The sequence below is a fragment of the Diabrotica undecimpunctata genome, chromosome 1 (genome assembly GCF_040954645.1).
Source record: "Diabrotica undecimpunctata isolate CICGRU chromosome 1, icDiaUnde3, whole genome shotgun sequence".
NCBI classification, from domain to species: Eukaryota; Metazoa; Arthropoda; class Insecta; order Coleoptera; family Chrysomelidae; genus Diabrotica; species Diabrotica undecimpunctata.
In genome coordinates this window covers 115586842-115731020 of record NC_092803.1, presented here as the reverse complement: position 1 = coordinate 115731020, position 144179 = coordinate 115586842, and the positions used below count along the sequence as shown (strand labels likewise).

The 144179-nt window shown below is 33.6% G+C and overlaps 2 protein-coding genes across 5 annotated transcripts; both read left to right on the top strand.

Moving 5' to 3' along the window:
* The first annotated feature begins 23376 nt into the window (after positions 1 to 23376).
* LOC140434518 (uncharacterized) lies at positions 23377 to 28690 on the top strand. Its single transcript, XM_072522851.1, has 3 exons — positions 23377 to 23687; positions 28074 to 28184; positions 28228 to 28690. Exons 1-3 carry the CDS (start codon positions 23377 to 23379, stop codon positions 28583 to 28585), a joined length of 780 nt encoding a protein of 259 aa, XP_072378952.1. The 3' UTR covers positions 28586 to 28690.
* A 5273-nt stretch (positions 28691 to 33963) lies between these two features.
* Positions 33964 to 129166, top strand: LOC140452845 (probable phosphorylase b kinase regulatory subunit alpha). Of its 4 annotated transcripts, XR_011952226.1 has the most exons (20): positions 33964 to 34422; positions 47078 to 47430; positions 50603 to 50791; positions 54806 to 54958; positions 55307 to 55480; positions 61033 to 61246; positions 62782 to 62891; positions 76130 to 76277; positions 82477 to 82641; positions 85367 to 85534; positions 86620 to 86634; positions 99020 to 99225; positions 102054 to 102339; positions 106106 to 106308; positions 108082 to 108220; positions 111392 to 111444; positions 111499 to 111648; positions 116087 to 116344; positions 118957 to 119916; positions 120588 to 129166. XR_011952226.1 is itself a non-coding variant. In XM_072547180.1 (19 exons), exons 1-19 carry the CDS (start codon positions 34047 to 34049, stop codon positions 119182 to 119184), a joined length of 3588 nt encoding a protein of 1195 aa, XP_072403281.1. In that variant the 5' UTR covers positions 33964 to 34046; the 3' UTR covers positions 119185 to 129166. The 4 variants fall into 4 exon arrangements, 3 of the variants coding, with proteins under 3 accessions (XP_072403281.1, XP_072403284.1, XP_072403289.1); XM_072547180.1 differs by having other exon boundaries at positions 118957 to 129166; XM_072547183.1 differs by lacking the exon at positions 76130 to 76277 and adding an exon at positions 70152 to 70299 and having other exon boundaries at positions 118957 to 129166.
* Positions 129167 to 144179: the final 15013 nt, after the last annotated feature.

Sequence of the window (144179 nt, the reverse complement as noted above, 5' to 3'; positions counted from 1 at the left end):
AATTTCTCCTAGTTTTCATATTGTAGCCTACCAAAACAAGCAGAAATCAGCCAACCGAATCCAACACAAACTCTAAAAAGTGAACATTAAACTCGTAGGCACGTTACCGCCCTCCAAACCTCATGTTCATATCTTGTTTCCACAAATGTACCGCTGAATATCGTTTGTGTTGTGATTTCTCCTGGGAAATTATGCCTTTAAATGTTAGTTTCATTTCGCCAGTAACCAGTGGCGACAATTACAAAAGAAAAACGGGAGGGTTTGAGTGGGACCCCTCTTTAAAAATTTTAAACATTTACTAAATATATATGTAAAGGTTTTTATAATATATTCTAATAATTACCCTTCCAGCATACACAAATAGTAAGAAAATTAAGCTACACGAGAATATGCCCTTGTAATATCCACCACAATAAACTACTAAATCATTACCATCGATACAGAAAATATTAACGTTATAAAGCGTGATTTTGAAAATTTTTAGTTAGAAATAGTCATTTCGGATTGTTTGAGTTTGATTAAAGAAATGTTACAATATTTTAGTCTTTAATCCATTATTTGAATAGTAGCGTCACTTCTGTCTAGCATTGATATACTGGTTTATAATAATAATTATTATTCTCAGCAACAAAAAGAAATACATATTTAAAGGGAAAATAAATTTTGGTTTATCATTTCCATCATACGTAATGTTATAATTGTTTGTTTCTTAGATATCACCCATTTACAAAAATAGTATAGTAGGCGGAACTGTAAACTAGCGGGAAGCTTCATATTATATTTCTGTATTTTTAAATTTTAAATAATATTTTTAAAATAGGATATATTAGTTTTATTACTTGTTCTATACCTAGATGATACGGGTGTTGAATCTATAGATGATTCAAATAAACAGTTCTTGTTATTCTTATTATAGATTTTAATAAAATTAAAAAAGTTTACATGTTGTATAACGGACTCTCCTCGTCGTGTAAATGGACTCTTCCTATTGTTTACAGCGCCCTACCAAGATACGGGTGTTGAATCTATAGATGACTCAAATAAACAGTTCTTGTTATTCTTAATTTAGGTTTTAATAAAATTAAAAAAGTTTACATGTTGTATAACGGACTCTCCTCGTCGTGTAAATGGACTCTTCCTATTGTTTACAGCGCCCTACCAAGACCTTCTATACTAGAAGTAGTGCCACGAAATACGCTATTTCTTGGCTCTATCTCCGTGATGCTTGCCTCAGCCTTTTATTATAGAGAAAAAGTAACACAACGCCAGTATAGAAGAAGAGCTTCCAAAGTTTAGTCCTAGCTGATTAACTTTCAATATTTATCTACAAATCTTATAAACATTACTCTATTAGAAGAACACACATCGGTACTTATTATGACCTTTTATTTTTTACTTCTTTTTAAAAATGAACAATCTAGAAATAGATGTGCTTCTTCGTAGGTGTGAGGCAAAAATCACTTTTCAAGCTATATTGCAATCTTCATAATGTCTTCTTGAATTAAATTCTCCTTCAGGTTTCAGTCGTCAGAGATTTGACCTCTAAAAATCATACCAAGAAGCTGAAGTTTGCTAAGAATGTCAATTTTAAGACCCCAAAAAGATGCAAAAAAGTTTTTCACTTTTACCTTAAGGCTTCCCCATAAAACACCTCTCGCAGCGGGGAAAGAAACGAAAAAATCTATTTACAAAGAATCTGTACGCCGTAGAAAAAAATGTTTGTAATTAAAAATGTAGCTGAGATAATTTTGAACACAAATGTTTATTAGTACTTTTTGTGTAGAATGAATAGTTCTCTCAGAAACAACGCTTGAAGCGATCGGTGATTATCAATGTCAGGTACGCGCGCGCGCAATCAATTTTAAATAAAATTTGTATCTCAACTCGATGGTAAAAATTGAAACGAAACAATGATTATGTTAACTTTACGGTGAAGCTATCATAGCAATAATAAGGCTACAGAGCCCATCTTGGCAGCATATTTTATTGCTAAATAATTGCTATTGATTGGTACATTGACCAATTCCCAAAAACTACCACATCATCCACTAGCGCAGAACTTATCCCCGGAAAAATCGAGATATCGGCGAAAAACATTAAAAACAAAAAAGTAAACCGCAAAGAATTAATAGCTAATTTATTGTTGAAGTTTTACGCCAAGAAACAGTATATTGTTCTAACCGCATTGTGTGAGAAACAATGGCCATACTGGCCATTTACTTTACGGTAAAGCTAGCATAGCCATATTTATCCATATATAGCCATAGCAAGGAAAATAGATACAGGTTTTTGAAAAAGTGTGAAATCTACTATAATCGATGTTAGTTATTCTAGAAGTGGCCACATATATTTATCCATACAAACTATAGGGAATACTATGCACATGTGTATACAAATTCTTCGTCTTCTTCTTCATGTGCCTATCCGTTACGAATGTTGGCGATCATCATGGCAGTTTTTATTTTATCTGCAGCAGCGCGGAAAAGCTGCACAGATGTTGTATCGAACCAGATTCTGAGGTACTTTAACCAAGATTTTCTTCTTTTTCCTGGACCTCGTTTTCAAAAAAAACTTCCTTGCAGGATGGCTTGAAGGAGAGCATATCTGGATTAATTTCGCATAATATTATGCGTATTTCATATACGCGTGCTCTAGTCTCCTGTTTGTTGATCCATTCTTCATTTATTATGGTGCCGAGGTAGTTGTAGTTCGTCACTCTTTCTACAGGGGATTGGTTGACGTAGAGTTGACCTTCTGTTATCCTTTTCTTGCTAATTATCATAAGCTTTGTCTTCTTAACGTTTATATTAAGTCCATATATTGTTGACTGTAATACGTGACTTTGTTCATAAGAACTTGTAGGTCTTCTAAGTTGTCTGCAAATACTATGGTATCAAACTCAATCACTGTAAATACGTCTTATCTCTGTCGAGATTGAGACGCTACTGGTTATTAAATACTTATGATCAATTTTGTGCTTTTTAGGAAAAATAACGTGTTTAGTAATTAAGACCGGTTTGTACATGGTTTTTATTTAATTTATTGATGCAGTTCAACGCCAACAAGGTTTTTTATTGATTCACCCTTTTCCACAAAAACATTGTTGATACTTAAACTATAACACCCATTGTTTCTTAGAAGCTACAGTACTTATTGTTGTTTGAAAGATGGTGAATTAATAAAAGGCTCAGAACTACAGCAATAAATTAACAATGAATGACTCATGCGTATACTTATCTTAAAACTAGTTTATTTTCGTTTTTTATGAATTTATAGAAGTGAGATCGGTAGCACAATTGTGTCCCTGATACTTAACGAACGACTGGCACGGTATACTGACAATATAATAGGATCCTACCAAAGAGGCTTCTTGAAAAATAAATCTACCATTGATCACATATCATCCATCAGACAAATATTAGAAAAAACGACGGAGTACGACATATACTGCCATTACATCTTCGTAGACTTTAAGGCAGCGTACGATACTATTGACAGGTCCCAATTATATTCGGCGATGATCGAATTAGGAATACCAAAAGGATTGGTAGAATTAATTAAAATGACAATGATGAAAGTCGAATGTAAAGTGCGCGTACAAGGGGATGTTTCAAAACCATTTAAAACCAACAGAGGACTGCGCCAGGGAGATGCGCTATTATGCACGCTGTTCAACCTAGCGTTAGAAAAAGTTATGAAAGATTCGGGAATAAACTTAAAAGGTACGATATATACCCGTAGTATACAAATAATGGCATACGCTGATGATATCGCTGATTAACATCCAGAAAACTAAATATATGCCGGCCATATCAAGAATTCAACAAAATAACTTAGAGGTGCAACACGAAACAATAGAAATGGTAGAAGAATTCTGCTACTTAGGATCACTAGTAGACTACAAAAATAACACATCCAACGAGATAAAAAAAAGAATATGCGTGGCTAACCGCTGTTATTTTGGCCTGGGCCCTCAACTAAGAGCGAGAAGTATGTCAATAGCAACAAAGTGCAAACTTTATAAAACAATACGCCCAGTGCTCACATACGGATCGGAAACATGGGCAATGACGCCCCGAGATGAAGAGTTACTGCGAGTCTTTGAAAGAAAAGTATTGAGGACCATATATGGCGGAGTAAACGAACAGGGTCTGTGGAGAAGGCGATATAACTTTGAACTCTATAGACTTTTTGGTGATGCAGATATTGTGAAGACCATCAAAATAAACCGCCTAAGGTGGGTGGGCCACGTTATGCGGATGGATGAGAGTGATCCCACTAAAATAACTATGCTAAACAGGCCGGTCGGAAGAAGAAGAAGGAGGCGACCTAAACTCAGATATCTGGACGATGTACAGGAAGATCTGAGAGAGATTGGAGTGAGGGGCTGGAGAAGACAGACACTCGATAGGGAAGGATGGAAGAATGTTTTGAAGCAGGCCAAGGCTCACAAAGGGCTGTAGCGCCAACTGATGATGAGATCGGTAGCACAGGGTGTGAGGAGTACTTAAAATTAGCAAAAATTTAGCAATAAAATATGGACTACCTATATCTCGTAGCTGCCACATTATATGGATATTGTAGCTGAAGAGAATTATAGCTGGTCTATGCAAAGAATATAGCAAAAAGCTTTCCAAGCTAAAAGTGAGGATCAAATGATATATTATTTTGATGATGATGGGACAATTTAGCAAGTAAGTTAAACATTATTTAAGAAAATTTAATTAGCAATACAATATGACGCTAAGATAGGTTCATTCATCATGAAGACGTTAAGATAGGTTCAGTTATCGTGACTTAGACTATGAGGAAGGAGAAAATGTCCGTCTGGGAATGATGACGTACTAAAAGCGATGAGGGTCTTCCGCGCGTTATCTGGAACGAGACAGGGAGCCTCCTTGAGTCTATGAATGAAGCTAGTGCTTCGGAATTGATGCAGGCCTTACAGCGGCCACTCCGTTTTAAATTCGCTGGATGACAGAGGATGGTCTGGTTTAGCAGCTAGACGTTCGGCGCAGACTCGGCGACAAGTGGGCATTTTAAAGTACCTCGGGAACTATTTCCGGGAGTACGAAGATCGAATTACGGAAAACGGTTAGTCAGGCGTCGTGCTGGACTGAGATGTCTTTTGAAGATTCCAGACGCCCCTCTATAAAGACGTAAAAAAGGTTCAGTCATCATAATTTTTGGGAAACGGTTGCAGCAATAAAGTGTTTCTTGATATAAAGCTTCAGCAATAAATTAGCAATTAGTTGATAGCGGTTCACTTTTCTAATTCCAACGTTTTTGGCCGATATCTTGAATTTTCCAGAGATAAACTTTGCGCTAGGGTAATGATGGGGTAGTTTTAGGAGATTAGTCAATGTACCAATCAACAGCAATAAATTAGCAATAAAATATGCCGCTAACATGCCGCTCTGTAACTCCTTTCATTACCGAAATATAGCTATGGCTATACTAGTTTTATCGTAGTACATGTAGTAACTTAGTACAGTCAATATTTCCCGAAAACGGTTGCAGCAATAAATTGTTTCTTGTCGTAAAACTTCGGCAATAAATTGGCAATCAATTCCTTACGGTTGGCTTTTTAGCTGATATCTCGGTTTTGCGGGTGTGTGTTTTGAGGTAAGGGATGATGGGGTAGATTTTGGGGGTTGGTTAATATAACAATGAATAACAATTAATTAGCAATAAAATATGCCGCCACGATGGACTTTGTACCCTTTTTCCTTACCGAGATGTAGCTAAGACTCTGCTATGTTCGGAAACGGTTTTTTGTAATAAATTAGCAATAAAATAGCAATAAATTATAGTGTTGTTCTGAATTCGGCCTTAATAAATCGATATGCTAACTTTACAGCATGTAAAATATTAGAAACTTAAGTTTTGACAAAATTTAAAAATTACATTCAAAAGCGGCTCTCTTTAAAATCTCTCTCTCGGTAAAAACCCTTTAAATGTTGTTTGATTAACTTTGAATTACATTTTTGATAATTAAAAATTGTTTAAGTTACAAAAGGAATTGATTACATGGCAACGTAAGGCTCCAGTGGGGTTGCTAGTCCTTAGACGAAGTGTCTGTGAAGACTTGCTGATGGCAACTCAATTTAAATGTTAGGTATATAACGATTTCCCTCGTAATTTAAGTAGACTCTTCGAAATGTTTAGTATGACGGATATTTCGTAAAAAACCATATTTAATATGTGCTGCTTTAGAAATATCTTTCAAAGTATAGATCTGAAAATTCAACTCAAAATGTTTTACTATAACTCTTTTTCAGTCGAACTGATAATTATAAAAATCCGACATTATATTTATATGAAATTATTTTAAGACGAGAAGTCTCATAACAATTTAAACAGATGATTTAATATTGTTATTAATTGGATGACATTTATTACTTTTAAATGTTGACCCTTCGACAATCATTGTGAATCGAATTCTAGTATCGATCTTCTATATTTCGGTTTGTTTCACTACTTCTTTTATTGACAAGCATTCTTTTAATTTTTTATTTTTCGTTTAATGTCTCTATTTTCTTAGTTAGTTTTTATGCAATTTTTAATTGAATGCTGCTTAGAATAAATATATGATGACTAGAAACGAATTGATGGAGAGTAGATAATCGATGTGAGGACCGGTATTTTGTGACGCTACTCGTGATGCCGTCTCGAGGCGCTTCTTTCGTGACGCTCGGCTCAGCATTTTACTATACAGAAAAAGTAATACAACGCTAGTGTAGAAGCTTCTCTTTAAAAATATGATACGTTTGTCTTTTGGGGATAAGTCAACATAAAAATTCAGTGGGGCTAACCTAGCGAGTGTGCAACACTACAAGCGTTCTACAAGTGTAACCCAAGATGAACGGACACATACAATTAGGGAAGTCAACGTCGCATAGTGATATAGGCAAAGAGAATGATGAAGTTGTTACGCCTACTTGTGATCTCTCTCTTGCCTGGTTAAAATTTTAACCACATACGTATTGCATCTTGTAACAATTCCAATCCTATGTTTTGCTGTTTTAAATTTGAGATGCTTTATAACATATTTTCGTAACATATATTTCTTATTCTTCTTCTTTCTTCTTATATGTAGGCTTTAAAGCCTGTCTCTTCTTCAATATTAGCCTCCTAAATTGTTTAAATTATCGCACCTTTCCCTCTCGTTTTCCTTTTATTTGCGTGGTTCGTTATCTTGGGTCCGCTTTCGAGGCTTTATATCGATTCTTTGAGCCTTGGTTTCTTTTGCCATGGGTAGGATGCTAACCTTGCCCATCAACACTTCTCTTTTATCCGGGCTTGGGACCGGCTGTGAGCATGAACGCGGCTTCTGAGCTACTCAATCCACCCAGTTTTCGCTCTCATAACCCCCAGACAGAGTAATATTACATATATTTCTGAAGTTATTATTTAGAGTTTTGATGTAAAACATAATTTTGTTTGTGTTTGTGTTTGTTGACTACATTGATTTTAATATAATTTTAAAGATAGAAAATCGATATTAATCAAATCAATACTTGACTTGACTTTTGAACTTGACTTTGGAATTTATTCCATTATTTTTGAAGAAAATAAAGTATTTAATTAGATAAAAACATCGCTTTATTAATATTATGACAATAATTATTGAATAAGACCAAATCCATGTATGTTTTCTGATGTAGTAGTGTATTATCATTTTCACAAGATTTGGAAGTTTTTTATAGGAATTAAAATATCGAAAATAATTAAGAAAACTAAGCACGCCTATGATATAACGCCGATAAACCTTTGCCACCTACTGCTTTTCCTGTCCTGCTTAAAGTTTGGAAGTAAGTAAGCTCTCCAAAAATAATCATGTAAATGGCATAATATGCAGAATGCACAGAACAATTCTGGTTCATAACATTTTCTATGAGCTGCAAATGAGACGGTGTTGCTATTATGCAACAGGGTGCTATTTAAAATAACTATCTAAGCTTCTCAAATATTGCGAGGTTATTAAACTTACTAATGGTCAATTATTGTTCCTTGGTTATTGTAATATGTTTGCAGCTAGTTACATAATAATGTAAACAATACATTGGGAAGTTAATAAATTACTTCTATTACTTGTGGAAATGTTGATATATATATATATATATATATATATATATATATATATATATATATATATATATATATATATATATATATATATATATTTGATTGTTTAGGTCTGCTGAGAATTGAACTGTATTCAATATCACAGTGAGATGTTGGCTAAATAAAAAATGTTTAATAAAGCGGCGGGATACAAATGAACTATTACATTGTTTATGTAGAGTCAATACAAAAACTTAAGCTTTGTTTTAAAGCTCCGTCTTCCAGATTTAAAGGTGACTATGTCTTTAACACTATATATTACATGTTTCTTTTTATTTTACGATATATTGCACTATTTTGTAAATTGCACTATCATTTCATTTTAAGATGTTTTGACGGTTAGTTTTATTTTCTTGGAATCTACATTGTGTATGATAGTCGTTAAAGTCTCCTATAAATGGTTCTGGACGGAAGCCCTGTAAAATTACATCACTGAACGAAAGTACCATTATATTGTTGTTTTAAAGGGTCAAAAAAAGGTGTTCATTAGTTTTAAAGCTTCATCTGTCATATTTGCCGGTGTCTATGTCTTTTGCACTATATATTAAATATATGTATTCCGCGTCTGTCCATTTTCAAAATTTCCATTTCTTTGGTATCTACATTGTGTGTGGTAGTTGTTAAAGTCTCCTACAATTATTTCTGGATTAAAATCTATGTCTTTTGCACTCTATAATAAATACATGTTTTCTGCGTCTGTTCATTTTAAACCTTTCCATTTCCTTGGTATCTACATTGTGTATAGTAGTCGTTAGAGTCTCCTACAATTATTTCTGGATTAAAGCCCAATGCGAAGACTGAATCACTGGACGTCTGATCACTGGACGAAAGTACTAGAGGTGATTTGTAAGCAGTAATCATGGTTACAATAGCATCCTTTATAATAACAGTAAATATGTTGTTCTTTTCCGATGTAGATAGGTGTTTAGCATTGTCAAACTGGGATCTTTAGGATAATAATTGCTTCAAGCAAATTGTAGCCCTCAGTACTTTGGCCAGATCAAAGTTGTGAGATATATTTTGTGTTTACAATATCTACTTAATTGCAGAAGCTTGGATAAGCATAGCTTTTTGTATGTATTAACATCTTTAATATTTAATTAGCAAATACGAGAATTAAACAAATCTTCTGTGTCATGTAACCCTGAGAAGATACATTCGTTTGAGTTCTGCGATTCATTCCAAATAAAGTTGTCGATCCAGAAGATTATGAATAGTCCAAAACAGCTTTGTTTATAGTTATTTAGCATTTCCACAGTACAGGACGATAATGCGAATCATAATTACACACTAAAAAGGCAGAAATGTTTAAATTATTTACAAAATCAAGAACCAAATCACCAAAAATAAGATTATTTCTTAACGTATTTATTTTATTACTTCCCTACCTATTATATCTTACTTCCCAAACGTCGAGGAATCATTATTATCTAGACCTTCAAGGCATTAAGAGATCAGACAAATATAGAGCAAAAACCTTATAAATTAGTTAAAACGGTTTTGTGGGAAAGAATGTCACAGTGTGGCAACAATTGTTTAAGCTAATTAAAAGACACTAGGAAAAGTTCCTGTAGCTGGCTGTATACCATGTATCACAAAAATTTTTTATTTAAAATCCTTTATAAAAGGTATATAATAAAATACCCAAAACCCAAAAAATATAAAATATTTGGGTAAAAACCTGAAAACTTGATAGTTGCTATCAACAAGTCCTCGTAGACACTTTGTCTCAGGACCAAGCGACCTCATGTAGAGTCGTACGCTGCCATGTTACCAATTCCACTGGTAACTTTAACATCTCAACTTATAAGAACATATAATGTAACAGAAATTTAAACTATAATAACAACATTTAACGGGTTTTTACCCAAATATTTTAGTGGCTCAAAACATGTACACTTAGTTACACTGATGATGGAATATAGATCCCGAAAACGTTTGGTAATTGTGATATAGCCCGTTTGGTTATTTTATTATATACCTTTTATAAAGGATTTTAAATAAAAAACATTTCTAATTAAAAGAGTCTCTATCTTAGAAATGTTTCACCACTGGTAATTGCATAGGTTATACCAGAATTTTGAAGATCTGTACCAAACTTTTTGATCTCTCTAGTAAAACTTTATGCTAATCTTACCGTATAAATATTTAGGTTAAGAGTAACTAAAACACTAATATAATGTACCCTAAACAATGTGACCTAGTGACAATACTATTGTATAGTATAGTGTATTGGTCCAATACCCAGAAGATGATTTCAGTACCCCTTTAAATAATCATATTTTCCTAGAACGGAGACAGATCCAAACAAAATAAAAACAACAAAAGCAACAAAAATATGTAAAAAATAATAAACAAAGATGGAAACACTACTACGGATAGAACCGAAATCCTTGAGGTTGTCGAATCCTTTTATCGCAAAATGTATGAGAGGACCGACGAAAGGCAAGATCAGCTCCTGCCCAAAAATCACAAACCAGGGATCAGAATTAATGCCAGAAATAACACCATACGAAGTCAAACCGTCACTTTTAAAAATGAAAAATAACAAATCCTCTGGAAAGGATGAAGTAGTGATCGAGGCGTTCAAAATAGGTGGAAATAAAATTATTCAGGCGTTGACCAAGCTTTTCACCGAATACATCTACCAAGAGAAAACTCCTTCTCAATGGAGCAATGCACTCATTGTTTTATTACGCAAGCAAGGAGACATAACACATCTAAAAAGCTCCCGTCCAATCAGTTTGCCCTCACACGTTTATAAATTTTTCACAAAAATTTTCAAAAAAAGACGGCGGTAATTTAGACATCTATCAGCCTAGAGAACAAGCTGGATAGAGATTTTTAGATCGGGATACAGCTCTAATGACCACTTAATAGTGATAAAGAACCTGATAGAGAAGTCTGCAGAATACAACAAACTATTGGCACTGCTATTCGTAGACTACGAGAAAGCATTCGATACCATAAACCTACAGAAAATGTTAAAATCATTGAGAAAATGCCGAATAGACCATTGCTACACTAACATACACAAATGTATCTACCAAAGTGCCACATCTATCGTAGGAATATCTGAACAAGAAACAAATCAATTCTGTATACAGCGAGGAGTACGGCAAGGGGACACCATCTCTACAAAGCTATTAACGACGCTTTTAGAACATACTTGTAAGAAGGCAGATCTGAACGAGCATGGTATCAACATAAATGAAGAGCTCAGTCACTTGAGATTCGCAGTGATGATGCAATAATAGTGTTGGAAAAATCATATCACGCTTCCTTGAAGGTCGGACTAAAGATTAATATGAACAAGACGCAAATAATGACTAAACGCAAATGGTGTTAAATTAAAATATTGCTGTTGGTAAAAGGGATATTGTGCTGACTGCATCGTATAAGTACTTTGAACATGAAATTTGGTTGGGCAGACATAAACATGTGAGCTCCCACGTCGCATAGGATTAGCCTGGGCAGCGTTTGGTTAATTAAACTTCATGTGTATTTAAATCGGACCTCGGATATGCCTCAAAGGGAAAATCTTTGGCCAATGTGTGTTACCTGTACTCACTTGTATGGAGCGGAAATATTAAAACACAAAAAAGGTAGTGAATAAGAGTCGCGTGATTTAAAAGGCTATGGAATGCCAGATGTTGGGTGCCTCTCTGAGAGACCAAATCTTAAAAGAAGAAATACGTCGTAGAACAAAAACAACAGACGTTATCGAAAAAATCTCAACACATCACCAGATTATCAGACAACCGATGGACAAAACATATTGTTAAGTTGAGACATGAATAGCCAGCTTGGATTTAGAATTAGACTGGGAACAAAAGAATGGCTATTAAGTCTATACATACGTAAATGATACGGCCCTACAAGCGAGTAGCGAAAATGGTTTGCAATATTTATTAGACGATACCAAAAAAACTAAATATATTTAAGAATAAATTATCGACAAGAGCATACAAGTTACCGGTTAGCCAGTTCATAGAATTTGACGATAGACAATATCTGGGCTGTAAAATAAATAGTAATTGGGGCACATCTTCAGCAATTAGTTGTCTTATTGCACAAGCCAAAACAAGTTTCTTTTAAGTACAAAAGAATTATTTGTAGGAGAGATATAAATCTAGATCTAAAGATCAGAATTGATTTTTCCGTACTGCTCTACAGCTCTACGGAGCAGAAGCATGATACCAAACAGATGATATATTTAAAAAAAAACTTAAAGCTTTCTTACCCATACAATTAGAGCTTGTTACAACTACTGAACAAAAAATATATATTCGGAAGGCGTCCAAAAAGAAGAAAAACATCGAAGCCTAGAAATCTGCAACAATGCTGTGCAAAAACTACCAAATCCTTTTTCTGGATAGCAGTTAGGTAACGGCGCGGCGGATCGACTTTATGATGGCTAACGTCCGGTAAGCGGATGCATCACTTCAGGAAGAAGAAAAATAAATTTAGAACTATGCGGATTCGATGATCGTATTTGTAATTTAATAGATTATGAGAAATATGTACCCTATTTACTATTTAAAATACAAAAAATTTGGATTAGTAAAAAAATATATTAAAATTGTTTTTTGTAAATATATCAGACATAAAATTATTATCAAGTTACTTTAATGTTAATAACATACACCAGTAGCGGCCGGTCAAGGTCGGCAGTGCCTACCTACACATTTATAGATATTATAAAAAAAATTTTATTATTTAATTTAATCCGTATTTCGATAATTAATAGTGGCAGGTAATAAGTTGATGTCATTTGTTTCTTTGAAATAAAAAAAATATCTGTGAGATAATAAATGACTAAATTTTATTTATGGTTTTTAAAAGAATTCGACCAATCTAAGCGTTAAGTGATTCCTGCGTAAGACACTTTTCAAATTAATGATCCGAAATCCGAGACATCCATCCGCCTGTCTGAATTCTTAAAAAGACACGTTTCGAGGTTTCGGCAAGCCGATCCCAAGCTTGACGATTTACATATAAAAATCAACGGAATATTAGTTGATGAGCAACCAAATATACATTTCTCTCCATGCGAATTTAATTGTCAAGTACGGCAAATTTAAATTTGCCGGTGCTTCATTTGGATTGGCCGCAAACTGTACCTTGCGAGCGCGTGATGAAATGTTATTTCGGGATGGATAAGTACTTAAGAACTTCAGTAGTAAAGTGATAGTGAGTGCACGGACTGGCTTTTCTGGTATTTCTGGAATTTATTTTTATTTTCTAAAGTAATACTATGATAAGTTACCGCTGCCGTAAATAGTTAAAGGGTTTTTTGATATATGAGAAGTTTTTTTAATTAAAGTACAGGTAAAACAAATACAGGTAAATTAACCTAAAAATGCAAACTATGGGAGAAACTGTAACTATTGATAAATCTAATATTGTAAATAAAATTTTGCAAAATGGGTTTTTATCTATTCCATACGAAGAACAAGTTAAAAATAAGGAGCGTCCTTTGCCTAAAATGTACCGGCTTATAAATATTAGTGCGGGGGTAAGGGAAGTAATAGATCATTTTCAGATAATTGGTACATCAAGTACTCATGGCTTGCCGGAAGTAAAATAAAAAACATACTTTCTGTTGGTCTTGCATTTTATTTTCGACAAATAGGGGCAAACATCAAAATCTGTAGTGTGAATCTGGTTACGGTAATTTAAAGGAATTATTTAGGGCTTTACAGAAACATGTTATTTCGAAAGACCATACATACAGCCATATTAAATTAGATTTATTTGGAAAACAAAATATCTATGTTTCATTAGATAATGCCCTACGTGAAAATGATATTAAACATAACGAAATTGTAAAAAAATAGTCACGCACTTTTACGTCGTCTAATTGATATTGTAATTTTTTAAGTTGTCACGAATTATCATCTAGGAGAGACGATGAATCGGAGCATTCCTTAAATCAAGGTAATTAGAGAGAACTAATAAAAAAGTTTAAGAAATACGATTTGCAATGTTTTAATTTACTTTCTGATTCATACATGATGATATCATGTCTTTCACAATTATCAATAATTGTTGTTCGATACGCGTTACGTGAGAGGTTTTTAGGTTTTACAGACGTAAGTAAAAGCCATAAGGCAGAATATATTTTTGGTGTTTTAAAGGGCAGATTAAAATTTTTTGATGTCAAAAATAAATTGGTAGGGCAAACTTATGACGGCGCAGCCGTGATGTCGGTTGAATTGAATGGTCTCCAGGCAAAAGTTAAAAATATTGCACCGCAAGCTTTATTTAATTTACTAACTGTCATGCGCATAGAATAAATTCAGTTTTGCAGGGAACATGTAAAAAAAATTAAAGAGTGTCGTCTTTTTTTGCCAGTTTAAGGGGATTTGCTTCATTTTTCTCAAGCTCGCCTCAACGGACTAATGTTTTAGAACAGTTTGTTTCGAAAAAAATGCCAACAGTTTGTAAAGACGAGATGGAATTTTAAATCTCGGTTAGTTTTCACTGTAGCAGATTTGTGTGAACAACTTTTGGAAGTTTTTGATTTTATTATTGAATGCGACGATTTTGAAAGTGAGGATATGTCGATCCGTGAAGCAATCGGTTTGAAAACTTTATTAAATGATTACTCTTTTGACATACTTTTAAATATTTTTAAGAAAGTGTTTATCCTAACCGATTTGATATTCAATGTTATTTAAAATCAGTCAACTAACATTATTTATTCCAAAAATAGAATAACAAAACTGGTGCAAAATCTCAGAGATTTTCGTAATGATAGTAATTTCCAGTATACACGCAGTGAAGTTTTGGACTCGCTTGATATTTCCGAACCCCCAAAAAAAGACAAAGGCATGACACAGACACAAATCTCGAGAAACCAGTATATAATGAAATTTTGTATACTATTATTATGCAAATAGATACTCGTTTTTCGAATTTTGAAGATTTGCAAATTTTTTACTTCTTTGACGATTAAAAATTTAAAAGTTACGCCAAAGAATTTCCAAGATATTTATTAGACAGGTTAATTAAAAATTATCCATCATTCTTTACTAAAATAAAATTAGAAAATGAATTAAAAGTTTTATATGTTGATCCAAATATTTTCGGAAGGTGGGATAAGTTACAAGATATGTATAATTTTATATACTGCAATTCATTACAACAAACTGTTACCGAAATGAATAAATTATTGTCATTAGTACTTTCAACTTCTGCCTCAAATGAACGAGATTTCTCTTGTCTCAAAAAAATCAAAACGAATTGTCGAAACACCATAAAACAAGAGAGAATGTCAAGCTTGTCTCAAATTTCAATAGAAAAAAAACTTTTAAAATGTATCCAAAATTCTAATAAATTTTACGATGACGTTATAACCCATTTTGCTACTTCCAAACAGCTAGAGACTAGAGTTAAACCTCTTTAGGTTCTAAATTTATAGGAAAAAACAAAAAAAAATCTCCTATGATGATTGAAGTCTTATTATTAGACGGTATACGTATCTGAGGAGACAAAAAAACCTTGCCGACCTTGTCTCTAAAGCCACTAGCCGCCACTGACATACACTGTATATAGTAATGTATACACCTTTATAATATAATATATATTATGTTTATCAGGATACACGATACATCTAGACCTTTACACGAACAAACTATACCTAGTGTTCCTTTTATAATTTCGTTTATAAACAGTGTCAATAAAACAAAAAAGTCACTAAAAGTTATAAATAAAAAACCATTAGTTCCGATCCAATTTTCTCGCTTTAAGAATTTTACACAAAGCAGAAACTTAAAACTCTCCTTTCATCGAACCAGCTGCACCGCTTATTTTTTAATACCGGCGATGGTCATAATCACCCCAAAGAAAACCTTTCAACCAATTGAAATCTTCTCCAAATTCGAATCCTTTTACATCCCAGCCAGAAGCAATAATAATAATTGGCATAATTATATCGACAGTAGTGCGAAGACCCTTCCTTTCTCGGTATTTCTATTCACGAAAGGCGATAAGAACAAGATTTCTCCTTTCGTACATATCTGGAACTGTGAAGTACGTTTAGAGTCGGTCCAGAATTTTCTTAGATTAAAAGTGTGTAATTAGTAGTAGCAGCGCTTTGAAAGTCCTCTATAAAAGACATTGGCGTACATAATAAATTTACTATTACAAATCAGAGTTTCCTATTGAATTATCATAGAACAATAAAAGGTATTTACTATTACTGTTTATTAGTGAATATAATATTAGATTTAAACAAATATTTTCTCTCAAATAATTCATGAAAATATATCATTTGGTTAAAAATTATGTAGACCTATACTTTGTCAATAGTAAAAGACCGTTGGAAAACATACCTCGTACTATATTATGAGAAGCTCTGTAGGAAACAAATATTGGTGTCACATTAGTTTGAGCTATACTAACTTGATACGAGAATAACCTATTGCATTAAATACCAGTGAAGATCTACTTTGCGCATGTTGCTCCTCAGTGGGGAAAACTACCCCGTATGACAAAAATCCAGAAAGCAAAGAAGTAAGCTGAAATAATTTGCAATCTGTCCTGATTGACACTTTTGCAGTTTTAGATCCAGTTTGTGTAGTAGTAAAAACCTAGAGTCTGTGTATATTTTCTCTGCCTCATTCTTCTCATCCGGACGTCCAACTTTTTTTATGAAAGGACGGTCTGAAATCTTCAAAAGGCATCTCAGTTCAGGATGCCGCCTGACTGACCTTAGTGCAGGATTCGTTCTTCGTAGTCCCAGCGACAGTTCCCGAGGTGCTTTAAAACGCTTTCCCATCGCCAAGTTTGCGCCGAACGCTTACCTGCTAAAACAGATAGTCCTCTGTCATCCAGCGCTCAGGAAGAAAAACGGCCACTGTAAGGCCGAGCATCACTTGCAAAATACTACTACACTTTTATTTATCCACAGACTGTCAGCAAGGAGGCTCCTTGTCCCTTTTTCCTATTTCCCCTTTTTTTGGTCCTAAAAACTAAGCTTTTTTGAATGGAAGCCCGTTCCAGGTAGCTCGTGAAAGATCCTCATCGCTCCTACAGCTCCAACAGCATTACTCCCAGCTGGGCAATTTCCTCCTTCTCCGCAGTCTGACTCACGCAGTGTAACTCACTTGTTCGTCTCTTATCAAAACGTATTCCCTCTACATTTAACTTACAGCATCGTTCCCTCTTACTTTCGCTATTGGTAGTGCTGTCTTTCTTTCTCTTTTGTCTTTTTAATCACTGCACTGACATGGTTGTGTAACTAGTCCAACCGGCTTTATTTTTAATCATTTTCTCAATTATTTCTCTCACTGTCACAAAATTCTCGCCTGTATATCTTTTCATTCTGTTACTTTTTACTATCCATCTATTTTACTCTAACATCATATATATCACACTATCCGGGTATCCACAGTATAGGCCTTCATCCATGTCAGGCTTTCCGAACTTGGAGAAGTAGGCCCTTAAAATACCCGTATGCCCTGAGCACCTGCGTTAGGAAATAATCCAATCCCCTGAGACCACAGTCCACCTAATCTCTTAGGTTCGGGATCAGCATCTTTGCCCGCAGTGCCACATCCTCCGTGTTGCTCCATTCTTCTTGGCATCTTTATTGACCTTTCACTTTCCTGTCTCCTCTCGTTCATAATAATGTCTACGTCTCTTCTCTCATATAGACCTTTTCTTTCCACTGCCAACACACGCAGCGGACCACATACAGTGACGGCCCACAAGGCTGCCGCAAACACATTCCTGTCCGCGCATGCCACTCACTGCAGTCTTATTCTGCCCACCTTTGTCATTAGCCTCCTGTAGGCCGGTATCCCTACAATAACACTCAAGGTTGATGCCACGTAGAAGACGATGTTATCATGAATGACACAGCACCGTGTTAGGCCCTCCTAACGCCCTTTCGGATTTGGGTTCCCCAATGTTGATTATCTCCTTTCTCAACATCTTCTTCTTTCAGTGCCTATTCGTTCCGAATATTGGCAATCATTCTGGCTATAATTATTTTATTGACTGATGCTTTAAATAGATTCGTTGTTGTTGTGGAGAACCATTTCCTCAGGTTCTTCAACCATGATATTCTCCTTCTCCCAATTCCTCGCTTTCCGAATACTTTACCCTGTAGGATTACCTTCAGTAATCTGTATTTAGTGCTGTTTCTCATTATATGTCCGAGATATTCCAACTTTCTCCTTTTAATGGTATACATCACCTCTCTTTCTTTGCCCACTCTTCGTAATACGGTCTCGTTGGTTATCTTGTCTGTCCATGATATCCTTAGAATTCGCCTGTATAGCCACATCTCGAAGGCTTCAAGTTTTTTCTCCATTGCTTCAGTTAGTGTCCAGGATTCAACTCCGTAATACAATATTGAGAAGATATAACATTGTAGGAGCCTTACTTTTATCTCCAGATTAAGATTGTGGCTTTTAAAGAGTTTGGCCATGTTATTGAATGCACTCCTAGCCTTCTCTATTCTACATTTTATTTCCTGTGAGTGATCCCATTGTTCATTTACTGTTGTTCCAAGATAGTTATACTGTTTTACTCGGTCCACTGGTGTATTATTGATAAGTAGTTGAGCGTCTCTAACTTTATTTTTGCTGATGATCATAAATTTAGTTTTTGTTATACCTATTTACTTGAAGTCCAAATCTTTCACTTACTTCATTTACTTTGTTTATCAGTTGCTGTAAACTGTTCAAACTGTCTGCAAAAATAACGGTGTCGTCTGCATAACGGATGTTGTTTAGGCGTTCTCCATTTAGAAGTATTCCATGTTCGCATTTTTCCAAGGCTCCACTAAATATTTCCTCTGAATATAGATTAAATAATATAGGTGAAAGTATACAACCTTCTTTCTCAACATAGGAGCACTATTCGCAGCCTTTCGGATCACCACCCGCACGTGCTTCCCTCACTTTCCATTCTGATGCAACGTCACTGCCAGGTGACGTTGCACCTGTCCAGCAGAGCTGGACCAGATCGCCAAATGTTTTCTATCTGATGAATCAAAGAAATAAACCTGATTTCATTTATATACTACGTATTTAGTGCAGTGCAGTGTCAAATATTTTCTGCTTAGGGTATGTCACTAATTTTTTTTTGTATTCCATAATAATATTTTTTGTGTATAACCCAAAAGTGTTCTATGTTCAGCTCTTCAGTTTTATATTTGCTATTTAAATTTATCTTTCAGCTTTGCCCAGTTATAAAGTTATTCCATTTAATTTTAGGAATATTTGTTTAATACATGATTTGTCTAAATTTACATTTTTGTTTTTTTTGCTATTTGCTTTGTGTGATTTATGTTTGATGATGTAAATCTGACAGAAATGTAGAGCGACAATATAAGGTAAATGTGTTTGCTTCTCTTTGTTTTTGACTATGTGTGCATTTTTTTTTTTTTTTTTTTAGATGTTTAACCTGACATTTTTTTTTAATCTTTCTTAAACTGAGCTCCTCATAGGTCAAATGTCGGGTTTCTCTCGTCCCTCAACAGAGGACTAGGTGACGCCTTTTATTTCTCCCTTTCTTTCAGTACCAAATGCTGTCATTTTCATTGGTATATTTCAATTCCCCATTTTTTTTTTCTAAATATATACCCATCACACATCTATAACCTCACCGTTGTGTCCTTCAATGTACCTGAGCGCTTTGCAAGGTGAACATACCTGAATTCCCTGTTTCTTTTTTAATTTTCTACTTCTCATCCAGACAATATCGTTGCAGTACAAAGGGGGAGACAAAGAGACTCTACGAAAATTATATATTATATAATAATATATTATGCCTCTTTATATAGGCATTATATTATTAAATGTCGCCTACAGGATATTATCAGGAATTAAATATAGCCATCTTAAATCATTTTCGGAAGAAATAATTGGTGAATACCAATGTGGTTTCAGAAAAAAGTGGTCAACTATAGACCAAATACATATGTTAAGAGGTATACATGAAAAATGTGCTAAGTACAACATTCCAATTTTAAATTATTTGTATATTGATTTCAAACAGGCGTTGATGGAGTAGGTAGACAAAAAATGTTAAGATAACTATCCATGTTAGGAATACAGAAAAAGTTAATTAAACCTATACAAATGACTTTGAAGGGATTCAATGCCATGGTGAGAATAGATAAAGATGTGACAGAGGCATTTGATATTAATAATGGAATTAGGCAAGATGATGCCTTATCAACAACACTTTTTAATCAAACTTTGGAAGCTATTATCAGAAAACTAGATGTGAACAGCTATATTGTTACAAGATTCACTTAAATATGCGGATGATATTGCCATACTAAGCTGCAATAGAAGGTATTAACCGAAAAATCTATAGTTTTGAAAGGGGAAGCTACTCAATTTGTCTAAAAAATATAAATGAAAGGAAAACAAAATATATGGAGTGCACAAAATCGAACGGACATGAAAATTTGAAGGTAGCCTTCATCTTTCTCTACCTATGCTCAATAATAAATGAGAGCAACAACGTCAGTCAAGAAATACAAGTACGGATTAAGTGCTTTTATGCATACAAAGACTTAATGAAAAGTAAGTTACTGAATCATGAGTCTAAGCTTAGAATCTACAAAACAGTAATTAGACCAGTGGTTACATATGGATGTGAAACGTGAACCCTTTTAACCACTAATGAAAATTAATTGAGAATATTTGAGTGAAAAATATTAAGAAAGAAATTTGGACCAACCCATTGTAACGATGGTTCGTGGAGAATAAAAATAAACTATGAGCTGGATGAATTAATCCAGAGCGCAGATATCGCTAGATTTGTAAAGTCACAAAGACTATACTGGCTTGGCCACTTAGAAAGGATGCCAGATAATCGAGCTGTAAAATTAATCTAGAGATAGAAACCCCAAGCAAATAGGACAATAAGAAGGCCCCGTAAAAGGTGGAGAGACGATGTAGAGAAACATCTTAAAACCATGAACATCAGACCAAAATGGACGAACATTGTTAAGCAGGCCAATACCCACAAAGGGTTGTAGTGTCATTAGAAGAAGTTAATATTGAAAGTAAATTAAATGTAAAGTACTTACAATGTTAGAAAGTATCCTGGGTATTTTCCTGGTTTTTCCTTATAATTTACAATAAGATTACTAACGAACTAATTTTACTGTCATGGTTAAGTGTTGGTGGCATTTTTAAAGACAATTGACATGTTATCATTTTTTTTTTGTCAGGTTTTTTAAGTTTATTTTCATATAGTCAAATGAACTTCACTCCAAGAAACTCATTCCAGGAACGCACCTCAAAAGTATTAACAATATCGTTTTAAAATCCTGAACTTTAAAATACCTACCAAATTGTGGTTATATCTCATTAAAAATAGTAGATAACATAAAATGTCACAAAAAATATTAGATTTTGCGTCTTTTCCACAAACTTGAATATTACAAAGCATTAACATTAATTAATATATTGGTCTAAATATTTTAGAGGTTTGTAGACCGTGGTCGCGAATTATTCCTTCTTGGCTCAATGAATAACGAATCATTCACAACCGCATTGCCTTTGATAATGTATGTCGTAGTTGTAGACGAAACGACACGTAAAATAATTCCAAACCACCGAAACCCGAAAACAATGTACTTATTACAAAACACCCACCGCTAAAAGCCTAAGAGAAGTTATACTAGAGAAATATTTAGAATTCAAATTTACTTACATAATATTAATTATAGCTTTAATTAAATAGTACTAGTGTTAAAATTACAAGTATTAACCAGTCTGGGTATCGTGTTGGTCAGCATAGTATTTACGTTTGTACATGCATCGTTACGAGTAATTAGCTAATGTAAATGTTAAAACCCGAAATTGTCGTTTGTACCACATTTTATTTGTTAGAGTAAAAAGTGCTTTGAAGTCACAGTCTCTTATAATACAGACGCCACTGTTGGAAATGAACGGAAAAAGAAACAGGGAAAGAAGGAAAGGGCTATACTTTAATGAACAGACTGTGGCAACTGAAGTGAAATCAGACTACAAAGGGACAATTAACAAAGAAGTAATATCTAACAAAAAAGAACTTCCATTACCAAAAGTTTTTGTTTTTTTTTATAGTGTCCGCTGCTTTTTCGTGTTCGATTTCGAAATGGGATTTTTGTTTGTTTTAAATAATAGAATCGTAAAAGCGGCAATAACGGCAAGTAACATTTTTTAAGGTTTGATTAAAAATGGAACATTTTGGAGATTTTAATATCTGTTAAAAGTCTTTAAAAGAGTTTTTAATCATGATTTTCTGTGAAGGCGACAGGCGTCCTACATATATTTTTTTTTTTTTAAATAAAAGTACTTTCTTACTGCACGCAATATCGCATAAAAATAGATATTTGTCTTAAGATCCAAAATGGTAGCAATGTTTTATCAAGCAACATGTATATGAAACTATTTTTTTAACTGAATGTTTTATCTACGGAAATAAACTCAAATTAATTGTCACAAATATTATATTATATTATTCTGTTTTTGACGCTTCGATTTCCAATCCAGAAATCATTTTCCAAAAGAATTTTGAAATATAAATTGTGGGGAAATTTATTTTAATCTGTAAGTTATTTATTAGTAGTGTTTTGTATAAAACTTAGAGGTCGAGGGTTAAATGATATTAGAAATAATAATGAAGAAAAAATGCAATATTCTGACTGTAAATAAATTAGCGAAAAATAGCAACTATAATTGTGAATAAATTACGAGAGTTAACAAGCTTTAGCTCATACTGTTGTCTATACAAAGAATATAGACCTACCTTTTGAAACATTGATGTAATCGTAGCCCGTGGGGTAGCGTTGGTACCACCTTGCAACATTAAGGGACGCCCGGCGTCGAGGCTTAAAAGAGGACATTCGATACACACGATGTTTTAAGTACGCTGTTTCGTGATGAAGTGTCTAGCTTTTTTAAGGATAAAAATGGCACTTACCGCTTCTAAGGGGTGGTCAATGGTCGTAGGGCAAATGCTTCCCATAAATCAACTCTATTGTAGGGCGCTTTAAAATACTTTCCAAAAACAACAAAAGAAGTCAAATTCTCTGAACAGACTAAAGTAAGCAGCACATTGGGATGCAGGTGACACAGCTGACGCAGTGCAGGGCAGGCTACACAGGCCAGAAATTATACGTGTCACGCAGTGTGAGCTCATATTTGGGAGCAGTCTTCTCGACAATTTTGAGGTGCGAATATCGAATATATTATATGAACATAGAAAGAGAATTTTATAATTTAAATAATGGCGTTATTTCTGGACAGTTCCGAATCAGAGTCAGACGCAGAATTTGAAGAAACAGTTTTATTATTCAACATGTCAAAGAGAAAAAAATCATTTTGGAAAAGCAACTATATGAAAAAGAGAAATACTCATGGGGAATTTGCACTATCATCAGAATTCTCTGAGTCTCGTTATTTAAATTATTTTCGGTTAAGCAGAAAACAAGTTGATGAAGTACATAATATAATAGAAAACAGTATTTATTCAGATGGTTGTAATGCCCAAAAACCAATAGGAACCAAAGAAAAACTAGCTGTTTTTTTTAAGGTATTGTTTTTATTAATTTTATATTTTATTAAAAAATACAAAAATATCATTTTAAACTATCATAATTCTATACTCTATAATTTTCCACAAAATTACGAATATTACCGGTATCAGCGGTTTGAGGAGATGTCTCAGCAGACAACCTGGGGGTGAGTGTAGTAGATGAATAATTACTGGTGCTTCTAGAGTTGTAATCATTTGAGCATAAAAAAGAGTTGTTGGGAATAGGAGCTAGAGGATTATTACAATGTTGATTCTCAGTATGCTGGCTACTGTGACTGGAACTTGGTGATGGAAGAGGTGTTGACGAGTAATGGGGCTGCTGAATATGGGTATTAACATATGCACTTGTAAAAACTCTTTGTTCACTATGAGTGTAGTTTTCTTGACTGGGATCATGACTTTCTAAATATGCAGCTTCGAGCTGCGATATAGCTTGGAACACATCATTTCTTGCACGATATTGAAATTTAGGAGGCATATTTTTGGTTATTTTGTACATCGGCATATATATCGACATATATATACATCGACATATAAATGATAGAGATCATCATCCAAAGGCTTCTGTGCTGCCCTTTCAACTGCTGTTTCTTCGGCCCTTTTTTGACGTTGCATAATTGACTGCTTTATCACTTCCTGTATATCATCATTTTTAGGTTTCTTATTTTTAGCTGCTTTGGTTGTGATTGATTGGTCTTCAGTTGCCTTACGTTTAGCATTTTCTTTTTCGTTATTTTTTTGTATAACAATACCAGACGTAGACGGCTCATTAACAATGTCCTTTTTAACATTCTCGATTTCTTCGGTATCATGTCGAATGTCGCTGGTCACCTCGTCAAAAATTTCACTCTCTGGATCAACTATGGAGTCTTCCTGTTGTGGGTCTTCATCTTCACTATCTTCTTGTAAATTACCTTCAAGTGATCTGTTGGACATATTATGGAATAAAAAAATCCATCTGTTTTGGAAATTTCCATTTTTTTATAATGACAGCAGCAGCTCCGCTTTTTAGACACTTTTTTTGTCTTCGCAGTGCATCGCGGTGGCAGTTACGAAGCTTAAGCCAAAGTGTCTTCGCCTCATTTGCTGTAATAAAGTTCATCATTTTGGCTTTACAACCCTGTGTGGGTCCTAGCCTCCCCAAGAATTTTTCTCCAATCGTCCCTATCCATCGCCTTCCTCCGCCAAGCACGTATTTCCATATTTCTCATATCTTGGTCTATGTTATCTAGGAATCTTGTTCTGGGTCTTCCTCTTCTTCTTTGACCAATAGGTCTATCAAGGAGCGTTTTTCTAGCTGGGTCGGTTTGCTCCATCCGCATTACATGGCCTACCCACCTCAGACGTCCTATCTTTATGTGTTTTACGATATCTGGTTCCTGGTATATCCTATAGAGTTCGAAGTTGTATCGTCTTCTCCAGACACCATTTTCATTTACCGCTCCATAGATGCGCCTTAGTATTTTTCTTTCGAAACATCCTTACATGTTTTCATTGCTTTTTGTTAAAGTCCAGGTTTCTGAACCATATGTTAGGACTGGGCGTATTATTGTTTTGTAGAGTTTTACTTTTGTATTTCTTGATATAACTGTAGATTTAAAAAGGAGATTAAGCCCAAAATAGCATCTATTAGCCGTGCAAATTCTGCGGTTTATCTCTGCGGTAGTGTCATTTTCAGTATTGACGAGCGTTCCCAGGTATACAAATTCGTTAACTGCTTCGATGACGTCATTTTCTATAACAAGTGGCCGTAGTGTTTGTGGTTGCGTACCTATTTTCATGTATTTTGTTTTGTTGGTGTTTATTATTAAACCCATTTTTGTAGCCGCTTCCTTTAATGCTACGTACGCCTCTCGTGCTGCGTTTTCCGTTCTCCCAACAATATTGATATCATCAGCATATGCTAAGATTTGCACAGATTTGTTATATATTGAACCGGTAGTTGTGATTTGTGACGTACGTATTACTTTTTCCAGAGCTAGATTGAATAGTATACAGGAGAGTGGGTCTCCCTGACGTAGCCCGTTATTTGTTTTAAAAGGTTCAGAGAGTTCCCCCTGGATTCGTACTGTGCATTCAACTTTTTCAAGGGTTAGTTTGGTTAAACTTACCAACTGATTTGGTACTCCTAGGTCTATCATTGCTCTAAACAATTCTCTTCTATTTACAGAGTCGTAGGCTGCCTTGTAGTCTATAAATATGTGGTGCGTGTCTACACCGTATTCCAGTGTTTTCTCTAGAATTTGTCTTAGGGTTGAAATCTGATGAATTGTTGATTTACCACCTCTGAAACCAGCCTGGTATTGTCCTATTATTCGCTCGGCATATGGTGCCATACGATGGCATAGTATATTGGAGAATATTTTATACGCTGCATTTAGGAGCGTAATTCCTCGATAGTTAGAGCATTCAAAGATATCACCCTTTTTGTGTATGGTGCAAAGTATTCCAATATTCCAATCATTGGGAAGGGACTTCTGTATCCATATTTCTTTTATAAGCTGCTGTAGGGCTATTATGATATCGTGGCCACCTTCTTTATATAATTCCGCTGGGAGATTATCTATTCCGGGTGATTTGTTTCTGGCTAGTTTGTTTACAGCGTCTTTAACTTCCAGGATCGTTGGTGGATCCTCCTCCCTCTCGTCTGCTCCGCTTACCTCGCAGCTTTCGTCTTCCGGGTTTTCTTCTTCCTCTATATTAAGTATCTGGTTAAAATATTCCGTCCATCGGTTTAGTACGTCTGTTCTTGTTGTTAAGAGATCGCCATTTAAACTTCTACATTGATTTGTGTTTGCCTTAAATTCTTTTCTGTTGATGTTAACTTTCTTATAGAATGTTCTGAATTCTTTCTCTCTGTTGAGGTTTTCTATATATTGAAGTTCCTTTTTTAAGTGGTTTCGTTTCTTCATTCTGTGTATTTTCTTTTCTTCTCTTCTCTTTGTCTGGTAATTCTCTATACTTGTTCTAGTTCGGCGGGTAAGCATTTTTGCATAGGCTTCATTTTTTTTTCTGTGTTGCGTCTTTGCATTCATCGTCAAACCAGTGATTTTTTCGGGTACAAGTTTCTGTTCCTATTTCATCTTGTGCTGCTGACTCAATATCTTCCCTTATCCTGTTCCAGAATGAGTCTATATCTCTCTGGTCTTCTTCGCCTAGACTTTGATTCCTTAACCTATTGGTAACATTTTCCCAGTATTGTTTTGCAACAGTTGCATCTCTCAGCTTCTGTACATTCCATTTCTTTCTATTTATTTCTTTTTCTTTGTTGGAGTTTGAAATTCTAGCCCTAAGTGTTGAGATCACTAAACAATGGTCTGAGTCTATGTTTGCGCCTCTATAACTTCTGCAGTTTATTATGTCCGTTCCGTGTCTTGAATCTATTAAGATGTGATCAATCTGACTAGTTGTTCTTAAATCAGGGGAGGTCCAGGTTACCTTGTGTATATTCTTGTGTTCAAAATAGGTGCTAGCGACGGTCATGTTCAGTGCTGCTGCTAAGTTTATCAGTCGTAATCCATTATCGCTACTGATGTTGTGTAGGCTATGCCTTCCTATAGTCGGCATAAAAACATGCTCTCGTCCTATTCTTGCATTCATGTCACCTAGCACTATTTTAATGTCATTTTTGGGGCATCTTCTGTAGGCTTGTTCTAGGTCTTCGAAAAACTGTTCTTTAATGTCTTCTAGTTTGTCGTCGGTCGGGGCATGTGTGCAAAAGAATTTACCTTTTAAGCGTAAATAGCATATTCTTTGACTGTAGGCTTTAAAATCAATAACTAGGCCTTTTGTTCTTTGGTTTACTATAAATCCCACTCCATCTATGTGTTGGTTTTCATTGCAGCTGTAATATATGGAGTGGGTTCTCTTGTCAAGAATGCCTGTTCCCGTCCATCGCATTTCCTGCAGTGCCAAAACATCTACTCTGTACATGTTCACTATGTCTAGTAGAGATGCGAGTGCTCCAGCTCGGTACAAGGTTCGGGTGTTCCATGTTCCTAATCTTAATTCCATTTTTCGTTTGCAGTGTCGTCGTCGTAAGTTCCGTCCGGCTAATAGTCCTTGAGGTTCCGTAACATATGATTTTTACAGGAAGAGGTTGTTAGCCTCTAGCCTAACCCCCAACCTGGAGGGCCAGGGACTCTGTTGGGTTGCCATGCCAGTCTGTTTTGGTTCACGGGTGGTATTTTATTTCCCACCTACCCGCCAGTCCTAGGACTGGTTAGGGCGTTCCCCTATCCACCACCTGGGGACGCGTCCGATGGGCGACAGACAACATCCACACGGACCTGTAACAAAGTTTTGTTTTTAAATAAAGGGGATAAAAGACTTATGCAATATTGCATGATATGTTGAAGAATAGTAACACAGATGTAACTCTTTTGTAGGTATATAGCTTCTGGAGATAGCTACAGAAGCATAGCATACAGCTATAGAATGGGGGATCGAACAGTTGCTAAAATAGTAAACGAGATATCTGTTGCAATATGGACCAACATGCAACCACTGTACTTAGAAAAACCGACTAGTGAAATGTGAAAATAAAATATTTAACTACAGGCTGTCGCGAGCCCGTCAATGTGTTGAATGTGCCTTTGGAATTCTCGCCTCTCGATTTCGTGTGTTCAGAAAGCCTTTTGAAATAAAAGTAGAAAGTGTTGTGAATGTTACAAAAGCAGCCTGTGTCCTGCACAATTACCTGAGAGGCTGTAAAGAAGCCTGTAGCCACGTGGATGGAACCGAAACCGAACTCCCTACAAGTCAGCTACTTTCATTGCGAAACAATAATATCCGAAGTACATCAAACGCTTTCCTAATAAGGCAAAACTTTACGCAATATTTTAATACAGAAGGACAAATACCTTGGCAAGAATCAAGTGTTTTACAAGGAAAATTTTAATATTTTATTTACGCAGAAAAATCTTGTAGTGGCGTTAAGGGGAAAGGTACAAAATGTAGCCTGTCAAAATTTTCAATGTGTTTTAAATGAATTGATTTATTTGGAATCCTGCGAAAACTAATAAGTATTTTTGAAAAATTTAAACGCAGATTGAAAGGATACATATTACCGAGAGCCGAAAGTTACTTAGAATAAATAATAAGTTTCTTTTGAATGAAATATTTGCAATTAGAAATCACACTAAATTTTCTCTTTGGTTTTCACCTATGTAACCTATTAAAATAAATAAACATTCTAGAAGTTTTCAGGGACATTCGGCCCTCAGTAATAATCTTTCATTCTGCGTTTAAATTTTTCAAAAATATTTATTAGTTTTCTCAGGATTCATTTCTCAGGATGCAATGAATGCATTTAAAACACATTTAACATTTTGACAGGCGACTTTTGCGCCTATGCCCTTAACAATAACGTAGCTATGTACCTACTTACTGTTCTGATATAAATAATATACTTAAAAGTATTTGTTTAACTTACCGCTTTTTAAATTTAGTTTTTTTCCTATTTCATTCCATAATTCATCCTTCAATTTAGCTTTTAAATAATTGGGATTGTTGGTATCGTAAAGAATTGTCTGGCTTCTCACCAATTCGATTAATTGTTCATTCATTTCGAATATAACCACACAAAATTTTACTAGAAACAAACAAACTGCTCTGCACGTGGCACAGGAATCTGTGTCCGGACGACTGCGCTAGTGCGCTGGCAGGTTTTCTTAAACACAGTTCTGTCATAGAAATTCTGTGCTGCCCTGCCCTGCGTTCCAATTTGCGCGGGGTAATGTAATTTTACGGAAAACAGAAACCTGTGCTGTCCTACGCTGCGTTGCCTGCGTCACCTGCGTTTCAATGTGCGGCGCGCCTAAATGTGTTTAAGCCAGTGAATTTTTACGAAATAACCTGAAACAATATATTTTAAAGCAAATAAGTTAGAATATACCATCAAGTTAGATCATATTCTAGTATAGTAAAAGAAATTAAAAAAAAATGTAAAAATATGAAAATAAATATTAGATACTTTCTCAAACAAGTAGGTATAAATTTTCCCACAAATTTTATTTCGGAATATTTTTTAAAATGATTTCCGGATTGGAAACGTTAAAAACAAAATAACAAATATAATTTGTATTACAATTTATTGTTATTTATTCATAGTGAAGAAACAAATAGTATCGTATAATACATTTATATTTTTCATTTTTCGATCTTTGAATATTTTGTAAAGTTTTAGTTCTTTCGCTATCTGTTAAACCTTCTTTTAATCTAGTACGGGTTTTATTCGTTGCGAGAACTTCTTAATTTTATGGTTAGAATGCTTTAATTAGAATCATAGACATATAATACAAATAGACTGAGCGTTGCAATACAGTCCCGTTCCCCTAGTACGACAGAGAAAACTGATGCAAAGCTGTCACTGCTTCTCTTTCTAATAAGCCGGATATTTTGACCACGTGACCTAAATGGCCAATGAAAAGGTCACGTGGTCTATAAACCAGCGCCATTAGAAATATATACAGGAAGTGATTTGCACCAGTTTTCTCTGTCGCACTGGGGGAACGGTAATGTATTGCAGCGATCAATATATTTTGGTCTATGATCAGAATCAAAGAAAAGAAAACAATTTCCTGGAATGGGTCTTCATATTTTTCTTCTTTATTTTATGTAGACATTATTCTGTCTCTTTTTCAATATGCATTGAGTAAGTTGTCGTTCCATCGTTTTCGTGGTCTTTTTGGCTATTTGTTGTCGTTCGGGTTATATGACCGTTGCATTCTACTCTTCTATTTCTTACCCAGAACTTCATGGTCTCCACCTTGCATCTCCGTAGTATATCTGTACTTCTAGCTCTGTCTCATAGTGTTTTAGCATCAATGTTTCTAAGCGTTTTCATCTCTGCTGTTTCTAATATTATTTTTGTCATCTCATTTTTGTCATTTCTTTCCCGATATTTTTATTTCTCCATATTGTTTAAGTCAGGCAACCTGCGACTCTGTTTCCTCTATTTACTTGATCTTTCACATCTGTTTCGAGTTTTCCGTAGCTAGATAGTGTGATGACTAGATAGTTAAACCCCATCACTTGTTCTATTATCTTACCTTCCAACTCCAATTTACATCTCAGTTGTTCTGGTATAACCATGCATTTTGTCTTTTTTGGGGAAATTTTTGGCGATTATATTAAATTGATGCAGCATGCGTTGTAAATCATCTTCACTTTGAGACAGTAGTATTTCCTCGTCTCCATAGCAGATTATTGTAAGTTGTTTTTCTTCCATTTGGTATCCTTTTTTTCGTTTTTTTTATCACTTTGGTTGTTATTATTTTATTGTTATGTTTAACAAATGAATTCCTTTGTAATTTTTTTCCGGGTCCGATTTGTTTACCTTTTTGAAGACAGGTATTAGGATGCTTTATCTCCATTCTTGTGGTATTCTGTTTTGTTCTATTATTTTTGGATTAGTTTTAAGAGTTTTTTGATCAGATTTGTTCCTCCGTACTTTAAGAGTTCATTCGGTATTCTGTCCTCTCCTGGCGATTTTCTATTTTTTAATTTACTTAATGCGTCCTTTACCTTTTCCTCCTCAATATTTATTTCTTCGTTTGTCGTCACTTCTGGTATTGGTAGGTCATTATCTTTACATTGATAGTTCATTATCATTTCCTTTTAAATGTGTTTCGTTTGTATTAATTTGATCATCTCTTTTCTTTTTTTTTTTTTGTTATTCTCCATATTTATTTTTGTGTTCTGTAGAAGCTGTCTTTCATCTATTTTGAGAAGCCCTGCCATTGTCCTCTTTTTATTTGTCTGACTAAAATATTCGTTTCATTTCTCATTCGTTTATAGTGGTTGTATGCCTGTTGTGTTTGTTGTGTTCAGTATTGTAAAAAGGCTTTCTTTTTTCTTTTCTTCTTCTTTGCCTTTACTTTCTCTCTTAACCATGGGGTTTTATTTTTGATATGTTAGTGTTCGTTACTTTCTTCTCTCCAAGTGATTCTGTTGTTATGTTATCGTTTTCTAATATTTCATTCACAGCAATCTTCCCTGATATTTCTTTTTCTATATAAGTATTACGTGAATTCCTTCCACTATGATTTTTGTTTGTGTTGTCACCTGGAATATAATAGAAGTAATAGAGCTCCGGGGATAGATGGTGTAGTCATTGGGGCTACATTAACTGGGAGGTCTACTTTTGATGTCACGAATCCAAACACTTTTTAATATATGTCTGTGTAACAATCCTCCTTCATAAAAAAGAAAATAAATTAGATCTTGAAAAATATAGGCTCATTAGCTTACAACTGAAAGAAGACTTGCCAGCTTTGAGATGAGGTGTTATCGAAGAATGTGGAAAATATCATGGATACAACACGTAACAAACACGCAAACATCAAGAAAGAGGAAAAAAGAAAAAGAAATACTCAACACCATAAAGGAAAGAAAAATGAGCTAGTTTGGTCACATACTAAGCAATGAAAAATATGAGTTGATGCGATTGATTAAACTAGAAAAAGTAGAAGGAAAAAAGGACCGGGAAGACGACGCACGTCCTGGTTGAAAAATGTAAAGCAGTGTAGCGGAAAAACAGCAACGAGAAACAACAGAACTCTTTAGAACTTCTTCAGACAGAGTGAAATGGGCTGTTATGATCGCTAATGGCCAATTCAAAGGATAAGGCACATGAAGAAGAAGAAGCTTACTCAACCACCTATACAAGCTCTTTACTTCAATACTGGTAAACAAATTAGAAGCAAAACTCAATTTCTACCAGTCAGAAGAACAACCCGGTTTTCGATCAGGTCACGGAACAAATGACCATCTGTAGTACCTTAAAACTCTAGTCAAATAGTCTATCGAATATAATAGACCCCTGGTTTATATTTTGTTGAATTCCACAAAGTATTTGACACAGTGGAAACATTCGCTATATTAAAAGCCCTATCAGAAAGAGGAATAGACCACAGGTATGCAAATATTATTCGAAATATATACGAAAATATAACAACTGTAAACCTTTGTTGCATCGCTGAGAGGTTGAAAATTGGCAGAAAGTGCGACAGGGAGCTATTTATAACGGTCATGGAACACTCATTTAAACGATTAGAGTGGGAATTAAAGGGTATTAATATCGATGAACAGAAATTAAATCATCTCCGATATGCCGATGACATTGTTCTCATAACAGAGTACTTAGAAGAAGCCAGAGTTATGCTACAACAACTACATCAAGAAGGCATACATCAGAGAGTCGGTTTAAGGATAAATTCTGAGAAAACAAAAATTATGACAAATCTTGTCCCCAATATGGTAATATAAATCGAGAAATCGCCCATAGAAGTTGTGGAAAGATATATGTATGTGACAACTATTCAGAAAGAGTAATTTTAATTTGGGCTGCATTCGGAAAAATGAGAGACGTGTTTAAAACAAATTTCCCACTTCATTTAAAAAGGAAAGCTTTCAACCGGTGTGTTCTGCCCTTCTTCACATACGGCGCATAAAAAGCCTTAACTCTCATAAAAATATAACCAAAAAAAATGTGAAGGACACAACGTAAAATGGAAAGGTCAATCCTAAAAATAATCATCAGAAATAGAAACAAAGAAGTTAGACGAACCGGTGTGGCAGATATTATCGACAATATTATAAAGCGAAAATGAAGATAGGTGGGACAAGTTGTTGCGAGAGGCGCAGAATACAAATAGATGGAAATATCTAGAGCAGGCCTGTGTTCAACAATGGACAAATCAGGGCTGATTGATGATGATGATTAATTATAAAGACGATATTGAGCTTTTTCACAATGTTGGGACACCATGTATGCTTTGATATTGCTTGCTGGTAAATTTGTCTTAGACTGTGTGTTTGACTAATAGACGAAGCGAATGGAATGGAAATATAGAATAAAGCAGATCAAAACACGGAAGAACAAGAGCAAATTTCCAATGATATGATGAAAATTCACAGTTGTCAAACGATGAAAAGTCTCTGGAACATGTAACACCAAAAAAAAACTATTTCCCACAGAAACGTCCTTTTAAAAAACAATTGTTGAAGAAGATCCAAGACTTACAAAAGCATTCAACTACCTTAAAAAAGAAAACTTCAATTGCTGATCAGTCTAAATATATCCATAAATAGGTCTTGGTACTACATATATTATGCTACATGGCATAAGCAGTGAAGGTGTTAATAAATAAAAATCAATTCAAACAAATGAATATTTATGTGATTACTGTTGGAACTGTTAACACAAAATGTAGAAGTTTTAAAAAAGAAGTGTAGACATATTTTCACATGTCATCGCAAATGTCAAATCTGTCATTTAAATCACCTTGGTTAATTATGTTTTGATCTTTAAAAATAGTTTTAAGTGAAAAGTTTAAGATTGAAATACTTTAAGAAAAATGAGGAGCCGAAGTAATTCAGGCGTCCGCCTGGACTATTACCAACGTCTAGTACATAAGGTTATAATGGAACATCAAAATCCTGTTACAGGATTATTTCCAGCCAGTTTAGAAAATAGTCATGCTTGGATCAGAGACAATGTTTACTGTATATTATCAGTTTGGGGTCTTTCCATGTCGTATAAAAAAATAGCAGATCAAGACGAAGATAGAGCTAAAACTTATGAATTAGAACAGTCCTGTGTAAAGTTAATGAGGGGGTTGTTAATGTGTATGATGCAGCAGAAGGAAAAAGTTGAGCGATTTAAACAGACGCAAAATCCATTAGATTCTTTACATGCTAAATACTCTTCTGTAAACGGTCAAGTTGTTGTAGGTAATGTATTAATAATTAGTATACTTCAGTATTACACTATAACAAATAATATAGGATCATACATCAATATTTATATCATATTTAAATATAATGTACAAGCCATTTATATCTATATTTTGGATTTTGTATCAAGATATTTGAGGTATGTATTAATATTATTATATGTCTGGATATAATAAGTGATGAGGGGTAGTTGGTAATATGCAATTTTTTTGGGTTTAATTGAAAAGTGCGAAAAATACTTTTAAAAATTAAATACTATGTTTACAGGGTATTAAGTCACAATTGATTGTAATTAAATTACAAATAAAAAAAATACAAAATTACATTACAAATACATTAATTTTCATTACAATCATTTGTGGCTTAACCCCATATAAACATAATATGTTTCCGCAGTCATATAAACACAAACAAACAACAACAACTTAGACATGACACAGTTTCAGAACCTTACTTTTAAAAAGTTGAAGTTCCATTGCAATACTACATGTAGAAAGGATCTTATAAATACTTGGGTAATTCTGAAGAATAATTGTGTCAAATGCAAATTAGAAATGGAAAATGAAGTTGAGTGTTCTCTATTAAAGTCATATCAGTACTTGTCCAAGAGATGTAGTACTAGTGTTAGGTTACATTAAGTATATGAAATACTTTTCATTTACTTTGTTTATATAATATACAGCAGTGTTTATACAAGAGAGACGGTTTTTTTAATATATAAAGTATTCTTTAGATCATCCTTTTAATATAAATATTCTTAACTATTAATGATTTCTGATATCTCTTAGAATTTATGATGCCTAAATGCATTTGCCTTAGTAAAATTGCTACCATTAAACAAGCATTCAAAGATAATTATCATAAATTTTTATTGGAAATCCCTTGGATATATTACTTACAGGATAATAAAATAATGAAAAGGAACTTATGCACTTTATCCACTACTTAAATGTGGAGAAAATTTTATTTTTGAAAAGTGATTTGTTTTTGTTTAACACTATTTTAAGCATTAAATTTAAGTTTATTTTCCTGTTGTATGCTTATTAACTGACTCAAGGCGCCTTTGATATGCTTAAGATATCCTTATCTAAGCTCTAGTTATCTTTTGGAAAAAAAGTTAAAGTAATTAGATCAGACGTGTGGCTGGCTACCCAAAAAAAATGTTGAGTAAAAGGAATTCTATTGATTTATTACAATTTGACTAACATTGTACTACAATGGACCTTTGAGTATAAAGTATAGATAACAAAAGAGACAATGAAGGAAAGTACAAAAGAATTTGTAAAATTAATTCTTCCTAAAAAATGTGTATCTTCGTTATTTTCTAATAAAACCAGTATTAACTAGATGAGATTTATTTGAAAATTATTTATCATTTTAACAGATCATAATATAATAATCTTTAACCTCACAATTAAAAACTATTGAAACTTTTGAAGGCCACTATGTATTGGCATAAAATTAGATTCATGGTAAGTACACTAGTTCACCACAGATTATATGCAAGATAAAAGATTATGATCTTTTATAAATAAATAGATGAAATTGATCAAATCAAATAAGTACCAAGTGGAGTTAAACCAATAAACTGTTTTTAAGAAATTAAAAAATTTGTGAATTAAATATATTTACAAATATAATAGGAGTAATAAAAGAAAAAGAAGGGTGCAAGAAAATTAATATTATTTATGGAGCATTGAAACGAATAAAACAATGTGAATACCAGGACCACTAATAGAAAATGATGTGAAGTAATTCTGTAAAATGTGTAATACTTTATTGCCCAGAAATATAAGAAAATTGTAGACATTAAAAAACTTCAAAAATAAATATGTACATTGTGGTGATCTTTAAGTATGTAGATCTTTAACATACTTTTTTATGTTCAAAACACCTCTCAAAACATGAAATGAAACATTTCTATATTATATTTGAATATTATGTCCATCAGAGTCTTGGAACATAAACAATTGAAGAGTTCAGACGAATAACGGTCTGTTACAAGTTGACGTTTTCTAGAAAAGGTAACTTTGAACATATTGCTTATTTCTTGAAAATTTGTGACTCAAAATTTAACATAGACCGTTATTCCACAAATAAAAGTAAAAAATCGTTTTTGAAATAATTTTATTAACACAAATTATTACATTTATATGTATTAATATAACGTGATAGAGAATTAAATTATATTATAATAATTATCATACATATAATTCTATAAGTAGGAATTTTTGAAATAAACGAAAAAACAGAAACCTATTATGAAAAACAAACAGAAATTAGTGTTCAGGTAGCGATCTATAGAAGTCGGCAAATTTACTATCCATATATGGAATCATTTTTATTATTTTTTTTTAATTTTGTGTAATTGGTAGTAGTGCATTGTACGCTGTTTGTAAATCTTTAGGCTTTGTTGTAGCTTCCCAATTTTCTTTGAAAATCTTAAATGACTCCCAGGGTTTTATGACGTTATGACTGGCTCGACCAAAAATAGTGTAGGGATCATTAAGGTCATATTTCATCCAGAGGTACTAGGCCACTTGTAATTTTGAAGAACTTCTATTTTTTTGGCAGGTGTTTTTCAATAGAGGTTAGGTCTTTAAAGTCATTTTGGCTTATTTCTATGACATCAAAAGGTTCATTCACTTTAGTGTCAGCAATAACGTATTTTTCTTTGCTTTCTCGATTGCAAGGCAAAAAACTGTGACCCGAGGAGAGAAACTTTTGGTTAATCTCAGTAAAGTATCCACATTTTGCTAGGTAGCAGTAGATGTTTAATATCCTCCAGTTGTTATTTTGCCCTACGCAACGATCGGACCAAACGATTAACTTGCGCTCTTCTCCATCTATTAACTTCTTATAGTTCATTGTAACATACTTGATTATGCAAGATACCATTTCTGTAGAGCCTCTTTCTATGATGCATTTGTACCACAAGTTCATTACCGCTTTGCTAGTTCCCATATTATGTATAGCAAAGTTGTAGCAGCTAAGTTGCCTTTGGTAGAAAACATCTGAATGGGATAATGACGGACAAAATAGAACCTGCTGCATATCAACACAAAGGACGACAGTAGATGAGTTATTTGCTTTAGATTTAACTATGTCTGGTTTAAGTTCTTGATATCCCAAAGAGGCTTTAGTTTAATTTAAGTCACTTTCCAGCTGTATTTTCTTCCTATCATCCTCTGATTTTGCAGAACTTAGTTGTAAATAGAATTCATCACATATTGTAAATGTATCTGATCTAGGAGCGCCAGGGGGTAAATTAATTTGCTTGAAAACTGTATCATAAAACATTTTACTGCATCAACATTAGGATTTTCAGTTTGTAGAATTGCCTTTGGTCTATTATGATGCTTACCTCTCTGATCTATAGGATTATGAACACTGAGTTTGAGTTTTTCTTGGATAGTTTGAATTCGTCTATGGGTGATTTTGAAAACGTTGAGTAACATAGTTTTGCATTCTTTCTTGTTATCAATGAACTTTGCGAAAGAACATAACTTTAACGAAGTGCCATCTGTTTTTCCAGCTCTTCTTCTTTTTTGTTCCTCTATTCTGATAAATTTTGTTAAAAACGCTGACTGCTCATTGTACAAATGTAAATAGAAGAACTTTAGGAGATACTTTCTCATAGGAAATGTGAAATGAGAACACATTTGCTTACACGATTTACTGCATATGTTTACCTTAAACAAATAACATAAAATTAATAAATCTATATAGAGACGAATGGAAAATAGTATTATTTTTAATAATCATTTCGTTTATAACGAAAAACAACATAACGAAAAACAACAATAAATTTTTATTTTTTATATTATTTTATTAAAATAAAACTTTCGCTTGTGTTTTTTTTCTTATTTCTACTTACATTGGTAGGAGTGGTCTTAGCAGAAACTTTTGTTTTGTTTCTTCCTTGTCGTGTATGCCAGACCCGAATCTCTGCGATTTTTTCTAGAGACATCCTTCCAAGTTTCTATATTTATCTGCCTGGTATTTCTTTGTGATTTATTTAATCTACGAATATCAGTAGGTGAAAACCGAACATTCCTGGTTTTTTCTATCTCGTTTCGTTCATAATGTAATAAAACTACACAGACTACAACCTAAACAATACTACACTGTAAACACACGATAACTATTCGCACGGTACCACAAAACAGAGTGATTTGGTTCCAACTTAAAAATTTATTTTCACTCTCTCCATATTAGTATACTCGCCCCATCTGTTGGTATATTAAAAAACAATAATATTTAGTGGAATCTACATATTTCATAGACCGCTATTCAAACCTAAACTCGATTTTTGATAATTTGTAACATAGACTGTTATTCGTCCGAACGCTTCAATTGTATTTATGCCTAATCAAATTTTTGTAGAAAATTTACCTATTAGATTATACTAGATTAGTGGTGTTACCTGTGAATGTGTGTGGAATGAATGTATTTGTTAATTAATAAATAATAAATAGAAATAATAACTGTGCACACTATAAAATACTACAGTGATCAAGAAGACTTTGTTATGGAACTAAAAGGATCTCAACTACAGCACATGCTGACATGGCTTGTAGTGTTCATTTACATACATCTTTATTATTTAATAAACTAATATTTGTATCAGTCATAATAAACTATACTATTTGTCCTTTTATCATTATGTGTCACCTTCATATTATATTAAAGTTCAAATCTTAGTTCCCATCTTATTTTCAATTGAATAAAAAAAAGTTTTTTGTAAAGCAATAATTTTGAGCATATACAGTTAGATTAAATTACTAGTATCTGCAACAATTAAGATAAGTATTTAGTTAGTCTTAACCAAGACTGTACAAATAGAATCGTCTTGGCAGTGTTTGCATTCCACCTAGTTCGAAATCTGAAGTATCTGAAGCTCATTGATTAGCTTTAGAATTTAGAGAACTTTCTGAAACATGTATCCTGACAATATTATATACTGTGTTGGTGACTATAATCTTTCTAGCATTACCTGAACTAAAAAGATCAATGATTGGGTCACTGTTGGAAGAGGACCATCACATGGTGTTATTGTTGAGTACTTTTCTCTTTATAATTTTTATCAGTTAAACACAATACTGAATATTTGAGTGGCTTCATATCAAAGACAGACATGTGTCATGCAAGAAAAATTTAAATAAATTGGTTTTTTTGTACACAGCTGCTATTATTCTTATTCTTTTTATAAAAATCTCACTTTCTATAATTTTAGTGAAGGCTTCAAAAGTAATCTTGTGGACATTCTGATATCGGAAATATATAAAATTATATCATATTAATATCATATTAATTATATATCATATTAATTATATAATATCATATCATATTAATTATATAATAATGATATCATATTAATTATATAATAATTATATATTATCGGAAATATATAAATTTGAAAATACACATGTCCGCTTTGGAACAAAAATGGGTAAATGTCCATGTTTGATCCAAATGTGATGGTAGGTGTCTGTTTTTGATGCCAAAAAAAATTGTATTTGAAAGAGTGAACCCTCGGTTTGGACCTAACTTAAAATTTAATGCTTATAACATTCATATAGGGAATCAGGTATTTTAAATAAAAATTCCAATTTTAAAATCTTTTATTCAAGTTGCATTAGTACCTACCTACAAAGCAATTTAATTAAAAATATATACATAAAATAAAATATTTGAACTTATAAAATATTTAAACTTTAGTAACATTCAAATTAAAATTAACACAAGAGCACATGATGTTCATACTCACATGAATCGTCACATTCAGCTGGTATTTCAGGTTCTGCTTGCATTATGTTTTTGTACCACTGTAAATTACCATTCTCCCTCCAATTTACTCCAAAATGTTTTTCAAGCAATTTTGCTACATTCTTAACCTTTTCTGCTTTTAGGGTCACACCAATAAGAATTTCTTTTGGGTTGATCTGTCAAATAGTGCAGTTGGTCTTACAAATTTTCCTCTATGCACCAGTGTCAAGGTTGTAAGCCATCTCTCCTTTTACAACGATGTTTCCCAATTTAGTTTTCCGAAGAACTATTCGTCGACAGGTGGAAATTTTGAAATGAAGTTAAGCCACAGTTTTCAGAAAACGTTTCGCTTCTTGTTTCCAGTCCAACGGTACCTAATCCCTTCCAATTAACTTAATCGTACCATATTTCTTAAAAATTTCATGATATTCTTCTTTTGTCACAGTTGTATTGATTTTTTTAAATGTTTTCTCTATCATCATAAATACTCTGTCGGCAGGAAGGAGTGAATGTCCTGTTACAGGAAAGACTATTTCAATTTTTTGTATGCTTGTTGGAGTACAGCTATCCAGAAACTTGCAGCACATAGAAAATATTTATATTCTTATTTTTTACAGCGCAACCATCAGACACCAAATGAATGGAGTCATATCCTGAGAGATCAGCTGATTTAAACTCATTGAATACAATGAAAGCAATCTCGTTGGATGATTTTTTTGCTTCGTCTTCCTGTCTTCCGCCTAGGTATAAATTGAGACAGTACTGGATTCAGCGATTCATTTGACAATCCTTTCACTACTGAAAGGTTATAACAGTAAAACTGTCGTGAGTAGTATGCACTGTGATCAGTTACTTTTGGAAAAACAACAAGGTTCTTCTGACAATCAAAACTCAAAATAGAACATCCTTGTGGTTTTCTCGCAAGTGTTGGAAGAAGGCTTGGGCCTGTTTCTTTTGTAACTCCATTTTCATTTTTAGACACCTTTTTCTTCCTCAGTTTTTTCCACTTGGATAAGGTTTTATAATTCTAGGCAAGTACTACATTCATCCATACTAGGGTAAGATAATAAAATGTTGAAATCTGAGCAAAATATTTTTCTGAAAAAACCCTAAGTAACCTTCTCAGATTCTTCTTTACCATAATTAAACATTTTCCACATTTTAGCGATATTGGGTCTGATGGAAGGTAGACACGAGATGAGTTATGTCGTCAATAATGCGATTCACTATCTTGAAAACTACAGATGAACTGTTTTACTTCTTCTCTTTTCGGAGCAAACTTAACTTCCTTGTGGTTTCCGCCACGGGTTTTCACTGGGACGTGAGATACACCGTTTTTGAATTTTCAGAACATTACTATAATTCTATGCTTAGTTATAGGCTGCAACACCTTGAGAAAAGCATCCCTGCAAACGTTGAGATTGTTGCCAGCGTGGTTTACAACTGAATATTCCAAGATTGTCGTTTTCCCTTGTATAGGCTCAAGCTTCTTTCTTTTGGGGTTAGGTGCCCCAGCCTGACAGTATTTCAAAATGAACGCATCTTGCTTGCTTTTTTCTAGCATTGTTAAAAGCTGGCACTGGTATCCAACTCGGTTATGACAGGTGGGTACAGAGGAAGACCTTTGACTGAGTACCTGCATGAACATACAAAAGGAGGAATTAATTAAACTTTAGTTAATTCAATGAATAGTCTATTCATTCAAGTCAATAGTCAGAATTTTATTAGGAATCTCTCAATTTTATGAAAAACTTTAGCAAGTGATACTAAGCTGGTAATGTTTTCACAACCAACTTTCAAGCTTCATATTTTAAAATTAGACTTTATCATATCACTTAAAAACTATTCATAACTTGGATGAACATATACAGTAACTACTAAAATAACAAACTTCCACCCACCTATTGACAATTTGTTACAGCAGTCAAATGTAGAGTACATGATTGAACTGGATGTTTTTTTTTTCATTTTTCGGGCTCGCTCTTCTTCTTACGCGTCGTCCCTGGATTGACAGATATATTTGACTCCTCGAATCTACTTTGTAAACTAATAATATGCAAAAAAAAAACAGTTTAAACTAGTGATAAACACAAATAAAACGATTAACATCAGACAAGTTGAAAGCAATGGCGGCCATTGTTGATTTTTCAGTCATGTGATCACAATACAGCATTCTGATTGGCTGTTGGGGAGATGTCCGTATTTGAAATAAACCTTCTTAGCAGGAGTCCGTTTTTGAAATAGACCTTCAACCGTGAAGTTGAAAATAACGTATTTGCGTCCGTGTTAGAAGGAAACTATTATCACCATTGAAAAGACCAGAAACAATAATTCTATAAGAAACCACACTAACTAAATTTTAGTTTTTAACGAAAATTGGGCGAACACATGTCCGCCTTTGATCTGAAGCCACTCATTTATAATGAAATGTCAGATGTAGAATACAGTAACTGTTTTGAATATACTTTTGAGGTTGCAGAAGATGTTCTGGTCACTTGTATTTGTTATCATCTTGCACTTATTATTGATATATCTCTGAAGGTTTCTGATTGCATATCTAGGAATGAGGAAAAATATTATTTTCTACAAACAGATTATGAAAGATCAAACAACATAATTTTATCACTAAACTTGGATCAATTATTTTTGACTTTACTTAAATGATGAGAAATGTGTTTTCACATGTTTCCTTGGTTGCCACTAAATGGTTATGGTTTTGGTAGATCTGGGCAGGGCCCATTTGTGGGTCCATCACACTTAAATCTCCTGAGGCAGGTCCTTTGTCTCACCCCCTATCATATGGACAAGTCCATAAGAAGCTGTTCTTTGTCGTTTCTGGGGCCCAGATTGATCACCACTAAAACTGATATTTCTTGTGTAGTTTGATAAAGAACTGAAGCATTTTATCTCTTTAAATAAACCTTCACGTAAAATATAAAAGAACAGGCTGCTTTAGCGTTTATGATGAGCTTTGTGGGTTGCAATATATATGTGAGCAAAAAAATAGAGACTTAGAGAGAATATTTATACATTACTGAATTACAGAAAGAGAAGTAATTTTGATATTCAAATTGTTGTCTATAATCCTTCTTTTTCCTCCGTAGATGAGTGGAGCCATAAATGTGATATCAGCCACAGCCAAATACACTTCTTAAATATTAAAATTTGTGCCATTCTGCCAAGCTTAATGTGTGCTTAATACCAATAATGGTCCAGATACGATATCTTTAAGGAATTCTGCATTCTCTTTATCTAGACCTATGTGGCTTATTTTTAATTAATCTCTGACTGATGATCAGTTTCCATCACAGTTTAAGAGAGCCTTTATCAAGCCCATACACAAATCTGGCAATAAATAATTAATTTCTAACTATTGTTCCATTATAATTGTTTCTGCTATTCCTAACATTTTCAAGGCTCTAATAATCTGAAGAATCAGCTACTTACTGGTCAGCATGGTTTCCTGCTGTGAAAATGTGAAAGTCAAATTGGTCATCCCAAAGTCGCATAGTCAAAATCACATGTCAATTATGCATCAAATTTTTGCTCAAAAATTTTGAGTTCAATCATTGGCAGCGCATAAGAAAATACGTTTCCTTGCTGTTTACTTCACATGCTAACAATAGACTATTATATTTCTGCTTATAATAATAAAAATAATACATTCGATTTAGTTTATGAAAGTTTTCATGAATCATATTGTTACAAATACAATCCTACCTGCAATTGATCGTACATATTCGGCAGTAAATAGAACAAAAGGCAATTATCAAAATTCGAAGTTTATTTCTGAAAAAAATGTAATTCTCTTAGTGTCAAAATAACTGAGTTATTCTATTTAAAAGCGGAATTATTCAATGTCCTGATATTATGTTGAAATATGTTTACATAGCAAAATAAAGATACAACAGATGAATCAACGTCTGAATTAACAGCTAAATAAACAATTTCTACAACTACACAACAAAGCAAATACTTTCATTTTAAAAGCGTGAATAAAAAAACTGAAAATCCTGTCAAAGGAAGAACTGGAATACAAAGTAAACGTTTAACTTGCATGGTATGGAACAGGAATGATAACACAGCCCAACAAAATGAAAACAATTGGTCCTTGAGAAATATCGAATTTTAAATATTTTTGATTCTCTGATATCAAAAATGTCTTCTTTTTTTCATAGTAGTTTTTTTTATCAATGTTATAACTTTAGCTTCGCTCACTTTAAAATAATATATGCACAAAGGCACCTGAAAATCACCAGACGGACTTACAGTAAATATAATAGATCATGCTATTGTAGACTCAAGACACCAATCAAATATAATAAATGTCCGCGCCAGAACAGGAGCAAATGCGGATTCTGATCACTACTCGAAAGTAGGGTAAGGACCAGAATTTTAAACATTCAAAAAAGGAAATAGGTTCTAAACATGAACGATACAATGTAGAAGGACTCAAAGATGTACAAAAATAGAGAATATAAACATCAAACTAGAAAACAGACAACACACTAAAACATAAAAAATGAAGGCTGCAGAAACGTCATGAAGGAAACAGCTGAAGAATTACTAGGTATGGAAGGTAAAAAAGAAGAACAAGAAAGAATGACTGTTTTGACGAAGAATGTCAGATTATAACAGAAATAAAAAACAGAACATATTTACTGAAGCAACAGGGAAAAACTCGTGATCTGGTTTCCCTTTACTCAAGCAGGTATCGAAAAGTTAGAGAGAGTTCAAAGAAGATTTCTGTTGCACTGTTCATTTAAATTGTGTAGAACATATTTTTATTCTGGAATCTTGAATTTCTTAAATCTGGATTCTCTTTTTACTAGAAGAGTTAACTTGATCATTATTTTAAGCTTGATAATGGAATCTTCTGAATTGCTTCAGCTAATTTGTTTTCATATTATATCCCGTTCGCTGTATTAACTTTTCCATGTTCCTCTTCGCAGAACTAATTATGATTCAAATATAGAGTATTTCGCAAAAAAATTTTGAAGCACCTAAATGTTGGAAATATTACTACTTTTTCCATAGTTATATAAAGATGTTTCCTGGGATCCAGCTATTTGGTATCATCTGGGTACTCACCATTTTCCATTGTCTCCATATTTGTATCAACAGATCTGTATTCTTGGCAGTATTCTCATTGTATTTAACACACAGGTTATATAGTGCATAGTGCGGTCCCAGTATAGCTTATAGTTGCTATTAGAATTATAAATGTCTACAGGTCAAAATCATTCATAATTTTTATTTCAGTCTTTCAATTCTTGTTCAATCAAATGTGGCTTAATCCCATATAAAATATTATCTAAGTTATACATACCACAAGAAAACAGTTTCAGAACATTATCAATAAGTGTTGTTTATCTAACAAAAATATTTTATTTGGCTGATTCTCTCTCATTTTGATAAAAAACGGGATATGGCACACAAACTGTTATCTGGATCGTGTCATTGTCCCTAATAGTTTCTCATATATCTTTTGGTTTCTACTTCTTTTTCTTGTCCCTGCATTGATTTCTTTTCTGTATGCTGTATTTTCTCACTGCCTTTGGATCATCATTTGCCTATTTTTACGTTGATAATTGTGATTTCGTTTTACTTTTTCTTTAGTGTTTTTAGATCTGAACAAAATGTCCTGATTTCCATATCGGGTTTGTTAGCTGTTGGAGCATAGCCCTGGATATGCCCCAACACTATAGTTATATTTTTTTCTCTGCATTAAATCGTCGGAGTGCTAATCGATCTCTGTATGGTATGAAGTTTATCACTGCATCTTGAACTTTCGGACTCACGATAAAGCCTACTACATTTGGATGGTCTTGTAAGTTGTTACCTGAGTAGTACCTACATAAATATCTAGTTGATTTGTCGATAGTACACTTCATTTTGACCATCATACTTCGCTGACACACATTATTTATATGTGCAGTTTTTCCATCTCTCTTATGATATTATGGGTTTTTCTTTCCATGAACATACTCCTGACGTTTTATGTTTCAATCTTAATAGTTTTACGAGTTCTCACATTTGCGTGTTGCGTACCTTTCATTGTTGATATTCTTTGCACCCATTGACTATCCTAGGTCTGGCACGGACTAGTGGCGATGCTTTTGGTGCTTTTGGTTTTCGCCGTAATTGGTTTTCTTAAGAAAAATTAATGCGGTAGTTTCTCCTTGGTTTCCGCTTCATAGATGTCCTCCAAGAACATTGTCAACCAGTCGCATGATTTTTACTTTTGTTCGTAGCGGACCTAAGTAGTGTTAAGGTATACCATACCCCTGGCAGAAGTTCTTTAGCCAGGATGTCAGATTGTCATCATTTCTCCTCTATTTACCACTGAATAATTACATGTAGTAATTCCTATTTCATATTTTTTACCACGTAGACAAACTGCACCAATTTTCTTTTTTTTTATGGCATTCCAAACCTCTTTTTGCCATTATCTCTGAAAAACTGCACAGATTTTGTCTATGATTAATTTGATCACTATTTAGTCAAGCACTAATTATGATGTTGGTGAATTCTGGAAACTAATATTGTCATTATCTATTTACTTTTACATCTGTATGGAACTAATATTGGATAATCTTTCTTTTGCGCTTGAATAATATGTTTACCTAATTTTCACAAAAAAAATTATCAAAATTAAATAAGTCGTTTCACAGCCAACCGGCTGATTACGAATTATTTCGATGGCTCCATATAAGATCTATAGAAACAATATTTATTTAAAGTATGAAATAAAATAGAATTTGAGATTAATATTGACGGAAAACAAAATATCACACAAATGCAAGAAATTAATAGTTTGTTTTATACTTGTGGCTTATTCCCAACAAGATATTTGATTACAAGTATTTATTCTGTATTTTAGGTGATAACGAATGGGGTCACTTACAGATTGATGCCATATCCCTTTACTTGCTTCTCTTAGCACAAATGACAGCATCTGGGTTGCAAATAATTTTCAACTTAGACGAAGTAGCGTTCATCCAGAATTTGGTATTTTATATTGAGTGTGCATATTGCACACCAGATTATGGTGTTTGGGAGAGAGGTGATAAGACTAACCATGGATTGCCTGAATTAAATGCCAGTTCTATTGGTATGGCAAAGGCTGCTCTCGAAGCTATGAATGAGCTGGACTTGTTTGGAGCTAGAGGAGGTCCTTACAGTGTGATCCATGTTTTAGCAGATGAAGCTCAAAAATGTCAAGCTGTACTACAGGTATATGTTATTTTAAAAACTTATTATATATTTACTCCAGAAATTTGTAGGTATAGAGATAAAATCAACTTATTTTTTAACTCTCGGTAGCATTATGAAATACAGTTTCACTCTAGCTAGCATCGCTCTGATAAATTAACTTATACAGAGACGTATACTTAAAGGCCTAATAGTAAGACGTATATAGGTCTTAAAGGCAAAGATCTATAGAATATATTTTAGTGCCTTATCTACAAACAAATTTCTGTCTATCCGCTCTAGTTGTTTTATCATCAAATCTAATATTTATCAACAAAAACTTTGGTCTTTTAAGTTACATAGTGAGGCGAAAAACCTCTTCATCTAATCCACTTGTTCTAAAAAGATTCCCTAGATCAGTGGTTCTCAACCTGGGGGGGGGGGGCGCCCCCCTGGGAGGGCTTGGGGTACAAAGAAAAAAAATTAAAATTAAAAAATATATTTTGTTAAAAAACAAAATATTTTGTATTTCGTATTTTTATTTTGTTTAGAAATATTTCTTTATTTAAACGTGATTAAAATCGTTTTACTCACACACACAACCTGAGTTAAACACGACAGTCTTGTGTATGGCAACATCGTAGGAGCTCAAAGCATATTTACCAACACTGTATTGCAAGCACTCCTGGCTCTAGTTCAGTGACTCCGACTCACGCGTCAGTCTCAGTCGACAGCGTCTGTGTGCTGTTTGTAGCAATCAGTGTAATCGTTATTTAATAACAGAGTCATTGTTTGTGAATTATTTAATTGTATTGTGAACAGCTTTGAAAGTGGCTAAGTCACTTCCAAAGAAAAGATTGTATTCAGACGATTATATCAAGTATGGTTTTACCTTTATGGAGAAAAACGGGAGTCATTTACCTCAGTGTGTCAATTGCCATGCTCTTCTTAGTAACGATGCAATGCGTTTGGAACGGCATCTAATTACAAACCATTCTTCTTTGAAAGATAAAGGCCCAGAATTTTTTTTTGCCAAAAAAAGCAGCCTAAAACGTATGAAACTTGACTCTACTGCAAATTTTGTGTTGAAAATGAGAAAGCTGTGGAAGCATCATACAAAATAGCACTTTTGATAGTTAAAGACAAGAAACCACATACTATTGGTGAGTCACTAATTAAACCTCGTTTACTTACTGCTTGTAGTACCGACAGACAGTTGTAAGAAAGTAGAAAAAATTTCTCTCTCAAACGACACAGTAAAACGTAGAATTGATGACATGGCTCTGGATTTGAAAAATCAACTATTGCAAAAATTAAAAGGTTCACCGTTTTTTTCTTTGCAGTGTGACGAAACAACTGATATTTCAAAGTATGCACAGTTATTGTTTTACTGTCGATTTATTGACAGAAAACGGTTCCTGGAGGAAATATTGTTTTCAACATCTCTTGAAACAACAACTAAAGCCATTGACATCTTTTCTGCTCTTGAAGATTTTTTAGTAATCAATGAACTTCCATGGGAGAAAGTAATTGGCATATGTGCTGATGGGGCCCAAGCCATGACAGGATGTCGATCTAGATTTATGGAATTGGCAAAAAAGAAGAACCCTAGGATAATTGATTCTCACTGCATTATTCACAGAAAAGCTTAAGCTAGTCAGACTTTACCTAAACCTCTCAACGTCACATTAAACTTGGCAATTAAAATAGTTAACCAGAGTTTATCGAAAATGAGTTGAATTTGGAATGTTAATAAATTGGAGTATGTAGATACATTTAATGTAATGAGAATAATTTTATGAATATCTCCTCTATAGCCTAAAATCTTATTTGTTAATTTAAAGAGTAAAAATGTAGATATAGTACGTTAAGTTTTGGATTAGATATTGCACACTACATACAGCGCTAAAATCGGCAACGTTGTCCCTCCGATCTACTTAATTGTAATTCTCCGATCCCGTCCGACACCTAGACAGAAGACGAGAAAACCATTTAGTAACACATAACAATGCATGGGATATACACCTTCTCCCGTCGATTTTTGTTTTCGTTACGTATACCCGGTTCATTTCTTATAACATAAACTCGATAAAAATACACTGACCTAATAAGGCGGTGCATTTGTATCGGTTTTTAATATTAACAATTTTTTGTGATTGAATTAAAAATAAAAGCGCATTTCTTTAAAAAGATGTACTCCTATTGAAAATGAAGAATAATTCCTAATAAAATAAGGAATAATTCTTTATGTCCTACAAAATTGATTTAAATATTTGACCTTCTACGGCTGAACAGTATCCCAATCTGTCATAAAAACTTCTGCGGACAGATGAAAGAGTTTCTGTTGTAACAGAATTGGACACTTCTCTTATTCGGTTTTTTAATTCATCCAAATTTTGGGTTCTAGCCTCAAACTGATCGTAGATGATGCTTTTTAAATGTCCCCAAAAAAATATTTGTCAATATTAAGTGGCGCAGGCCACTTAATATTGCCTGTTCCACTGATAACTCGATTCGGGAAAGTATTGTTTAAGTACTCCCTAATTATTCGAACGTTGTGAACTGAACAGCCGTCTAGATGAAACCAAACATTTCCCAGATTTATATCAGGAAGATAGAGAATAGCGTGAAGAACATGATTCTGTAACAAATCGAGGTATACTCTACTATTCAAGTTGCCCTCAATAAAAAATGACCTATTATGTGGTCTTCTAAAATGCCAGTCCAGACGTTAACTTTTTGATGACGTTGAGTTCGGTCGGTAAACAACACTTCTGTGCTGGTTTTACTTTAACAATGAGTTGACTGTACGCAAGGAATTGGTCTCCCCCCAAAAAACACAGAAAATAAATCTACACACTGTTGTCCAGAATTACCACCATAAAACCATTTTATTATTTGGACCTTTTCTGCGGGCGTATAAACAGGCATGTTGTTTACAAAAATAAATTAAAATAAAAAATAGAAAAAAATCTACGCTGTTATTGCTTTAAACAACAACGATATAATGACAAATTATTGGCGATTGGTCAACGAAGGTTCGTGGAAAGTGAACGGCGCGCAATGTCTCCATTTATGGGGTGTATATATAATTTAAAAGTTAACGTACTGTATAAGTAAATGTATTCGCTACACAGGTACCATACTGTTTTGTTGCACTTGTTGAATTTTTAACGTGTTTGTGTATATACAAAATTATTAACAATGCTTTCAGTCCATGCTGCCGAGAGAATCAAGTTCAAAAGAAATTGACAGTGGTCTCTTGTCCGTTATCAGTTTTCCTGCTTTTGCAGTCGATGACCCTACACTTATAACCTATACTAGGGAATGTATTATTGAAAAACTACAAGGGAGATATGGTTTTAGAAGATTTTTAAGAGATGGCTACAGAACTCCAAAAGAAGTAAGTACTATAAGTAAATAAAATTAAACGAACAATGTAAAAGTATATTTTTAAAATAATCATTAAAGAAAATTTAGAAGGAAATATTACTGAACAAATACACAATACCTAAATATATTGGAAAATGTGGTTATTTGTTTTAGTATATTTAGTATAAAATAGAGTTGTATTCAAAAGGATTAAGTTTTAAGAAAAAAGTCTTGTATTTAATGGAAATATGGATAATAAAAGCCATAACAAATAGTACAATTGGCCCCACAGACCTAAGATTTTTTGTGTATACACTACATATATAATCAATCCAACAGATCTTGGCTTCTAAGGAAGCCGACAATATGTTATCTCGTTTCTTCTGAATGTTCGCAGAGTCTACATGTTGCTCTGTCTGTTTTTATAGTGGTGATATCTGAAAGAAAAATGTCCAGTGAGAATATCCGTGATTACTCTGAGTTTAGTCTTCTGAAGCTAATGAACAATATTTTTTCGTAGCCAGGAGAAGATTGCAGCAACCTTTTTGCTTGTCTTTTTCTGGCAATTTTTCCAATAGGCTACACTTAGCTCATTTTCGGATATCCTCCATTATGTAGGTTTTTGCTAAAGGAGTATTTGCTCCTTTGTTAGCAAATCTCATGACCAATAATGCCTTTATGCCCTGGCATTCACAACAAATTTACTTTGTTGCGCCGTGCCTGTAGCTTAAGGAACTGCTTGCAGTTCCAAGTTATTATCGTCTGATAAAGTGTAGATTTCAGAGCCTTCAGTGCAGCTTGACTGTCTGAAGCAATAAAGGTTTTGGCTGACTTGAAGCGGTTTTTCACGCACTCTTGAGCACAAAATCGGTTGCTAGTAAATTTGCTGGAAATATAGGTGTATTTCCGAGGGCTATTGACAGTCTGCTGTTAGGATCAGTAACCTCTATTCTAACTCCTTCCTGTGTTTTTGACCCATTAGCATAAAAAGTGAAGTTTATTGTGATTTGAATAATTTCGTTCTGTTAATTCAAACTCGCTCGTAATAGTATTTAGATTGAGTTCGAAATCTTGTTTTGTAGACATTATGTGTGTGTGTTGTTTCATTCACATTCAATACATGTGTGTGCAGAGGAGGAAGGTTCAGCATTACTTCTAAGACTGCAGTGGGGCACGATCGCATTGCGCCCGTGATTACTAGACAAGCGCTTTTTGCAACTTCTTTATTGCCTTTTGCTGCATTTTTTTTTGTTCCACCAAACCAGTGTAGCATGGAAATGGGTGTGACAACCGTTCTATATGACCAATAGATCATTTTAGGATTCAGGCCCAGCATTTTTGAGGTGATTTATATGTATGTTTTCGATCTAGAATGACTCCGAGATACTTAACCTGAGGTTTTTAATTTCGTACTATTTGTGAACAAGTAGAGTGTCGTTTTATTAGAATTTACTAAAAGCCCTTCTACCGAATACCAAGTAGTTGCTAGGTTTAAGGCATCTTGCATGAGATCAACAATAATAATGTAATGATTACCTCTAACTACTATAACTAGACCGTTTACGTAGCCCAGAGCACGAAATCCATCTTTGTTGAGCTTTGCTAAAAGATCGTCAACCACTATCGACCACAATAGAGTTAATAGGACGCCTCCTTCAGGACGAACTTCTACTGCTCTTATAGTGGCCGATTGATCTAGGTAGATAACTACAGTATTGTGCGAATTAATGGAATCTTAACCTTACTTTTCTCTGCCGTTTTAGGACATTTCCCACTAAGTTTGTGTTGTTTTCGGTAATTAGTGACTTTGTTTCGTTTAATTCCATCATGGATATTACGTCTAGGCAGCGTGAAAAGATTATCACGTTAAGTGAACACACTTCTATGTCACAAAGAGAAATCACAAGAACGTATGGAGTGAGTCAGGGGGTAGTAACCAAGATTTTGAAGCGTAAACGAGAAACGGGATCAATGGATGTGAGAAGGTTGAGAAAATGCGGAAGAGAGAGAAAAACAACACCAGCAGATGAAAGATTTTTAATTCGGGAGAGTAAGAGCAAATTTAACCCAAGAAAAACAAGCCGAGAGCTCGAACAAGATCTAACAGCATCTGATGTAGTGATTCATGACTTGACTGTTCGGAAAAGACTTTTGGAGAAAGGTAGAAGTGCAATTCCTCCACAGAAAAAACAGTTTCTAACTGAACGAATGAAGAAACAAATGCTATTGTGTGCCAAAAAATACTGTAATTGGACTGTAGACGACTGGATAAAAGTCCTATTTACAGATGAAACTCACTTTGTAGTTCAGGGGTAGCGGTCAAAATTCGTCAGGAAGTCTGACAATGAAAATCTTACGACATCTCATATTGATCAAACTGTAAAACATCCAGTCAAAAAAAATTTTTGGGGATGTTTTTCATACAGGGGGGTATTTGGTACCAATACATTTTAGTAGCTTTGGTACCAATCGAAGGCATGATGAACAGCCAAAAATACAAATCCATGTTGGAACAGCGTTTGGACACAAAACTCCAAAAATGTCAGTACCAAGGAGGAGCGATTCTTCAACAGGACTCTGCTCTCTGTCACAAGTCAAAGCAAATGACGGAATTTTTCAAAAATAAGAAGATTAATGTTTTAGATTGGCCCGGTAATTCGCCAGACCTCAACCCCATTGAGAATTTATGGGCCATTTGCAAAGCTAGACTGCGCAAAATCGACTGTACTACAAAAATAAAAGAGATAGAAGCGGTCATTCATGTTTGGTTTCGATATCTGGGAACTGTCAGAAGCTCGTAGAATCTATGCCAAAACGGGTAAAACCAGTAATTGCAGCCAAAGGGGGACATATTTCTTAGTAAATGATGTAAGTTTACCTTCAGAGCTTTGTGAAAATATATATATTTTTTTCTAAATCTACTGTTTTTTAATTAAAACAGACTATGATTCCATTAATTAGCACAGTACTTTGTATTCTTATTACTGAACATGGATTGAATCCATTTTATAATTGAAGGTAGTATAACTTTTTCTGCTGTAGCAACGTTAATAGACTCAAATGAGATGTTGCCCTCTCTTTGTCTATGAACGCACATCATACCACTTATTTTGATGAGATTTTCGAGGTTTCTAGACGATGCAAGACATCTTTTGTGGATTTTCCTGGTTGATAGGCAAATTGTTCTTCAAGAAGAGATATTTGATAAGTATTAAAACGTTTTTGTATTTTGAGAACGATTTCAAAGTAGAAATTGAAACGTCAAAAAATAAACTTATTTTTATTGTGGCTTATTACCCATCAAAATAGTAATTGCATTAAGATGTCTTAAGAAAATAACTTCAGAACAAAACCATGATGCAGCAAATGGACACTGTTCCCTGGACACTACCATTTAAGAAAGCACCTCTTTATATAGGTAGAGTGAATGAACCATGGTGCAGCAAATGCGAAATGAAGGAAGAAGGAACTTCAAACGTGTCCTTTGTCAATATGAAATAATTAGTGATGTATGGTAGATATGCATCGTTAAAAAAGTGTTAAACCAGCAGCAATCTTAAAATTTCCTTTAAGAAAGACGCTGTGTTAGAAGTGAGAACTTCCCCAGCCAGTCTGTCCTGCGTGGTATACTGGTACACTCGCGGATGATTACAGTTTTCTTTTTGAAGTATAATCGATAAAATGTAATATCAGCATGATCATGCATCATTTATAGCTCCCGCAGCTATAAATGATGCGCTGCTTTTTCTAAGATCAGCGCAAGCTGATCTTAGAGAACGCTGATTCATTTGACCTGAATCATCGTTTAGTGGTTTTTAAATTTTCACTAATGAGTTGTTTGTTTTTCCTCATTATTATGCTCTTTATTATTTTACTAGCCATTGTGAATAGGGCTCTCTTACATTACATTATACTAAAAATATTTGAAAACGTCTTAATCAGCAACTACATAATTTAGAAAATGATATTTAAATCTAACATTTTTTGTTTAAGGTGTAAATGTATTAAATAAAAAGCAGGATTTATATTACAATATTTATTATAGGATCCAAGAAGACTTTATTATGAACCTTGGGAGCTTAGAATGTTTGAAAATATTGAATGTGAATGGCCTCTATTCTTCTGTTACATGATCCTGGATAACTGTTTCAAAGGAAATAAAGATGGTGCTACTCAATACACAAAGCAATTGGAAGAGGTGAGTGTTCTTTTGTTTAAAGAGTTAAACCATCTATTTACTGTAAAGGTATATTGTTATGATAGGTTATTTTGTCTACAATTGATGGATTTCAATTTATTCACATCTGCCGCAGTAGTAGAGACAACAATGTACTCAATGAACTCCGATAACAATGTACTTTTACAAAATTCTGACCAACTCACCACCCATATTCAAACTACCTATTCAAAATTTTTAAAGATGTTTCGGTTGGATCTGTAGTTGTACCTAATAATCATGGTGTATATGGCAAAATCATGTAAACTAATATAATTTAGGGATAAAACTCCAGTACCGTCTTCACTACTAAATTTATTATTTTTGTAGATTATGATTCGTACAGAGGATGGATTAAAATTAGTACCAGAACTATATTCAGTGCCAGCAGAATTTGTTGCTGCTGAATACAAGGAGCCAGGAAGCCAAGAGAGGATACCTTTAGGTCTATGTCCATTCCGTTGGGCACAGTCTCTCTATATTGTAGGAAAACTACTCCAGGAGGTAAGTTTTCGGCATAGAAACTTAAAACGAATAATAATGTTATATGATTATTTAATTTTATTTAATTATACTACTTTTTTATCTTTGCTGTTTATAATTTACATCTTTTTCTGTATTCGATATTTATGTTTTACTCGGATTATATCACTGTTGATAGGTTCGAAGATTGTCCTCTACTGCTGTCTAGGTAGTATCTTAGTTGTATCTTAAAAATACATTGTCATTGACCTTATTGTGGTATTGGAAATGTTAATCTTAGTACTTTGGCTTATTTTTTATTACAATGTATTTTATTGCTGCCACTCCACTAGTTATACATTAATTTTCCTTTTCAGAGTTAATCTTTTATTTTTTTTTTCTAGTAAATAGTAAAATAGTAAAACTTTAAAAAGTTTCTGCTTCCTCAAAGATTTCTACTGACATGCTTGTAATTTGATTTTTCTTCGCTGATGTTTAGTTTCTTCATCTTAGATTCTTATTTAATTTTTGTAAATAATATTTTTAATGTCATTATGGCTAAATTGTCAAAATGTGCTATAGAGCCATCGAAACACAGCTTGGATATAAACGTATATTTATTGCTTAGTCAGACTTCAATCGAAGCGGTCGTATTTTGCTACATTTAAACAAATTTAAAAATTGATTTTAAATGTGTGTAAAAAACAAGAAATTATTTATTGTGATTGTGTTTTTAAACATTCGAGTAAGTGACAACGATAGATTTTCTGATTATTATCAATCCAATAATTATAATTCATATCTAAAACTAATTCAAAAATAAGCATGCCTAATACATCGTTTTGCGCTAATTCTTCAAAGCTAACTTCTACCTCCGATAGAAAGCTCTACTGTGATGGCTGTAAGAAACCAATACACATTGCTTGTATGTATCGGTCGATGCGTCGGTCGATAATCGAGTTACGAAGCAAAAACTACGTGGGATATATATACTTTGCAATGCATATAGTTTAAACACTGGGAATATTACTGAAATCAAGAGTCTACTAGTGGAGTTTAAAACGGACATTAAAAAGAAAATTGAAGACTTTGATAATAAACTATCTGAACTTAGCAATAAATTAAATCAACTTGATTCTATTACAAGAACAGAATTTACCGACAGTATTGTCAATGAAGCCGCTGACCGCATATCTCGTTACAAAAATTGTTTGATTAAGAGGCGTCCGTGAACCTACGGGAGATGTACAAAGTAAAAAAGATAATGATAAAAATAAAATTAATTTAGCCCTAGAAGTCATCGGATGTCAAGAAAGTCCTGTTATATTTTATAGAGTCGGTAAACCGAATCAAAATGAACGTTATCCCCGCATGGCAAAAGTGACAATGAGTTCTGAACACCACGCTCGATTCGACGAACATATAGACTCATTGGTTCTCTTGATGATTTTCTCACTCAACATAATTTTTCTAACCGAGTCAAACAATCGTTGCTAAAGTTAAGAACAGAATTTGAAGAATCTACTATTGCAAGTGGTAATAGTAAAAAAGTTTATCGGTACATTCACACATCTTAACGTCCTTATACCATTACTTCAAAAATCTGTCGGGTCTTTATGTTCTTCGACTAACGAATTTTCTGAATGTTTATCTTCTTCCTCTTTATAAGCACTTCTACATGTTCATAGGCTGATTAATACCTCTATAGAAGGTTGTCACTCCATCTTTTGCGCGGTCGTCCGATACTTCTTCTATCGATTGGTGACTTATCTCTTGCTATTTTGACGACACGGGTCTCCTTCATTCTGCTTATGTGGTTATTCCATTCGTTTTTTCTATTTTGTGTCCATTCATTTATACACTGTACATTACATTTTCTTCTAATGTCTTCACTTCTTTTTCGATCTTTCAGTGTATTTCCTGTAATTCTTCTCAGTACTCTCATCTCTGCTATTTCCAGTAGCCTTTGCGTTGTGGCTGAGTCGGGTCTTGTTTCTGAGGCGTATGTCATTATTGGCCTTACACTGGCTTTATAAATTCTTGACTTCATCTCAGTGTCAATGTGTCTGTTTTGCCATAAGTGTTATTCAGACATCCTGCCAGTCTATTTACTTGTTGTACTTGATCTCTCACTTCGTTGTCCAGGTCTTCATAGCTAGTCAGCGCAATTCCTAGGTATTTTATTTCCATTACTTGTTCAATAATGATGCCATCAATTTCTATTTTACATCTGGTTGGTTCCTTGCTGACTACTATTGTCATAGTTTTCTGAGATGAGATAGTCATATTAAATTCTTTTGCTCTTATCTGTGGACCAGTCTTTGCACACTATCTTCATCTTGGGCTATCAATGTTGCGTCGTCTGCGTAACAGAGTATTTTGATTTCTTTGTTTTCCATTCTGTATCCTCTTCCTTTGTTAACGGTTTTGATGAGTTCATCCATGATAAAATTGAAGAGCATGGGGCTTAATGAATCCCCTTGTCTTATTCCGCTGCCTATTTCTATAGGTTCTGTAAGTTGTCCATCTATTCTGACTTCCATTTTGTTGTTTTGGTAGATGTGGTTGATAGGTTTTATAATATTGAGGGGAACTTCTCTATTATACAGAAGATGGATTACATCTTTGAATCTTACTCTGTCAAACGCTATCTTTAGGTCAATCAGACACAGAAATGCTGGTCTATTATACTCTAGTGATTTCTCAGTAATTTGCTTTATAACGAATATTGCATCTGTACACGATCTTCCACTATGAACACCCTGTTGTTCATCTGCTAAACTTATCTTCCGATTTATTAGCACTTGTAAAATTTTAGTTGTAAGTTTTAGCGTAGTATTTAACAAGTTTATACCTCTGTAGTTTTCTTGCTGTTTTTTTATCTCCTTTTTTGAATAGTAGAATTAGTTCGCTCGTTCTCCATTCTTCCGGTATTTTATTGCGTTTTATAATTTTATTAATTAATGTTCTTAATTGTTATGTCATTGCTGCTCCACAATATTTCAGTAACTCGTTTGGTATCTCATCTTTACCTGCTGCTTTTCTGTTGTTAGGTTTTCAAGTATTTTCCGAACTTCCTGTACATTTACATTAAGTTCTTCATTTGTGGTAATTTCTGGTGTTTCCGATTCTAGTGTCGTTTGTTCTTCCTGTGCATATAGCTTTTTTAGGTAGTCAATCCTTTTGTAGGTTTTTTAGTTCTATTAGTTCCTTTACCTCCGTTCTTTGACCTCTTATGAAGCGCCATATTTCCTTTTGCAGGCCATAATCATGTTCCAGTTCTTTCGAAATCGATGCCCAGTTCCCAGTCATCAATTAAACATCATTTATGGAAACTGCGCAATAATTTATCACCTGGATTAGACAGACTAACCTCCTTTTTCCTCAAACAATGTGCAGAATATGTAGCCATCCCTATATCTCATAATGAATGCTTCTTTTAATCAAGGTTCTCTCTCTGCGTCCTGGAAATTGGCTTCGGTTACTCCTATATTCAAGAAAGGAAATAAACTAGATTGCAATAATTATCGTCCAATCAGCCTGGTTCCTATTGTCGGCAAAGTCATGGAATCCATTATTTCGGAAGCTATGTCTGAGTTTCTCCTTCAAGAAAATGTCATCCCTCACCAATTGCATGTCTTTATCAAACGTCGCTCAACGATCACAAACTTACCTCATTGTGTAAATGATTGGTCATCATCTTTAAACAATCGGCATCCTGTTGATGTAGTCTACTTCGACTTCTCCACAGCTTTCGACCGTGTTCCAAAACGCCGATTATCAGCCAAATTGGATCACTATGGCATCCGCGGAAAGTTAAACATTTGGATTCAAAATTTTTTATCCGACAAATACTTTAGGGTTCGTTGTTGGGGAAGATCTACTCACTATCTATCTACTCACTAGATAAGCCAGTAAAGAGTGAAGTCCCACAAGGATCAGTACATGAATCGCTACTTTTTTGTATCTACACTAGTGATCTTCCGCTCATTGTATCCAGTAAGGTTTCCATTTACACTGATGATATGAAATTATATGTGAATCCAACTATTAATTAACATGTTCTTCAACACGATCTTAACGCAATATTCGAATGGTCCTCTGAATTGTTACTTCCGCTTAATATTGAAAAATGCGTTGTTCTACATGTTGGGAAAAATAACCCATCACTACCGTAATTTATTAATGGACATCCCTTAAACTCGGTAACCTCACACAACGATCTCGGAGTGATAATTAATATTGACTTAAATTGGTCAGATCACATAGTGTCGGTGTGTAAACGTGTAAACTCGAAACTGTTAGTAAACTTTACACAATATAAGTCAGACCTATTCTTGAGTTTGCTATTCCAGTGTGGAGTCCAGATCTCAGTCGCGATAAAATAGTACTTGAAAATGTTCAGCGTAAAGTCACAAGACGCATACGGCCGTGTAAAACCTAATTATGAAGATAGACTATCCATGGCTCATCTTACGACATTCGAGCAGCGACGTCTTCCAGGTGACTTAATTATGTCCTCTCCTATTTTAAAATATAATTTGGGGAATCTAAACACTATATTCACTTTAAATCAAAACGAAAGATGCCAACGTTACAAATTAAAGAGGGAACAGACTACTGCAAAGTCCAGGGTAAACTTCTTGTCAAACAGAGTGTTTAATATCTGGAACAACTTGGATTAAGAGATTATATCGGTGTTAAAATATTTAAAAATAAACTTGATAGCTCTTTATTTAATTTATAGAACTGCGTTATTTTAGGACCGCGTGATTTATTTATTGTTTCACTATTTTTGTATGATGTACTTAATTGTAACTTTATAATTGGTAATTGGTATTAGTTTTATAATATTTTTCTTTGTTTTTTGGGCATAATAGGAGCTCGCTCCTCTGCCCTTATTTCTTATATGATAATAATAATTTTTAACAATATTTTTTAGAAAATTATGCAAAAGTGTATTTGATACAGCAAAACGAAAATAATATCGATTAAATTTATATAGGAGTAAAAGTAAATAGCTAGTGACAATATTAATCTCTAAAATGCAAGGAAACTTTAATTAGTATTTGACCAAATAGGGTGTAAATTAGATATAAATGGACAAATTCATCGTACCGAAAATAAATATAGATACTGAAATAAATCGAATGAAAGAAGAAATAAATAAAAACTCACATTCGTCAGATGATCTGTGATTCGAATGGCCTATTTTGGTTATGTGATGTTGGACCTCCTGATTCCATCATTGGAAAGAAGAAAAGAAATAACTTAATATTTATTTTCAACCACAACGATTGAGCTTATTATTCTTTCAATCTATTTACATTATTTCGAGTCGTGCTAATCTACCTACTGCAATATAAGATTGACATATGAACGATCAAAAGATCAACAATTAACATTGAATGTGTGTTTCTACCGACCCTAAATTTATATCATAGTTTGACGTTGATCTTGTTTATTGTTTTGGGCAGCGAAACGCGCAGTTCCATAATATAGATAATTATTATTAATTATTATTAAATAATTTTTCTTACCTGCCCAAATTGTTTCTACCGTATACTACAGTTTAAAATTCGATTGTTTTTTAGGGATTTTTGGCACCAGGAGAACTGGATCCTTTAAATAGACGCCTGGGTTCTGAAAAGAAACCGGATGTAGTGGTACAAGTTGTAATTCTAGCAGAAGATTTGGAAATAAAAGAAAGACTTGCTGAACATGACATACGAGTTCAAACCATAGCTGAAGTTGCACCAATCGAAGTCCAGCCTGCTAGGGTTCTTTCTCATCTGTATACATACTTAGGTAAAATATATTGTTAGAGAGTTTAGTTTGCTAACAATCAGAATTCAGATTAATCAGAGACTTTGTAAGCTATTTTGTTGTCTTTAGAATTATCATTGTCATTATGTTAATGATTTTGATTAGCGCTGATTCCCCTATGACTTTTTCTAGCACTACTTTAAATAGGAGAGTATTATAAAATATTTTTATTATTCACTCGCATATCCTTTTCTATTTGTTTTAAACGTTTCAACGTTTGGCATTCCTTTCCACAGGTAGCTGTAGCCTCCTCCGCGGTTATTGTTAGTTGTTGCCCTGGAAACCACAGGGTCTTCTAACTCTAATGCCACAAATTGGTCGCATTGCTCTTGTTGTGGGTATTTGATTTTGGCTGTTTTTATTGTGGTTAACAACTCTTTTCCTTTTTGCATTCTTAATAAAATATCTTCAGGATTAGCGTCTCTGCGAGTCCACGACTCAACTCCGTACAACAGTATAGGGAAGATATAATATCATAGTAACCTGATTTTTATGAGTACTAATAAATCATGGCATTTGAATAGCTTAGCCATTTTTTAGACCTTATTACATAGTATTCTTTTATAGTTTAGATCGACTGAATGAAATCAATATACCATTTGCTATCTCACGCTATGTGTATTTTAAAAGCCTGATATGGAAGTATCTTATTGAAGTATTTTATTGAAGTTCAACAAGAATTGAAAGTTTGTTCACTTATTGGTATTCGGATATTCGGATATTGGTATTCTTCATATCCCAGCTCTCTTATCGGTTGCAGACTGATAAGAGAGCTGGGATATGAAGATCTGGGTCAAAATTCAGGCTACTGAAATTACTTCTAAACGTCCCGATTATCTTTCAGACGAAACTGCACACTGTTTATTTATTTATTATATAAATGACTCTCTGTATATGTAAATCTATTGATTTTGTGGTATTCTGGAAGTATTTTGGAGTATGATTACGGTGTCACCAGCACATAATCCGCCATTATGTGTTAACATCGTCATGTAGGTTTTACAAAGTATAAATCCTGAAACATTTTTGTGTGATACTCTGGATAGGATGTGTTGGAGAGCCGGTTTTATTTAAGAAATAATCATCATCATCCAGCCTTCATTTATTACGTTCACTGGTGGACATCGGCCTCCCTTAAACACTTCCATTCTTCACGATTGTGTGCTATTTGTTGCCAATTTTTGGTGATATGCCTGATGTCGTCAGTCCAACGTGTAGGTGGTCTTCCTCTACTACGTTTGTCTGCTCTTGGCCTCCAATCTGTAACTTTGTTCGCCCATCGTGAGTCATGCATTCTCGCTACATGGCCTGCCCAATTCCATTTAAGTTCCGCTATGCGTTCCACAACATCAGCAATACTCGTCCTTCTTCGCAGATCTTCGTTTCTTATTCGGTCCCGCAACGTCACTCCCAGCATAGACTTAAGAAATAATACCTTTCCCTAATTTATAAAACATTATTTACCTATAAAATAACCTGACATTTTTTATTATATTTAGTTATTCCATCTGTTTTAGGGCGCAACAAAAAACTTGGACTCTCAGGTAGGAAATCTAGAGATGTTGGTATTCTTTCCACTAGCAAGCTATATTCTCTTGGTGACAAAATATTTGCCTTTACGCCTCAGGTAAGTAACTATTGCATTAATATCATATGAAATTTAATATTTTAATGTACTTAAACTACTGCAAGAGTTAAAGAATATTTTTAGTTCTATGTATATACTGCAAATTGCGAAATTCCAAAAAATATTTGTTTAATGCTGCGTTTTAGTTGAATATTGCACAAAGGGCATGGTGACCGACTGAGGTCTCGCAATGCAGTTTCGAAACTGGTTGATAATATCTTTGTTTTGCAATTTTTTGTAATTTTTCATTTTTCCCCCTCGATGCACTCTACTTTTGCATCACTACACCGCTCCATGCGAATCTTCTACTGTGCGAAACAGTGCTGCAGGTCATTTTTCGACAGGCATCTTTCTAATGACTCGTGGCAAGTTTCTTTCAAGCAGCATTTTATTTTTTGGAACAGGGTGCTAAATCGGGCGAAAAAGCCGGGTATGACTGTGATCTGGTTTTTTTGTCAACTAGTCGTTGAAGAGGGCGCGTTATGAGCTGGTGCATTATCGTAATGGAGGATCCACGTGTTTTTTTTTCACATTTCATTCTTTTCACATTTCAGGTCTCTTTTTGCGATACTTTTCTCGAGAGTCTTCGTAAAACCTCTAAATAATAATATTGATTAACTACCTGACCTTGTGGTAGCGATTCCTCTTTCCTTATAATAAGTTCTTCATGCAAAATTTGATTGTTTCTTTATTAATGTTTACATATTCAACAATCACCCTAATACTTAATCGACCATTTCAGCCAATTTTGTGAACGTTCAAGTCACTTTTAGATATAGGCAATGATCCTTGCAAATCATCTGCAAAGTTTGATAGCTTTCTGGTGCGGGATTCTCTAATATTAACAAAATCTCGTATACTTAAGGATTCTTCGTTTTCTAGTTTCATGACTGTTATCGATCGTTGAATATTATGTTGGCTACCATATTCGTTATCGTGACTTTATTGACAGCAGCTCTAAATAATGATTTAGTCCATTTTCCGTACCATTTTCTGTACCATAGATTTTTTAGCAATGCTGTTCTTCTTCTACCAGGACCACGTTTACCTTAGATCTTTCCCTGTATGATCAGATGTAAAAGTTTATATTTTTGATTGTGTCTCATAATGTTACCGTACGATTCCAGCTTTCGTCTCTTTATTGTGTTAACTTAAGGAATAGGATATTTTAAAATCAAGATAATAAAAATTGTCCCAAAAACTCAACTAAATTTAAACTAAAATCTAAAAAGTGGTTATAGGTTTCGGTTGCATTTATTCACCATGTGGTGCATTAAATGTTCTAATTCAGATTTCCTCCTGTTATCCGAACCGTACATTTATACTCAGACAATATTCTTACAACATCACAAGATACAATTGGCGCAAATTTTAATATATTGTTTTTTGTGCACTGTTTACTAATTCAAACACTGTTCAGTTTTTCTGCAACAATGTTGTTTTGTTGATGGCTGCAAGTCGTTTTTATTTCCTCTATGATTTCAACGCTTAATAAACTTAATTCTTTTGTTTCGAGTATTTTAATTGCTGTTGGCAAACAACTTAAATTATTTTTAATAGAATTCAAATCTTCACGCCAATTATTGTGGCAAAACATGTTTTGGTCTTCTTGTATACAGTGAGCGTCTTCCGAGTTAAATTCGCAAATAGCAGCAATTATTCAAATATCTCACCTAGTAACAACTGAAGCTAGAGCTAATGGAACCGTTTCCGCCATTGCCCTAAATGTTTCTACACGACCCGGAGACTTTTAAAATACCTTTTTCATTGATGAAATTAATGCATTCACTTGTGGATATAAAACTCTAAACTGTTCCGTAACACGATGAAGATCATGAGCCAAACATGTATCGTGTAACATGTATCATTCTGGGATACAATACCTGTACATCACTCATAGTTTACACATATACGATGCAGCATCTGTGATCACTACTAACACATTTTTATACAAAATGTCATTTGGCCACAATGGGCTAAGACAGTCATTGAAGAATGCTGCTACTGTGATAGAGATAAGATAAGAAAACGCAACTATGATAGTACTTAAATAATTTACATTTTCTAATTATTGTTTTAAAGTAAGAAGGTAAGATCTATCCCTTTCTTCTTCAACTCCTGTTACACCGAACACAAAATTGCAACATATATTTGTTCTACCTCAGTATTTTCATCTAAAGATATCCAGATACTTCTGTTTTCTTATTTTTGACTAAGTTGGTATGAATGACATTTAATGCTTTTCTAAAAAACTTCAGCGGACTTTCAGCACCAATAACAGCTTGTCTCATTAAAGAGAAATACTTTTCTCATTAAATTTTGAACGCTTTGGTTCTGATGAAAGCGATGTAGTTATTAAAATTTGTTATTGACGGATTTTTATCCTGTAAATGTTTATGCTTTCCAGTTACTAAATGTTGTGTTATTGTAACTTTCTGCGGGTACTTACAGGAATTTCACAATATTTGCAAAACAGGATTTCTATCAGTACTAAAGTCTGGACAATCTTTCACAAATTGACTTAATACAGCACTCACTGATCGTTTTTCCTTAGGCATCTTGAACCTAATCTTACTTATTGTATTTTCTAGAAATTTGATTATTGTAAATAATTTAAATTATGGCACAGTAGTGGTGAATCCAAAGAGGTAAAAGTTATTTAAAATTGAGAAAAACCAGTGGGCAATGTACAAAATAGATATAGAAAATGTGCAAGTATGTAAATACAAAATTATCCGAAACCTAACTATTAACCGTTAATTTTACTTTTGATCAAACTTCATACAAATGACCTTACAGAACTGATTTATTTTAGCACATACTAAATTGATATAATAGATATTTTTTTAGTACTGTATATTATTGTTATGGTTTTTTAAAAGTGCAATCTTGTGCGTGCAATAAACTTAACTACATACTTCTTAACAAAACCAGCTTATTTTAGTATTACTTAGATCTGTGTTGGTACATATTAAATATTTAGTGAGAAGTAAAAACAAATCAAATATGTTTCTAAAATTATTTTCTTGTGTCATGTTGGTCATTTAATATTTTATGTATAGTAATAAATAGCAATTCAACGAGTACAAATTAATCTACAACAAATTTATTTTCTTAAAACTGTTTGAAAACATTTTACGGATTGTAAGACTAAACGTCATAAACAAAATAAAAATGTAATTTTTACTTTAATTAATATAGAGTGAACAAAACAAATAAATTCTTTATTTTTAGATTCCATTTTTGTTAAATTTGCTTTATTTAAATTTGTGATAAATTATGATAAAAACTAGGAAAAAGTCTGTGATACTATCCCGATATACTATGTAGTTGATCTAATATGAGAATTGTTAGATGAAATCTTCTTTGTCACCCTGTAGAAGTATCTGATAATACAGAGCGGTCTATGGTCTACCAATTGTTATTTTTTTATAATACGCTAATAGCTTATTAAGAGCGTGTGTGTTTGTTTAAATGTTTATTAATATTAATGAATATATTATGTATAAAAGACAAGTACGATTCGATATCATAAAACTGATAGAAAATATATATGTAAGAAACAAAACTGAAGTAAAGGTTCAAGCAGAAACAACAAAACCCATCGAAATAAAAACTGGAATCAAACGAAGACTGTAACACTTGATTAGTGAAATTTAATAACAGACTTATTGCTACGGAACTCGTTATACATTGTAGACATTTTTAACATATCAACTTATCAAGTCTAATAGTATTCTTATATTGGATGAGGTAATTAAACAGGTCAAAATAAAAATAAGATATCAAATAGGTAATTTTCAACATTAAGGTTTAACAGTTCAATACGAAAATGTCGCCACAAACGCAAAATATCTAGTAATATCAAAGAACGAATTAGATGCAAATTAACGAAATAACAAATTCTTTAGAAGATGGTATGCACTAAATGGTAGTGCAAATAGTGGAATTTAAAAAGCTCGAAGTCAATTTATCAAGTGATAAAAATAACGAGAAAGAAATCAGGGAACAAGTGACAAAAGCAAAAAGAACTGCATGATGCCTTCATGGGACAATATGGAGAAACACACATATAAACTTAGAAACGAATATGCTCACATAAAATTCTGTAGTTAGGCCTATCAAGACAGACACCATTGAAACGAGACCAGAAACTAGCAACAAGAAGTTACGTGGAAACAGGTGAAATGAGATTCCATAAACAAATAACAGGAAAGACACTAATGGATAGATCAAGAAGTAACGACATCAGAAACATATGCAGGATTGACAACATAAATTAATGGGTGTAATTTCGAATGGAAGAAAGGAATAGTCACATTAGCAGAATGGCTAGAATAGCTTGAGATGTCACTAATCGGAAGAAGCATAGGTCGATCTAGAAAGACATGGAATTTTTATATTCCAATAGAATAAGAGGCCATGTTGAAGAAAAGCAGATAATATGCCTAGATAAAAGTAGAAGAAGAATGAATATTTCGTGTGAAAAACTTTGCTGGGTACAGTCCAGTGAGCACTGAAATATTTTAATTTGAACTGGTTAACACCAACTGGTGTTGAGACTAATTAATTTTTAACAACTGCTTCTTCTTCTAATATTAGGCATTGAGCCTGGCTGATAGGATCTTAAAGCTGTAGTCGTATTTTCGAAGTTAACTCTCAGCTATCTCGCCATCTTTTAAAGAGTCTTCCTGGTGGTCTGATATCCGTTGGTTTTAAATCTTTTGCTATTATGGCTAGCCTTAGAGATCCTTGTTTTTTTTTTTCGTGATTTGGTATTCTGTCTTATAGTGTTATCCCAGCTATTGATCTAAATGTTATCATCTAATCTCATCCTTATTCCTGCATATGACATCTGTCAGACATCCTATAAACTTGTTTCGTTACACTTCTTGGGTGCCTAATTATATACATTACAGGTTATGTAGTGGTTAGGAATACCCCATCTGCTCTAACTGTGGTTGCTTATATTACACTCGGGAAGTTTCCTAGTTTCTGTCCAATGTGTTGGTGTGTCTGGTTTCTGATTGTATTTCTTCTCGTTCTTGTCTTTCCCTCCATTTCCCCTGGACCATTAGCCTCTCTATAGAACCGTCACAGGTCACATGACCAATAACATCCTTGTAACTACGGAGCTATGGAGACGTTGTCTCATTAAGAATTGATGAATTGAAGAATTGATACTCTTCTAATTGTTCAAAACATTCAAAGCATTTTTCTTCAAGATAACAGCTCAAATACGTCAATGTTTCTAATATTATTTTTTCGGATGGGTCCGGTTTCGGTGGCACAGTTAAATACTGGGTAGTTAGGACTTCCGTACGTCTGTACTACAGGGAAGGGTTCGTACGGGATTAATCTGAGTGTTTTTGTTATATGTATGTTTTTCCCATATTTTGACGAGATTCTGCGCATCTGACCACGTCGTCTAATTTCCTATTCACGATTCCTTTGGTTATTGGTGGTACTACCCAGATGAAAAAAGTCATTGATCACTTCATATCCAGCATTATTTTGAGTTCCTATCCTGTTGCTGTTGTCTGTGTCGATAATTTTTTTTTAATCCACATTTCTCACTGACTTTGTTTAGTTTGTCAAAAGCAATATATACACAAACGCAAGATGGCACAGATCGATATTTGCAGATAAAAAGGATTATAAGACGAACTACATATTAGTAAAATGCAAAGGGAGATGTGTGGTACATATATGGCAGGAAATTAATAAGTACTTCGGTGATAGAAAATGTTCGAAATCATAGAAATTCGCAATGATAATTATATAAACATTTAACTTAAAACTATAAAAAAAATAGATTAATTAATATCAACAATTTTTCACAAAAAAGATAAATATTTTAAAACCTTACCAACCGGTTGGAAAAAGGTTTAAAACTTAGTAGGACAAAAACAGATTTGAAATGTTCATTTTAAGATGGAGCTAGTACAAATATATATATTTGGATGGTGAAATGATCTTGAAAAGTAATAGTTTTAAGTACCTAGGATCGGTGTTAAAGAGTAATGGGGGAATAGATGAAAATGTATGCAGTAGAATTTGGGTTGGATGGATGAAGTGGAAGGAAACGAGTGGTGTGACAGAAAAATTCAATGAAGCTGAAGGGAAAATTCTTTAAAAGAGCCATAAGACCAGCTATGATGTACGGAACTGAATGTTGGGCAGTTCAAAAGAAATAGGAGCAACGAATGCATTTGGCAGAAATTAGAATGCTTAGATGAATGAGTGGAGTGACAAAAACGGATAAAATTAGGAATGAGTATATTAGGGGAAGTGTTCATGTTCAACGTAGATACGTTAATCACAATATACGTTTTTGGAAGACCAAAAAAGACCTGAGGGGAGACGCTTAGGCAGGATATGTCTGTAAAGTGTATTAATATTGATATGACCCAAGATAGAAATTTATGGAAATTATTATCTCCATATTATTATCTTCATTATTTATAGAAAGAATGACACAAGACATAGGAACAATAGGCTACTTAAACGGAATAAGGTGGAGCCCTGATAGTGGAATATCAGGGCTCTATACACTACATACCTCGACACCACCTCCACATCGATATATGTGTTTAGACGATATTTGATAATGTTCAGAAGAGATAGAATTATAAATAATGGCATCATACAGCGAAGCGTATTGGAGTGGTCGGCTGATTAAAAATAGATATTGAAAACAAACGACTTATGTATTACGGCCATGTACAAAGAATGGACGAAAACAGACTGCTCAAATTGACCATGCCTTGGGTACCACCAAAACGGAGGAGGCGAGAAAGACCTAAGAAACATGGAAAGGGATCACTAAATCGATCAGTGCTAGAGATCTGATAGATGGTCGATGGAATAATAGAAATCAGTGGAAGTTAGGCATCGGACAACACCTATAGATGTTTTGAAACCGATCTTATAAATCATAGTTTTAATTATCTTTGTCTAATAAGCTCGTCTTCATTTTGGGCGATTTTGTATCTCCTTTGCACTCATCTAAAACCTTGTATTTGCACCTGTCATTCCCTTCTAGCATTCTTTCAGATTTTACACCGCGAGCAATAGACTTTTAGAATCTCACCATTGATTTGTTGGTATTTTATAAAGTTTGGAAACACAACAAATAACAAAAAAAGCATAATTTACGTAATAATGTTTAGTGCTATAAAGAATATGTATTGTACTATAAAGAAACCATGACAATAACTCAGTCTCTCCTTATTTTTTAATTGGTCTATAATTCTTTAGTTTATGGACATTACCCAAAATTACACAGCGAATGACTATGAGTTGATGATAGACATGTGCAAGAGCGAAATAAACTTTTTAAAATCAAGTTGGCAGAACATGCTGGGAAGACCTTTAACAGTGGTGCTCTGTCGACACATACACTTAGGTACATATATATACATATGAAACAAATTAAGTTTCTGAAAGTTTTTTAACCTAGAGTGACTTTCGCATTACACAGTTCATCCTCTTACTATTGTGGTGTTTTAGTGAATCTTTTGCATCATGCCAAAATATAATAACAGGGAAAGGTTCTTCATTACATCCTTAAGATTTAAAATAAAAAAAAGAAAAACAAATCATTTCATTTTACCATATACTAAAGATTTAAATATAATTTGTTAGTGTTTTATTAAAAATCTTAAATTTTAAAAGAGTGTTTTAATTATAAAACACATTAAAAACATTAAAAAACAAACATCCTTGTGGTTTGTTTTACTTATCGTATTTGCAAATAAAGTACATTTTTTTCCTTAACAAATATTTCACTGGTTCGTCGTGGAACCATGAGAGTTTTTGTGAAGAATTTTTATAGATTAAAGCCAAATCAGAAACGTGTATCGTAAATGATGGAAACTCTCGAAGTTTGTAACTCTTCAAAGGTAAACAGGGGCAAAGTTAGGGAACTTTCTCTTGATAATATAGGTACATGTATACGTATTAAATTTCATTATAGACCAGGGCAATAAGGCATAAATGTACCCTCTTCGTGACACTCAAAAAGCCAGGGAACTAAAAAGTTTTTAATGTATAATACTTTACAAACATATTCTAACTATTTCCTGCGTGAGATTTATTGATAATTTTTATTTATAAACAAATTAGTGTGAAAAAATGTACTTTTTGGCGTTTTTATTTTATCATTGAAAAACGTAAGGTTTTGAAGGTTTATTGGCAGAACTGTCTTTTAGAACATGCAAAAAGCTTCAAAATGACGATTTGCAAAAATTGATATACGTATTTGATGTTTAGATAAATGCAAAAAAAGAGAAGAATTAAAAAAAAATATTTATAACTATTGCAAAAATTGTTCTAAGAATTTAAAATTTACCCCAAAGTTGAGTCCCGCAATGATTAATATGTGAAAAAATTTCCAAGTGATTCGTTGAATTGAATAAATTTTATTCTATTTATTTAACTCACAAAGCTGTTTTTTGCAATAAAATAAATCATATAAAAATACAGTTAGAACAATTTTTCGATTACCATATGAAAGAGTAAGTCTTCTTCTTTGAAAATAGTAAAATTGAAAGAACAAATATTTATTAATGAAAAAAAAGTTTACAAAAATATACTAATTGTTTACGTATAAACAAAGAGATTCCTTTTTTTGTTATTCGCAACATAAATATTTCTACATATTCAGAAAGCGTATATTTTTTCACGAATATAAAAAGAAAAAAAATTGACCTTGGTCAATTAGGTATAAAGTTGGCCATTTTTTTTAATTCACACTTTATTTGTTTATAACAATTAAGGAATGTAATTTGCACCATTTAAATTTTGAATATTTAAAGTTTATGAAAAAAAATTTTGGTTCACTTTGTGGACAATCGTCGGTAATGTTTCAAAAATGAAGTACAAACGCTGACCTCTTGGAGGGGCAAAGGAGGGAAGTATTTTATTTGTGCGGTCCAAAAATAATATAAAATCTTCAGTCACATATATCTCCGGAACAGTTCGTTGGATTTTAATGTGTTTTTTTTTTAATTGACATCTACTTTTCGCGTATTTTGCGAATATGTAATTTGGTTGTTACTTAATGATGTATTTAATCGTACAATTTGTTTAAAAATGTAAAAAAAAAATTCTAAGAAATTCGATTTTTTGTTCTACAGGGTGTTTCAAAAAAAGGTAACCCCGTTTCTAGGGTAGGTAAAAAACTGAAAAATAATTGGGGTTTGCTTAGTAAAAAATTGTTGTAACGCCATCCGTTTTCAAGATACAGGGCGTTGAAGAAAAAAAAATTTACGCATTTTTTACGATTTTGCCGAAACTACTGGCAACATTGTAATGAAATTTTATACGAATATGTTTTGGAAGCTGATACATCCCATGAATTTGTTTTTATATCTGATTCTCATAGAGGGCGCTAGTTACACGGATCATACTAAGTATTAGTCAATATCACTTTTTTAAGAGTATAATTATTAATCAAAATTTCAACTACACTTAAACATCATTCAATTTTACACGAAAAAGGTACTCTTGGTAAAACTCGATACTGTGTACCGTTTTCGGAATTTGAAAATTATGATGGACCGGCGTTTGCGACGAAGTAAGATACTCTTTGTACCATTACCCTTTTCTTTAGGAGTTCAAATTTTATTTAAAATTGATTTCGCGCGCGTAACCGACATTCAAAATCGCCGGTCACTTCAAGCATTGTTTCTGAGAGAACGGTTCATTTTACACAAAAAGGACTAATAAACTTTTTTGTTCAAAATTGTCTCAGCTACATTTTTGGTTTGAAATATTTTTTTCTACGGCGTACAGATTCTTGGTAAATCGATTGTTTCCGTTTTCCTCCCTTACGAGGAGAGGTGGTTTTAGATGGAAGTAGGAGTTTGGGGGGTAGGAGTAGTAAACGTTTTTGCATTATGTTTTGGGATCCCAAAATTAACATTCTCAGTAAAATTCAGCTTGTTCGTGTGATTTTTAGAAGTTCAATGGCATTTTCGTCTCTGAAGATTGGAGTATAAATAAATTGATTCAATAACACAACTGAAGCATCTTTGAGATTTGCTAATACGTTTTTTCGACGTACCCATTCGAGTTACATTGAAAGAGAAGAAAAGGTACAAGAATGAAGAAAATTGCTTCATTGGAAGCCGAGAAAATACATAGTTACGTATACCTACCGATTTTGAACTTTGAAATTCAATTTTCTTTAATCTATCAATTCGACGGTAAAAATTCAATATCTTTTGCTCAGAGTGTCCTACCGACAAAAATCTTAGTTTCTTCTTCAAACAGCTTTCTGGTTAAAACAAATAGAATCAAATTTAAACAATTCAAGCATTACGAGACCCAACTTTGTGGAAAATTTCAAAGTCTGCTATAGTTATAAACTAATTAATTTTTTCGAAATTTTGCTCTTTTTTTCATTAATCTAAACAACAAATACGTATATAATGTTTGCCAATCGTCATTTTGAAGCCTTTTGCATGTTCTAAAAGATAAATAGACGCCAATAAATCTTCAAAACCTTATGTTTTTCGATGATACCATAAAAACACCTAAAAGTACATTTTTTCACACTAATTTGTTTATAAATAAAAATTATCAATAAGTCTTATACAGGAAATGGTTATTTGTTTGTATAAGCATTATACATCAAAAAAACCTTTCAGTACCCTGGCTTTTTGAGTGTCACGACAAAAACCTTATTACTCTGGGCCATTATTAAAATTGTAGCAAATAACTTTGTTGACGCAGTATCTCCTTGTCAATTTTTCTTTTGTAATCTCTGAATCTGTGTCAGATTCATTTTGTCCTTTTCCTCGGTTGTGGTTATTTATGTCAGGACAGTGGATTTTGTGTATGATGCTGTGTAGAATTCTTCTACAATTTATACTACATATTTGTTTGATTCCCTTTCTGTCTTTCAGTTGTAATATTTTTATCCCTTCGAGCTGCCTTCTTATTGTTCTTGTTATCTCTCTATATTTGCGTTTTACTAAATAATTTACTGAATTTTACTGAATAATTTTTCTTTTACTTATTTCTTTTAGAATAAAATTTTTCTTATGCGCCCCTATTATTTCGTTTATGCCTACATTTAAAATAATATTTTCTTCGGTTTCTTGCAGTTCGGTAGTCTTTTCTATTTAGTTTTCAAACTCGTCTCTGTATTCTGAACTTCTTCAGGTTCCTGTTATTTTCCATGTTATCATGTTGTTTCTTTTTTATTTCAGTTTTTAATTTATGGTGTTTCTTACCATCCCAGTAGTGGTTACTTCCCGTTGATAAAGGATTTAATCAAACTAATCTCTGGTGCTTCAATCCAATTAAAATTAAACCACTAGGATGTTTTGTTCATACGTATATTCTACTATACAGGGTTGCGCAATTAAACTGTTACCTATTCAAACGACGATAATTTTTTTGTGTGAAATTATTTTTTATTCATTCAAATGACAAAAATGTGTGAAAATAATCAAAATTTCCTTTTTCCTTGACGATGGCCTTTAAATGATCAAAAAACGAGTTGCATGCTGCACGAATGTGATCTTCCGGTATTTTGGCCCATTCACGTATAATTGCTTTCTTCAGTGCATCCATACCGGCATATTTTTTAGTCCTCATCTTGTTCTCCAAAATGGACCCGATGGAATAGTCTATCGGATTTGCGTCTGGCGAATTCGAAAGCCATTGTGTGGATGAAATGAAGTGTGGAACATGGTTTTTTAACCATTCTTGGTTCACACTAGATTTATGAGACGGTGCCGAGTCTTGTTGGAACGTCCATGGTCTACAACCGAAATGTTTGCGTGCCCACGGATCTAAAGCAGCTTCTAAAACATTTTCCCGATAATAAGTTGCATTGATTTTGACACCAGATTCAATAAAAACGATTGGAGAGCGGTTACAGCTGCCCATACCATTATTTGGGATGGGAAATTACTTCGGGTGGCCGTTCGTAAGCTCAAACTTTCGTAGGTGCGTTCGGTCAAGTAAACACGATCATTTTGGGAGTTTATGAACTGCTCAATAGGGAAATTTTCCCATCAGAGAACACTATTGTTACGAACATACTTTTGGCATGGCCCAGGTAACGGTTGCATTGCATCTCTAATACTCTTCGAAAACATTCGCGATGTATCGAGTGCGAGAGAGAATAGCCGGTCACGTAGGCGAATTAGAGGTGGGACAACGCCAGAATATTCTAGAACATAGTAACTTTGTTATATATATGTAACGTTTTTAGGAGTGAGTTTAGTTGTTAAGATACTACCGAACTGTAAAGTTATAAATAAATGTATGTATATAAATTCGAACCGCTCGTTTTATTTAATCTCGCTACACTATGTTCGGAAATTCGCCAAGTTCGCGCAGGCGTTCCTTTGCTCTTTCAAGCCGAACTTTTTTTTGCTTTGGTGTAAGATTGTGTGCTTTTTGGAACTTGTAAGGCTTGACCTTGAGCTCCTTTTTCAATATTCGTTGCATGCTTCGCTGGGATATTTTCAGTTCTTTGGCCATTTGATTACCACAACGACGGGGATTTCGCTCAAGTCGAGCCTTCACTTTCCGAACCATTTCAGGGGATGTTGCTGTTTTTTTTTTCGTCCACCACCGTAGCGTTTGGCAATGCTACCAGTATCATTATAACGAGTTATGGTGCGATACACAAACATTTTATTAACTTTGAGGTGTTTGAGCTGACGAACAATAGCTGGTTGTGATTTTCCAGCCAAATATATTGCAATCACACTATTACGTTTAAATTCCATTGCAAATAACTTTTGTTCTATGTATAAAACTTTAATGCAAATGCTTTTGACGGCTTATAAACATACTGAAGTGTTATCAGACCAACTTTGACTTAGCTGTCATTATCGATTTGCCAGATATATCGATGTGAAGTTGGTAACAGTTGAATTGCGTAACCCTGTAGTATTAATTCTTCACAGAAAGCTGGTATAGAAATTTATTTAACACTCCACCAGATCTCTAGTTTTACAAAAAAAAAACAATATAACTAGTTATAAATATATTTATGGTGAAATCATTATAAAATGTTTTTCAAAAATCATGTGAACATTAGTTGGATAATTACTGAGAACTTATGCAATACAGTTTTGTCATGTATAACAAAAGATAAACTAAATTATAGTGTACGTTTATTTTTCTTTGATTTATCGATATTGGTTACCGTCGAAGGAACTGTCTGTGGTGTGTTGCATGTGTTTTTCATTTTTTCATGGTGCTGTTAGAATTTTGATCCGGAAGAGTACTATACCAGTTATGACATTGCTCTCTTGGCTGATAAAGTAAGGGCACACTTGGCATTCTTAACAATGAGCTGGAGGAACATGCTGGGAAGACCTACGATATCAGTAGTGATAACCAAAAATCATTTAGGTAAAATTTTTATTTCTATAACATTGAAAACTTATAATTATATTGATGTCGTGGTGCTTTGTACACATAAATATGATCAGTGTTAAAAAGATTTTCAAAACCTGTTAATTGTCTACTATATTCTACTACTATTGTCTAATAAAAAATGGTTAAAGGTAATATAAACATATATCTATATATATATATATATATATATATATATATATATATATATATATATATATATATATATATCTATTACAACTGCCGTTAGCGGTACGGTTTCGTAGAATTGCTTTAGGTTAGTTTCCGTATTTTTAAATTTATTATAACGTTTTCTTTTTCTAAGTTCCTTTAAATGAGTTTTCTTTATATCCGCAGTCCTTGCTTTGTCTTTTATTTTAGTTAGTTTTAATGATTGTGCTGTACTAGTTTTTATTACTTTTTATTTTAGGTGCATGTTGGAATTGTTCTAGTTCATTCATCCCCATCGTTCTGATATCATTTTTATTAGTTTGAAGAATTTGTGCTTTACCAAAATCAGAAGTGCTTTACACATTTGTTTTATTTATATAGGTCGTTTAACAATGTTAAAGTTATTTATACCACCGATTTGGCGTAACTTGAAAGTAGCGAAAATATTTTTTTCTCTCTCCTAACTGTTTTTTAGTATAATATTGTATTAAAACCGGGACGTCAATATAATTAAATATCTATTCTACAACTTTTTTTGTCTGTTAGTATTTGTTTGTAAAAATCATTAATTTAGAAGATACAGTCACTTTTTTAAATGCAATATTATATTTTTGCGAAAATATTAATTCATTATTATCTGTTAATTAGAAACAACATATGTTAATTAAATTTAATATAAGCGTTCAAAATTACCTCCCCTTACTGTATAGAGACTCTACATCGTTTCAACAATGAATACCGAATATTTAAAAAAATAAATTTCTCTCTAAATGCATTAGTAGCTTCGTTAATTGTTCTTTACTAGTTACTTCCATAGAATAAACATCTATCATAAATTCCCAAAAACAAAAATCCGCTGGATTAATATATTGTTAAAATAAAAATGCCTAAAACCTAAACCACATACTTTTTCTGATTGCTAACGGTACATCTTCCAAATAGAGAGACAGATCGTTTTTTCGTTTAAATTATTGGGAAGAAATACTAGCTCCGCTAAATAATTACTGGCAATTCCAGCCAAACGTTTACTATAAAATTTCTCTGATGGTGATTTTATCATTATATACTACAAGCCCATGGGACATTTGAAGGGTCATAAATCAATACTAAAATATGTAAGAACAACTTTAGAAACTATGCCGCCAATTCTTATCGTTACTTAAAGCATGGGGGTTCAAAATAAGGGTTGCGTCTTAGATTTCTCACCCCAGTTCTAGCCGAAATGTACGGCGCTGCAAAAAAAATCATCTATATACCGATCTATGTATGAATGTCGTACTGTGTCAAATTGTTGAAAATGGGGAAAAAAATTTCCACCAGCGCTCATCCATCACCATCTTCTCTACGATCTCTCTCACTGACTTAAACACTCTCTCTCTAGCTCATTCCCTTTTCTTACCATCTTACACACTTTAAAAGGGTATGTGACACAAAGCCCCACAATATAGACAATTGTCCAATTCGGCCTTTTTGAACTTGTGCAACTAGCTACGGAAGCTCCCGTGTAGCTTCTAACGTTCTCCCCTGTATCCCCCTATTTTTCCGTTGAAATATCCTTTCTCCATCTTTCACCAACACATTTAAGGGGACACAGGGTGATTACCTACAGGGCAGCCGCAGACACAGTCCTGTAAGCACGCAACACCCTCTCATACAACTTGCTTATACTCGAAAAAAGACAAATAGAGAGATACTTTTCAGTACCTTTAGATACCTTTAGTACCTCTACCTCGACAGCTTCCTCCACTGCCTCTTCTTCTCGGCTCGGATCGTCCTCTTCAGATCCTTCTTCCGAGCTTTGTATCTCTCTCCCTCTCTCTCACTCTCTATTTTTCCCTTCGACTCCGTCTTCGACACATCGCTCTTGTCGCTTGTCTGCGCAGGGTGATGCACTCTCTTCTCCGTCTCTCGATCTCATAACTGAAAAAGAGCTTCGTAGATCTTCTTCTTCTTTAGGTACCGTCTCCTCTAAGGAGGTTGGTAATCATCACAGCTATTTTCACTTTTGAGATTGCAGCTCTGAACAAGTCGACGGAACTGCAATTATACCACTTTCTCAGATTGTTGAGCCAAGAGATGCGTCTTCTTCCAATACTTCGTTTTCCCTGTATTTTTCCCTGCATTATGGTTTGTAGGAACACATATTTATCCCCTCTCATAACGTGGCCGAGATATTGTAACTTTCTTATCATAATCGTATTCATGATTTCCATTTCCTTTGTCATCTTTCTGAGGACCTCAACATTTGTTATTCGGTCTACCCAACTTATTTTTAATATTCTTCGGTAGGTTCACATCTCGAATGCTTCAAGTCGATCGCTCACCTCTTTCTTTAAGGTCCAGGTCTCCACCCCATACAGCAGCACCGAAAACACATATGAACGTAATATTCTTATTTTTCTCATCTTATTAAATGTTGCTCTAGCTTGTCTAATTCTCATTTTTATTTCTTCTGTATACTCGTTATTTTCATTAATAATCGCACCAAAATATCTGTATTTTTTTACTTTTTCTATTGGAACCCCTCTTATGTTTAAAATACCTTGTTGTGTTTTGGAAATTGTCATAAATTTTGTTTTATTAGCATTAAGCGTTAGTCCGCTTTCCTCACTAGCATTTACTACATTATCTAAAAGTGTCTGTAGATCTTGTATATTCTCTGCAATTAGTATAGTATCATCGGCATATCTGATATTGTTAATGCCGTTGACTTTTATTCCAATTGTTACATTTTCGAGTGATTTTTTAATTAGATCACCCTGCTATTATTCGGGATTGCTCTATGAGTATTGCATCAATGTTATTTAGAATTTGCCATGTTTTCCTTGAGTTCGTATGACGAGAGGTTCGTGTGAACGTTGGTAGGATGTGTTGATCTAGACATCTTATGTCTCTAAACTCTAAACTCTAAACTCACGGTAGTTTGGGTTCATATCCATTCATATGATTCGCGGAGTTCTGGGTATTCATTCATTTAGAAGTTGGTTTCCTTTTGGGAAAAAAATTTATAGACGTTTCGACAAGTATCGTTCGTCATTTTCGATGTTGTATTTAGGCTTTGAAATAAATCTAAATTTTGTCAAGAATGTAGGAATATTTTTGCATTTCCCTCATTTTGTTTTCCATATGGTTACTTATTATATATTTATCACGTAACCTCGTACCTGTCGTGCCCGTAAAATCTATAGTTTACGGTTATTATCTATATTAATAAAGTACAAAAGAAAAAATAAGACAAGCAACGTATAGTTGTATTAATATATAAATTATTGAGATAGTACATGTTTATATCTGTTTAACACTGATCATAATAGTACACTGTATACAAATGGTGTTTTCGGAAACAATTTTAAACAGGTAATATCACAATATACATTACAACACACAACTAAGGCCAGTAAAAACCGTAGTAGTATGGTAATTAGGTATTGTTTTAATAACTAACTACATTTATTTTTATTTTTTATAATAACAATAGTTATTAATTATAGAACTAACATCTCTCTATACTTCACATATTCTATAATAATTTTAGTTAAATCGGTGGGCTTTAATACGCTTAAGTCTTCGCATCTTTTGAGTATTGCCTAGGAGTTTATGGCTTCAAGTTAGATATGATAGAATACCTATCCATATGATCATCATTATCATTCTGGTTTTACAACGATGTTATCAAACGACGTTTTTCTGGATCTTCCTTTACTTCTTATACTTCAGCATAGGCAAGGATTTGTCAGATGGAACAGTATACAGGAGATGGTCTGCCTAGCGCAGTTCTCCCTGGATTATTACTCTAAATTTAACTTTTTCAAGGCTTAGTTTCTGTAAACTTACTAACTAATTGGTACTCCTAGGTCTTTCATTACTCTGAACATGTCTCTTCTATTTACAGAGTCGTAGGCTGTTTTGCAGTATATAAATATGTGGTGGGTATTTATGCCTTATTCCAGTGTTTTTTATAAATTTTTTCTCAGGGTTGCAATCTGATGATTTCTTGATTTACCACCTTTGAATCCAGCCTGGTATTATCCTATTATTCGTTCTGCATATGGTGTCATACGGTGGCATAGGATAGTGGAGAATATTTTATACACTGCATTGAAGAGCGTGATTCCTCTGTGGTTAGATCATTTAAAGATATCTCTCTTTCTGTGTATGTTGCAAAGCATTTCAATCACTGGGAAGACATTTCTGTATCCATATTTCTGTTATGAGGTGATGTAATGCCATTATGGTAACGTGGGCACCTTCTTTATCTACTTCCGCTGGGAAATTATTTATTCCGGGTAATCTTTTTGGCTAGTTTTTTAACTGCGTCTTCAACTTCAAAAATCATTGGTGGTTCTTCTTCCCTCTCGTTTATTCCGCTTACTCATGTATCCTATCGATTCAATACATCTGTCCTCTTTGTTAATAGGTCGCCATTGAGACTTCTGTATTGGTTTGTAGATGCCTTGAATTATTTTCTGTTGATGTTTACTTTCTTATATAACGTTCTGAATTCTTTCTCTCTGTTAAGGGTTTATATATATTTAAGTTCCTTATTTAAGTGGTTTCATTTCTTTCTTTTGTGTATCCTCTTTTCTTTTCTTCTCTTTGTCTGGTAATTCTCTCTAGTTGTTCTAGTTGTTAAGGTAAGCATTTTTCTGTACGCTTCATTTTTTTCACTTGTTACATTCTTGCATTCATCGTCAAACCAATGATTTTTACGGGTACAAGTTTCTGTTCCTATTTCATCTTTTGCTGCTGCTTCAATATCTTGCTTTATTCTGGTCCCTAATCTGCTTGGTCTTCTTCGTGTATATTTTGATTGTTTAGCTTATTGGTAATGTTTTCTGAGTGCCGTTTTGCAACTGTTACATCTCTCATCTTTTCCACATTCTATTTCTTTGTAGGAAGGAAAAAACTATCGTGGCTCAGAAACATCCGACAATGGACAGGGCTAAATTTTGAACAGCTAATAAGAACAGCTGAAGATAGAGAAGATTTTAAAATTGTAGTAGCCAACCTCCATTGAGGAGAGGGCACTTTAAGAAGAAGAAGAATTTCTTTGTAACCATTTTATTTTCTTTGCTAGCTGTTGACATTCTAGCTTCCAATGTTGAGATCACTAAGTAATGATCTGAGTCTATGTTTGCGCTTCTAAACTTCTGCAATTCATTACGTCTATTCCATGTCTTTATTCTATTAAGATGTGATCAATCTGACTGGCTGTTTTTCCATCAGGGGAGGTCCAAGTTACCTTGTGTATATTTTTGTGGTCAAAATAGGCGCTAGCGATTGTCAAGCTTATTGCTTGCTGCTTAGTTTATAATCCGTAATCCATTGTCGCTACTAACGTTTGGGTAGGCTATGCCTTTCTATAGTGAGGATGAAAACTCGCTCTCGTCTTATTTTTGCATTTAGGTCACCTAGCACTATCTTAGTGTCATTTCTGGAACAACTTATGTAGGTTTGTTCTAGGTCTTCGAAAAACTGTTCTTTTATGTCTTCTGGTTTGTCATCAGTCGGGGTGTGTTCGTTGATTAAACTGTAATTGAAGAATTTCCCTTTTAAGCTTAAATAGCACATTCTTTGACTATAAGCTTCAAACTCAATAATAAGGCTTTTTGTTCTTTTGTTAGCACATGAATGGAATTTATTGTAATAAATTCCATTCATGTGCTACTAGGATCGGTTAGGGCGTTCCCCTATCGACCACCTGGAGACGCATCCGATGGAAGGTAAACACCTTCACAGGACATACCTATCCATGTTTTATACCAAAATCTCTAAACATCAACTTTAGTCCATTTAACTGTCATTTCTAGAATATATCTGTATTGGTATAGAAAAAAGGCATTAATTTTATGCTTTAAATACATAAAAAGAGGGTAACTTCGTATGTCTTAAACTAACTCTTCATGACATTGTGAACATGTATGTTATAACTAATACCTATCAGGTTTTTTTTAATTTCAAGTATTAATCTTTTTCTTACACCATTTTGACTATTGTGATACGTATATATGTAATATACTTTTAGAGGATGGAAAATTACCACTAGCCATGATAACTACAATGAAAAAGCTAAAATCTGGATATATAAATGGAACCAGAGTTACTCTTGGAAACCTCAACGACTTTTTGAGCACCAGTTGTATTACTAATCTAAGTTTTCTTGGATGTCATGAAGATGGTCTCCCTGATAGTAAGTAATACGTCATAAACTCTTCGGCTGATATAGGATAATATTATTTTACCTTATTTTTCTTAACATTAAAATGGTCTATACAGTTAAATTCAAAAACATATAATACAAATAGACTGTGCGCGGCAATACATGCTCTTTTCTCCAGTGCGACTGAGAAAACTGACGCAAAGCAGTCCTTGCATCTCTTTCTATCAACCACGTGATCTAAATGACCAATGGTTATTAACGTGGTCAACACACCTGGCCCATTAGAAATAGATGCAAGGACTGCTTTGCGTCAGTTTTCTCTGTCGCATAGGGTGAACGGGCATATATTGTACAGTGAACAGTCTATTTGTATTATATGTCTATGCTTAAATTATAACCATTTTTAATTCAGGTTATATCCTGTGTCGACATATTTCAAATCTAGCAGCATTGACATTGCAGTTTACATTTCATTTTATTATGATAATATCCTGTTTTTGGAGGTTTCGTTTATTTTTGATTTAATAAAATTAAAATATGAAACAAAAAACATCGAATGGCAATAATCAATTAAATTAACGAAATGATTAAGTTCCTTAAAGTAGCTACATGGAATACCAACGGGCTAGCACAATATGTAACAGAAGTTAAAGTCTTCATTATAAACTATAATATAGGTATAAGGCTTGTTTCTGAAACCCATTTTACAAATCACGGCTCTTTTAATGATCCAAACTACACAAGAAGCTACTGCACAAATCATCCAGATGGTACGGCACAAAGGAACCGCAATTATTATTAAATCGGCAATGAAACATTATGAACTAAACCAATATTCAAAAGATTACTTACAAACAACCAATATAAGCATAGAAAACTGGCATGGCTCACTAACAGTTTCCGCAATATAGAGCCCAGCAATATAGTTTCACAAAAACTAGTGAACAATATGAGCAGCTATTTACTACACTTGGCAACCGATTTATTGCGGGTGGTGATTATAACGCCAAGCACACACAATGGGGCTCCAGATTAATAATACCTAAAGGCAGGCAACTGCTAAAATCAACAGAAAATAAAGGCTTTCATTTCATATCAACAGGTGAACCAATCTGCTGGCCAACAGACAGGAACAAAATTCCTAATCTTATTGACTTTGGAATTTACCAAGTTATCTCTAAAAATTGCTTGTTGGTAAACTCGTATCTTGAAATATCTTCTGACCATTTTCCTCTTATAATCACACTCAGCACTGACATAATACAAAAAGAACCAGCTCCAAGGTTGGAAAGAGTTTCGAGATCTGAATAGTTTGAGCACGGTGGAACATTTTATAAGATCAGTTCAGAATGTAATATAGGACACAACTCCAACCAAAGAATCAACTAACACATCTGTCTTCGTTACTAAAACAAATAATTACAGAGAAACGAAAAATAAAGAAAATCTGGCAAAGAACTCGTGCTCCCACTGATAAAACTAAACTAAATCTCTACTGAGTGTAATTTATGGAAAGCTGTAAAAAAGTTAAATAGGCTTCAATTAGTTAACCCTCCTATCCGTACCCTAGATAGCCACTTATCAAGAAGTAATGAGGATAAGGTCAATATGTTTGCCAAGCATTTAGAAAAAAGTCTTCCAACATTATCTCTCTGAAAACAACTTCGACATTGAGGCTACAATGAAAGCGCAAACCCCATATCACCTGGAACTACTACCTCTTCAAAATTTTACAGTTAATCATTTCTTTTCCCAATTATGCTAATCCCTAAACCAGGAAAACCTTCTAAGGACATAACATCCTAGAGACCTATTAGTCTCTTGTCTGCCATGGCAAAATTACTTGTAGAGCAAATAGAGCCAATTCTGACGACAACTTGCGAAGATTGTAAAGGAAGAGAAACCGAACACCAACAGACCACCCGGAAGACCCCCCAAACGCTATTATAAAAGTTGGACATTGGAATCCAAACTTATTCTACAAATTTGGAAAAACAAGACATAGTCTTAAAATATGAAAGTTTTAATTCAACTGTTTTAAAACTATACTATTGAAAATGTTGTTTTATAGGCAAAAAATAACCTTTACTACCTTAAACACAAAAGTGAAATAGATTGAGATAGCCAAATCCAAACTACTGATTAGTACAAGATTGATTCATAATGATTTTTAGTGATGAATCATAATACGACGTATTGTGTTGGGTTGGTGACCATCGGAAAAGAGTAATTTACTCAAGGCTTTATGTTTTGATGATTTATTGCAGTATCAAATTTAGGATACTTTATCTTAATGAAGGTGCCGCCAACGCCTCAAAATAACACTAAATTCTGTAAATGAGTCCATTAGAAAGCATTCCAAAATTAAATTTTGGAAAAAAACTACATATTTCAACATAAAGGAGTGGCTTGCCTCTACAAAAGACAATGATTTGTTAATCACGGCAGAAATATTTTCTCATGGCTTTTCAACAGCCCCGGCCTTAACGTTATACAGCAGACATTGAGAAACAACTCACAAAGAAGTTTGCCTGAACTCAAAGCCAACATGGAGAGAATATGCCTATCCCTAGCAGAAGAATTGTTCAAATCAATGATTTCTACATATTTATTGCAAAAGTAAAATGTCACAAGAAAATGGCTTGATATATAGTTATGATGCAGCCTCATATTTTTGTATTTTACTTCATTAATTTTTTGCTTTGTAATTATTATATCATTATATTAAGTATAATACGATAATATTTATTTTCAGAATTAAACCCACAAGTTCAACAATATATGGAAGAACACGCCGTCAAGACGTTATCTCACAAATACTCCTTACTAACAGTATCCAGAGTTGGTCCAAAGAATAAACATTTAATGCGAAAAATGTCCGTGAGAGGCGCTGTCAAGAAAACAAGATCAATCAATGTGGACTGTAAGTAAATAAATTAATTTTTAATATACCAACTATAGTTTATTGACTCCCCTTTTTCGTCTATCAATCTCATAAGCATATCAATATTATTTGGTATATTATATTAATATCATTTTTATTTTTCATATATTTAGGTATAGAACTGTTAAACACTATTTCTATAAAGTCTCCGGTAGATAGTGAGTGGGTTGTGGTACGGACGAGGCATTAGATTTTATTAATATTACAATACATTATGCATGTTGTAATGTATTGAATTATAGTTGAATGGTAATACAAGAAAATCAAGTCATTGTTGCGCTTGGCGTGAGAATAACGTGATTCTACCGAGGGAGTAGGTGAACTGCAAAAGTCATTAATTAAGTCTGAACTTGTTATGCTAACTGTGAACAACGTTCTACTGTGTGTTGATTTTACCATAATCTGATGTTAGCAGCAGGGAACATGTATCAAAAATTTGCATTACTGAAGACGAAATATTTATTAATATTTATATTATATGTGTGGGTCAAAAAAAGAGAATTTTCAGTACACTTATCAAACATACTGATGCTGAAACAACCATTTGACATAGACCTTTTTTAGAGATAAGAGAAAATATACTTAGAACTAAAAATATCTATTTAATGTAAAAGATATGTTTAAAGCAAATATATCCACAAGTGAAAAATAACAAACATAATGTTGATTGGAAAGAAATACTGACTATGAAAAATATGTTTGTGTAAGGTATATGTAGACCTATGATTCATTAATAGTGACAGTTGAAAAAAAAAACATTAAACATAAAAAATGGAATTAAATTTTATGGGAGTATATGAAAAAGTTATACGATAATATGTGATCTTTTGATAATAAATTAATACAGCAAAATGAAGAGCGTATTAAGCCTTAGAACTAAATTTAATATTAGTGTTTGAGTTACAATGGGAAAGAAGAGTGTGGAATCCACTTAGAACTCACGCCACGCTTACACCTCGCGAGCAACTCTTGTACTGCTGACGCCCCGCCATTGCTTCAATCCGCTCACTGTTTAGTGGAGCCTTTTTAAATTAAAAGCTATTAACATATCAATATTTTTACAGTACTTCCTCCTTTTGGTAAGTTTTTATTTTATATTATAAAATTGTAGTACACGCCTTGAATTCAAACGGGGAATAAAACAATCATCTGTAGGATATTACCATATCGCTTAATCACTTGCAATGGTTTGTGGAATATTTTTGTTTATTTTATACCCCTCTTTTACAAAGGCTGTTAGGTAAATGTGTTAGGATTGATCAGGACAACTGTCAAACGTTCTCTGTTTGTATTTATTAATTATCATCAATAGGAATACCTGAAGACTTTAGACGATGGTTTGAACAAATCATACATTGATTCTTTATAAATATTTGTTGTATTCTGATAATATAAATAGTTATAATGGACTGATATGGCCTTTTTTTTAATTGCCGTATTGCCAGATTCCAGTAAGAGCCTAAGAAGGTAGCCATTGAATTCTGACAGGCAACGGTGGGGGAAATCTTTTTTGGACATGTACGTCACGAAACAAGACACCCTGGCATATTTCGGCTGAGTAGGATACTAGGCCAGAAGACCCCAGGGTAGTAGAGGTGGTCTTTCCACTCAATAAACAACTAAAATAAAAAACTAAAAATTTATAAGTAACCACACCTATTACCGTAAATCAGAAAATGTTTTAGACGTTTGGCCATAGACTAATAAATAATACTAACCATAAATTTCAGATTCCTGGCTCAATTTCCTACTCTGTCCTCCTGCTCCTTTTTCTTCATCACCCCAGAAATCAGACAGTGTACTTCTCTCCATTCTTTCTCTCATCTCAATATTATGTTTACAATGTTTCTTTCATCCAGCCCGAAACCCATGCGCCTCTCGAAATTCCCCTCTCATGTGAGCGGGAGCGTCCGGTACCCCACAAACAGTACAGTCTGCCGAGGCAGATTTGCCTATTATATTTGTGAAGGTGCTAAAACTACCATGTCTGGTCAGAAACAGCGTCAGGAAGTAGTCTAGTTTCCTGAACTTACGTTCCCCCCACGGTCTCAGATCGGGAATAAGCTCCTTCGTCCACCTTGCCTTTCCACTATCATTCTCCCATTCTCTCTGCCACTCTACTATCGTTCTTTCTCTCTCATTCTCGTCTATATTTACATCCATCCTTCTCGCATACATCCTCGCTCGCTCTTTGCACAACAAAACGATCGGTATCACCGTTTCAATGACATATAGAGCCTCATTTGAAACTGTCCTATATGCGCTAGATACCCTGAGGAGCATTTGCCTTTGCGAAGTCTCCATCAGCTTAGCGTATTTTGCAGTGTTTAGTACGCTACACCACACGGGAGCAGCGTAGGTTACCACCAACTGGAAAACTCCATTTAGCACCTTTCTTTTGGTGCTACCTGGGCCTCCAATTTTTGGCATCAGCCGTATCAACACCTCCAGATTTCGGTTTGCCTTCTCTACTGTTTTTTGGATGTGTACTCCAAACCTTAGTCCTTCCGACAACCACATTCCCAGGACTGATACGCCTTAGAGAAGGAAAAATATCCCTCTTCATGTAGTTAGACAGTAACAGACCAGCAGCATATTTGGCCAGACTAATCGATACGAGATCCACCACCCTCCTCTGCATTCCGCGAGATTCACCATGCCAAATCGCAGGTATAAAATAATAACTATATGAAAAAAAAATTTGAAAATAGTAAATATATGAAAAATAAATGGGACATTCACAAACATGTAAAGACATAACAAAACATCCACGTAGTCAGTATAGTGAAAACCTAACTAGACAAACGTAGACCCCCCGATAGGAAGAAGCCGGTACTTACACTCGAAGTAAAATTCTCATAAGCCACTTATGCTAAGACCTCATAAAATGACTATGAATATGGATACTACCCTGAATTGTCTTAGTGATAAAATTGTAACGAAATATTTTGCCTACCACATAGAGTATAATTATAGGGGGTTGAAAATTGGGACAGCAGTTACTGGGGTGGAGATAGGGCAAGCAAAATAAACGATACTTGTGCGAACGGCACAACGGTTTGTTTGGAGAGCTGGAGTCGTGGATAAGTTGAATGGCAAGGGAATTGGATTGGGGCAACTACAAAAATGAAACAAAGGGATACTTATATGAATCTTCTGGAACAAATGGACAGACATAACAACAGGAAGGCCTCTAGCAATTTAAAATGGACGCCGCTTCGAGGTGACAAATTATAACGATTACAACAACTAGTTGTAAATATTGAAATAATTATTATAAATGAAAAATATATCTTTTTAAATGAAACTCAAAAAAGGGGTTATAAACCTGTTTGGTTAAATAAATAAAAAATGGTTTAGAGAAATAAATCAAATATTTATTGTTGTCACCACAAACAGTTACAAAAATACAGATGGCACAAAAAATACTATATTAATAGTTACAGAGATTGATACCAAAATAATAAAGAAGAAAAAACTTACATATATCCTATTCATTTATAAACTCTGTTGCTACAAAACTTACAAATTATGTTACTGCGCTATAAACTGTGGCAAATAAAAAATTATTGCAAATAAAAAATTATCTTTTTAAATAATGAAAGCAATTATTTTATTAAAAAAATGTCTGTCTTAACTTTAAGATTTAATCACAGAAAAAGTTACCTGATTTCACCAAAAGGCACTTTTACTTGTAAACCGGACCTCATTGGACCTTAGAATTTCTGGGAGAAGTGGATTGCATCAATGGTCTGGAATGACGACCACAAACAAAGGTTGAAATGGCACTATGGCTTGGCTTCTTTCAACAGGAATAGGTACAACTGGATACAATGGCAACATTTGAAAACTCACTTTAACTGTAACTATTAAGTGAACTGCTACTCATTTTCCCATAAAAAAAGAATGAAGGACGAAGATATTACAAATTTTGAAGAACATTTTGGACAAACGCTAGAGTCAAGCGCTCATGACAACAACCTTAGCAAGGTGATCTGATGATCTTTTAAATTCATTCGCAAACTTGGTAGAAACAAAACATATACGGTTAAATTTCTATTTCTTTGACGCACAAAAATCCCAAGGCGGTTTCGATTGAAAGAAATGCCGAGGAAAAACATATCTGTGAAATATAAGCAAACTATAAAATGGTTTACATTAACTCTAGCGACGCAAATAAAAATAAATTGAAAGATTCTGTGTTTTATTACGTACGAAAGTAATGAGAAATACACTGAAATTATTCTTTGTTGCTTTAAATATATATGAGGGGATTCCAATATTACCGCGGAATTTACAAATGCTACAAAATTGCGGACGTCGCACCTAGAAAGGTTAAAAATTCTCTGGATATCGGGTCTGCATGATCTGAAGGAATGGAGGCTCAGTGTACAGCGCCGTTTTATTGGCGGCGGCTGTACTTAGGGGTTCAGGACCCTCCCAGCTGACGGCAACGTCCACGACAATTACTTGTTCATCCTGTTGCGTGACAAGGTCAGGTATCATAAGAGTCCCGTCGGCTCATCTTATTCGCGGCTCTACCTCGCAAATCTACCCTTTCGTTTCAACTGCTTTTCGTAGATACGTAACAAGCTGATCGTGTCTTTTGATTCGGTGCCAATGTGCTGCGGGGAAATTTTGCAAAACATGACGAAGGCTCTCGTTACGTTCGCATCCCTTTCGGCACCTCCGCTCATATGGTGGATTTGAAGGGATGCGTCTTGTTGGCAGATTTCCTCGCAGTTGGATTGCCTTGATATGGATTGCTAGTAGGGCGGTGGATTGCTTATCCAGGCAGAGCTTTCGAAATGTGAAGAACTCTTACGAAGTCCGCTTTCACTATAGCCGTCCTCAAGCTTCTGGCTCAATTCACGTGTGATCGATGCGGAATTGCCTGATGATGTTTTAGTCCATTTAAGGATTTTCTCCCAGAGACGTGACATATATGGTAAACTGAGAGTTAAGGACGTCGTATCAGTAGCTGAGCTGATTCATTTAGTCAGTCTCCTTCTCATGATAGCCGGGACGTGCATGGCCATGGCCATGACGCCCAGGCCACCCTCTTTAATGGGAGCGTGGATGTAAGCATCGGCGCACGTACGATTGAGAGACAGAAACTTCCCAACGGACCTGTCAAAGTCCTTCAGCATTTTCATCGAGATTATTGGACTCTGCAACTTGTCAAAATACTTCGGTAGCAACTAAGTTTTTAGTACCAGCAGCTTTTGTGCTGGTTTAAGCCCCGCACGATGTATACGATCGAGCTGTGTCTGCATCTCGTTGAAGGCTACCCTGGTCTGTCCTAGAGCATTATACCTTCGGCTTAGGTATCCAACCAGCTCACTCGGTTATTACCACGGTTGACGTTAACAGTAACAGCTGCGCTCTTACCAGCGTTAATCGACATTCCTCTTTTCTCGAAGAATTCGACGGCTATCCGAAGCTGACTGGTACTATCTTTGGTCGATTCAGATAGCAGGATTAAATCATCAGCGTAACCCAGCACTGATATTTTCCTGCCATCTGCAATTGGAAGGCCAGGCTTGTCTCCATCAAGCTTGCATATCAGTTCATCGATCACCATGTTAAAGAGGTATGGCGACAAGGGATCTCCCTGTTTGACGCCTCTACACATATTGATGTTCGATGTTGACTTGCTTTCGGCAGCGACCCTCGTACGACAAGTCAGGTACCAATCCACCACATACCGCTTAAATGTCGCGTCTAACCCGAAGCGATTCATTGTCCGTTCTATAGATCGTTGTGAGACTGTGTCGAAAGCTTTTCGTACGTCGATGGATATGATATTGTAAGGACGAAGGCCCCCTCTTCGTTCTTTGATTGCCGTTTGAAGAGTCAAGTTGTTCAATAGAACGCCATCAACCTGCTGAAAGCCTCTCTGGAGCTCGTGGAAATCTAGCACCGCAAGTCTCTTCCCTAGCAAGCGATGCAACACCCTGATCATTACTAAAGAGGTGGTTATCGGACGCCAATTACCTACCTCCAGTGGATCGCCACCCTTTGGTATCAAAGTGGTCCTCTTCTGTTACAGCATGGCTGATCAGTAGCGGTTCCTTGTGATCTGAAATAGGTTCACCATCTGTAAGCGATCTTGATGAAAAGATCGTCCGATATTCCCTTTCAACAGCTCTGATGTAAGGGTGTACATCGTTGCCAAAGAGAGGCTTGTCATCTATGATTGCCCAAGCCAGAGCGGATCTATCGGTATGATATCGGGTTTGGGTCAAACAGTATCGTTGAGCCCTTTGATGTCTATTTTCGATAGCTGGAGCGTTAGAAGATTTCGATTTATTCTGGTGTTCTTGTTTTGGCTGATGTTTTCGCTTCCCGGCACTCGCAGTGACAAACTCTGTAGCGATATACTCATTTAAAATAAACCTGACGCTCTCACGATGTCGCTCAGCATTCGTGTATTGAGTATACCTACATAGCTGTTGTTCTACTTCCGACCATCCGTTCTTGCTGTTGAAATATTCGTTCATGTAAGAGGCAATCGCCTCACAGTCTCTCAACGGAACAGGCTCATCAACTTCGGGGTTCTGTACATTGGCGGACAGTGGGGTGTCACCGTGTTGACCCGCGTTATTGAGCCCGGGGGTCGAGAGGATGTCCGCTTCCCCATATATGTTAAACGGGATTGGGCTTATCATACAGCATTGCCTTACGTCTTTACCAATCCTAAACGATTTTAACAGTTCTCTATGTACCCTCACAAACTATTTAGGTTGGTTTTAAAATGGCAAAAAATCACACGAATCATAATTTTTTAAAAGCATTTCTGCAGTTACTATAGGGTTAAATTGTCGTTGGTGAACAACTTATACACGGTATTAAATGTCGATCTATTTCATAGTAGAAGTAAGACATATTCAGCATAACTACTAGAATTGAGGCCGTAATTATGACTTTTTTTCTTTGGAAACGTTTTTTCAGGCGTATTATGTAGCTTGCATATTTCCCCATTGGCTGTGAAAAGTATAAGCAACAACATTCTCATAATCTTTGCTTATTCTAGGACCTATATTCAAAAATTTCCACGAATCATTTGCTTTGTAAATTTGTGGCTGTGTCATTTGTTCAAAACATGATACAATGTTATAATGTCATTTTCTCGTGTAACGTTCGTTTACTGCCTTGTGCTTTATTACATAATGATATTTATACAATTTATAAACCATTTATACAACATCAATCATTTTAATCATCATCATGTAGAAATATCATAGAACAATATATGTAGTTATCATAGATAACCTAAACTCTTAGATACTTTCTCACAATGCTAGTTATTTCGATCATCAAATTGCAGCTAACATAGAGAGATCGAAAAAAACCTCATTAGAGTAGTCCATGCACTAAAAATGTGGTTTAGGATCTAAGGCACTTCCACAGAATAATTTATACATAACTTAACTTGTTAACAATTTTCTTTAATTACATTTTAAAGAATATATGTCTATAAACAATTTTTATGTTGACAATAAAAGGTCATAATTGTTCTTTCTGACATTAATGATTTGTGAAATGACTGAACTGGCAACCAGCATCATTTAAATGTATGTTCCAAAACCTATTATAATTGTCAGTTTTCACAATGGCTAGATAATATTGCAAGTTGACTAAATTTCACCATAGATGTTTTAAAATTATCTACAGTGGTTACCGTTCGAACCAAAGAACTAAAAGTTATTTGGGTTATAATTACTTAAACATTTAAGGAATTAGGTTATCGAGGATAGTTACACTATGCTTCAGGATGTTTGATTGAAGCTAGAATGGAATGTGAATCATACAGGATATTGTATGTTAGATTATACTTTTGATAGATTATGTTAATAAGAAAAAATAAGCTTTTACAGCTATAAAGAATATTGGTTCAAGTTATAGAATCTTATATAAGCATAAATATGACAAAAATAATTATACACCTTCAAAATAATTATACTAATTTTAGCTTTAATTATGCTAATTTAGTATATATTTTATAAAGCCAACTTTTTCAAAAACTGTACGATATCTAAATATATTTGGTAAATTTGAACCCAAATAAAATTTCAATTTAAATTGTTATGAACATAAATAGACCACGAGGTTGTTGAGAAAGGTTGGCGTGATGACTCTAAGTGCACTGAATTCACCTTCCAGTAAATGAACAAAATATGTAAGTTCTAAAAATACACAAATAAACAAAGTATTTTTTGTATACAACATTAATATATATATATATATATATATATATATATATATATATATATATATATATATATATATATATATATTATGAGGCGAAATTTATCATTGCAATTTAATTGCCTCTTCTTCACTGTGGCTTTCATCAGGTGAGCTACAACACTTTTTTCTGCCTTGACGTTTGGCTTGGTAATATAGCTTGGTTCCCTTAATATTTCGCCTGGATGGTGCAGCTGAATATCTGTTCTCCTTTAGCTAATGTACCAAAAGGTTGTCGATTTGTACCCCTATTTCTTCATCTTCTCTAGATAACTGATTTAAAACTTTCTCGGGGGAGAAGTAAATTCCCGTGGCTGCAAAGGAGGAAACAAAAATTCGATTTATAGCGCTGTTTTTGTTTTTTGTCCTACAAAACCTACAGAGCAGCATCTGTCAGTACAGCAAGGTGATCCTTTTGAACCATTTTCAGTCCATTGTAACCACATTTTTTCTTTTTTATAAATTATATATGTCATTGGTCTCGTCATAATTATTGAATATGTAGATTGGAAGATCGAGATCGAAGTCATTAAAATGTCACAAGAAAATAGCTTCAGAACAATATCGAGATCGAAGATTCTCGAAGTAGGCAAATAAAGTTCCTTTTGGAATATTAGCTCTAAAGTACATTCGTTTACCAAATTTCCATCTGTAAACATGAGCACGTGTTGATATTCGCCGTCTCATTCGTCAAGAGGCTATTAAATATAATTTATTACCTTAAGCCAGACAGATTCTCATGTTACAGATCCAAACTTGCCAGCATTTTAAATTCAAATTGTATCGTGTTGATTTTTAAGTTAATATATTGTGTTATATTTATGTTATAGTTATTGTTAAGTTATTTACTGATCGTTTTATTTTTTAGAGTTTAGTTTAATTGTGATATAATGATTAAATTTCAAGAAATTCTTACACTAACAGTTTCAAACGTAAATATTTTTAAAAATCATATGATACACATCAGTGCGACCCTATTTGGCCTTCACGTGCTTCTATTGACAATTGGGAATTTGTAAAATGAATACGGTTTAGGTCTTTTAATTTTGGTTACCACTTTTTGGGTAATTTCTGCTTTGTGCCGTCTCAGTAATAAATATATCCAGTCAGTTCCAGGTAAATTGTTTTTGAAAAGAGGCACTTGTCGACCCTGGGCATCCAAAACACTTTTGGCTAAATATTTTATATCTCGCAAGACAAGGGGAAATCCTCACTCGCAGCATATTGCAGCACGATGTATAATGGTTTTTTTTTCGTTCGCGAAAAATACAGTCTGCCCACCATTTTTTCTGCCGTGTCGGCCATTATACCGGTTATTAAGGGTTCCATGGGGAATTTCTTATTCTTCGGCAGCGTGACGTAAGGACCATCCTTCCTCAAGATCTTTCTGGAGGTCATTTTCCACTCTTACTTCGTTATAGTCCTTATATGGACCAGCACCAAGTTTTCTTATATGATTTCGAACTATTTATTTTTTTTTTAAGAAAGCAATAAATTAAGATTTCTTTAGAAACAATGTTTTTGCCCTCTGTGGAGATCAATTTCGACCCTTACACCTGATCAAATTAGCCTTTTTGTGAATTTTTAAATTTCCCGCGTAAATTATGATACCCTGAAAAATAGCGTGTGTATATGTGTTGACAGAGAACATGTAACTATTAAGGCAATTATTAAAAATCCAACATTCTTTTGTAGTTTTCCTCGGGCACCCGAAACTTAATAAGCTAAAGAAACTTATCAAAAATATTGCCATAATTAAAGCAAGGTTTTTTCCATAAAAGAATATACCTACTTGAACTAAACAATCACAGATTTCACGCTAGTGTTTACTAACTAAAGCGACGTTGTCAAGCGTTTGTTAAGCTTCTTAGATTTCGGGGAAAATTAAAATATTCAGATATCACTTGCAGTTATCAATTTCACTCCATTTTACGGTAACGCAATCCTAGGTGGCGGTGTTAGTTGTAGCTCTAGATCTCTAGGGACTTCTGACATTATTGCCACAATTGATAACACTGCTCAGAGTGTTACAGAGTCACCAGGCTGGAATGCAGGGACTTCTGATAGTACTGCCACAATTGATTGCATGGCTTCTGTAGGTCCTTTCTCAAGTTAATTTGCACCTTTTCCACCTTTTCTACTAAGTAGAGTAGTCATAAATACGGATCTACGTAATAATAGATGCAGCATTACATCGTGGCAGTGATGGCATGCTAAGGACGGAGTGGTATTGTAAACCTTGTTTTAGTAACCGTTTCATAAACTTTTGTTCTCAACATTCATCTAAGATGAAAACAAATTTGTTTTTGGCCCTTAAAACTAGGGTTATCAACTTATCACACACCGAGTTCAGGGACAAGGAACTAAAAAAATTGAAATCTATACTACAAGAGAACTCCTATCCCACAGGGCTTTTGAATAAACTCATTTTTGGTTGTCCTTTTCCTTTGCACTTTTCTGACAACCAAAATTTTCATAATAATGAGGTCCGACAACTGACACTCACATTGACACACAACACATCAGAGCTACCACAATCTAAAATAACGTATGGTTGCCTACCCTATATTCCAGTTCTGACACCTAAGCTAATGAACATATTCAAAAATGTTAGTGGCTTAAAAATTGCAACTAAGAATGTGAAAACGGTATCGAAGTTATTCACAAAGACAAAGGATGCGTTCACAATACAGGAGTCATCGAATGTTGTTTATTTTATACCGTGTGCCAATTGTAGAAACGTGTATATCGGAGAATCATCTCGTAATTTTCACAGTAGAGTGATCTCGCATCGCAGCGACATAAAAACCAGAAAAATAAATGCATGTGCGCTGACAGAACGTGCTTGATGTTAAAACGTGAATTTAATTTCGAGGATTCCTGTATTTTGGCAAAGGAAAAAAACCATTCAAAAGGTGTTTTCTTGGAAATGTGTTTCATAATATCCAATACGTCTTGTATAAATAAAAAGTCTGACATAGATAAACTGAGTAACATTTATTGTTATTTACTGACAAAACATCAAAAATAACATAAAAATTTACTTTTATACATACACACCATAATACACCTGCATGCAAAACATTTTGCATATCATCAAGACAGGTTTAATATACTACTTCCATGAAGAACTAAAATAAAACATGAAGAACACTTAATTAATTTTTAATCATACTATTTTTGTCTTTTTTTTTCTGTTCTCTATGGATCAGTTAAAACACACCATTAAAAGATATCACAAACGAAGTTTTACTATCAATAACTAAATTTTAAAATGTATTTTGTGTTATTAATGTTGAGTGTCATAGCTTTATATAAATAATCTCGACGACTAGTAAGTTGCACTGACAATTTGTGATATATTGTAAATATTTACACATTCTTCTAATTACAGTGTCTTGAAGAAGGAATAAAAACAATTCCGAAAGCTAGACCAAAAGTCAAAAGAGTGTTTCTGTAGCATCCCGGCCAAACTTTCTGACTGCAGCACTAATAAACTGTTAATAAACTGAGTTTACAGTATACTCATTGCGACCCTCACATTCGCCTATTTATTTATAAGTATTATTCTAATTTCTAAGTAAATTAAAGGGAATAAGTTATGGGATATTAAACATATGATACGTTTCAAGATGTATCTACAACATGTTAAAATTTAGACGTTAAATTATGTATATGTCGCCCCCCATTTTTATCATAAATAGGTACTATTGTGTATTCAATTCTTAGCTTCAATTTAGAATACACTTTTTCAATATTATTATAATTTTAATCCAAAACGCATATTACTCAATCGGGAGAGAAACAATAAAGAAAACTCTACCATTTGGCTTAGATAGAAAAACTATAAACTTAATCGATGCCACTTTAAAAATACTGTATCAAAGGTAAGATTCAGAGGTAAAGTGTCAGATCCATTTGAAATCCGTACAGAAGTAAGACAGTGTAAGCTGATGTCTCCTTTAGTGTTTAAATGTGTCTAAGAAAAGATTATTAGAGAGTGGAAAACAACCTTACCGTCAAGTTATACAACACAAATTGGACACAAAAGAAAGGGTCTGAAGGTAAACAGCGTAGCATTCGATAAAACAAGTTTATTACAAACGTCAAGAATGCACAAAATTAGAAGGTGAATGCATCTGTGAAAAGACTATACAAAAGCAGTAGCTTATCTTTAAACTTAAACCTCTGTCACTATAATACAGTGATCAGGCTGTCGCGTCAGCCCTATAAACATTCGAATGTTTAAATATTCTAAAGAAAGGGTCATTACGAAAACTTAAAATAAAAGATAGGACAATTTTGAGAAAACTGTTAGGACCAATGAAAGAAAATGGAGAATTCCGCCGAAGGCATAATCATGAGTTATATGAACTGTTGGAAGACATTGTTATCAACATTGGAAACTGTAGAATGATGTTTTATGCTCACCTAGAACTTACGAATCCTAAAAGATTTACCTATCGCATTCAGTTTTCAATTACAAGATCATCATCTTATTAAAAATGGGCAATGTAGTTTAAAAAAAAATTGTAACAAACGGAAATTCCAACTGGTAACCTTCAAGATCGTCAAGGTCTTAGAAATAAGGTGAAATCTACTAAGAACCCTATTTTTCTCACTATCCCAGCTCCTCCCCCAGAAGTAAGTGGTAACAAAAAAGGAAAGAGAAACATTCGACTAAAATGAAAACCTACTAGCAGACGAGGAAAACTTAATCGTGAGAAAGATAAAAAATCTTCGTGGTCCTTAATATACCGAGACAGCAGCAAAAAAAATTAAATTTGACATTTACAGATAATAACTGTAGCTAGTGATCTTGTCTATCAATCGCTACGATGAAAATTAAATTTTATGATAAATAAGTCAAACAAAACATTAGCATTTTGTTTCCACTCGGCTTAAACTCAATTTAGTAGTGTGTTATTAGTGTTTGACTAAAGAATTGAACAAAAATTTTATTTTTGTATCCAAAATTTCTTTCGAATAGTCTTCAGCTAGCATTACGTTTCTATTTGAAAAATCCTCATTACATCTATTGCTCACACAAATGACAGAGAATACAATCTTACAAAACGTACGTTAATTCGTCCAAAAATAAAAATGCCTAATTAATTTTTTTCTGCTAAAGTCAATGAGTGACAAAAAAATTAATGTATTTCTTTCATATACATACATGCTGAATAAAATTATGTTGTATTATGTTATTTCCAGCTGAAACTCTAGGTATGGAAGGTAACACTTCATTAGAAAGAAGATCGTCGATGTTCTTTTCTCCAGCTGTTTTGGACCAAGTAGATAACGCTAAGGATGATTCAACAAGAACCCCTTCACCTGAAAAAAAACCACCGATGCCGAAACCTACCATCAATGTTACTAGACATAGGCACCAGTCTGAAACCCAATATGCTGATACAGAGGTAAATATGAAGCTAACTGCTCTCTTGATCCTGAATTTTCTAATATGTTTAATATAACAAAGATACTGTGATATTATCTTTGATATATTCCGATAGACAATAGTTAATGAGCTTTTGTTTTAGACTTTAGAGTTAAAGTCTAAAACGAAATGGGTTTCACAGCATTTGTAAAAGTTACATATGAAGAAGAAGTATCACTTTTTTTATTCTTAGAAAATTTTATATATTATGTATATAATTAATTGAAAAATGTAATTTGCTATTTGAGTAATACAAATGTCAGTTTTTAAGCAAAAAAATAATTATTTTTTCGACAGTTTCGCAACAATCAGTTTACATACATCAGTTTACATTTTCAAGATTAAAATTTGGTCAATGTGTAATAATTTTATTTTGTGCATAATTGTAATAATTTTGAAACTTTGTATTAAAATTAATGGAAATAATACATATTGCTATAATAAAAATTTCAAATTAAACTAAATAGCTAAAAGATTAATTATATAAGAAGTATCACGTTATGCATAATCTGCGTTGACTTGGTCCCAAATCAACTCATAAAGGATTTTATTCACAGGGATAAGGCGGTAATCTGAGTACAGTAATGTTAGTTTTTTGGCCATTTCGTCTAAGTCATGCATTCTTGATGCGTGTGAAGGTATTTGTTGCCTAGCGATTTGCAAAAACTCAAATTTTAGTAGGTCATCTCCAAAGGATGTATTTTTATTAATTAACCACTGTCTAATATTCTCTTTCTTCCACGCTGTTGTATGAAACTGTTCGGTTTGCCGTGAATGATATTTGGCATTGTCCATAACAATAATCGAACCTTCATATAAATAAATACACTTCGTATAAATTTCAGCATTTGTTCAAAATATTCTTCAAACCCATCGGCGTTCATGTCCTCGTGGTAGTCGCCCGATTTTTTTTTTAATTCAAGTAGAAGCAACCCTTCTTTCAGAAAACCCTCAGAACTCCCAATGTGGGTAATTATAAGCCTTCTCCCTTTTCCCGACGGTGCTGTAATACATGTGGACAATCCCTCCAACACAGCTTGACGGTTGCTTTTAACATTTTTGTCTTGCCATACCTTGGAATCCAAGATGGATGTTCCAAGAGGTCAATTTATAATTTAAGAAAGGAGGACAAGGAAGGGGTCATCACGAAGTCTGTTCTAAAATCAGGGAGACGACTACTGGAAGTTAATGAAAATGTTAAAAGTGTAATTCGAAGAAAGGTTCATTCTTTTTATTTTGCCAAGGAAATTCCAAGAATTTCAAAAATCCATGCCGCATTGCAAGATGTACTGGGTATCAGTAGAACTCGATTATGGAAGATACTTCACGAATTAAGTTTTTCGTAGGAAACCATTAGCAGAAAATCAATGTTAATGGACAGTCCGGAAATCGTTTCTTGGAGAAGGCAGTATCTTCTGCCTTCCGAAGAATATATTATTTAGATGAGACATGGATAAATGAAGGCCATAGGGTTGTCAAGGTAAAGCAAGACACACATGTTAAAAGCAACCATCAAGCTGTGTTGGAGGGATTGTCTACAGGTATTAAAGCGCCGTCGAGAAAAGGGAGAAGGCTTATAATTACCCACATTGGGATTTCTGAGGGTTTTCTTAAAGAAGGGTTGCTCCTATTTGAATCCAAAAAAAAACGGGCGACTACCACGAGGACAAGAACGCCGATGTGTTTGAAGAATATTTTGAACAAATACTGAATTTATAGTATCACTATTTACAAATAATTTACATAATACAATTTATACTTAAAATCTTGAAAAAATGCAATGTATTCTTCTTCTTCTTCAAGTGCCCTCTCCGCTACGGAGTTTGGCAATCATCATTGCTATTCGTATCTTTGAAGGTGTTGCTCTAAATAATTGGTTAGATGTGCACTGGAACCAGTCTCTTAAATTGCGCAGCCAAGATATACGTCGTCTCCCCACGCTTCGTTTGCCCTGAATCTTTCCTTGGATAATTAACTGGAGCAATCGGTACTTTTTCCCTCTCATCACATGACCAAAATATTCCAACTTTCTTCTCTTGGTGGTGATCAACAGCTCCCGTTCTTTGTTCATTCTTCGAAGAACTTCACTATTTGTTACTTTGTCTGTCCCTGGCAATTTATTATTCTGACTAAATTAAAATCTGAATTGTTCTGAAAAAGTTCTGTAGGCAGAAAGAATGTACTGGAACATATCACTACACACATCTTCTACGATACTACAATAGGTAGTTGTCACTGCTCAACAGTTCTGTGCCCATAGTTATGTGTCTCACGTAAATAGAAAAATTTATCAATTTTAGAAGTTTATTTATCAATAAATCCACATATTTTACATTCCAACAAATAGGAAAAACTAGAAAAACCATCTTCCTACAAATCCCTGGGAAGTGTTTTACAAAATAAAATAATGGGAATAAAACATAAATGGTAGAGCTGGTAAGAATATTTAAGAAGTATGAAACCTGAAACGCTTTCATAACAGATCTTGGAATTGAAAAAATTATGAAACTAATGACAATATCATTGAAAAAAAAAGTTAGAAAAAGGTAAATACGGAAGAAGTTAATGAGAAGAGAGAGGAGAGCATGTATAAAAAGAAATACAGTTTTTCCCGATGTTTAAAGAGAAAGGTTGTAAACTATGTCAAGAAACATAAGGATGTAAGAAAAAACGGAATTGTATGTTTGAATTGGATTCTTTAGATGTTTTCCACGATGAATAATTTTTTAAAATCTACATTGGCCTACATATTTTTCGTTTCTTTTTTATGTTAAACTATATGATCAAACCAAAGTTTTTAAATTTTAGGTAGAAGAACTTTTTGCTATGCTTAGAGAATCAGATTCCCTGGATGAACAAGGTGACATCTTGCAGTATTTAGTGGATACTAAAGGTTTGGACTATAACACTGGTATGTTGGAATATGGCCGGGTAGTTACAGTAAAAGATCTGTTGAAAGGATTATACGAAAAAGCCTGTCATCAAAAAATGTGGGGTTTAGTGCGACACACAGCTGGAATGTTAGGAAAGCGAGTAGAAGATTTGGCGAAGTCTGTTACTGATTTGTTAGTACGTCAAAAGCAGATTACTGTAGGTAAGTATACTTAGTATGACAACAATAAAATCTACAAAAATAACATATAGGACACTTTTGTATTCTATACAATTTGCTTGTAAATATTTTAGCGCAAATATCTTGTCTATTACTGATTGTTTATGTCTGAAGACTGCATGGTATTCTTCCACTATGTTTTCCATATATTTATTTAGTCTACCTCGTAAGCATTGAGCTTATCTTATAACATGTTTCTCTAAGTGCAATGCCTCTAAAATTTTTGCATAGTTGTTTATCTCATTTTCTTCTTCTTCTGGTTCCTATCCGTTTCGGATGTTGGAAATCATATTGGCAATCATGACCTTGCTTGCTGAGGCTTGAAACAGCTCCGTTGAGGTTTTCTTAAACCATGTTCTTAAATTCCGTAGCCATGATATTCTCCTTCTACCGGGTCCTCGGTTACCTTTGACTTTACCTTGCAATATAGACTGCAGCAGGGAGTAACGGTGCTGATTTCTCATAACGTGTCCCAGATATTGCAATTTTATGCGTTTGATCGTAAACACAATCTCTGGTTCCTTCTTCATTTTTTCTAGAACTTCCCTGTTCGTGATCGTTGCTGTTATCCCATTTTATGTATGATATATTCTTCCTATCGTCCATTCTTCTAGTATTTTTCCATCTTCTCCGAGCGTATTAGTAAGAAAATGTATTTACATAGACGCTTTCATCCTTCTTTTATCATTTTAGCTCCATGTTATTCTATCTCATGTGTCCATCCTGTGTCATGCCCTGTTCTTCTTCTGTATTCTTTAGTAATCCGTGTAAGTAGGTCTTCCATATTTCCGCTACCTCTATGTCTCACTTATTAGTATCTAACTAGTGTATTTTTGTATCGTTCTTTATGAGAGATGAATTAAATTTTCTTATGCTTTCTTTAATTATTTTCTTTTCCCCACTTCAACTTGTCTCTACATGTCACTCTTGCCAGATAGTAGTCCAAAGTCTCCTATCCAGTGCTCCTGTTATACTTCTTACTCGTGATATGGAATCATTTTATTTTATCTGTTAATATGTGGTCCATTTGTTTCACTGTTTTTTCCATCTGAAGACACACGTTTCTTTACATATTTCCTATCGTTGTAATTGAGCACTTTTTATTACTAGATTTCTGTCTACTGCAAAAATTATTATTCTGTGTCTGGTATTGTTTGTTATTTCGTGTTTGTTTTATTTCCCCACTGTATTTTCATTAAATAGATCCTCCTTGCCAACCTTTGCGTTATAATTTCCTATTATTATTCTCGCTTCATGTTTTTACCCTGTTTATACTCTTTGTCTAAAATTTCGTAAAACATATCTTTTTCATCTTCTTCTATATCCTCTATTGGAGTATTTACATTTATTATGGTTCTATTTCTTTTCTTCTCTTTTATTCTGTGAGACAGATAATCTATCTGTTACTGACGATTAAAATACTATTGCCATCTCCTTTAACCTTTTCTGTAGTATAAAACCTGCTCCTCTCATTCTATTTTGCACACCGTTTCTCTTTTATGTCTACACTTTGACTCTAGCTGTTTAGTTTGTTTGATTCCAAGTATCCAACTTATATTTCGTGATTTTTCGTATTAATTTTTTCACTTGACCTGTTTCATAACACCCAGTATTTATATTTTCTTAATTTTCTTTTATCTTGGTCTTTTTCATCGCCTCGGTCAGCTTATTTTTTCTCTAATTGATCATTTATTTTTTGCTTTATTTTACTCGAATCGGTTTCAAATTATGTTAAATTCAATCAAATTTGCTGTTTACATTGTTTATTTTCTTTTTTGTTGCCTGGTCGTCTCCTTTTCCTAACATCCTTGTAATGTACATTTTTGTGTTTTTTAATTGTTCACTGTCTTTGTTATATAAAAATACTTCCATACTTCTCCATTTGTCGTTATCTTGCTGAAACCAATTTCCACCTCATTACCTTTTATTCTTTCTTCATATTGCTGTTCCGGAAGTATAATGACACAACTGTAAAATTTTGGGATTAAAATTGCATTTTCTACATATTTGTAAATCGTTGTAAAATTATAAGATTGGAATTTATTCTCGAAAATATAAGAATGCGTTGTAATTTTTCTCTGTGTCAGTTCTTTGTTTGTGTAGTTCGAATCTACGAAATATTTATTACTTTATCATATATTTATTACTGTGTCATTGAAAGAAGTTTAAAAAAGGCTAAGAAATCGGGACCTATTTATGTCCCAGATCGATATATTTCAGTAATCAGGAATGTAAAAGAGAGGGGTGAAAAAGAACTCACAAACTTTCCAATTCGGGTAAAGTGATTAGAAGATTAAACGTATTTCAATTCATGGCTATTATCGGTAATATGATTCAGGGATTAAAGGCTTGAAAAACGTCTGCAGATTCTGAAAATATTATTTTTGTGCTATACATTGTATTTACTTATATACTAAAATCGCTTCTTGATATTTTTGTTCTAATAAACAGTTTGATTACCTTATTTTTACATTTTTACTTAGATTTCCCACTCCTATTCTGAGAAATGTAAAAGAGTGTAATATATTTTCAGAAAAACAATGACATATTTACATAGTACTGGGTACTGTGATGCTGTTTGTTATTATTTGATCAAATGAAATTCCTTAAAAGTTGCAGAAGACTCCCATAATACCAATATACTAATTTCATAGCAGCACTACACATTGAAACTTTGGCCCATTCTATAAAACAAAGCAGCAGGATTTTGTTTTTGTCGTCTCCTGTAAAACTTCAGTTTTCGCAGTTGTGTCAATATACTTCCGGAGCAGCGATATGCTTTTTGTCTCGTTTCCTTGTGCGTCTTTCTTTATCTTTTACTCATATCCTAGTTTATGTCTATTCTCCCATCTTTAAATTCTTTTATACTTATTTTGTATATTTTGTCTTTTACTCAATTCAGTTCTATTAAGCAAATTTTTTCGCCTATTTTTCTTGCGCCGTTAATATTATATGTTTTCCCAAATATTGCTCCATAAAATTTGACATGCTCCTTTCAAAGTATTTGTATCATTGGTATCCATTTTTAGGCTTTATAAACCTACATAATTTTTAGTTTTGTATTTTTTCATTTATTCGAGCTGTTTTTGTTTCTTATATTCATTTCTTTTCGCATCTGTATGTTTTCTTGAACTAACCACTCACAATTATTTCTTAGGTTAATGTTTTCCTGTTTAAGGAGTTGGACTTAGTTCCTTAATTATTTTTGTTCTCTTCTCATTTCTTTTATTTCCGATTTCATATCATTTACTTCGGTTCGCCTGTCTGTCATTAACTGTAACTGTTTTTCCTTTTTATGCTTTTTAACAAGTAATCTGACAGTTTTAAAAAGCTTCGCCTTTTTTCAGTACTATCACTCTCGATTACACCACGAAAAAAGCTACCCAGTAAACCCGTCGTAAGGAAAACTTTTATCAGTGTAATCAAGGAGTTATTTGTTAGAAATTTGTTAAAAATTATAAGCGCCTCTATTGACCGGGTTACAAACCTTGTTTGTTTACATTCCGGCAACGTCTGTATCGAGTGGCACTTTTTTGTTGAGGAGTAGCCTACTATGAGCATCTATATTCATTGATAGTACTGTGTATAGACCCATTTTGTACCCACTTAATGCATTCCTGATCTAATTTTATTAACTTATTATGTTCACTTCCAAGCGCGTACAAATCATATATATTTAATTGCCTTACTAATTGAATCATAAAAGTAGTAAAATGTTAGATACAAAATTTGTTTGATCTCATTTTAGGTATGCCTCCGAACAACGAGCACACAATTACAGCCCCACTGCCAGAAAATGATTTGAGATTATTGATACACGAAGCTTATGGAGAAGATGACAGTACTGCTATGTTGACACAAGAATTATTATCCTATTTAGCTATGTTTATTAGAACTGAACCGCAGTTGTTTTTGGAGATGTTAAGATTACGAGTTGGACTTATCGTCCAGGTATATAACCTACATATTTATTTATTTATAGTATGGCATACAATAGGAACACATAATAAAATTAAAAATCGATTTAAAACGTTATATGGAGTATTACGAACGAATATCTAATATAGTATTAATATAATGTAAAACATTTCGCATTCAGGAACGAAAGTTCGAGGGTATAGCCTTCGGGGGCATTCTTCAACAATGACCACAATCACACTCAGAAGTAAAGGCTTTTCCCCATCTATATAAGCAATCAGCACATCTACCGCTGCTTGTTCTTATTCTGTTTAGCGTTGCCCATATATTGTGTGTGGTCCATGTATTGTGTGTGGACAGTAGTAATAAGAAGCGTACACAAAATTTTTTAATGCTAAATTTAGGGTATGATTATACTATAAATAATTTTACTCTAAAATTCCTAATAGATTTAAACCATCACAATAAGCCGTTACTTGTTATCTCCATGCTAAAATTCCAGCCCATATGAATGAATAGACTAAACGACCTTGGATGCCACTACCAAAATCGTATTTTCGGTGGATAATCTTCTCAGAATTAGGTAGATTTAAATTTAATTCCTGCTTAAAACTTACTAAAGTAATGTTTTTTGGGAAATAGGACATAGTTAGTCATGGATAATACGAATCTTTTTTAAAGGTCCATATCAACGGGTCAACTAATTTTTACTGATGAAACTACCATCTATATACTTCTTTATCAAGGATACAATAGATACTGGAAGGTTACTGACCGTACTCTTAATGTCCCGAAGGTAAATTTAGTTAGCTAAAGGGCTAATTAATTCTATTCAGAATTTTAAGATAATACGTGATGTTTTAAAAATAATATATCCTTTTAAACAATTTGAATACAGGAAAATTCAACATTTTTAAGCGTAGTGAATATAGGGTGCTTATGGTTATGGCAGACCGGGACAGGGCCCATTTGTGGGCTCTTTAGACACTCCTAGAATATAGGGTGATTTCTCTTCAAATGTATTTTTGTATCTTAAAAAAATGTACCAAACTAGGTGTACCTGAAGTAAAGGTAAAATCTGCCGAACTGTCGAAGAATGAAAATCGATAGAAAATAAGGTATTTTTGGTATATCGGTAGATGGATTGCCGAATCGGTAACTCTACCTAAAAATTGGTTGAATTGGCATCACAGCAAGTAAGTTCTAACTCTTTCTTTTACTAGAGTATATCTCACAACCACAGCTTTGTTTAACACTTTATTTAAGCTGTTTTCCTGTATTACGAATTTCCAATGTGATCATTGCTCTACCATGACCTAACAAATCAAATCCTACAATACTACAATACACTCTATGGGCGTAACCCTCTTTTCATTCTATCCTGATCTCTATGAGTAAATGTATTTTGTGTAGTATTTGTTACCACAAAATTAGCTTTACTTGAAAGATTACATGCCATTTTTATTTATTTTTTATTTGAATATAATTTGTAGCACATATCCACCGCTCGTGGCTCGGATATATAGACCGTCGGATTGCAATACGAAGTTCAACCACGATTTTATCCATTATCCCTTTTTGTGTACTGAAAATGTCATATGAGATAACACAAAAAAGGAAATTTAGAGTTGAACTAGGGTGCGTTTTTCTGAATATCGAATTTTTGTAATGGCATACTAGAGAAAATTTTTTTGCAAAAGAAGAATTTATTTACAAAAGAAAATTCAGTTTTCACGCAAATTCCCCCAGAAAACTTGGTGATGTCTTTAAAATAGAAAAATATTAATATTTTCTTCTCATTTGCAGGTCATGGCTACTGAACTTTCAAGAACTCTTATATGTGATGGTGATGAAGCATCAGAACACCTTCTCAATTTAAGTCCATTCGAAATGAAAAATTTGCTACATCACATTATCAGCGGAAAAGAATTTGCGATTAGTAGTGGTAAGTTTCAAGTTATTAAAACAAAAATATTTAAATGGGAACTAATTTCTTCAATTTTTATTTGTTTGTTTTGTTTTATGATTTTATTCCACTGTTGGTTCTTGCTATTACTTAATATTTTCCTAATATTAAGGTGTATATGTCTTATTGGTCTTGAGATCGAATACAGCAGCTTATGTCATTATTAATGACACACACTGATTAATAACTATGTTGACACCAAAATTTTTTAAGTCCCTTTTTTAACTATTACAATCTGGTCAACTGTGTCATCTGTGAAGGTAGCAGTAATGTTTTGTTCTAACTCTGGAGTTGACCTATTATGATCCCATATGGCACTCCGACTCTAACATTTCACAAATATGTCTACATCCCACTTTATTCTAAAGTATATGTCCTAAATTCATGATTTTAAGATTTCTGTGTTCTTTTAAAGTAAGAATGTTTTATTTGTAGTTAAAACCTTCTTGCCAAAAACTTTATTAATAGCTTGGCCTACATATAGATTTTCTTATTTTCTTTAGATTTTTCTATTGTATCTGTTACTGTCAGACAAAAAGATACCCCAAAACCTTCGAACCAAAGTGTTCGATTCTTGTATCCTTCCCGTTCTCACTTACGGAGCTCAAACCTGGACATTCACAAAACAGAACATGGACAAGATTCGAAAAACTCAGCGAGCCATGGAACGACAGATGCTTGGTATCTCACTAATAGATCGGCAAACGAACGAAGCAATCCGGAACAAAACAAAAATAAAGGACGCCGCGAAACAAGCAGCTAAATTAAAATGGAAATGGGCTGGACACAACGAACGTCTCGAAGATGGTAGATGGAACAAAGAAGTCGGAAACTGGCGACCGTACGATGCGAAGAGACCAAGAGGAAGACCTCAAATGCGCTGGAGCGACGATATCAAAAGAGTCGCAGGACCAATGTGGAAACGCCTAGCACACAACAGGGATGAATGGCGAGAAATGGGAGAGGCCTTTATTCGACAATTCGGATAGAAAAAGGGCTATAAAAACTCACCTCTATTTTTTTATACTTCTTATTAACTTCTTTTTACAATTGATTTATTACATTCTATAAAATACAGCTTAGACTAGACCCGAGAATAATCTCCGATCTTTATGTACCTACTGAATAACATTTGAAATGTTGCTGAGCACTACAAGTCACTCACAATATGATTTAGAAAACAACACAGCTCAACAGTGCATGGATACGTTAAAACAAAAACTTTCTTTCATTCAGGTTGACCAAAGAAGTTCAAAGTTATTTACAATCGAAAATGCGACAGTACTTTTTTGAACATTCTGAGGTGTTTTATAGGAAACTCAATTCTCCTCTAAAAAATGGCAATAAATCAAAGAAGAAATACGTGAGTTTTGGGAAATTAACTCTTCGCAGCAACTGCTAATAATACCAATGTTGGATGGAGTGAACATACAACGCACAACTGTCAACACTATAGTACTACTGCCTACGAACCCTCACTACTGAATAAGTATCAAGTATTATAAAAGAGCTTCATAACTGGAAAACTTCTGAACCAGACGGAGTTCAAACTTCTGGATTAAGATGTATTCTGCTGTGTTTTTAAGTGCTTATCAATATTAATTAAATATATTAATTCTGATCCCCAGGAAATACCATCTTTCCTAACTCAGGAAACAACTTCTTTATACTTCTTCAAATACTGTACAATTACTTGTGTTGCAACTTTTTATAAATTAATCACATCCTCTGTACACGTACTTATATCTACCAACACTGTGCTCTAAACAATATCATAGAGCCTCAAGTGAAAGGATACACTAAGAGTTCATGGGCTGCAAAAAATAACTCATCATCGACTCATGATTCAAACAAATGAATTTAGCAATTAATGGTTACCACTTGAAACCATCTACTAGATCAGATGCTTAAAGCTGTAGAAACCTTCTCTAACAATATTAGAATGCACTTGCATAGAAAAAGTTCAGTCCGGAAGATTCAATATGCAAAATGTCAAGTCAAGGGGTTAACTTCAGAGTTTATACGAAGGGTAAAAAGTTGCTTCGTTCGCATTTTAACAGTAAAAAATTATTAAGACGCTAAACACATAGTACCGTGCTTAGTTCATTTGATATTGCTAAGTAGACGGATATAGAAAATATTCAGTGAAAAGTCCGATCACACCTCATAAAGACCCAAAAACATCATCTTCGTAGTGCAGTATAAAGAACGACGTTACCACGGTATTAAGTGGGAAGAAGACATGTATATAGCTTAACAATTATGAAAACAGATTGCTAATTGTAGAACTAATTTTCTAATTCTAGCTAAATAAATTAGAAGCAGGGTGAATCATCTACCGTACATCTCTTGATTTGCGCATTAGATGACGCAACACCGCTTAAACTAAGAGGACTAGAAATACGCATAAACCACCTTTTTAAGGACAAAAAATGCGCATGTAGTTGGGTAAACCTCTGCATGGGCGACATCCCAATGAAGTTAGGCAATACTATATCGACAGCACAGCCCCGAACTATTGGTTGACATCGGGAAAGATGTTCCCTGAAACAGAAGGTTCTCTGCTCGTACTTCAGGATCAGATTACAGTACCAACCAAAAATGACCCTAAATATATCATCAAAACAGATCTCGTACTAGTAAATAAAGAAATTAGACAAACAACACTAATTGACATTGCGATGCATAACAATAATCTGCGTGTTAACTATAACAGAAAGATCTCCAAGTACGGAGATCTGGAAATTCAAATACGGAGACGATGGAGAATAGAGAGTACCCATACGATACTTTTTATTCTCTCTAATACTGGAGTCATTCCAAGAAACCTCATAAAAAACATAAAAAAGTTGGGTCTGAGTTAACATCTCTGTAATACCATGCAGAAAGCTATACTACTCTCAACTTCCAGCTGTATACGAAAATTGTTGGGAAATACTCCAGCATATCAAGTCACCTAATGCTCGATAACACGGAAACAGCTCTACCCGAGCGATCCTTTTGATAGCGTAGGTATCTGCGATGGATGAATTTTGCGCTTAGGAGTGAGAGCCGTATTGTTTAAATCTAATCTAATAGTAATGACTAATTATTTCTTCATGTTTACTCCTCAGGATATTAAGATATAATACAAGTACATCTTATTTTCAGTTGGAAGAGGCAATTTTTCGATTGTTACCAATAAATCTAGCCGTATCAGTAAGGTAAGTAAATCATTTCTACGGTTAAGCTGTTTTCCAATTGTTATGTTGTTTTAGAAAAGTCACATTAGTTTGGCGAATGACCCTTCAGAGGACATTGTAGAACCAGATCGACAAGGGCAGTGGTTGAGACGAAGAAGACTGGATGGTGCTCTTAACAGAGTTCCTAGAGATTTTTATTCGAGAGTGTGGTCTATACTTGAAAGGGTATTGTGATGATTTTATTTCAATGTCTATTTAATTTATAATGTCTTGTTCTTATCTTAATTCATTAAAAAGCACAATAACTGATATTAATTTATTTATCACTAAATATACATAATTTATTAAAAAGCGAACGTAACATTTTATCGCAAGCGCGTCTTCAGAATTAACTGTTTTCTATTCTCCAAAAAGTCCTGTTATATATTCACTACTGTTAGACTAGAAACGTCTACGGCCTTCTAGACAGAGCGGCGAATTGTTCTCAGAACCGGTATGGTTAAATCGGCTTGTCTCCAGAAGGTTCGAATTGTTGTTTTTATTACAAAGGGGGACCCATCGTGTGTCAGGTAGGCATTACCTAAAAAATACGTGAATGAATGAAAATATTAGTAATAAATATATTTACGGTTTTGGGTCAGAATTTATCGTAACAGTATATATTATGTAACAATATTAAATTATAAAAAACAATCGAATCTTCGAAAGTTTCGAATTTCAAAGCTATGGTTATGAAAATATTTAAATAAAAAAATGTTCTTGTAAAATAAGTATAAATATGAATTTTTGGTGCTTGTTTGAAAACTAAAAAAGTAATTAGAAATAATTGATGGATTCGACCGTTACTTTTTATGTTACTCATTTTATGTAACAATAAAACACTGAAAAATTTGTTTTCACAAATTTCCACAAAATTTATTATAAAAACTTATCACTACAGCTGTTTCGGCAGAGTGCATTTTTCAAGTGATCTATTTTTGGCATGCGTTTACACTTTATAGTCTTTAATGAAATGGGTTGAGGAGGGGGGAACTATTTGTCTCAAGTTGGTCATTCGGAATTATATCCGTGTTTTTTAATTTGTTAATTTCCATAGATTCTAACAAAGATAGCTTAAGGCCTTTATTTTGAATATGAAGAATTTAAAATTCGTCATTAAAAGAATGATTATGATCTAGAAGGTGAAGTGCGTATGTAGAATCTGTTTTTCTATTATTGAAAGCCGTTTTATGTTCTGCTATTCGTTTATTAAAATTTCTACCAGTTTGACCGATGTAAGTTTTTGGGCAGTCGCCACATTTAAGTTTGTATACACCACTGTGTAAGTGCTTTTTATTTTGGCTCTTGTTGTTTTTAATATATTTGCCCAAGTTGTTGTTTGTTCTGAAAGTGGTGTCATTCCTTTCTTTTTTGTGTGTTTGGCTATTTTGTTGATATTTTGCCTGTATATGTAATCGAGCAGAAGATACTATGTTTATTCTCTGGTGGTGGAAATACGAATTTCAGGGCTTTCTTGTGTAGTTTTTGATTTAAAATTTTATTAATTGTTTGTTCGCTGTATCCATTGTTTACTGTTATTTGCTTAATGATATTTAATTCTGTCTCAATGTTGTATTTTGACATCGGAATTTCTGTTAATCTATGTAACATACTATGATAGGCTGCCAGTTTATGTTGTGTGGGATGGGATGATGAATTGTGTATAGTCGTGTCAGTATGGGTAGGTTTATGAAATATGGAGAAGTCTAGGTTTGTTTTTAAGTCTGATAATTTTTAAATCTAAAAAATTTATGGATTGATTTTGTTCTGTGTCTATTGTAAATTCAATATGACTATGAAGTGAATTAATATACGATAAAAATTGGTCGAGTTGCCTGTTAGTTCCTGTGAAACATACCAGTACGTCGTCTACGTATCTCCACCAATATAAAAACTGTTTGAATATGGGATGTTTTGAAATCTTTGTCTCTAGATGATCCATAAAAATATCTGATAGTAATGGGCTTAGAGGATTGCAAATTATAAGTCCTACACTGTTATTTGTATATATTTGATTAAATTCAAAGTAGTCCTGGTTTATGCAAATTCAGATGTAATGATTGGATTTATAATATTTTGGTGTAAAACGTTTTTTACTAGAATAAAAGTTTCTGTATGAAGAGCATGTTTCTTTTTCCTATTATTCCTTCTACAGAAACTTTTCTTCTTGTAAAAAACCTTTTAGAACAAAATGTTACATATCCAATCATGACATCTGAAATTTTACATCATCTTGAAATTTTCTTAAACCAGGACTACTTTGAATTTAATAATCAAATATATACAAATAACAGTACAGGACTTATAATGGACAATCCTCTAAGCCCATTACTATCAGATATTTTTATGGATCATCTAGGGACAAAGATTTCAAAACATTCCATATTCAAACAATTCACTTCACAGTCATATTGAATTTACAATAGAAACAGAACAAAATCAATCCATAAATTTTTTAGATTTAAAAATTATCAGACTTAAAAACAAACTTCGACTTCTCCATATTTCATAAACCTAAGAATACTGACACGACTATACACAATTCATCATCCCATCCCACACAACATAAACTGGCAGCCTATCATAGTATGTTACATAGATTAACAGAAATTCCGATGTCAAAATACAACATTGAGACAGAATTAAATATCATTAAGCAAATAACAGTAAACAATGGATATAGCGAACAAACAATTAATAAAATTTTAAATCAAAAACTACACAAGAAAGCCCTGAAATTCGTATTTCCACCACCAGAGAAAAAACATAGTATCTTCTGCTCGATTACATATACAGGCAAAATATCAACAAAAATAACCAAATACACAAAAAAGAAAGGAATGACACCACTTTCAGAACAAACAACAACTTGGGCAAATATATTAAAAACAACAAGAGCCAAAATAAAAAGCACTTACACAGTGGTGTATACAAACTTAAATGTAGCGACTGCCCAAAAACTTACATCGGTCAAACTGGTAGAAATTTTAATAAACGAATAGCAGAACATAAAACGGCTTTCAATAATAGAAAAACAGATTCTACATACGCACTTCACCTTCTAGATCATAATCATTCTTTTAATGACGAATTTTAAATTCTTCATATTCAAAATAAAGGCCTTAAGCTATCTTTGTTAGAATCTATGGAAATTAACAAATTAAAAAACACGGATATAATTCTGAATGACCAACTTGAGACAAACAGTTCTCCCCTCCTCAACCTATTTCATTAAAGACAATAAAGTGTAAACGCATGCCAAAAATAAATCACTTGAGAAAGGCACTCTGCCGAAACATCTGTAGTGATAAGTTTTTATAATAAATTTTGTGGAAATTTTTGAAAACAAAGTTTTCAGTGTTTTATTGTTACGTACTTATAAATGTTGTTTATAAATGTAAATTTTTAACCCAAGAACATTAATAAAACCACATTTTTTTGTGGATTCGTTTATATTAGAGATACGAAGTAGTTGTCCGTAACGGCATTCGTACTTTTTTCGAGTTATGATGTCTAAGATAAGATGATAAATAAGGGACATTGGCATTGCAATAAATAATGTGAGCATGTTTTTTTTCATATTAGTACAACTTAAAACGTTGCCATGAAAAAATCAAACTTTGGTAATTTTTATTTTCTAACAAAATCGGCGTATAGACAAAAAAATTCATAAATGGAATCATTGTTACCGTTGTGTTTAAATTTTGACTTTGATCCTACATTTTGTCTTCTTTCTTTATAGCATATTAAATACATTTTGCCAATGTAGTTTCCACTCTTAATATGTATTTTGTTTTATCTTCTTTCAATTTTAGACCGATATTTAATGCAGCTTCTTTAAAGCTCGGGAAAAATTTCTTTAACTTCTTATATTTTTCGTATAAATTTTTCGCATGGTATATAAAAAAACAAAGAATAATTGAAATAATTATAAACGGTCGGGAAGAAAAACAAGTAATGTTGCAATCGTTTTACAAATTAAAACTTAGAAGCTTATGCTGAATTAAGAAAAATTAGTGCAAGAGTCTTTTGGAGTAATCTTCTACGATCACTATTCTACGAAATAAACATGTGATTTTCCACACAAAACGAACTCAATAACTGTCATTTTAAGAAACTGAGGAGTTCCCCACACAGTTCTCGGGGTATGTCAAAGCATAACACATTAAAAATTTCAGACTTTCCCAAATATACCACTGCGTAGTATTGTTAATGTCGCGTGGTACTATTGTAGATTTCAAAGGGGTCGTTTGGCCGTAACCTTTCCACACTCCGACGTGAAAGATCTTTTGTGTTATCTATGTTCACTCCAAGCGATCTAGGTTTTTAAGAAAGGTTCTCCTACGAAACTACAGAAAAAGGAAAATTCATATATTCAAGTTGATTCTGACTATTCATTGAATCGTCAGAATAGCCTGCACTACTATGTCACATACTAAATTAGTTTGTGTTTCTCAGCATAGTATATCAATAACCGTTTGTTAGATTTTCAATAATATCTTTGTTTTGAAAATGATTTTTAGTTTGTAGGAGTTATAGAACAAATTACTTTTCTAATTAACTCTTATTACTTGAAAATCTTTTATATTTGGAATTATTTTTTAAATTGTTGTTCTTGTTTTAGTGTCAAGGTTTAGACATTGCCGGAAAAGTCCTGCCCCAAACGTTAACTCAAGAAATGACTTCTGGTGAACTGAAATTTGCTCTGGCAGTAGAAACTGTTCTAAATACGATTCCACAACCGGAATACAGACAACTTATAGTAGAAGCTTTAATGGTTCTCACATTAGTTTCGGAATATAACATCGTTCCGTCGCTGGGTGGTATCATTCAAGTGGAGTATTTGGTACATATAGCAAACGAGTTGTTCCTTGATGATCAGGTATTTTTTTTTTAAATAGGTCATAGGATAGACGTCAAAAATTTCCATAACAAAAGGACTTAGTAAAATAATAATAATTTTATTTTTTAACATAATACCTCTTAACTTTAATACATATAACAATTGTTGGATTTTTATAATCCAACAAAGTTTTGTGGAAATATGATACATAATTGTACCTTACCTATAAAGAACATGCATTCAACAGAGAACTAGCCAAGTTATCTACCTGATATCTAACGTAAGGTACACAATCGAGTAAAACTCCAATCTTTATACGAACAGAAGTTCTTTATAAGAACAGAAGAATTATTATGATTTCAATGATTCGCTAATACAGACGGCACGTGCAGTGTTGCCACTTCTCGTTTTTATGACAAAAGTAACAAAATTAACATAAAAGTAAGGTTAATATTAGTGGCTAATAAAAAATAAAACAATTAAATATTTTACCTTGCACTGAACCACATCCTTTGTACGAGAATCCACTGTCTCACTGTATATTTTTTAGAACTTTTTTATAGTTGATTTTTAAATATTGATAGAAGTCCTAGGAAGATTTAAAAGGTGAAAAAATTGATGAAATTCTAAGGAAAATAGTAAAAGCAACAGTTATATGTTCCTATAAAAACAGTTATATATACTCCTTTGGATTTACGTCACTAAAACCGTGGCCATCTTCACTTCTATTTACTGAAACTCTATCAAACGTCCATCAAAGATGGCTGCAAAACTTGGAACACGAAATAACAAACATTCTGCAAAAGATATGCAGTACCACATGGAGTTACTTAGCGTCTACACTTAGATCGACAGCACTGGGACTCGTGTATCTGGTTGCGGAGTACTATGCACCGGTATGGCTCAACAGCCCGCATACAAACATACTGACTACTAAAAGAGCTCAGATTTGTGATTATAGCAAATATGGGGGCTCGAAGCAGCCTGGGCCTCAGAAACGCCAAAGACATCATAGGCCTAGTCCGTATGATAGGGGTGATACAATGGACCCGTCTTAAGTGGTCTGAGTGTCTGAAGGGCTCACAAATGGATCTACTATAACCATAAGTAAAGATAAAACTAACATAGTCAGAAACATGCAGAAAATGAAGAAGAAGAAGACCGGATAATAGCTGGCGAATGACTACAACAATAGAACATGAAAGAATTGAATTGAGCTGGAAGAAGTCAAACGAAGAGCGAAAAATAGAGAGAACTTTCAATTCCATTATTGACTAAGAAAGCAAACATCCATCCTATACTCCATTAGGAGGGACGGCATTAGAGAAAGAAAGGATATAGCCTAATTGCTTAGTATTGTAATGTCCCTTTTTGTTCTGTAAAAGTGATCTTGTTCGTGACTGTCTTCTTCACCATTTATGAGATCTCAGAAGATTTATAGGCACAACTGTATATGGCAATGAGATAAGACAGGGAGATTCCCTGAGTCTTCTACTGTTCAATCAGATTGTGGATGAAATAATAAAAAAAGTAAGATCTAAAAAAGGATACCAAATGGGAGAAAAACAACTTACAATAATCTGCTATGCAGACGACGCAATACTAGGCTCTCAAAGTGAAGATGATTTACAACGTATGCTGCACCAATTTAATATAACCACCAGAAAATTGAACATGTTAATTTCCCCAAAAACAGACAAAAATCATTGTTATAACAGCAAATTTACTAAGATGTAAATTGGAGCTGGAAGGTCAGATAATAGAATAAATGATCGAGTTTAAATATCTAGGCATCACATTACGTAGCTACGGAAAGCTCTAAACTGAAATGGGAGTCACAGGTTGCCTGAATAAAACAATATGGAGAAATAAAAATATCGGAAAAGAAAAATAAAAGGCAGAATCTACAAAACAGTCATCAGACCAATAATGACATACGCGGCAGAAACACTACCTGATACAATGAGTACAAAAAGGATGTTAGAAACAGCGGAGATGAAAAATTGATGGTAAGACACTATAGGACAGAACATCCAGGTGGAGAACATCAAGAACTGGGTAATAAATAGAAGAGTAGAATGGAACCATCATATAAGCCGAATGACAATAAATAGAGTAGTAAAGACGGCAAGAGACTGTTCCCCAATAGGAAGGCGATCAGTAGAAAAACCACGAAAACGATGGTACGACAACTTACTGGAGGCACATTGAAAAAGAGACAGTGTCATGTCTACATAAAAAGAAGAAGAAGAACTGTATATATCTTGTATAGTACGAAGTTTATAATGCAGCCGTCAATTTTCAAACCAACCATCAAGTAAATTCATGTGTATACTATTATGTAAAATATTTATAAAAAAATGTTACGTAATATGATATGAAGGAACAGTTTTGAAAAAAATTGTAATATGTAGGGTACTTAAGGTAGGTAGGTATCATAGGGTATTTGTTCCCAAAATTGTTAGTAGGACTTCTAGTGACAGATAAATAATTTAAAAGGTATTTTTACTCGGTGTCTTTTGACAACTTTTTGAAGAAATAAACATAAATGGCGATTAACAAAATAGAAAATAAAAATCAAATTAAACAAATTTCATGAAATATAATTTTTCTGCTTCACTAATTTAATGCTATTATTTTTTTATTTTCAGATGAAATGTGAAGGTGATGCCACTTTATGTTGTGCTAAACCTAAGGAACTAAGAGAAATGTCGAGAACTGGAGGATTATTGTGCGGCGGAGCTGCTTACATCTGTCAACACTTTTACGATAGCGCTCCAAGTGGCTGTTACGGAACTATGACATATATGACACGAGCTGTAGCTGTCACTCTAGAAGGCTTACCAAAACACGGCGAACTGGATTGCACCATCAGCTAAACGAATTTTAGGCCTTTTAAATAATTTGAATATTTCTTATTTGAAAATGTGATTGTTTTGCATATTGTTTTATCAATATTATTTTATGATAAGGAATTGATTTAATCATTATAGGGTTTTACCAAACAAAATTTTTTGTTTCTTGTATATGTTATTAAAATTAGTTCCTTACTAGTCTATTAAAAATTGTGTTCATTTTCATTGTCAATTCAGATCAACTCTGGTTTTTGCTATATGGTAAAACTGTACGAATTGTCAGCACTGACTGGCTTATTTCTTTACATTTGTTTGATTTACTGCTTATGTTCCAGCAGATATAATACCTGCTACATCTGGTAATAGTAGTATTTTTCTACTATTATATTGTTTCCTATATACAAGGTTTTTGGATCTTGATTCAGATTATTCTTTCTTAAGAAGCTCATGTTAGAGCTCATTCACAAAGTCGAATTTTACACTTTTTCTAATGTAGAAAGTATTCTTTAACTTCAGATTAGAATGAATCCATCGTGAAAGTATTTTTTAATACTATATATATATATATATATATATATATATATATATATATATATATATATATATATATATATATATTCAAAAGAGCATATCTTTGCCACTAGAGTTGCATATAGGCAAGCTATAATGCACTACATACAGACATACACTAAAGAAAATCTTGCGCATTTAATATATTGTGAAATAATGCTAACAGTTTATAAATCGTCGAGACAGGTTGTGCAGTATATTGTACATATCAAACGGATTTTGACAATATCTTATATATGTTATTAAAATTAGTCTACATATAACCAAACATTAATTGTTCTTTAATTAAATTAAGTGTTTTAAATTAAAGTTCCTTACTAGTCTACTAAAAATTGTGTTCGTTTTCTTTGTCAATTCAGATCAACTCTGGTTTTAGCCGTATAGTAAAACTGTACCACTGATCTTAAGGTTTATTTCTTTACATTTATTTGATTTGCTGCTGGTGTTCCAGCAGATATAGAACCTGTTCCATCTGCTAATGGTAGGTTTGCTGCTAGTGGTAATATGTAAGTTTTAATCCGAATTTGTATTTTTCTACTATTATAATGTTTGCTATATACAAGGTTTTTGGAATCATGATTCAGTTTACACTTTCTTAAGAAGCTCTTGTTAGCGCTCATTTACACAATCGAATTTCACATTTTTTCTAATGTACAAAGTATTTTTTAACTTCAGATTAGAATGGTTCCACCGTGAAATTATTTTTTAATACTAATGTATATATTCAAAAGATAAATTACCACTAGAGTTTCATATAGGCAAGCTATAATGCACTGTATACAGACATACACTAAAGAAAATCTTGGGCGTTTAATATATTGTGAAATATACTAACCGTTTATAAATCGTCGAGACAGATTGTGCAGTATATTGTACATATCAAACTGATTTTGATATTTGCTATGCAATCAGATTCATGCCTTGCTCATACCTCCGTCGTCGCCATGGCGAAATTGGTCGAATTGGGCTACGAACTGTTGTCCCATCCACCGTATTCTCCAGATTTGGCGCCGTGTAACACCTTTCATTTTCCAAACTTGAAAAAGGCACTCGCCGGGTAGAAATTTAAGTCGAATGAGGAGGTCATCCGCGCAACGGAAGTCTACTTTGCAGACCTCGATAAAACTTATTTTTCAGACGGTTAAAGAAGTTGGAGTATCGTTGGGCCAAGTGTATCGAACTAAAAGGAGACTATTTTGAGAAATAAATCGCCACTTTTCCAAAATTTACCTTTTTCTTATAGGAGCGCCCTAGTATTCTGTTTGGTATTCCTTACATCATTTGTTCGGTCGTGGACTAAGCATATTGTGCAATAAACCCGAAAAAACTTTATTTCTGTTTGAAATAACCTGAATCAAAGGATATTATTTTTGTTTAGCTATTTCTACACCTAATAAAAAATGCCGATAAATATATTGCATCGACGTTTATTTTACATGAAATTTAAATTTGTTCATGTCGAGTTTTGCTTGCTATTGGCTTGGATGTGCCATGTTTTAACCACAAACTCTTGCTTAAAATAGTAGAAATCAGAAAAATTTTGTATTTTTTATTAAAAAAAAAGTGTGGTCATGGTCATACACCAATATGAAAAAATAAAAAATATTTAAATATCGAAATATAAGTGTCTTCCAAACAAATTTTTTCAATTTTGTTGTCGCCTGCTTCCTACTCTCTCAAAGCATAAGTCAACTAACTTATTTTGACGTAGATGTAGTAGGATTTTCGTCAAAGACTTTCTTGAAAAAGGATAATGTTTCATATTTTTTTCAAGAACATGGGTTATAAACCCCCCAACCTGTTTTTTTGACAATCAACCTGAATGTCACTACGTTAGCATAATCTTGGTTTTCTCTCAGAAGCTCATAAAAACACTTAGCTCGACTTTTGTGAAAACGCTGATAAACCATTATCTGATTTTTTGTGCCAGCATCTAAGGTCTTATTAGTTTGTCTTTAAATTGCAGACACGTGGAACATTCAGTTCAAAACCAACATTATATTTCGTGAATATGTATCTGAAAATGATTCCATAATCTTCAGGTTTCTTACAGTATTATTAAAAATTTTCCAGAGCTTTTGCAAGGTTAGATCTTTTTCCTTTCGCTCTGTCTCCTCCACGACGTTATTTCAGGGTCTCATTAGTTTGTTTTAGCCTCTTGTTAATATTTAAAATTCTGTCTTTTTTAACTAGTAAAATGTCTATAAAATCTTGTCTACATACATTAACTGTTAAACCATCCCTTCTTTTAGTCTGACATGTACCCTAGGCATGTGTTACATTCAACTCCATTCTTATTGGTTGACGTGGACATGTCGGTGTTTGCACCAAAGTCGGCTGTGGATATGTCGAGTTTTGCATCTAGAGCTTGTTCTGTATCCAGAATATTTCATGTAAGATGTCGATATATTAAAACTATACAGAAACTGGTAGGCCTTTGTATAACGGGCAGAATTACATAAAAATGTCAAAATCGTAAAACATGTGACTTATGGGGTTTTGCATTTAGACACCTGATATGTAAACTATAGTATTGCATAATATTGTGCAGTTTATGTTCAAAATGTAACAGAAAACTAATTATTATTGCTAAGACTTTTTTTGAGAATATATATTTTTGCTGACGTATACAAATATAAGCTCAATTTTAAGTTTATCAAATCTGTAGTGGTACAGCAAAAGTTAATGTCCATCCAACCTAATTTTTCAGAGTAGCAATGTTGAGATCTAATGTACCATAAGCTTAGTGAGATTTGTAAATTAATAATGTATTTTAACTGTTTTATGTTAGACAATCATCGACAGGCATCAATTTTACTAACTTAAAATATTGCCATACTACTAAAAAAATAATCTATAATGATGCTTGGATCTAAATAGAGCATAGCGGAGCTAAAAAAGGAGATAACTATATTAAAAATTACTTAATGAGTCTAATATTGGTAGTGAAATCTAGATGTTCATGGATAAGGAATGATCATTGTTTTGATTGTGATATTACAATATAAAATATTTGTAAATTTATAATCGTGTAAAATACTAATTATAATATTATTGTGTAAATAATATTTATCGGTTCTAACAGTATATATCATCACATTTTCAAATAGATTTTATATAATAATTTTTTTTTTATTAGAGTAGAAACTTGTAAATATATATTTATATAAACACTATTTACCACATGTATATTTCAGCTCAAATTGTTATAGCTTTGAAATTGTTGTGTGTTTTGTGTAAGGGTTGGAAAAGTAATGGAAGCTATTTAAAAAGTTACCCAAAAATGGGTAATGTGTTTTTTTCAACCAAGAAAAAGCGTGACTAAACAATTACACGTGAATTAATCGTGATTTCGAGTATTTTCGATTCTATACTCGTAAGTAATCACAAGCATGTTTCGTGTTACGACTCGCCTACTCGTGTACATATATTTTGCGCGCTTTCCTTAGCTGTGAATATTTTATGGTAATTTACTGTACAAATAAAATTGGCTTCTATTTTTTTACTGTGAATAACCTATTTGTCATGTATAAAGTTTTGTGTATGATTTTGTTGGTTGAGGATATTTTTCCTACATCCCTACTAACGTAACTTACGTAGATTTCCTTTATTATTTATTGCCACACTTAATTCAATCCAAGTTGTAATAAAAGTTTATGGTAAAATTAGACCTTACTCATCAACATAGTCTTCTAGAGTGATACACGCTTTAAACGCTTCTGTAATAATCTGATTGTTCCTTGTATAAAACAATTTATCTTTGGTGTTAAAATATGCCATATTTTCCTCAATATCCTCCTTATTTAGCTCTTTCCCTGGGGAATTTTTGAAGTGATTTTATTTATCTTATGGCATACAACAAGAACACATAATTAAAAATCAATATAAAACGTTACACGAAGTATTACAAACGAACATCTAATCTATTATTAATCATCATCATCATCATAAGTGGCTCGACAATCCGTTGTGGATCTTGGCCTGCTCACAAAGAAGTCGCCACTCCTGTCGATTCCTGGCAACTTCCCTCCATCTTCTAACTCCTAGAATCTGTAGGTCTTCTTCCACATCATCAATCCATCTCATTCGTGGTCGTCCTCTGCTTCTTGTGCCCTCTGGTTTTGAAAATGTTAATCTCCTCGTGTATTCGTGATCTGACATCCTAGCAATGTGTCCAGCCCATCTAAGTCTCTGCACTTTAACGAATTTCACAATATCTGGATCGGTGTATAACTGATACAGTTCAAAGTTGTATCTTCGACGCCACAGCCCATTTTCATTTACGGCTCCAAAAATCTTTCTAAGAATTTTTCTCTCAAAAATACCAAGAAGTCTTTTATCATTTTGAGATAAGATCCACGTTTCAGCCCCATATATCAAAACTGGTCTTATTAAGGTCCTGTATATATTAAGCTTTAGTGCCCGTTTTATATTTTTATTTTTTAAATGTCTCTGGAGGCCGTGAACAGTTCTGTTTGCTATTGCTATGCGTCTTTTTATTTCGTCGCTTATGTTTGTTGCGTTTACTAGCGATCCAAGATATGTAAATTCTTTGACTTGCTCAAAGGTATGGTTGTTAATTTGAATTCTTTGTTGGATATTTCGAGGGTTTTTAGAAACCAACATATATTTGGTTTTTTCCTCGTTTACCACAAGTCCTAATTCACTTGCTGCGTCCGTAAGCCTTGTAAAACACTGCACCATGTCTCTCATACTTCTGCCCACTATAACTATATCGTCAGCGAATGCGAGAATTTGCGTCGATCTATTAAAAATAGTTCCATTCATTCTAATATTTAATTGTCTGATTGCCTTTTCCAAGGCAATATTAAAGAGCAGACACGCCAACGCGTCCCCCTGTCTTAGACCATTATTAATGTCAAAGAACGTATTCTCCTTCAACTCTAACGCATGAGCTTACGTTTTGCATTGTTAGGTGGGTCAACTTAACTAACTTAGGTGGGATCCCAAAGTCTATCATTGCATTCAAGTCTATCAGTTCTTTTCACACTGTCATAGGCTGCTTTGAAGTCAATGAAGAGATGGTGTGCTTCTATGTTATATTCTAGTGACTTTTCTAGAATCTGCCTATGTGCTTGAATTTGATGTGTAGTTGACTTTCCAGCAGTAAATCCGCATTGATATTGACCAACAATATCCTTTGTAAAATGTTTAAGTCTTTCAGATAATACATTGCCGAAGATCTTGTACGCAGATGCTAACAGAGTAATGCCTCTATAGTTCTTACACTCCAGTTGATCCCCCTTTTTATGCAATGGACATATTATTCCCTTCAGCAATTTATTATTAATATAATGTAAAAAATTTTCGGTCACATTCAGGAACTCATCGAAAAGTCCAGGGAATCGCCTTCGGGGGTATTCTTCAACAATATGACGGACGGTCTGTCGTTGCGCACCACAGTCACACTCAGGAATAAGGGCGTTTCCCCATCTATATAAGCTGTCAGCACATCTACCGCTACTTTTCTTATTCTGTTTAGCGTTGTCCCGGTATCGCGGGTCAGGTCAAAGCCGGGCTGTTTCTGATCGATACAGACCATTTGATGTGCTTCCTGTGGTGAGTCGCTCTCCCATTGTCTTCTTCAGGCGTTGGTGAGGTTGAAATGTTCCTCATGTAAGGAGTTGGCTCTTAGCAATGGAGGATATCTGGAGCGCAGTCTGTTTATTTCGATATCAAGCTTATCATGGTAGATGGGTAGTTGATGGCTAGTCTCGATTTGTTGATATTCTCTGAGAAGAGAATGATTTCTTCGCAGTTTCGGCGGTGCAATGTGACTCAGAATGGGAAGCCAATAGTTCGGTGTGGGTCTAATTGTACCTGAGATCATTCGTATTGTCTGGTTTAATTGGGTGTCAATAATCTTCGTATGTTTGCTATTGAGCCAGCCCGGGAAAGCATATTGAGCCACCGAGTATACAAGTCCGAGAGCGGATGATCTGAGTACGGAGGCTGAGGACCCCCATGTAGTACCACATAGCTTTTGGATGATATTATTTCCCGTTTTCAGTTTTGCTGCCAATCTTTAAAACTTAATGTTCTGTCCAGAGTCACTCCAAGATATTTTGGTGTTGAGTTATGAGTGATCAGTCTGTTTTCAAAGTGAACGGAGAGTTTTTTGTTGGCTTGGGCATTATTCAGGTGGAAACAGCACACTTCGGTTTTCGTTACATTGGGCCGTAGTCTCCATTTGCGAAAGTATTCTCCCATAACGGCAAGGTCATCCGTTAGTATTGTTTCTGTAATATCCATGTTATTATGTCTTGCTGCAATGGCCCAATCGTCAACGCAGCCAAATTTCTGTGAAGTTGTCCCAGGTAGGTCTGCGGTGTATAAATTAAACAGTAAGAGTGCCAAAACAGATCCCTGTGGCAGTCTATTGCTGAGCTTCATTTGGACACTTTTAAAATTGCCCACTGTGGCCTGAAAAGGTCTGTCGGTGAGCATGCTATCAATGAGTTTAGTTACTTTTTGACACGGAATGGCACGAATTAGTTTGTAGATTAGTCCTTGTCTCCAGACAATATCGTATGCAGCTGATAGGTCAATGAAAGCAACGGATGTTTTTTGCTTTCTTTGAAAACCTGGTTCAATATGTGTTGTTAGGGATAGGATCTGATCTGTGCAGTTGCGGTTAGGTCTGAACCCTGCTTGCTCAATAGGTATCAATTCAGATATGTTTCTACTAATTCTGTTGTAGATTAAGCGTTCCAACAGTTTATAGATACAGCTCAGCAGTGCAATCGGTCGATAGTTTTGGGGCTGATCATTTGCCTTTCCTGGTTTTAATATGGCTATTATTTGATCCCTTTTTTAGTGAATGGGGGATTTCTCCTGATTTTAACATATCTGTATAGAAATCAGCCAGTCATTTCCTAGCATATTTGCCACAGTGGAGTAAAAATTCAGGATGGATTTCTGATGTTGCTGAAATAATTTCTTCTGGAGTAAACTCGTCAAAGTATTCAGATGTAGGCGGGCATGCAGACTTTAGTATTTTTAGTTCTTGTTTTACTTTGGTGGTGTGGTCACGATCTCTAGGTGCTCTTGAGGTTGCTACAATGTGGGAGGCTACCCTGTTGGGAGCTATTGGTACTTTGTCACTATTTGGGAGTCTGCTACTACCAAGTTTTCTAAGTAAAGACCATGCTTTTCTGCTTGATTTATCAAAGTCTAATCTTTCCACAGTTTCCATCCATTTTTGTCGTCTGGCTGCATCCAAACTGTGTAGCAGTTCGTCCGCAATTTCTCTGTCTTAGATTTCGTTGTATTCTTGGTACAATTTCTCGCATTTTTCATCCCATCCTGGAACATACTCTTTACGATGTCCTCTAGGTATAGTTTTCTTCGCTGTAGAGATAACCGCGCCAACAAATCTCATGTAGTTTGCACCTGTTGGGAGTATCCATCTCAGACATTTGTCCAATCTTCGAGTAAAAGTCGCCCAGTCTGCTTTTTGAAAGTTCCACCTAGGTCGAGGAAAGGATTATATTATTGGAATTTTAATGCCAATTTCTATTACAACTGGTCTATGTTGGCTATATGAAAAATCTGGGAGTACTGTACCTGAAGCTGCCAGTGGTAGTGATAAACAGCCACTAATAGCTTTGGACCAGATCTGAAGAATACAGTGTGTGGGGAGGCCATTTATGTTCTTTTATCATCGTTGCGATAGACAGTCAAACACTTCAATAGCGCTATATTGAGCTTCGAAGGTGTGTAGTACACGTCATATTTAATATTGGATCGTTATGCTTTTAAATTGGAGATGCATAAAGCATATTATATATCGGCAATAGCGCTACGGTATATTATTTCTGAAAAATCAGATCTAATCGAATTGAATCGAAAAATCGAATCGAATCAAATGGAATTGAATTAAGTTAAATGAAAAACCATCGCTTCCCCTGCTTAGACGATAAGAAAGCTTTGCTTCTCCTCCTCGGTCACCACCAGTGCCACATTTCGTTTTTTGTTAAATTGCTTCGTGTGTTTAACATTAAAAAGCTTTGTGATTCAGCTTTTTTGAAGATTTATTTGGAATTTTAGTGAGCTGTCTATAAATTGTCTTAAAAATTTGTAGTCACATCGCTTCCTGCGATGATAGGATTCATTTTTAACTATTTTGTATACAGTCGAAAGTGGAATTTCTGTTAAATCAGAAGTTGTTTGTGTCAACAGTTTGTCATCGAAGCCGAATATCTTATGTAGATTGTTGTACACTTTAAGACATACTTGCTGTGTTTCAGCATTTAAATGTATTTGAATCTTCTGTATGGATACTTTTCGGGAATTACATTCACATCGGCACTGGCACTTTCTACAAAATCGTTATTTTCAAAAACAACGATTCAAGGCTGTGCGAACCGGTTGCGTCGGTGTAAACAGATAGGGGATCAAAGGGTTCCGCTCTTAAAGTGTTTCTACTTTTTATATTTGTTACTTTTATTATCCTTAAACCAATATGACGTATAAACCAATGATACGATTGGTCTCAAATTTTGGCAGTCGACGTTTGAATGTTGATACTTTCTAAATTATATTTAGATTTTTTATTACTAGCAATATTTGTACATCAGGCTCACGACTTCCTCTTCAAAAATCAGATGATACCCTACTTTGCAGCCAACTCTGTCCTTTAACTAAACCCCACTAAGTAAGAAGGCCTGTGTTCTCGATAAGAGCTAATAACTTTCTTAAGTCGTTTAAAGATTTCTGATGGCTCGATACCTGTTGTGCTGGCTGTATTCGCCGGATATCATGTCATTAAGCATTTAATATAAATTTTTGCCGTTTTACAATTCGTTCACTCTATTTATGTTGTAGGTCTGGGACTTTCGTAGTGATTTGATATTAATATCATTAATTTGAACCTTTTTTGGAAGCCGTCTGTCATAAACCGGTAGTACTGTAGCCAATTGGCTTATTGTAAATAATTTCAACCTTTGCATTAGAGTTTTGACTTTAATTTTTTAAATTACAATTACAATTTTAAATTAAAAAATCAAGGTTTTCTCGGAGGGTATTTTGTAATTAATACATGGGATATAGACTGTGGTTTTGAATTATTTTTTTCTTAGATTGCCTCTATGACAGTCAACGTCCGTTCTTCTTATGTTAATGCATCGTCGTCTAGTAATATGTGGCCCAGTCGCAGCAGAAACGTAGGAAAGAAATAATTCAGGATATGGCTTACAAGGAAGAATAATTTTGTGCAGTTATGTCTCAAATTCATGCTTTAAAATTATATGGAAAAGTGACTAACAATTTTCGCATTTGATTATCATTAGATATTTAAGTGTATACGATGCATTATATGGTAGACAAAATAAAAAAATATATTAACTCTGCTTAAACAAAGAAAGAATCTTGCGAACTATAGTTCTATTACTCTATTGATTCATCTACACAAAATGTTCACTAGGATAAGAGCAAAATTAAAAAAAAAACAAAGCAACCGGTTTATATTCCATCTACGGTACGAATAATCATCTATTATCAATATATTGATTGAAAAATCAATAGAGTATAGGCAAATTGTTTTGTATCCTTTGTAAACAATTTTATCATAAAATTCGCATAAAATAAATGTATCAAGTTGTCAATAAATACATTGGGATAAGCAGACAACTTAGAAGCAGATAATATTTAAGTCAGAAAACCAAAGTGCTGACAATACAATAGTTACCAATGCTGACATACGACTCCGAAACATCTAGACCATCTAAAAAGTAGATGAAGACCTCTTTCGTCTTTAGACTAGGAAAATTAGTGCAACTCTCCATTGAGAACTTGCAACGGTTGTTATTGGTTTGGACTGAATGGCGAAGGAGACTTAAGAAGATCAAGACTCTACTTTATGGCTGTAAGTCCAGTGATGTTGATCATTATATTCTTCAAAAATTAAAAAAGTTTATGAGTTGACACCAGATTCTTATTTATTAACAGCTGTTGCTGTACTCATATACGATTTTTTTTATTTTTGTGGATTAGAAGCTTACTAAGAATTATTCTAATATAATGTTTTGTTTGTAGTATATATAACGAACATATCAGTTGTGTACTATATTTAGTAGTGTATACGTAATATTTTTTTTAAAGCGTTTTATCTCTGACATTTATTTTATCAAGGCTAATATCATTAATATGAACAGAACTCAGATTGTTACAATACTACAATATCTTGAGCTGTAAATATTTTCTACTCGTATATTGGTAAAAAGTTTATAATAGAACCGTCCATTTACAAAATATAAATGAATACTTCCATTACTGTCCAATTCAGTTATACTAAATTGGTGCCAAATGTTTGTTTGTATTACAGTTCCTGTATTTGTTATTATTATAGAATTTATTTGCAAATTCGGTGGTTAATTAAAGGAGCATGTCAAACATTTCAAATGATGGATTGTTAAAATCATTTTATTAGGAGTTCCGTTTTGTTGGAAATAAATATTTCAGTAAAATATCTGTTTTTTATACCACCTTTTCATCAGATTCCAGTCGTTTACTGTTGATAAGACGAGTGAAATATGTAAGTAAGTAACTTACTGTAAATGCATAAGACCGCTGAAAGGACTGTTGTGAAATATAGACATTATAACAAAGAAATCGTAACATAGACCTAGTCAATCAGTCTAGTAAAGACCAAATAAAGTCTCAAATATGTTTTCATTGCGTTGACCAAACATCATCATCATTTTCAGCATATTCTACCGAATATGGTGCAACCTCCCTTACACAGTTATTCTTCATTTCTGCCCATGATTCTCGAAAATTTGCCTTTCTGCGCCATATTGTACCGGCTTGTTTCCTTATGTCATAGTCTCCTCTTAAATGTGGACGTCTTCTTGGTCTATAGTCTATTGACGCCTCTTGGATACTACAGTGTAATTCTAGTGGACCACCTATTGTCAGTTCTTCTCGCTAAATGTCCCGCCCACTGCCATTTTAAAGATTTAATTCTGTGGATTACATCAGTAACCTTGGTTTTCTGTCTGATCCATTCTATTCTTTTTCGATCTCTCTTTGTTATCCCTAGCATGCATCGCTCCATTGACCTTTGACTCACTTTGAGTTTGGATATTATCTCTTCCTTTAGTATCATGATTGTTAGTACACACTGATCGAATGCTTTTTTCTTCAGGTGGATTGATTGCCATCTTCGATTTGAATATAACTGCATTTCTACCAAAAAATGCCTAAGCCAGTTTCATTCTTCGGTTGATTTCTGGAAGTAAGGAGCCAGATGTATGTATTAATTGTCCCAGGTATACATACTAGTCTACTGTCTCAAGTGCAGTGTTGTTTATTATTACATCCTGGACATCCACTAGCACGTTGTACATGATTTTTGTTTTTGTCAAGTTCATTTTTACGCCAACTTCATTGCTAGCTGCATTTGGGTCGCTTGTAAGTGCTTGTAATTCTGCAAGATTATTTGCAATCAGAACGATGTCGTCTGCAAATCTTAGATGACTGAGGTCTTCTGCATCAATGGATATTCCTTTGATCTGTCAGTTCATTTTGCTGAATATACTTTCTAGAGTTGCAGTGAAGAGCTTTGGTGATATTGCGTCTCCTTCTTCTGGAGTGTTTTCATAAATTTTGACCTTAGCTTTTGCTTGTCTGTATTATATTTGTTACAGTCTTTCATTGTATTTTCCTTAATACTTTTCCAGTTGTGTGCTGGCATCGATAGTGTCCACATCAATTAAGTGCTAATTAGTTTTCAATTTCTAAGCAGTTAAAGTTTAGTTTTTTAAATAGTAAGGAATAATAAAACAAGGTAGGATTGTTCTTTATATTTAAAAATGGATGATTCTTCGGGTGGCGAAAAGCCACCCCCTGATAAAGGTGAAAATATGGAGGCAGTAAGTGCCCGTTTTGATTTAAATAATAGGTATAAATCCTCTGATAAAGGCCCGTTTTTTGTTTTTGTCGAGTCCATCGACCCAAATATTAAACGTTTATCACCAGTCCGAGTAGGTCATTATTTATTCATTAATAACTTTTTTAAGAAAGATGTTGTCGATATTAAACTCGTCGGTAGAAATAAAGTGAAAGTAATTTTTAATTCTTACACTTGTGCAAATAGTTTAGTCAATCACGACATAATTATTTCTAACAAATTTATTGCTTACATTCCGAATTTTTTTAATCACAAAAAAGGAATAATTAGACAAGTTGATACTTTTTTGGACGAAAATTATATGATGAATAATATTATTTCCGACCAAAAAATAACCGAGGTAAGACGTATGAAAAGAAAACTTATTGATTCAGATAATGAAACTATTTTTGTTCCTAGGCAAATGGTAATTTTAACATTTGAAGGAAATATTATTCCTCAATATATTACGTTAGATTTGGTAAGGTTTCAAGTTGAACAATACATATACCCTGTGGTACAGTGTTTAAATTGTTTTAAATTTGGTCATACTCTCAGACAGTGTAAGTCCACTTTCAGCTTATGCAAAAATTGTGGCAAAGAACACGAAGACAACTCCCGTTGTAGTAACTCACAATATTGTCTTCACTGTAAAACAAATGATCATACGACTCTAACGAAACAATGCCCAGCTTATCAACATCAATATAATATTAAAAAAATAATGGCGATTGAGAATACTACATTTAAAGAAGCTGAGTTTTTAGCAAAAAATCCATCCTATGCCAAAATCACGACACATAATAAATTTGAATTGCTTAGTAACCTAAATAACTTTCCCCAACTCCCGACTGCGGCAAATGACCGTACAGTAAACAATTCATTCGTTCCTAAACCTAAACAAACTTCTAATCCTCTTAAACGAAAAGCCATATCCCCGACTCAATGTAAAACTGCCTTACAATTTCCTTCAACTTCTAAAACAAAATCAGTGTCACATCCTATAATTCCTAACCCATATCGTAATGAGTTTATAGCATATAAAGAAAAAATACAATTACAAATTCTACAAGAAATTCCATTTGCTTTAGAAAGAATAATTAAACAAATTGACCCCAAACTAGTCTCAGTTGAATTCCAAAAAGTCACTCAAAATGAAATCAGAAATATACTTTCTTGTTTATCAGACAACGATAGTGATGGGGAATCATAGAACACTTAATATTCTTCAGTGGAACTGCCAATCTATTATAAAACAAAAGACTAATTTGCTTAATTTTCTAGAAAGTCATACAATTGATGTCATTCTTCTGAACGAAACTTGGTTGTCACAAAATAAAAATTTATATATTAAAGGTTTTAATAATGTTAGAGTTGATCGACGTGATGGCTATGGAGGCGTTGCTGTTTTAGTTGCAAACAACATTTCCTTTTCAGATATAAAATTCAAAACAAATTATAATCCAAATATAGAGGTTTGCGGTGTTTTTCTAGAACAAGTTAAATTATCAATAGTATGTGTTTACAAACCTCCTAAAATATATGTCTCATCCAAAGATTGGGAAAATTTATTTGGACAAATTAAAGGCAGAGTTTTAATTGGGGGCGACTTTAATAGTCATCACTGTAGGTGGGGTTCCATACAGGATAGTGCACAAGGTAATATTTTAGCTGACGCTTTAGACAATACTAATCTAATTTTACTCAATGACGGAAGACCAACCAAAATATCCAGACCAAACGAACGTCCTTCAATGATAGACTTAACATTAGTATCTCCTCATTTAACAGGCTTTACTACCTGGAATCCTCTAAATGACTCACTAGGTACAATCCACATCCCTATCCAAATCACCCTAGATTTGAAATATTCCCCAAGAACAATCCATACCTCCACAAAATGGAAAGAGTCTTCAGCGAACTGGTCTATATTTGAAAATTACTTAGAAAAATGCCTTCTAGATACTCATTCTATAGATGTTACATCTTTGGAAATGTTTAATAACTTAATAAAAACAATTAGCGAAGCTGCAGACTCTGCCATGATTACTCAAAAATCATTTCAACCAAAATCCGGTCTTCCCGTATGGTGGGACGACGAATGTAAAAATTTAATATCGTGTCGAAAAAAAGCTTTTCGAGAGTATAATATTGTCTCAAATCTTGAAAATTATCTAAAATTTAAACACATCCAAGCCAAATGCAAAGTTGTTTTTATGAAAAAACAAAAAACATCTTGGATCAACTTTGTAAATACTATCAATAAAAATACACCGCTCAACAAAATATGGAAATTTGTTAATAAAATGGCTAACAAAAATTATCATTCAAAGACACAACCAATTTCAACAGAGCTAATAGAAGAGTTACTTGACAAGTTCGCTCCACCATATGTTCAAGACCAATTAAAACACGTATCAATATGCAATTCCAGTAAATTTAAATTACTAGAAAATCCAATAAACATCCAAGAACTGGATGCAGCTATTAAAATATCAAAATCTACTGCGCCCGGGAAAGATTATATTACTTATTCCATAATTAACCACCTTCCCGATAAGGCAAAAAATCATTTATTAAAAATATTTAATGATTGGCTTTTGAAAGGAAATTACATTGACAAAATGAAAGAAACAATTATATGTCTTTTTATCAAACCCAACAAAGACAAAACTCTCTCATCGTCTTATCGACCCATTTCTCTATTGTCTTGTATAACAAAAACTTTCGAAAGAATTATTAAAAATCGTCTTAACTGGACAGTCGAACACTATAATCTTTTGCCAAGCACTCAATACGGATTTCGATCTGGTCTGGGAACACTAGATGCAATAAGTCACTTAACAACAGATATCCAACTAAATTTTTCAAAAAATAAATATTTAGCATGTTTCTTTCTAGACCTTAAAGGCGCTTACGACTGTGTTAATTTAACAGTAATGCATTCAAAGTTATGCAAACTGGGGTTTTCCACAAATTTATCCGCTAATATAGTTAATCTTTTTAGCAACCGAACTTTATATATCAGAGACCATAGTAATCAGTTATATGGTCCACGAATAACTCATACAGGATTACCACAGGGGTCTGTATTAAGCCCAATTCTCTTCAACATATTTTCGGCAAGTATACACGACATTTTCGTTGATTCCATAAAATGTATACAGTACGCCGATGATATATGTATTTACTCCGTCCGTGATTCATATGACGATTGTGTGGAGGTCCTGGAACACATCATGAAACTAGTAGATAATTGGACTAAAGACCACGAACTTACTATATCCCCAGAAAAATCTGCCATTATGATATTTACAAGACATAGGTTACGTACGCCTGATAGTCTACACCTATCAGGATATGATATACCCGTTGTCACTGAATATAAATATCTTGGTATAATCCTAGACCCCAAATTACTATGGTCTAAACATGTCCAATATGTAAAAAAAAGATGTGAGAAAGGTATTAATCTTCTTAAATGTGTCACTTGCAGGAAATGGGGTGCTGATCCCAAAGTTGCATTGATGTTTTACAGGACCTACGTGCGATCAATTTTGGATTACGGATGTGTGTTATACGGATCAGCAAGCAAAACACATTTACTAAAAATAGATCGTATTCAGTTTAAAAGTTTGAGATTAACTTTGGGTGCTATGAAATCAACACCATGCCCCCTGTTACTTGCTGAAAGTAATGAAATGCCATTAGAATATCGTAGAAATTTATTAGCAACAAAATATGTATTAAAATTAAGGGCTAGAACAAGTGGCCTACTAAGTATGCTGTATGAGTTATCCATTCAAAATCTAGTAAACAATTATTGGAGAATAAAAAATTCACCACCATTAGCAGATGCCTTTCTGGAAACCAATGATTTACCGGTTACACTTTCAACAAATTATATTAAACCATCTTATAAATTAGAATTTAATACAATCTTAAAAAAATTAAATATTATATTTCCGAAATATTCAGATTCACATCAAATAAATAACAAGCTGTTGAACTCCATATTGAGTGAATATACTAATAAAACTATAATTTACACAGATGGTTCTAAACAGAACGATGGGAAAGTAGGGTCTGCAGTGTATATTCCTTCCAAAAACAAATCACTTAAAATAAAGCTTCCTCCACATTGCTCTATTTACACTGCAGAAGCGGTAGCTATTAGGAAAGCTCTGGATTGGCTAGAGCACGCAAATTTGCAAGATGCTGTGATCATCTCAGACTCTAAGTCAATTCTTAGTGGACTTAATAATACTGAGTTAAACCATAAAACATGTGAGCTGATATGTGACATTAAACAAAAAATGAGAAACAAAGATATAACATTTATTTGGGCAAAAAGTCACTCCGGGATAAAAGGTAATGAAATAGTAGACGAGCTCGCTAAGGATTCTACTCATTCAGGTATACAAGAACATATTTACACAGTATCAGACCTAATCAATTTTTATACTAAAAAAATAAATTTTAACTGGCAAGACAGATGGAAAATATTGGCGAATACTTCAAATAATCATTATTACAAGATCCATCCTACGTTACCATCCCTAACAGAATTACCACACATATTCCATTATAATATATCTAAACGATCAGCAGCAACTATCACAAGATTAAAAACTGGTCACGGTGCTGTTCCTGCTCACCTGGCTAGATTAAACATTATAGAATCAGGAAAGTGTTTATGCAATAATATTTCCCAGTGTGATGTTAATCACATCCTGTTTGGATGTATTAAAAATAAAGCACTCTCATCTACGTTTTATGAAAACCTAGTTAAAAGTAATGTGCAACTTCCAGTAAACATAACCCACCTACTGTCATTGAATCAGAAATCTATATACGAACTCATATGTAATCACTTATATGCATCCGGATATATAATATAAATTTAGTACAATCAAGTTTTTAATTGATAAACATAACATAAATCATTTAAAAATCTGTGGCAAAAGGACTGGTTTCCATGCCAAACACACTATCATCATCATGGAATTAATACTTTTCCTTATTGTCTTAAAAAGTTCTGTTTATTGTATTCTCTCTATGTTGCTACTTACTTTCATTTTCCTTCTTTGTTTTAGCATTATTTTGGTTTTATCAGACAGTTTACTATGTTCACTTTGTTGTTGCGGGCCTCCAATTTTTCTTTGGCACTATCAAGGATGATTTCCATTAATTGAGAGTTGTTGATTTGGTCATGTAATCTTTCATCAATTGTCCTTTGGTAGTGATCTTTTAGATTGTTAATATTTATACCGGTTACTGTTGGTTTTGTATTATATATATATATATATATATATATATATATATATATATATATATATATATATATATATATATATATATATATCCTAAAAAGACTCTTAGTCTGGATGATGATACCATCCATTGGCATATCTGCGGAAGTCCAAGGGACATCGGTAGATCTCTGGTTTCAAGGACTTAAATACAGTAAGTCTCATGCTTGGGATCATAGCAAAAGTAAGTTCTGCAGGCAGCTACTTTACTGAGCTGAAGATTCGCCTAAAGAATCCTGAGTCATTAACGGCTATTTAGAACAGAGCCAGAGTTAGAGACCGGATTCGCCTCTCTGCTTGTTTCTAAAATATCTTTCTTTGTTGACTAAAAAGAGTTACTCATTTTTGAGTCCTGTTCTAAGCTTTGGTCCTTTTTGTCGTTGTATCCAATTTATTCCCACGAGTTGGGAATGCTGCCAACCATAATAGCGCGCCCATATTGTGCCAAGGTTATTTATTATTTCTATTGGGAATAAACCACAATTTTATTTTAAAATAAGTTTATTTGAGATAAGACAATAAAAATAGTAAATTGCGTTAAGATGCAACAAGAAAATACTTTCAGAACAATATGTGCCTAGCCTATACGTAATACCCCAGAGTTGTCCGGGTCTCTGAGATAGCGCTTAGGAAATGCTGTATCCCCTGTTCTCTAAATGTCAGGTGAAAAATTTCTTTCTAATCACGGATGTTCTTCAGCTAGGAACACTGCCTACGGCTAGGTCCTCTGCGGCTCTCTCTCCTTCTATAATTAGTTTTAGTACAAGATCCCACTGCAGGATCGCTACGTTCATAACGTAGTTCATCAAACTCACATTTTTACATACCCTTAAAAATAGGAGAATACATTGATAGTAGGTTTTCAGTCAAAGTTGGCTGCAAATATTTTTAATTCAATTAATAGTAATAGTAATTAGTTTTTGATAAATACTTTATATTGGTTCTTTATTTTTTAAATAAAATACACTGATCATGACGTATTTGCATTTTTTTGTATAAAATTGAAGCTAATTTTTTTCTTAATATAATGATATGTTTGCCTGAGAAAATGGTCGAAAATTGGGGTTGCCAGCTGTTAAAAATCCGAGGTATCAAAGATAAAGTAAAATAGAGTTAGGACGCAACGACACTGGTTTGACAAGTGATAATATGTATATCTATCTATATAAAAAGCTATGATGACAAGTCACACCATTTGTCCAGTAAACTAACGACGTCATCTAGGAAAGAAATCTAAAGTACCACCATTTGACATTTCAATCACATTTTGTTCTTGAAACGATACGTTTAATTAATAATACTGTATTAATTACATATTAATATACCTAATAATTAATAACTAATAACTAATAATTAATTTTAATATTTTTAAATTAGAATTTAATACAAAATAATTTAAAGCTTTATGTTAGTTTAGATTTAACATCCTAACGCCATCTGAACTACTGACATTTCAACCTATGAGTAAATCATATTTTGTTTTTCAAACGATACGTTTAATTAATAATACAAAACATATTAATTACATATTGATATAATTAATACATATTAAAATATTAATATTTTTAAGGTAATGATTTAATACAAAATATGTAATTTAGTTTTATGTTAGTTTAGATTTAAAATTCTAGCGTCACCTAGGAAAGAAATCTTCTTCTTCTTAAAGTGCCTATCCGTTCCGGATGTTGGCGATCATCACGGCTATCTTTACTTTGTTTATTGCAGCGCGGAACAGTTCAGTGGTAGTCGTGTTATACCACTTTCGTAAATTTTGAAGCCAGGAAATGCGTCTTCTTCCCGGTCCTCTCTTACCATTTACCTTCCCCTGGAGAATCAGCTGAAGAAGGCCGTAACGTTCTTGATTTCTCATTACGTGTCCTACACCTCATTCAAATTCGACGTGCAGTAAAAGTAAACAAAACCAGGCTATGCTACGTAAGACTCCATAGGCATGCGGTTTTGCTTTCATATTTCCTATCAAATTAATAAAACAGTATGTACAATTAAAGATTTGTTTACTATGAACAACGAAGATAAAATATACAATGTTAGTATTATTTTCAAGGAAATTCAAAATTAGCTTCACTACTGTAAAATAAAAAGAAACTTATGGTTTGACAAAAATAATAAAGCAGTAATTGCAACGTTGTTTTGACACTTAAACGATCGAAATCAAAACATCAAATACACTTATTTTTAAAGTAAATTGTGTGTTAGTTCGCCTCAAAAGAAGTAACTTATTATTATGTTTTCAGTTTTTATTTGAAAAACAATAAAACTCACGTGATCCAGATTACAAATGTTACCAGAAATTGAAATCTCATTTTACATAAATTTCGTAAATTTAAATACAGATATACCTTAACTTAAAATGTTTTCATAAACGAAAATTTTGTATTAAAAAAAAATAAGGTGCACTTGGAGAAGTACAAAATAAACAACTGATCAAATCCTATCACGCGATATAGAAAATGAAAGGGAAGGATATAACGAATATATTAAGATAGAAAATCAATTACATATCTTAATAGATTCGTTATATCGTCCCTTTTCATTTGCTATGTCGCATGTTAGGTTTCGATCAGTTGTTTATTTTGAACTCAGCCACAGGCCTTCCTTAAGTCAATAAATCAAAATTTGTCTATAGTAAATTTATTTTCATTCATAGTGCCTTATGATATCTCGTACGTAACTATACGTTCTATATAATCAAGATCCTGTGTAGTGCCATTTTGGTAGTCGCCATGTTTTTTTCTATCTTAATATATTCGTTATATACTCCCCGTTTAATAAATATCGACAACCGAGTTGAAGAAAGCGGATATTCAAAAGTGGCTGCGATCAAAAGTTTTGACAATTCAGTTCTAAAAGTCGAGCTTTTGACTATTGTGAATAAACATAAAAAAAATATACTCCATTCCACGAATATACGACTGTTTTAAATTCGGTTTAAGGTATCGATTTAACTGGTCCAATGTGCTGAATTGTACAATAGTAAATTCTCCCCATTTTTAAAATACTGTTATGACAGATATAAACCTTAGATTTAAATATGAAGTCATGATATAAACATAGAGTTGATAGTTTATAGAACAGAAGTTGTAATTCAGATTTTGAAGTATATAATTACTATCATTGAGTTTAGTATTGTATACAAGTTGGTTTAAGTGTAATGTAATGTAATGTAAAAGTGTAAAGTGTAAGTGTAACAAAACTTAAGTGATTAAATAGTGTAATTTATTTAGTCGAATATTCAATTAGTATTAAAAACACCAAAAAACTTACTTATTCTCTAATTTTTTTTCTTTTCGCGCATTTTATATATTGTCTTTCGCGGGTTTCAAATTTGCAACCTTTATATTATGCAAGAGATTTATATTATGCGACATTTTGTTCACTTTGTCCACTTTTTTTTGCTTTTTGCAAAACCGACTTTAGTTTTGTTTCACTAATACAGAGTGTATCACATACACGTTTATGTACGGACTGAACTGCTCGCAGAGGGTCCCCGTTGGTTTTCTCAGCAGCAAAATAAGAAAGTACATTAAATATAAAGTTGTCTACATCTAAAACACGTCTCGACATTTTTGGCTTCAAAAAACAAATACACTACATTAAACTCTTTCTTAACGGACACCTCTCTTCACCGGACACCTCTATACGGACATTTTTTAAAACTAAAAATCAGTCGGCGATATATGAAACGCATGTAAATTTTCGTTACTTTTTAATATCTGTAACGATTCGGTACTTTACCTATCAATAGCGGGCCGTTACTTTCGGAACTTTTAAGAGTACATCCACTCAAATCAAACAAATATTTAAAACTAACAAAGTGAAATATTAGATTCTTTTTCTGGTTTCTGAACCATCGTTCTGCCAATTTCTTTTCATTTTTATAAAAAATAGTATATTTCTTTTTATTACAGTTGTAGTACCTAATAAAGTAAATAAAATAGTGTAATATCAAACAAACCCGGCACGCCTCTTTGGTGTTTACATTTCGCCGAAAACCAACCCAAATGTCTGATGAACACATTTGGCTTCATAGACGTCATTGTATTTATTTGTAGGAGCGTTAGCGTAAAAATTTTTATTATTTTCCGATTATATTTCAATAAAATTTGTGTCTATCTGAACATCTATTAACTGAAATAATTTTAGTTTATATGTCATACTAAAACTAGATCTTAGACCAATTTACTTTCATACTTCTACTTGCACAGTAAAATATTCGTTGTCGCAATAATCCAAAACAGTCGTATATTCGTGGAATAACCTATACACTATTGTAAGCATATTGTAGATGAAATGGGTAAAGAAAAAAGAAGGTATTCACAGGCACTCGAGGTAGATTCTGAGTAAAATATTACCCAAGTTACACTTTGAGTTTTTTGTTTTATTTATTACTCAGATATGTTGAATGTTTTTATTTTTGACAAGATTTTTCTGACCTTTGCATAGGTTTTTGCTTTGAAATTTCGTTTTCCTTAAACCAACGAATGAAGTGCCATTAAGAGCTCAGTTCACGAGTGGCAACTCCGTTTCAACCTTAAATATTACGTTTAATTTTAAAACATTTTTACACATTTAATGTAATTGTATTTTAATTCCGTGCATTACAATAACCGATTCACGTTATTATGTTGTTGGAAAACCTCATTCTAACATGTTTATTCAGTTATTTTCAGTTCTGTTATTCCTGTGAACGACTTATGCTACGATGTCTACTTCATATTTTCATATGTATTTCATAATACAGGAAAATATAGGTTTATACATCGTTAAAATCATGATGTGGGAGTGCCCCTCGTAACAATCATACTGTTGACGGTTTATTTATACTTACTGCAGCTCTATCTTGTATTTAGTGTAGAAATGTTTAGAAAGGTTTTCGAAGCCCCGCCCATTGTAACGTCAGAGGTGAGGTAGTCCATTAATAAACACAACTGACCGTTTCCACTAAACAGACTCGAGTTTCAAAAACTCGGGACTCGAAAAACAAAACTAACTGTTTCAAAACACGCCAGTCTTTAGTAAAGTTTGTGAAAAGTTGCTATTTTGTTTTATTGGATACGAGTTTGTGTTTTGTTTTGTTTTTATTTTGTCCGTTTGGTGGGAAACCGCCATTAGATATTACATTTAATTTTAAAACAATTTTTACATATTTAATTTAATTTTATTAATTCAATGCATTACAATAACGAATTCGCATATTATGTTGTTGGAAAACCTCATTCTAACATTTATTAATTTAATTTTATCTTTGTTATTCTTCTGATCATAAAATATAAATGATAACATTTATTATAAATATAAATGAATAAATTCAAGCACTGTAATTCCCTGACGCACGCCCTGGCTAAAATATTATCACTAGAACAACAGTGGTCCAATTAAGTTATAGCAATTCTTCCGCGTACAAGGACTACTAAATGATATGGTATGCTGAGTTTCGTATACGATGTCTATTTATATAGTTTATGAGGTGGATATTATGTACGTTTATACATTGTAAATCGTGATTTGGGAGTGCTCCTCGTAATATTCATAATGTTGATAACGTGTGTTGGTTTGTTTACTGCTACTGCATCTTTAAGATGAATTTGGTTTAGATATTCCAACTTTTTAGTTTGATGGTCATGAGAATTTCACATTCTTTCCCCATTCTACGCAGGACCTCCACATTAGTAACTCTGTCAACCCAGGATAATTGGTGTTATAGGCGCATCTTACGTATATCCTGGGTTGACAGAGGAAAGAAATATAAACGGATAAACTAACAGATAAAATATTTATTTGCCAAATAAAGTACTTAATAAAAAGTTATCTGGAAAATATTTTTTTTATTGTAGTTCGTTATTATGCTGTAGGTTATCGCAAAATCAAAAATATACCCTAAATATTGTTAGTGTATGTTAGAGACATGGGTATTAAAAGGTTTAATGAAATCGGAACGTATGATATGTAATGTTTATAAACTTGGTTTTAATGTAATATCTAATTTATATGTAATCTTTGGGAACCTATAAAAACTACACTTACAATTTTTGCTATTATTAGCACAATTAAATACGCAATATGTATTTGCAAACATTTTTGGTAAAATTTATGCGTGAAAAGGTAGGGCCAATTTTGTCATATTTCGCCGCTACGCACGCTGGCATCGTTTCAAAGTACCCCTACCATGGTCACGCACGGAGCGAATACGTAGCTCGATTTCATAAGATGACTTTACGTGAAAAGTTCAGCGACTCTCCAAAAGTGACTTATTTGTTATGAAAGTTGTACATCAGATTAAAATATTATTCTGTTGTCGTTCTAGCCTTAAATAGGAGGAAAACAGAAAAAATTAAGTGCAGTGATTGTAGATGCATGTTTTAAAAACTCACACAACTGGCACTTCAAAGCAGTAGCGTTGCGCGCTAGCTGTCTTTTATTTTATGTCTGATACCTCGAGTTTTTAACAGTTGACAAACCTACTTTTGGACCATTTTTTCTCATAGAAACATATCATAATCACATAAAAAATAAATGAAGAAATAAATTTCACTATTAATTGAATTAAAAATATTTGCGGCCACTTTTTAACTGTCAACCTATTATCAATGTATTCTTTCAATTTTAAATATATGTAAAAATGTGAGTTTGATTAACTACGTTATGAACGTAGTGATCCTGCAGTGGAATCTTAGGCTATTTCGGGATCTCATATCTCTTGCGTGTAGAGGAACATAGTTATCTTTTTTCCAATTATTCGCAAGATTTCGTCATTTATGACGTGACCCACCCAGGATATCCTAAACATGTGTCAGCATATCCACATTTCTCTAGTCTGTAAAAGAAGATGGGTGCACGTAACATTTGATAACTGTGAGCTTGGTTGTTATTCTGAGACCGCAGTCGCTTAGTAAAGTCTTGATCTTAAGGAAACTTGCCCTTGCCAGTTCTTTCCTTATTCTTATATCAAGGGCTTGGACTAGGTTATATGTTATCGAGCAGTCAAAGTATTTGAGAGTTGTTTAAAGTTGCTTTGAAGAAATTATGTGTATTATAACGAAATAGCCCATCTCCGATGCGTGGTACGTGTCACAGTTCTTATGCCGGGTCCAGACCAAGCAGACAAAAGGAAAACACACTTTTGAAACAAAAACACGATAAACCGGCGACAAAATTTGTCGTCAAAAGACAAAACAAAATTGAGACAAACTGTCCACACCAGAACA

Coding starts and splice junctions, on each gene's coding strand:
- LOC140452845 (XM_072547180.1), top strand. CDS start 34,047: ATGAGGAGCCGAAGTAATTCAGGCGTCCGCCTGGACTATTACCAACGT. Junction 82,642..85,366: donor TGAAGATGGTCTCCCTGATA/GTAAGTAATACG, acceptor ATTTATTTTCAG/AATTAAACCCACAAGTTCAA. Junction 99,226..102,053: donor CCCAATATGCTGATACAGAG/GTAAATATGAAG, acceptor TTTAAATTTTAG/GTAGAAGAACTTTTTGCTAT.
- LOC140434518 (XM_072522851.1), top strand. CDS start 23,377: ATGGCGTTATTTCTGGACAGTTCCGAATCAGAGTCAGACGCAGAATTT. Junction 23,688..28,073: donor GCTGTTTTTTTTAAGGTATT/GTTTTTATTAAT, acceptor ACTCTTTTGTAG/GTATATAGCTTCTGGAGATA. Junction 28,185..28,227: donor GTTGCAATATGGACCAACAT/GCAACCACTGTA, acceptor GAAATGTGAAAA/TAAAATATTTAACTACAGGC.